Source organism: Lathamus discolor, chromosome 5, assembly GCF_037157495.1.
Source record: "Lathamus discolor isolate bLatDis1 chromosome 5, bLatDis1.hap1, whole genome shotgun sequence".
Lineage (NCBI taxonomy): Eukaryota > Metazoa > Chordata > Aves > Psittaciformes > Psittacidae > Lathamus > Lathamus discolor.
Genome location: NC_088888.1, coordinates 115,083,353 through 115,193,585, shown reverse-complemented (window position 1 = coordinate 115,193,585; position 110,233 = coordinate 115,083,353). Strand labels below are relative to the sequence as shown.

Here is a 110,233-nt window from a genome sequence, read left to right as displayed (position 1 = left end):
TGGAAAGTATGTGTGTATTTTTGGGGTGGTGTACTTAGATCTCCACAAATTCTTTTAGTTGCTTCCCTGTACAACCATCCCATGCCATTCATCTCATTCCCCCATTCCCCACTTGAAAATTCATTTGGGAAGAGTTAACAGCCTTTGGTTTGGCTCCTGCTAGATTTCAAGCCTGCTGCCTAATGTTGTGTGAGACAGGATCTCACAGCAGCACTCTGGGTGGTTGTAAAGGGAAAGGTTTCCTAGGACTGTAACACACCCCATCTCTCTGCATGAGCAATCACAGCTCCATGCACTGATGTGTGCTCTGAGGTGGCAGGGAAAGTACAAAGTCATTTCCAGACCTCGTATAATTCATATAATGACCTAAGGAGTCACTGATGTTAAGAATACGTATCCTTGCATGGGGAGCTAGAATTAATGCCTGCTTAGGGATGGCTAAGACATTACCAAGTCATACACAGCCTTGAACTTAATTCTTATCTAGAATATTTAATTATTCTTAATTATATAGAGAGTGTAATGTGAACTGACATTTCTTTTTCTGCATTTTCTAAGGTTATGTCACAATGAGCTGCAGAATTGGCCCACATCTGTTTTAAGGGAACTGACAGGACTACTGTTGGGCTTACCACTTTGAGTAAGCATTTTTCTGATTTTCACACTCTCATTTCCTCTGTTTCAGTGTTGTGCCAATGTTAAATTATTATCTGCTTAAGCTCCTGATGTGAGAGTTCAGTATTATGAAAGAAAGAACAGGAATGGGAAACTTGTCAGTGCAAACAGCGAGATCTTTAATGCTGAAATATCAAGTCTGATATGTTCCCAAATGTACCCTATCTTCTAATCTGGGATTTCCGGTAGTCACATTATGTTTAGCTCCGACCTGATTCAGAAACTAAAAGCTCAGACGCTTCTAAAATTCTAAGCATTAACATCCTTGTGCCCTGGAGGGCCATTTCCAAGCTTAAAAGCTCAATTCCAGAACTACTGAACTCAAGTGATTTCACTTTAAAAGTGCTTACTCTTTACAACTTCCTGAGAACAATGATAAAAGCCAGGTTAGAAAGTATAACTTTCAACCACATTTGCAAAAGTGCTGGCCACAACTTAAAACAGAGAGCATTTTGATGTGCACGGCCAAAAGAAGCAGCACTCTGCTGGTTTTGTTCATGAGTCTAAACATTGCAAAATTCAAATCCCAGTAAATGTGTCTCACAAAACTGAGCAGCTAAAAAAGACAGAGTAGAAGCTGGGGCTGAAGGCAGGGTATATGGTTCACCCCAGATATGAAACATAAGTAGAAATGCACTAATTTTTCTTCTATTTTGATTGGGGTTTTTTTGGGGGGTGCCTAAAATGAAGGTCCTGGTGTCACAGTAATGTATTGATGCAGGCCCTGGTGTTCAAGCTAAAGTACCCCCAGCAGTTTCTGCATATTCCTGCTGGGAAGGGCAGATGATCTGTGCCTCTGAGTGTTCAGACCATCACTGCAGCTCTGGCTGCCAAGCAGGCAATGTATATACACATATATATGTGTGTGCGTGTGCGCACGTGTATCCTTTTGGAGCAAAAATTGCCAACATGAGCTAAAACCCCAAGTGATAGTTACCCTTTAAATAAATAAATAAGCAGGTAAAACTCCAGCTGTGTGGCTGACCCTGGTGGCTTGGCAACAGTGAATGGGGTTTTCTGTGCAGTGGCCCCAAGTGTTGGGTATCACTGCAGGATTTCTTTGTTTGTGCAATGATTAGACCTCAGTGAATGTCTTCATCATGGGGAATACCCCAGAACCCCATTAAGTGGTTGAGCCAGCCACAGAAAAGGAAGGCTTCCAGAGGAGAAAATGAAGCAATAGGATGAAGCAGAGTATTCTGCTCAGAGGAGTTATCTGCTTTGCTATGACTTGAGGGTCATGTGCTGAGTGGTCAGTGGCTCTGTTTCTCTGGGGCCAGTGAGTGGTCTGTGGGGAAACCATGGGCATTTTGGGGAGTAGGAAAGCCTGTTTATTCATTCGTCTGCCTGAAATGGAGGGATTTGGTGCAAGGCAGCCTTTGCAGTGACGCACCAAAGTTTATATATGGTTTGTACCACCTGCCACAGGGCTGAGACATAGTTGTACTTCCACGTGTAGCCAGAAGTGCCACAGGCCTGGAGCAGGGTGCTGGGTGAGAAGAGTCCTCAGACTTAAGCCCTGCTTTGCAGAGAGATTGAAAGGGCTGTAATGTGTCAGAGAGGAAGCAAGAAATACCACATACATTTCATTTCAAAACTCTACCATGCACCACAGGTGCAATGCTATTTGCTGCATTTGTGCTTCCCTAGACTTTAAACAAATGGACTCCTTTCAGCATCAGGTAGAAGACTGGAGAAGAAAAGAGCATTTGACAGCAAGAGACTGCATTCCCCAGTTTCCTGACTCCATTTAAGTCAGTGGCAAAAATCCCATATACTTAAGCCAGGATTTGTCTCCCAGGTTTTGAAGGATTTGGATGTCAGTATATCAAGATTTGATGCTGAGAGTACCTCTTCCACTAGCATCTCCCTGAGATGTACTTTCCATGGTCTTCTCCCTTCCCCATTCTCCTAAGGGACACTATGTACAATGACAGCCTAAGTCCATAAAAAGGGATTTCTTATCCTACACAGTGCACCAACTTTATGATTTTGTCTTTAAGGAGCTGTGTTTGAAGTGGGAGCCACTTTGTGCTCCTGCAGAGTTGCAAGTGGGTGAGTGAGGAGTGAGAGCATCCTGCTGACAGTCCAGGAAAGGCTTTGTGGGACCCCAGGATCACTGGTTTTTAACCTTAGCACCTTTGCTATCACCTTTTTTCCTGTGCCAAAATGCCAGGTCATTTCATTCACTTGGACCTTCAAAAATAACAGATGGCAAAGTGAAAAATATATCTAGGAGGAGTAAGCAGTTTTTACTTAAAAAGTGACAAATTGGCAGGGACCTTCCCTCAGCCACCTTGCATTCATTTTTGACAGCTTGGAAGGTTTTGAGCTGTCACCAATTCTTTCAGATATTAGGTTGAACTTCCATTCAAAAAGGCTGAAAGGATGCCTATGTACTAACATACATGAGAAAAAGGCCCTGTAACAAAGAAGCCCCCCTGAAAGGACTGTGTTTTCAAACCCACTCACATACATAATGTTTTAAGAGCTGTCACCATCAGAGCACATTTTATGGCCAGTTCCTGAAGGAAGTGGTTGTAAAGATGTGGCACGAAGAGCAGAAAATCCAGGTGCTGAGCAGAGAGCTTTTGAACTTATAGCAAATGCGTGATAGTTTTTTCTAACCAGAACAACTGCTGTTTGTGACCATCTGAACTTTGAGCTACAAGAAAACGTCTTTGGGGCTCGTCAGGCTGATATCCTGTCTCTAACCACAGCCTGTACCAGATACTTCAAAGGCAGAGAATACAAGAAACTCTGTATTGGAATCATCTGCTAGAAGAGGAAATTTCTTCCAAACATCAGACAGTTTGTCACTGATTTATTCCCTCTGACAAGAAAGTTTATGTGCCTCTGAAAAAACAATCCAATTGAATGTAACAGTGATGTCAGTTTGTTCATTCAGCCTAACAATTTTTTGTTTGAAATGTGTTTGATTTCTCTGACCTACCATTACAATCCTCCTACCATTTTCTCTGGAGATTTTTCTAGTGTTGAAGTAACAGTTTGACTCTTTTTCCAGCCAGTTTTTATATAGATAACCTTGCAAAGTTAATGATGCTCAAGAGCTGAGGCCCTGTAGCAGCCATTTTGCAAATGCCACTGTCTCCTTCTTCAAATCCTTCTCCTGGCAAGTGTTTTTAATCCCCTTTTATGGGTTCTTTAACCTTAATTTTCTTATTGTTGGGATGATACTGTGTTCTTATTGTAGTACAGTTTCTCTGAAGCCTCTTATGTGTCAAAAGACACAAAACAGATTGAGGATATGAAAAGACAGCAAATTTATTGGTTTGTTTATGTGTCAGATTGCTGACATTGAGCTGGATTTGTAATATTTGCTTTCTGGGACTCTGTTACTTTCAAAGAAAGATGGCTGTGCTGTGGCTCTGAATATAAACTAAGATGCACTGGGTGTCTGAGATGAAGGCGTAAAGTCCATATTTAGTCTCCATAGTACAAGTAGCTTTGCTATGAGAGGTGCTGAATGTCTTTATTTCTTCCCAAAACCCACAATATTTCCTAGCTGGGTAGGTGTAAAATATTGGCCCCACTGAAGTCAATGGCAAACTTCCCACTCCCTTCACCCTCAAAATACAGAGTTAGGAGACTAGTTATTGGCAGCTATTTTTCTAAGAGCCCAGTTACTACATAGACCATTATCCAAAGTGCCTCTTTGTGTTTATTTCTTTGTGCAAAGCTCTTCTATGCATTTCCCCAACGCCTATAAAGAAACAGAAAAATTCAGCAGTCTGAATTGCCATCACAGCCTATTTAAAGACATCTATTCAGCCTTAGCCGTAAACAACACAAGTGAAAGACTTGCTTTGCTTAAAACATGGCCTGGCCAGGTGAGAAATTCAGCCAAATACTAGAAACTTAGTGGTTCTGATGTAGAAAATCATTGGTTGATGTTTGGATCCTAGTTTGAGACTTCTAATTTGATTGTTTAGCAGTTGTTGATTGCTTCGACATGAACTACAGCTGATCAGCAATCCAGGAAATGAGGCCATAGGTTGCTGAAAGTAGGGAGGTTTTAAGCTGTGGGTCCTAAGGCTCTGCGCCTCATTGAATTTAATCACACCTTGGAGTAAAAAGACACACACAGTTTCAGCCTTGGCTTGGTTTCTAACAGATCTGAATTTGCACCATTAATCTTCTGCTTGCCCTACTCCCATAATGGTTCTTGAGCCACGTGGTCAGTGAAAACCAAACTGAGGTCTTGCAGAAGTTAGTTTCTTATGCTGGGTAAAATAGAGAGCTGTTAGTGTGCTTGCTGAGCCAATCCCTGATCGGACACTGGGAAAACAATGTGGGAACAGCCCTGTTATGAATGTCCTATCTGGGGATAAGCTCCGCTGGCAGTCATGCCCTGCTGGACAATAAACATCCACCCCACGAGAGCAGCTTCACTTTCACACCATTCCTCTCTGAAACAGCCGGTCATGCTCAGACACATCCTTTGGAAAGCAAGCGCTGTTGTTTTCATCGCTTGTGGAATACTTGTTTTAACATATACCAGTGATATCTAGGAGGGAAGTGACATGTTTTCCCAATCAGGGCAAAGAAATGTGTCAAGTAATGCCCTGTTTTTTTTCAGTCTGGCTCTAGCTGCTAAAGGTCTGCTTCACAATTTGTTAATTCAGCTGAGTGTTGGCTGTATCTTTGAAGGGCTGTAGGTGGATGAATTGCTTTTTTTGTTGTTGTTGTTGCCAGATTAAAGTCTGCTTTCACCTTTTTCCTCACTTGCTTGTGCATAAATATGAGGATCTTTCCATCTATGAAACTGAATTACTGTAGCTGGAAAGTCAATGATTCCAAGAGATTTCCTTGGGCTTCTAATTGTATGAATAAAGAGATTCCTGGGCTCCAAAAGGCTTAAAATGTCTGGATCCTGCTAATAATAACACCCCAAAGGGAATAGTCCGGCTGACGGTATGTAGGCCAGACTTAATCAATTAGCACACTGAGATAATTATATACCAGCTTATGAAGCCACCTAAATATGCTCACATGTGAAGACAGCCACTGGCTACAGGACGTCTGATGGCTTCACAAATTAAATAGCACAGAACTGTCAACGGGGTTGGAACTTGATGATCATAAGGTCCTTTCCAACCCTGACTATTCTATGATTCTCTAGTACTTAGCTCTGGGATTTCCAGAAAGCCAGGCTGAGATTGAGAGTAACAGTGGTTTCTGAAGAAAAGTCTATCTTTCCATGCTAGTATCTAAACTAAAACCATAGCTCAGGGGACACTGATACCAGAAATAACGTCTTTCAGATGCACTCCTTTATGAGCTGGTGGTTGCAAACTGATACCTGTCGGAGCTGTTCAGCCAGAGTCAATAGGACCTTTCCTGCGCATGTCTCTGCAGAACGGGGTTCCGCATACAGAAATGTTGCTTACTTTGGAAGTTTGGATTGTACACGTCTCCACATTGTTCAAGCTCATGTGAGCCAAAGTTTGCATAACAGCTCTTGAAAAAGTGGGCCTCAAAATGTCAAAGGGAGCCCCCTTTCATGTGAAAGATGAAAGCCACGTTGTCTTGGCTGAATTCCAGCATCTATCCTTGTGTGTTCAAGCGGATGATGGAGGTTTTCTTGTGGTGGCTCCTGAACTGGATGCCCTTTTACAGCCGATAAAGCTCAGTCGATTTGCCTTGATTTGGCTGTGGGCTGAATTGTGTACAAAGGGGTTACAGTAAACTCTTAATTGGTGGCTGCTTGAATGTGTGTGTGAGCCCGTAGTTCACCCATCTGTACCATGAGGGCAAAAAAGGGGTCCCTTTCTTTTTGACTCTTTTGTCTGATGTGGTTTGTTTGCAAGATCTTCCAGGCAGCGATTGTTACCACATGGTTGCACACTGTCTACTGGGATGAGGGACCCTGGTCCCAGTAGTAAATAACAGCCTTCAACAGTTACTCTCACGTGAATAAAATACAACCGGCAGAGTGATCCAAGTCATTTATCAAATAACCCACAGCTCCACCCGCGTACAGCTCCTCCATATGAATCCTGAGGTTAATTAAAAGAATCTAAAGAATGGTGGGGTTAGGGTGATTTGGGTTGAGCACTGAAGATTGATGTATCCTCACAAGGTCCCCGTGCTCTTCCTCGAGGCTGGCGTTTTTGCATGGTCATTGGCCAGGCCCTGAAAGACCACAGCTAGGTTTCTAGCTCCCCTGTGCAGGCTATGCCAAACTACAGGTTTAAATATTCATTGCATTCCTTACATGCCAAATCATCTAAGTTGGTAAGCAGAAGCCTAAGATTTTGCAAAGCTGCTTTTGCACGTAAAGACCATTAAAAATTCATCATGACAGGGAAAAAACAACAACATTGCCAGTAGTAGGGAACTTCGTGTTGACTTGGCTAATGCTTTGTGGGGCTAAGTTAGAGCTAACCCACACTAATCCACTTAAATGGAAGGGTGAGCCTGATCCAGTAAAAGCAATAAATCCTCTTTACAGCTGACCATACTCCTGTTGTACTATAGGAGAACAGGGCTGAATGGCAAACAGTTGACAGGAGGTAACTGGATGGGGCCTGACTTTCCAATGTGCCACATAATTTAACCCACAGCATCCCCTTTCCCCCTTACACACAGACCGGTTGTGGGTAGAACCACATCCCAAAGCTCTTGGCACCAGAGGCGGAATGATAGACTGTGGAGTGGGGAAACTCCTTGCCAATACAGAGCTGGAAAGGTGGAAGCGGCTCTCCATCATCGCAGGGAATGGGTACCCAAGAAGCCTGTGTTGGCAGAGTTATTATCCCAGGCAGCTCAAGATGCAGGAAGCAGAGATGGACAAACACCTGATCTGGAGCTGGTGAGGCTCTGCCTTGCCTTGGAGACAGCCTGCAGATGTCAGGAGAGAAGGGCCAGCTGCTGCTGCCTTGCTATGGGTGAGGGACGAACTGAGTTGCTGTTAAAGTCCACAGAATCACATCTGATGCTGAACTGGCTCTGAAGCAAGTGGACCCACACGTCTGGGAAGTGGCTGTTACTGTCAGAGAGCAATTTTCTCAAGGCTGACCCAAGGCATGGAACTAACTCCAGACTGGGTGAATATCTGTTTCCTTATTCCTCTGAGAAACTGGGCCTGAATTTAAAAGGCCGTTTAACACTTTGAAGCCACCCACAGTTCTGTCTTTGCCTCCCACACAAGCTCCAAGGAACTGACTCATTCCCACCGTATTTTCAGCTGCGTGTAGATCCTGCTCGCAGCCCAGGAGGATCCCCGTTCAGCCAAGCGAATCAAGCACACATTGTGACTTGAGTTAGTGGGTCTTGAAAGGGTTTTTGCCACGCCGACTAACAGTCGGCTGTATCTGAAGACATCTGGCCTGCCTTTTAAAGTAGAGTAGGAGCCATATTCTTCAGTTAGCTGTATAATTTATGCCTTGTCTGCTGTTCTCTATTCATGATGCTTCCTTATGTTAAATAGCTGTCTGTGAAAATACGTGACACTGTCATCTGCTGTTAAATGAAAAGAGGTCTGCTCTAGGAGCAGGCATTCACCTCTTCTCTTCCCTTCTCCGTGGCAAACTCATGTTGCTCATGTTCCCATGAGACGCACCTTTGGGTTTTGCGGCTCTTTAGAGAGTGTGAGTGATAAGTACAGCTCTCAAGGGTTCATAACTCAGGAAAATCAACAAACCTTTCTGCAAGGGGAGACATAGGGCTCTCCCTCTGTCCCCTGACAATTTGATTAAGTTCAAATGCTCTTTCCAATTTGGACTAAAGTCCTGACATCCCTGGATTTCTAGCTTGCTAATTCTTCCACTGCCGAGGAAAACAACTCACTTCTTGCTGACATCATGATGTCCTCCTGTTATGCCGTATCCACTGTGAGTCTTTAAAGCTTCATGCTATGCTTGAACAATTACACCCACGTTTTGGCTGGGAAACAGAGACAAGTGAAGGCAGTTAGAAGCAGGACACGGGAGCCCTGCTTTCCATTTTCCTGTTCTTCACACTGGGCTCATTACTGCTGTCTTTCCCCCTGCCTGGTAGTAAATCCCCTGCAAATACGTGTTGGGGTCACCGCTCTGTGCCTTTTCCCTGCTCCTCTGCAGACATAACCCAGGTCTGTTTGGGCTCTGGAGCAGTTCTGCATGCTGTGACACCACAGCAGTCTTTACAGATAAACATTTGCAGGTTTTTGAGCATAATCCTGCTCACTGCATTGTTACTGGAAAGAGGGGGAGGAAACATCCTTTGCAATACAAAGGAATTGTCAACAACTCAGAGAAGAAGGGGAGAAATGTCCAAAGGCATGTTCTGGTTTTGGTTTGTTGCATTTGGTTTCCTTCATGCAACTCACTGTATATTTGCCCCCCCCCATGCAAGAAATCTGGGGCAAAGGCCTGGCTCTTGTCTACACTATTAGCTAACAAAGTCAGGAATTTACCTCTGTCACCACCTGGGAATTGAATAATGTAAAACCAAGCTCCTCCATCCTACTGGCACTGGGCTGAGTTCCATCAGCTTCTGAGGAGCTTTTTGGAGTGCAGAGTCCTGACCTGCTCACGGTGGCTAGTATTAGCTGAGACATGAATAAACAATAAAGGAGATAAAGGAGAGGCTGGCTTGAAAGCAACAGCTGTTTCCTATGGACTCCTGAATAAATTCAGGCTCCTCTTGCTGAGGGGTTGGGCTTTTGTCTTTGTGCAAAGGAATGAACAGCTCTGGGAACTGAATTCTGATATGAGAGCAGGGTGGTATTTGTTGATCACTAAATATAAAGGCTCGGCTCAAAATGTTTCAAGAATCAAAAACATCTATTTTAAAATGTATTTATTTCAGGTAGTTCCAGAACTTTAAGCTGCATTAGCTCACTTCAGCTGTGACCCTAGGAGCAGAATTACAACTCAGACTTGCATCTGTAGATCATATATGGCAAAGAGCAAAGTCCTTGGCCCGAGATAGCCTTTTGCTGACTCCAGATGTGCTCCCCTGCCATAAAACACTTTGGAGGCCCAATGCTACATTACATAAGCCACACAGTGGTTTTAACATTGATTTCAACAGAAGGAGCACCCCTTCTCTGTGTAACTAAGCAAAAGGTTTGGCTTGAGCCTGTTGCTAGAGTAGATTTCTAAAGCTGGGCTTGTGGGAGTGACTCCATTCGCAAAGCATGAGCCTCTGCTCTGCTCTACCCTCGGGAGTCTCGGAACTTTAGGCATTTACTCCTGATTTCCACCAGTGGAGCAGAGACAAGAGCTTGGCCGGGAGAGGTGGATTTTCCTGGTACTTCTCTTGTGTAAGCTCATTCCATTTGTGTGGAAATCCAGCATTTTTCTTTTATAGGGAGACACAGCTTTCAGTTATCTCAGCAGTACAGCAAGAGGAAATTCTAACATCACGATCCAGGAACCAGATAAGTGCAATCTGTCTTAATGCAACAATCTCCTTTTCAGTTCCTACCACCAAGTTCCTATATCTGAAAACCCTTTGCAAACTCTATGCACTCAGGTTATCTCTTAACTTACTGAGGGCCTGCCCACTTTTGTTTGCATGTGTAAAACCTGCAACAAATTTGGATTCCAGATTAGCTGACCCCTATCCTCCCCCTCTGCTGCCCAGCTGCAGATGGGTGGCTGCAAACTGCAGCAGTTTGCTCTTGGCAGCGTTGGCACTGCGGAGACCTTCCCCACAAAAGCAGAGTTTGGAGATTTTGTAGGGAGCAGAGTTCAAACAAGCCCCATTTTTTATTTTTTTGTCTTGTTTGGTTTGGTTTTTTAAGTAGGGGGAATAATTTGTTTTAACTTATGAATTGGCTCCCCTGGTATATCTGCCTTTCTGGTATGAGGCTGCAGTGGGAATTGGGGGCAGCTGGGGCCAGTGGGCTGTGCTGTGGGCAGGACAGCCATGGCTGCAATGACTTTGTGGCTCTCTAGGCTTTGCAGGCTACTTGGCTGCTAGCAAACTGGCCACTTTGGGAGAATAGACTATAGTCGCTCCACTTCTTTGGTGAGTCTAATATTGAATGGTGAAATGGATCTGTGATTATGTTAGCTACCCCCAAGTTGCCTGTATGCTCCTTCTTTTTTAGGGGGAAGGGGGAGTAAAATCCCTGGAAAAGTAAAACCTAATGGCTGCCAAGCCTTAAAAATTCTGCTATTTGTATATTTAAAATGAGTACTACCTTGCCTTAGAAAAAACCTAACGTACTGAAATCTGAACCTGCTAAGATTCTAATGCTGTTTTAGAAGAGGGCATCTTTGTTTTAAAGTTTAATATTAGCTAGAACTCGAACAGATCCCTTCAGCATTTCCTTTTTTCTTTCTCCCTTCTATTTTTCACCAAGTCTTGCCCATTTTGACTGCTTTCCTGAGGCTCTTTTTTGTTTATCCTACACAATTTCCTTCCTTCCTTCAAGTCCAGACCCCTTTGCTCCCCTGGGGCTTCCTATGATAGCTAGGCGCTAATCATGTACTTCTGCCCCAGAAGCACAGATAGAGGCTTCCTCCCCCCTGCTTCCAGTCAAAGGAGGATGTAAGGCATAATGGTAATCTTAAACAACACTGCTATTCATTGTTTGGGAGATCTGGGAAATATCCTTGAATTCAGCTTGCTAAATTAGCTGCTTCTTGAGTAACCCACAGCTGCTGCGTATCTGTCCCATTACATTCTACAAAAATGCAGCAGTTCTCATTACATATGATAGTCTCTCAACATATGGACCTTCCATTAGTTTATGTCTCTGTGTAGCTCCGTTGCCATGAATGTATACACAGAAACATTTTCTTTTGTACTTAAATGAAAAAAGAAGAAAAACCAAACCAACAGTTCTTGAGATAGATTAAAGACAGGCATTTGCAATTATTCAGATGGAGCAAAGATGTTGGAGCACCCCAGAATACAGAATCCTCCTCTGTCAGGAACCAATACTTAGATTAAAATGTTGCTTCTGGCAGTAAAAGTGTAACTACTAGTGGTTTTAAGGCTTCACCCAGCCTGTTGTGCACATGAATATCTCCCCTGAAGTTGGCAAGCATCATCTTGTGCATTCAGATATTGGAAGTCAAATGGACCGTCAGTGTAAGGCGATGCTTAACCATCTATCTGAGGCTCCTAAGGAGGCAGAGACATGGTTTTTGGATTTGGTCTTGTGTTTTTGCTCCTTCACAGTGATTCACAGAGGAATTTGGTTTGAAAGAAATGGATTCCTGGTGTTAGTGGATTTACACTCCCTACTCTTTTAATAACTTCTCCACATGAGCAGGGAACATGAGCAAACCTTGGGGAGAAAGGTTTCTGCCTCTCTTCCCTCTTGTGCATTTTTCCAGGATTTGCCCCTCAAAGTGAAGCTGTGTCCTTGAGGAAAAGCAAAACTTCCATCTTTTCTGTGCTCCTTGTGAAATAGCTGGTTCCAGCAGGGTGTAATCCTTGATGCATCAAGTACTTTAAATAAAAATGCAATGCTGCAACAAGTGCAAATTTTCCTTGGAGAACTTTGAGCACTGTTCAACACCTCTCTTATCCCATCCAGGGCTTATTTCATAGACCTCAAAAGGAGTTTGGTCAGGGGTGAACACAGGCTCTACTCCACACACTGGGAAAAGTGCTACACATTTGCACACTGACTATTGTAACCTTACACAAAATGAGGGGGGACAGGCCGTATCCTCTGAAAGGCAGCCCTGGACTATGCTTGACTGCACGGTCACCAGCAAGGGCTTGAAAATATGTCTGTGACAGTGGTCTTGGCTGTGACTGTGGTTAGTAGCTTGTGGTATCCACCTCATTGTCTTCTTTCCTTCCTTCCAAGTACCCTGATCTTCTTTCTTTGTTTTCCTTTTTCCCTCTCCCATTCTGCTTGGTTTTCTTTTCTTGAGTTAAATTTTCCTTACTCCATTTCTGTCTTGCTGGAAGTTTGGAGCACTACATCTCTGTCACTCTTTGGGACGTTGCCATGCTTAATCCTGCCTGCTTCAGGGATGTGATTTTGAGGCTTCTGATTAGCCACATTAGATTAAAAATACGTAATTCTGTTTTACACCTCTTTCCTCCTTTTATAACTAAACTGCAATCAAGCCCCCTCAGACTTATCCACCTAACTACAGATACAGCCTGCTTTACACCTGTATCTGAGCAATGTACTCCTGTGCTGCAGGAGGGGAGGACCATCTCCCATAGGAGCTACAGAGCAGTTGCAGACCTGAAACTCTGCAACTGCTTTAGTGCAGGCTGGAGGAGCTGCCAGTGCTGGGGGCTGTCATGTACTCCATTTCATGCTGGTGCATGAATCCCAGCATGTGCAGAGGATCCCCAGGAGCTGGTCAGCTGTGTGCAAGGAGCTGTCAAAACCTGGCAAGTAGAAGAGGCTGAGGACACTGTTGTGGCCCCCACAAAGCCATTCACGTGCTGAATCCTGTGTTAGATGTCTCCTCCTCATCAGGATGCACAGGCAGGAACTCTCTGCAAGAGAGGCCCTTCTTATGAAACAGAGGAAGAGGATTTGGGTTTCCCTTCAGTGGCCTCTAAATCATTTGTCCAGAGCACAGAACTGTCTCTTCCGGGAGGTATTTAGTCCCATTCCTTTAGAAGTCATCTATGATTGTGCTAGTATTTGTGCATAAATGAATATTAATGGTGAGTGTGGTCTGACTACTGGGCCCATTTCCTCCCACAGCTGTTTTTGTGCGAGGCCTGATCCAAAAACATCTTGCACACACATCTTCCAGCCTGGCTCCGCAGGCGAGCTTGATGGAGAATGCTTTGCTGGTGAAGCCTGTTGTGGTTTAGGCATAGACACAGCACATAGCTGTTCGGTGCTGTCAGGGTCTCAGCAGATCTGCATTCGCCTCACAGCAGACATTTAGGTACCCAGGGAACTTGTGTTTTAACTGGAAAAAAGCTCATGTGCCAAAGGCCTCCCGTTGCAAAGGGAAGTTGCAGCTGAGCAGAGGTTTGGAGGGGCTGAACACTGGAGTTCACTGCTCCAGATGGCAGGGAAGGCCCACCCACAGCTTAGGTGGTGTTTAGGCCTCCAGATTTCAACCTGAGCACCAGCACCTCAAATCAAGTATTGAAACACGTGCATTATAGCACTTTGATTTGATTTGGATGTGGTTCTGTGTGTTTCTTACATGTATCTTTTTGTGGATTTATCCCAAAGAGATTGCTGGGACTGAGCCTGGGACTCCTGCAGGAAAAGACAGCCCCAGAGACAACAGGTTCTGAGAACAAATACTTCCAACACCCTATTTTTTAATCATTAAATGAACATATCCTTCACTGATTTCAATGTATTTAAGCAGGGAAAGGGATTCACTGTATGACTCACGTGTCTGAACGAATTGCTACTCGTATACTTTTTGATGCAAACCCCTCACAACTGCTTGTAAACCATGTGCAAGGGGGGGGGGGGTGTGCTCAGAAACTCTTGAACAAGTCTTTCTGGACCTGAAAAGCTTGTTTGCACACAATGCACATGCTGACCACTTCTATTGAGAAGGGGCATGACCCAGGGTATGGCAGGCAGCTAAAAGGGTCCCATCCCCTGAAATTAGTCACAAATAGTTTGCCCTGTTCTTGGTTTTAATCACATGATCCAATTAGAACTTAATCCCACCCATACGAAATAAACGTTCCCACCTTTGGTCTTGGTGTAGAAAGCTGCTCACAGCCTTGTGCCTGGCAATTAGTCTGCGTGTTGTGTTCCTGGTGCAGAAGGGAAAGGGGGAAGGAAGGATGGTTGGTGAAACACACAACTTGAAACCCCTTCTTTCAGCCCAAAGTGGGAGCGGAGCAGCCCATAGAGGCGCTGTCATGGATCCAAGCAGGCTGGGGTTAAACGGTTTCCTCAGCTTTTCTTCCTAAATCAATTTGAATATTCTTGGCAAGCTCTGTTACTATGCATGGTGGGCAGCTGTGATTCAAGCAGGGAGTTTTTTTCCCCCTTTCTACTGTCCCAGTCTTCCTGTCTTGTGCAGATGTGATCCTTTCCCTCTGTCTGCCTAACAGCTAATTATTTTACCAGACGAGCCAATAGTCTGAAGAAAACAGACCATGCATATTCTTGAAAGCAACAACTGTGTTACAATGTCGGGGGGGGGGGGGGGGGGGGGATGGGGAATTAAAAGAAGAGAGAAAAAGGAGTCACTTCCTTCTGACCCACTCCACTCCATAAGAAAACCTTCAGAAATAGCAAGCGTTCTGATTTATGAGGAACCAACCTACCTCCCAAGTTAGTACCCCCCCTTTAACAGCAAGAAACTTGCACCATGTATTTGGGAAAAGTGGGGAAAAGCCAGCTTGAATATAAAAGACATCCAGCTAACAGCTCTGTAATCAACAGCAACCCAAAAATGTACGCACACCCCTGTTACTGCAGGACTGTGGACAAGAGCGCATCAGCTGCTCCCCAAAAACTGCCTGGGTGTTGCTGCCCCTGCTGAAATCTCATTCCCAGTCACAATGATGCCTTTCCGATTAAAATCATCAGTCCCTGGGTCTGCAAAGGGCATAAATCCTGCTTTCTGTGTTTGGTGGCTCTGTTTGAGGGGGCTTTTCTGGTGGGATGGATCTCTGAACTTTGCAGCCTGCTCCAAAGCCAACAGCTCTAAGCCGTTGCCTGCCATGCCCCAGGTGTGAGCTGTGAGCTACCAGCTCAGCAAGCACCACAACTGTGTAATTGTGTTTTATAGCCTACAGGCTCTGTTTTGAGAATGCCTCCAGGATTGGGTTTCATAGGCAGGACAGGAACACTTCATTTCCAAACCCCACAGAAGCTCGGCACAGTTGCTTGCTGGAACACCGCTGTGACACAAGTAGTGTGCTGTCCTGCTAACACCCACTGAACCACACTTACTGCCAGCCTTCATCCCACAGCAGTGAAGAAGAGCAAGTCAGGGGGGTTTGCTCTGCTTTGAAAAGACCGGTACATGCCTTGTATTTGAGGGGCCCTGGTGTTTTCATAAGTGGGACAATAGCACACTAATGCTGGGAGGCAGGAGGAAAGGCTCTGAAGGAAAGCATGTGCCTCGGGGTGAGGTAGAAGCAGCCTGGTACATTTTGGAAAGTTGTATTAGAGCCTAGGGTACTAATCATTGGTGGATTCAGCACTTAGAATGGGAGTTTTACAGAGGTCTACTCCTGCTGGTGCAGAAGCTGCAGGGTCTTTAATCACACAGAGAAATGCCTCCGCTTTTTTCTTACACGCAGCGCTTTTCCTAGGAGGTAGCAGCATGCCCCAACATGGGTAAACCCAAGTGCTCCAAATATATTCTCTTTATTATTCTGCACAAGCAAACCGTTGAATATAAAAGGTGACCCATGCTGCTCTGAAGGCCAGCATCAGCTGCCTACAGGCATAACCTGCGCCAGTGAATCCTCCTTCATTTTCAGTTGCAGCTCAAAAGTTGAGTTGCTTTTAAGCAACTAAAAACCCTAAAATCAATCTGCTCTCCTAAAAGCCTCTACAACCCACTACAGAATTCAGAGCATCCATCAGGATGGGGAGAGCCCTCTCCTTCCTGAACTGCCTCACTCACCTTTCGAGGAACACGTGACTCTGCTGACAGTACTGGAACAAGAGCCAAAAGGATGAACGTACCTCATTCCTGTGTTGCCATTTTAAGCCCGGATAACCACTTCATTAGTTGTTCACCCTCCAGGGCTGTGAATTCTTGTATAATTAGATAATGAGCAATTATCATCACAGCGTTTTGTTCTCACGTGGTACTAGATGTGGATTCCAGCACTGTCCACGTTTCAAAGGCTCATGCTCCAGGTTATTACCCAGTAATGCTACGGGAAGCACTAGCAGCCCCCAAACAATCTTAGAGGGAACAAACTACCAGTATTACAGGTGCTAACACAAATCCCACCTGATCTTATTTAACTTGCCCATGGTAGTTTTGAAGTAGTGTGGATATTCACTACAATGGGAAAGCCCTAAAATATTCCAAGATTATGTGGCTGAGTGCTTCCCAAAATACTGCCTTTCATGTCCTTAATGCCACCCTTGCCTTCCCTGCTTTGGCAGGGAAAGCCAACATCAGGATTACATGGAGTGGTTTAGAACAGGAAGTTACTGGACAACATATAAAGGTTTAGATTTGGAGCAGCCCCCAGAAACGCTGCTGTGCTAAGAAAAGCGCCTGATGCAAGTCAGGACTTACAGGATGTACTTGTGTTGAGGTCAGCAACTGGCAATTAATTACTTCATTAAAATACCTGGAGAGGTTTAAAATGGGCACATGGTGAGAACATGCGTGCAAGAGGAGGATCTTGAAACCACTTCAGCTTTAGGGCAAACAAAAACCAGATGGGAGATGGGCGCGGTGATGAAAAGGTGTAGGCAAGGGGCCCATATCTGTCATTATTCCTCCAGCTACAATTTAATTACCATTCCTAGGCTTTGGGGAACGGAGATTTAGAGAAAAAAAAAGACGTATGGGAAGGAACATAAGTTCTGCGGTTGGAAGATGCCCCTTAGCATCATCCCAAGCCTCTGCTAAGACTTTTAATATGCTTTACTCATCACCCAGAATAGAAACTGTTTCCCTGATCTCCCATGTTAAGGAATTGCTTCCAAAGGACTGTGGGGGGGGGGGGGGTGGTGGGGGTGAGAATTTAATAAAACATGAATTGAGAAGCAAATCTCCCCTCCATGAACTTCTCCTTTCAGCTGCACCAGAGCAGAACACAGCACAAGGCAGGCAAGAAGTCCTTCTCCAGCTGTGAGGGCAGTAAGCAGATGCGCACTGCACTCTTGTTTTGTGCAGTTAGTTGGGACAATAGCCGGCAACAGGGGATTACAGAAAGGTAAGCTGTGTACCTGGAGGATGTTACTGAAAGCTGGTCTTAATGCTGTAATGCAGGGAAGGTAAGAGGCAAAATTAGCAGCCTACTCTGAACGGAGCATTTCTTTTCTTGAGGCCTATAAAAGTGGCAGTGACTGATACCACAGGACAACAAACCAGCCCATTAGAGAAAAGAACAAGTATCACATGGCAGGGCTCAAATAAAGCAAAATTTTAGTGTGGATTTTAATACTTGCTAAAAAGGTCCAAACCATTTTTTTTCCTAACACCGTTCTTGCTAAAACACAGGAAGAGACGTATTTGGATTAAAAGAAACCCGAACAACCAACCCAACAACAAAACCAACCCCAAACCAACAACAGGCCCCCCAGAACTTGATTTTTCACAGTATTGAAACAGCAAATGAAGCCTGTTTGTGGAAAATAGATGAAGTGCCTGCAGGGAGGAATTCACTATTCAAAAAGTTGACTAGCAAACGTCAACTGAGCTGTTTTTAGTCCTTTCCACACAAAAGCCATGTCAGGGAAAGCAAAGGGAGGAATGGGGAATATGAATTAATACTGAGCAGTGGTAAAGTCCAATTTATTTATTCATTTTCCCCCAGAATGCACAGTGATGGAATAAAGACTTTAGGTTTGGGCTTACATTTGTTTGCTGTCTACCTGTACCTAAGATGACATGTGCTTGATCTAGCCACAGAGACTGATGCACCCAGAGCCAAACCGCACATACTGATTTTACTGCAAGAACACCAAATCATTATCCTACTGGGGCCACGATGCCTGGAGAACATACATACAGAAAGAACAGCACAAAAAATGAGCTGGGGTGAAGAGGCTGGTTGAGCTTGTTTCAAAGCCCGATAAATGCATCATGATGAATGGGCCAGCCACTAATCCACACAGCAAGCTGAGAATTACATTTCAGGTGCAAGAGCTGCTTCAAACCACTGCATTCTCTCTAAATGCTACACATGAACCCCTCGTACAGTTCTTGTATCAGTTAAAATGAAGGAAGCAGGTGAAGCAGCTCATGAGGTCACCACCACCAAGGAGATTTTTCCTAAACGGAAGATCACTGTGTGACTTCTGAGCTTATCCAGGGATGCTGAAGTCAATAGAAGTTGAGGGCTCTTCCCATTTTGCAGTACCCAGCATAGAGCTTGAACTAGAAAAGAATCCTGTCCAAGGATAAGGACTTTATTTTCTTTTTAAAGAAACCAGGATGGAGGGAGTGGAATCTTGGCAAGAGAATGGAGTCGGGGTGCTTTTCTCACTCTACAACAGCAATCAGTAGGGAATGTGTTATTTTGTCATGTCAGATTTCCTCAGCATAAGCAGCTGATGATAGTTTTGTGATGGAAGTTAAGTTAGAGAAAAACTGACAGAACTGTGATTTCCCAAAGGAAACAAAAGCAAACATAATCTACTTTGAAAAACTCCGATTTTATTTTTGTATTGAAAAGACCTGTCAATTTAAATAGATGTTTATTTCCATTCATGGTCTCAACCAGTGTTGTGTGTTAACATTATTCAGAACTGTATAAAAAGCCATTTGTGTTACATTGGTTAACATCCTAGAACACTGGGGGGGAGGGAGGGGTTTGAAGCAGCTTAACATTAAAAATAGGATGTTCCCAAAAAACTTACAACTGATGCGGCATCTTCTAGTCTAATTTTATAGGAGCTGAAGCATATTGCAAATACAACTCAAGTTATTTGGTCTTCAAAAACAACTTTAACACCAGATTGCTTTCATAGCAATATCGAAGCTGTCAGCTGAGAGAACACACACATACACTCTCGTGTGTGCAAACACACACATGGAAAAACCACACTGAGCACAACTGGAACACCCCATTCAGTATCTGAGTTACGTATGTGTTCTGAATCCATGAGAGCTCCAATTTAAAACTCTAGTTGCCTTTTTTTAATATATACACCGTTTCCATGGAAACCCAAGATTCTGCACAATCAACTGACATTTATTACTCATGGTGCTGTGAAGTTCTCTAGTGAAAGGGCCGAATTCCAAAACCTTTACTCAAACATGCACATCCCTAACCAAAGCCAATGAACAGGGGAGAAGATGCTTTAGAAAAGGGGTTCTGCAGGGTCAAGGTCTAGATTTGAAAAACCACATGACAGATTGTCATTCAAAAAAAGGTTTTGAAGTCATTCTTTGGTTTATTTCCATGATTCTCAACACTGTCCAAAAAGCCCAGAGACAGTGACATGAGAAACCATTGCTCTAAAGCAAGCCCACAGCATTTTAAAATCCCGTGTATTAAATGTTCAGAAGACTACAGGAATTCTGAGTACCCCTTACATTCATGTCCCCAAAAAATCTAGTAACCGCTTAAGTGCATGCACTGAGGCATGACCGGCATGCCTGTAAATCCATATTGTTCAAGTTAAGAGTAAATATAGCTGCAAAAAACCCCACCCACCTATAATTAAATGGTCATTACTAGCAATACTATAGCGACTGTCTTGTTATTAAAGACACGCAGACATCGTTTCTGCCCCTTTGGCTCACTCAGCCAAAGGGAAGCTGTCTGCTCGATTTAGAAAGAAAGCAGATTTTAAGAATCCAAGGGAGTTGAATATTTCCATGTTCCTGGGGTCAAATATTAATGTAAAGATGTAGACAAATGGCAAGGATATGAAAGCATCTCTCGTACATTCCAAGGTTTGGAAGTCAAAAGCAGATCTCAACTTCCTTACGCTTAAGTGTTATGGTAGGCTTGGAAAACCAGGAAGAATTGATATAACATTTCCATGAAAAGCAAAGTAGAACTAAGTCTAACTGGCATTTGTATGCAAGTATTTTTTGCTATGCTTTCTGTAAGGCAGATTTTGTTGCAAAGATAGTTACCAGTCTGCTAGAAGGAAGAAAATACAGGCCACTACACTCAGAGGAGATGGCTGATAATTACTAGCGACGACTTCTATTTTTCAGAACAACTCAGCTTTAATGTACTTTCTGGAAACAGCATTTTCATCACTGGTTTTTCACTTCCTTCCCCATCCCACGTTGTGTATCAAAAATCAAGAGTGGACAAAATGAATTGTGGATATTTACCAACCAGCAACATCTCCTATCCCAATGTTATTTTTAACTGGAACAAATATAGGTCATTCTTTATAACCTCCTGCCAGTGGTTGTTTATAAATATCTGCTTGCTGCAATAAACACTGGTCATTGAAATATTCATTTGCAGTAACTACTTGGCACTAGGTTAATATACTTGTAAAGTTTAATGGAAGTGCTTCTGATGTACATACAAGCACTTAAAAGAACAGACTGTGAAAACGTAGTTTTGGGGGGTTTAATATCTGTAGTTATAGTTTTCATAAGCATTTCTGAAAGTATTAGATCTCTTCAGAAGTTTAGAGGCTCCTGTCTCAGCATATCTAAGTTTCTCAACAATTACAGAATAGCTAATTTAACATTCTTGCTCCCTATGCTGAGATCACACGGTACCAAAATTTCACTATAAAAAGAGGCATTTTTGGTCAGACTGACCCCCCAGCTGTCCCTTAACAGAAAAGCAACACAGCTCAAACCTGTCTGCTCCCTCCAGAAGACAACACCTAAGGCCACAAATTCACATTTGCCAGAGTATCAGGTGTTTCTCCATTTGTGGCAATTGTGTACATGCCCACTTAGAGAAATACAGTATGAAAGCCCCACTACCACCTTTAAGGACAAACCACCTCAGAAGCCAGTGTAGGCAGCAGTGCGTACAGAACCACATTACATCGAAACAGTGTGTTAAAGCCATTCCATCTAGTTAAAACTAGTTTTTAACAATGTTTAATCAAAATTCCTAATTGCAGGAAAGAAAAGAAAAAAACCCATGATCTTAATGTAGAGAGAGAGGCAAAAAGATGCAAAGATAATCACCACAATGATCCAATAGCAAAAAACTCCTGTTTAAAGGTTTTCTTATGCTAAAAAAGGCACACAACCCCTTGTGAACTAGAGACAAAAGCTAGCAGTACTACAGCAATAAACCCAGAAGAAAAAGCCTACCAGAATTACCCAATTGCCTACTGGGAAGGAACAATGAAGTAGACAGGCTGCTCTTGCTCTGTTTTGTTTGCAGGGAAGTGGTCAAATTTAATAGTCAAATTTAGCCACATTAAGAAACATTTAACAAAAGCTACCCCAAGAAACCAGAACAAAACCTGACCTTTGGGTCAAAAGGCCACAGACAGGCCTTTCCATAGCATGTAGCTGAGTGAGTTCAGAGATTGGCAATGAAAGAAAAAAAAGCTTTAGACATGTGATGGGAACAAGCTTTGGGATCTATCGAACAGTCACACCAAGCTTCTCCAGCACACGCACTCCCTTTTCTTGGTATTCTTGTCGGGTCATCCAGAAGTTGTCTTTGTCTTTCATGATGTCCGCTAGCACCGCACCGCCCAGAAACACCATGTGCTTTCGGCGAGGTGGATCTTCGATTCGGATCTTAAATTTCTAAGAAAAAGAGAAGAAACTGCTAGTAGGAGTCTCGAAACAAAGCCTTGCAAAATAAAACCCTGCTTTCCACCAGAACAATGAAATGGAAACTGTTTAGTGAGAAAAATGCGACCGAAAAACTGAAAGGCCAGAACAGGGAACGCAGCGTGAGCTTCCAGCTTGCGCAACCCAAGTCAAATAACTACTTTGAACAGGAAACTAGAGACAGCTATTGACACTTTCCCCAAAATGGTACTTCCAGTGTATCCACAAAAAGCCCAGGAGTCAGGATACAAAATGAAATACCGTATTCTTGCATTTCCTGAATACAGTGAAAAGGAGTGAAACGCTGCCCGAGCTTCAATGGCTACAATGATCATGAGTTAGCAGATCAAGTCACAGAATATTTTAGGATTACACCAAGTTTTACAAGGGCAGATGGAACAGATTTTATATTTACAGAATCTACCCCAGCTCAACTAATTAATATTCCTTTGGATTCTTCGATGCTAAAGCTCTGAATTCAAGAGCAACAATGAGCATGGTCAAAGCTTTGTGTGAAATATTGTTTCAGACTTAAAACATTCTGTACAATTGAGACATTCCATATAGCTGTAAAAATCTTTCGAGAACACTGTATTAAGGGCCAGGGAAGTTCAGTTCAGTTCAACATTAGAAACTCCACTCAAAGGAATTTTCTCTGTAAATATCTCCTCCTTGAAAAGCAGACAGCATTACAACGCAAGGTAACGTGTGTGGCTGTTGTTTTGAAGAGGGACTCTTCATCAGGGACTGTAGCGATACGACAAAGGGTAATGGGTTCAAACTTAAACAGGGGAGATATGCAGAAGTTCTTTACCGTGAGGGTAGTGAGGCACTGGAACAGGCTGCCCAGAGAAGCTGTGGCTGCCCCATCCCTGGCAGTGTTCAAGGTGAGGTTGGAGCCTTGGGTGACATGGTGTCCCTGCCTCTGGCAGGGGGTTTGGAACTAGATGATTTTAAGGTCCTATTCAACCCAAACCCATTCGATGATTCTATGGTTGTGTGCTTATCACATTAACCAATAAACAAAGAAAATTTATTGCACCTGAAGGGGTGAACTCCAGCCTCATACTTTTAAGTATTTCATTTATAGCATGAAACCCAAAACTTTCCCAGCTAAAAAAAATCATTTTTGCTAAATGATGACTTCAAGGCACAATAACTCATTAGCTTTGTTTAACCTACACGACAAGTTGTGCCGTGGCATTTATCAGCCCGTTTTACATTCAAACTAACTCAAGACTTCAGGAATTACTTGCTATTAGCACGGACTAGAAGTCGGCTTTATTGCAAGTACATACACACAAGCCACACGTACAGAACACAGGGGTGTGAAGAACCCAGAGGCAGCAATTCTACAAGTTGTGAGTGCCACCCGCAGCTTTTGTCATTTCTGACTGCTTGGTTCCCTCTAGTGGGGACTCGGTATAAGCCTCGGCCTCACGTAAAGCGAGCAGCAACTCGGTACCTACCGACAGTTTTTCCACATCTCCTTTCAGAACTCGTTCCAGGTAGAGCTGTTTAAGTTCCCGTTCCAGTCGTGAAGGCAGCCCGGGGTACATGGTGGACCCTCCAGACAGCACAATGTGCTTGTAGAATTCAGACCTGATCAAAGAAAGTGTCTTTCTGATATCTTATAGGACACTCTGTAGTACAAGTAGGTACCTGTACATACAGGGGAATAAATACGAATCTAGGAAGTGGTCACTAGACAATGACAGACTCTGTGTTTGGCAGTGTTGCTCATGCTTTTCCAGGCAGAATGCAGCAGTAAAAGAATATTGTGCTTTAAAGATTTTAACCTTGCTCATTCATGCCAAAACAGCCAGGTTTCCAGAAAACTCATGAAGTTCCAAGATCCCATCCCGAGCCCCACTCCCAGCAGTTCACATATTGGTTTCCAAACCAAAAGATGTTATTTTGTTTGAATACAGTTCTCACTTCACACCTGCACCCTGAGAGAGGATTTTAAATGTTCTCCTCTTACCTGGTATCGATGTCAGCAGCCTGGATGGTGTTAAACAGCAATTCAGCCACACCAACACCCTCTACATTGATTAAGTGAGGCTGGAAGAGAGCCTCTGGTGCCTCAAACCGTTCTCCACCGACTTTGATAATCCTGCCATCTGGGAGCTAGTGAAAAGAAAACCAAACACCATTTGAAAGACTATTTACAGCCACTTGGATGCTACACAAACCAAGAGGAAACGACCTGCATTGTTCCCTAATGTTTTAAAACAGGAAATTGTTGATAATTGTCACCACTGCAAGAAATCATTCAGTACTACTGAAAGGAGATACAAACTCTTCAACCATTATGCAATTCACTTAGAGACATCAGGGACCAGATACATTGATACTGAGGTACCAAACATTTCCTTGCAATACAGCTCCTAATATAGATTTAAAAGATTGATCTTACAGAAGGAGTAATGCTTTCCTGCAAGTTCCTTTCTTCCACGTGTGATCACAGGAAGTTCCTACTAAGAGCAAGTTTACCATTCTTGTCACCAGGTATCATCAGTCTCACATGTGTCACTGCTAGCTGGATGAAGCTGAAACAATCTGACATGCTAGAGTAAGTCCACTTTCTCTAAGTTCCTGGACTATAATATTCAAATTTCAAGGATCTAAAATGACAAAAATGAGTACAAAGTCTTAAGGGTAATCTGAAAATAATACAAGAAGAAACAAAGCTTTTAAAAGTTTTCCCAGAACCAAGTAATCTGATTTTACAGGCTCCTACATCTGGGAAGTGAGCTACTGCCAAGAAAAATTTAGACGGAATCAAAGTTGAATGCTACTCGAATGTAAGCCTATGAAGTTTAGCACAAGAAAAGCTGTCTCAAAATACTCACTGTGTAGGATTCAACTAGTACTGTGGTCTCTAATGCCAGTTTCTGCTCCTGTTCAATGTTGTATCCCACATAACACAGCTTTTCCTTGATCATGCGAACAGTCTCAAAATCAGCAGAATGGTTGAAAGCATACCCTCGCAGCAGGAGGAGCTACAAGGAACATGACATCAGGTTAGCAGGAAATGAAAGGAACCATCCAGATCTCTCTATCAGTAGATGGGTACATTCAAGCATGCATCTTTAAAAGTTCACCTGCCTTTTTCAACTGCAGGATTAGTATGAAGTCAAACCTGTCACAGTACACCCATTATTACCAGAAAAGTAGAATAACAGCAGCATTACTCCAAGTGGGAAATTTTCTTCGACATTGTAACTTTCAGTATAACTGCTACGAAGTGAAAGACAACCAAAATAATTCTTATATTTAGGGCTTCACTTCAGAACATTCCAATATTCCAGTTTAACCATAACATTCATCAATCCAGAATGTTGCTTATATTAAAAAAGCAAACAAACAGTCTGCAAAACATACTGTCTTATTTAGTAATCAGGGAAGAATCACTAAACCATCTTCCACACTCTAAGAAAAATTACTTCTGAAAATAGATGTGTAGAACTGATTGAATACAATTTTGTTTTCATTTTATGTATCAAAAGCCACTTTTGAGTTTTTCCTTCCCAAATACGGTATAAAACCCCTTCCTACAAGATTGACACTAAGAACTCAATAATATCACATGTGATTTAGATGAGGAAACATAATAGACTGAAGCAGTACAGTAAATAAAAGAGTTCTTCATATAGCTAACGAATAAATAAAGGGAGAATGTATAGTGGTTTCTTGGTATCAAGGATTTTAACTTGAGCCCACATACCACAGACACCAGCCTCAACCTTACACAAACAGCTTACCTTAATGAGGTACCTAGTGATATCCCTCCCAGCGATATCTAACCGTCTGGTGAGATGAGGCAAAGAGAAACCTTCATAAACTGGGCAAATATGAGTTACACCATCTCCAGAGTCCACAACAACACCAGTCAACAAACCTGACAGAATGAGAGGGGGGAAAAAAGGGACAACTTTCACTAACACCTTCAGAAACAGAGCAGAATAGCAGCGAGTATAAGATAGGATTTTTCATCATTATCTTCACACAACTTCCATTCCATCATCATTTTGGAATCCATCCCAGTCATCATTTTGGGAAAAGGAGTCACAATTTGAAATTCAGTTGTTCCCATTCAGCTGCATTTCAAACTTCAGGTTTTCAGAGTAACAAATACTTTTGTATAAGTTTTCTAAAAGTATTACCTCTACTTTTTCCCAGATGCTTGTGACTCTGCCATGCACAAATTTATCTGCTGTTTTACATCTTAAATTGCATTCTAATGTAAGAGAATATCTAAGATCATTAAATGCTCGTTGGGGACACAAATTCCTCCTCAAGATTCAGCTGTGTATGTGCAACTTTATAGTGACTTCTCAAATATGAAAAAACCTAGAGGCATTCAGGCCACAAGTTTACCTTGTTACAATTATTAGGACTTACTGATATTGAGTGGTATTTAAAAACCAAAACAATGCTTTCATAAGCTAAACATTTGGGTTATTTAGTACACATCTAATTTATCTTCCCCACAGAAACAGCATTAGGCTGAATCTGATCCACTTTCATAGACTAAAGAAATTAACTCTGTTTTTTTACCATAAAACCATTTAATTGTAAGTTGTACAAAACTGAGGTATCATATAGAACATATAGAAACAAAAGTTTCTATACTTCACTGACAAAAGAAGAAGCAGAATTAATGGTGGAAGTTGATTAGAAAACTGTTTTATAGTTTCTTTCAAGCTACTTAAAGCAAGAAAAGGGAGACCTTAAAATAAGAAAGGAACATTTACAGCAAGATGCATTGGTTTGGCTACTGTAATTTGTTGAAGCTTTGTAAACAGAAGGCAACCAAATTGCTCATTTGCCTCAAATGAACCAAAGAACACACCTTGGCTCAGGTGTGTGATCACATCTTCACATTTACTGGTGAACTGGAACAACCGCTATGCAAACACAAGGTGTCTTGTGATCAGACACATGCAGTAAGGAAGGAAACAGTCACAAGGCACTACACCTAACTCCCAAAGACTGTTGTGAGGAATTGCTAGAGAATTTCCTAATTAGAACTAGGATTTGATATATAAACCCTTTTGCCTTGAAATGGCACATGAGTACAAAGAATTCCAGGTAAAAGCAACAATTAGTTTTAAGAGAGTTTTAACAGCAGCAACAAAACGTGGTGCACTGAAATGAGGCACATCTCTATAATTTTAGCCACTACTTTAATCCTTAACACAATTTAAATTGAGTAGGATGTTTTAAAGGGCTTTTTTATTTTCAGAAGCAAATATTCTATTTATGCGCCACTTGGTTTTTATATCTTAGAAGGCCTTCAACTTTGTTTTAGATGATCATATGCAGGAACACTGTGGACTGCTCTGTTTCATATTTTGTTATCCACAAAGTAATTGAGCACTATTTGCTAAAATGCATGTGCAATTACAGCAGAATTTGAGACTCCGTATGTTAGTCAATTAAATATTTACAAGGAATCAAACCAAAGAAAAACCAAAGAGGGAGCTTGGGTAAGAGGAAGAGTAACAGCACAGATCTCAGTAAATAAAACTAATAACCAGGTCCGCAGGAGTGGTTTTGATTGAACTAGCTTTAATGACTTGCATAGCAGTACATAACTTGCATAACATAACAGTACCCCATTGCTTTTGCTCTTGTATATAAAAACTATGGTGACATGTTAACAGAGAAGGAAATTTATGTCCTGCTATCTCTGCAGTCGGTTTATGAAACCACCACCACCAGAGGTACCTATCAGTAGTTCCTCAAAACAAAAAGCAAGCCCCTAAGTCAGAGCTGAGCTTACACCACCATTAAATTAAGCCCAAGACCTATTAATACCATATTAGTACTTTGCCTCAGCAGCACATTTATAAACCGGACAGATGTTATCTTTGCCTACCTTGAGCATACAAAGTAAGAACCGCCTGAATGGCTACATACACCCCAGAGAACTGGTATGTCTCAAACATAACCTGTAACATGAAGGCAGAAATTAATGTCCAAAACAGGCCAAATACGTGAAAGAAAGTTCACAGTTCATACATGTTTGAAAACTATTTCTAGAATTCTGTAGTTTTGCTCATCAGAAACACTTTCCAAGACAGAATAGCAGAGATTCTATGCAAACACCTGAAACCTACTTGCTTTATGGCAGCAAGTAGTACATTCTGTTCTATACCTTACCTGTTCACACAAGATATGCCATACAAAACATTCCACATCCCTCTAGCAACAAAAGTGAATACTTACAAGAAACCCACATACCAGTTCCTGCAGCTTTACTAACCCGTTTTCCACAGTGCTTAATGAGCAGGAGGCAGCACTTGTAGACCAGCCAAGTACTTCATTACTGAAGCGTGAGTTGGAAATGAAATGTTTGTTAAAGGCGTAGGCTCTAAATCTAATGAAGTTCAGAGTTCTGTTTTATTTATTCTTCCTATCAAGCTCTACAGGCTTTGAACAACTGCAGACACGGTCAAGATCAGACTCCTGAGCATATGGGTCTAGAATAAGCCCTGTGTCACAGGCTGTTCTCTGGATTTGGGCCGCCTTCTTCCCTTCTTTAAAGCACAACTGATGAAAACTTTCAGGGATTAGTGCAAAATCCACAGTGACTGAAATAGTACAGGTAGGGCTAACGCTGTCACTACATACGGAAAGCCACAGGCTTGCAGGACAGTTCTTGAAACACAAAAAGTAAGAGCCTGTCTTGTAGCCTAGGTTCCCCTAACCACTAAACCAGCTTCAGTGAAGAAACAGAGTCCAAGATTAAAGGATGAGGAGTTTATAGCATCTTGTCTTCTTTATAAACACAAAAAAGGCTAAGTAAACAAATCAGACTGTACAGCAGTTTTCCCCTCAAAACGCTTTACCAGGAAAAGCGGATGAACTCCGATTACTCCAGCACACACTGAAGTCTTGCTTTTGCTATTCTGCAGCCTCCTGAGCACTTCTGCAACTTCTAGGATTAGAAACTGATTAAATCCGAAGTACTCCCACAACTCAACAAAAAGATATCTAAACATTTTTAAACAAAAAAAGCTGACGCCTGACAATTTTAGAATTCTGAGCTATTTCAAGAACCTCCTCTGTTAGAACAGTGTGATTTTAAAAGGCTGACCCCTATCAAAAACCTGATCCTTGCAAACCCAAGTTAATTATTTCATAGCTGTAGCGAGCACACTGCAAACCCCCTGGGAAGACTGATGCTGCCTGTCTCAGAATATGCACTGTGAGCACACAGCATGGCAGACATCCAGCAGCAAGGAACAGAGGGGGCGAGCTGCAGAACACCCTGCCATGAGAACACCACACTGTGGGGTTTTGTAAACCCCCAATGTGAGCCGGACAATATAAAAGGAAATTTAATACAGCAGTCGGGTGCATAGGCTAAGAACAAGTAAGACATTACAAGACTGGCTGCTGGCTAGTAACTTCCGTATTGGCCACAGTTTAGCACAGTTTAGCACATGGACTAAGAACAAGCAAGACTCGACTAGACTGGCTGCTGGCTAGTAACTTCCGTACTGGCCACAGTTTAGCACAGATGCAATACCTTCAGAAACAAGAAGCAGAAGTGTCTGCCAGAAAGGGAACAGTTCAAAGAGCAGCAGCTCACAGAGATCCCCTTTGAGTAGTTGTTGCCTAAAACCAGCACTATTCCAATGGATGACTCCTTCAGACAACCTGAGTGTTTACAAAATAAAAACTAATTTAAGAAAAATCTAAATTATCATCTTCATACAACAAAATGAATCATAGAATAGTCAGGGTTGGAAAGGACCTTAAGATCATCTAGCTCCAACTCCCATGCCACGGTCTTCAAATGGCATTAGTTAATGCCTTGACACGTTGTACTGAACTCCAGCAGCCACTACAAAACCCTTTATGCGGGCCTTTCGGGAGCTGTTATTCTTTCTCTCAAGACAACTCTAGATCTGTTCTACTGGACATGAAAAATGCCCTGACATGGGACACATGTTAAAAATAATTGCTAAAATGCAAACACTGAGCAAGATGTTCTCCTGAAAAGACTCTTCTCACGACAGCAGCTTCTCGATTACCTACGAAGTGCTGCTCTAATTGGGCACGGAAAGGAAGAAATAAGAATTGGAAAAAAGATAAGGAATACTAGGTTGGGATTAGGAGAACTGACTGTGCTAGAGCATCTCTACAGCTACATGATACGTCATCACAGTCCGGCTGCTCCTGAGGGTATTACAGAATGAGAATGCAGAGAGATAAACAACAAACACTCAGTTAAGATGAGGAGCAGCCAGTGTCTTGTACACACCATGGAAGAATCTGCACTTTAAAAATATATATCAAGGGACTGGAGCACCTCCCATATGAAGACAGGCTGAGAAAGTTGGGGCTGTTCAGCCTGGAGAAGAGAAGGCTGCGTGAAGACCTCAGAGCAGCCTTCCAGTATCTGAAGGGGGCCAGTAGGGATGCTGGGGAGGGACTCTTCATCAGGGACTGTAGCGACAGGCCAAGGGGTAACGGGTTAAAACTTAAACAGGGGAAGTTTAGATTGGATATAAGGAGGAAGTTCTTTACTGTAAGGGTGGTGAGGCACTGGAATGGGTTGCCCAGGGAAACTGTGAATGCTCCATCCCTGGCAGTGTTCAAGGCCAGGTTGGATGAAGCCTTGTGTGGGATGGTTTAGTGTGAGGTGTCCCTGCCCATGGCAGGGGGGTTGGAACTGGATGTTCTTAAGGTCCTTTCCAACCCTAACTATTCTAGGATTCTATAGTATAGCTGCCACGTGAGCACTTGCTGCTGTTACTGTGCAGCTGAGTTGATGGGGTGAGAGAGAGAATTACTGGAAGCAGAATGAAGTACAAGCGTATATAATTATCTATCATCTTGATATGGTCCAGATGACTAAGCTGTTCTTTCAAAATGCTACTGCACTGTATCACAAACTGCAGAGACATTATTATAGTAACTGCAGGCTTTAGGAAAAATCTTATTCAGTCCTCTGCTTTATACTGGGCTAACCTCCCTGAAAAGGAGGAGTGCATGTCAGAAATGGAAGGGGTATAAATATGCTGCTGTTAAAAACCTAAATATTGCTAGTCCTCCTAACACTGTAATCCATTAAAAATATTAATAGAAACAACGAGCTTCTGTTAACTCAGATTTAAATTCACAAAAATAGATTCTAGTTCTTCTTAATCCTCTGGATCATGGTTATGTATCTACAACCTCTGGAGTGGTTTAAAAAGAGCAAATGGAGCAATACAAATATTTCATCAGCGTTCAGAAGCCATGCAAGATTTTTCAGTTTATAGTATAAAATTACTCAGTACCAGAATTACTAAAGTCCAGCCTTTTGTGTTTAGCAGGAAAACAGAAACAAGAAGACTATTGTAGACAGCTGAAAAGCAAAGAAGCCTGAACAGGAAATTCAACTATTCCTGCTACACGGAGGCCAACCAGAATAATCTGCTATGTCTATCACACCACAGCTGACTGACACAAGTAGAAGGTATTACTAATGTTGCATTATAGGTTACCTAAGTATTAGGTCCCTAATGTCCACAATTGCTAAGAAAATATGAATTAAGTTGTACAGTTGGATTTTTTCACTTCAGGGTTTCCAACTTGGCTTCACTTCACTTGATCAGGCCATTGAAAGGAAAGATTAGCACAAATATCTTCACTGCTACACTGCAGAAAGCGCTACTGTAGCTATGATGATTTTAAAATAATCAATTTAAAAGGATTTTAAAAGAAAAGTCAGCAGGTCACGCTAAAGGTAAATTCTTACTAGACTAAAGAACATATTTGGGAATATAGATATATATACACACAAGCTTTCATATTAAAAGTTCTGGTAAATGGATAAGGTTTCAGATTTAGAATCCATTTTTCCTGTAATACATTTTTTAAATTACATTTTTGTTACAATGAATATTTACATGAACTGAAAATGCCTATGATGCTTGAGAAAACAAACCAAAAAATCCCCAACGCCCAGGAAACAAAACTTTTTGACTTTTTGTTCTCATCAAACAATACTGCTCTTCAAAATCAAATCTTTGTCACATGGTACTACAGCTAACCAATATACATCTAACAACCTACACTAAAACAAGGTTCAGGTGGAGCTCAGGCTACCCAGGGGAATACTCTGAAATCAAGGACCCAAGAACCAGGCTTTCCTTCTTAGAACACCTTTGATAACTGACTGACCTTTGATTAATGCTAGGGATTGGGTGCCATCACGCCTTTGTCTCTATCACCTCTAACAACGTTTCACCTGGTAAGCACCAACTTCCTCAAGCCTCAATCTCCTCTGAAACATTAATGGTTAACAGAAGTCCAAGCTAATTTAAATGAGTCAGTAATCAATATATCTTGGATACATGAAGATAAAAATGTATTTCCAATTCTACGCTTTAATGGTGATATGGCTTGAGACAAGAAGCTTGCTTATAGTTTTTAAATGAGATCAGCTTGTTTTGAATTTAACAACAGCAGCCTTCATGACTACAGCTGGGGACAAGTTCTGGTTAGGAAGCAGAACTGCTTTGCCTCAGATAGTTACAAGGTGTTCCAAGAAGTCAGAATCTCCTAGTGCTGCTTCACTGACAGTCCATATCAATTTCTACTAGACAGACATACCTCCACAATTTTCTCCCTGTTTTTAGTTGGATTCATGGGAGGTTCTGTGAGAAGTATTTTACAATTTTTTGTGTCAATATTAAGTTTTTCTGGTCCAAACGTGTAATCCCAGAGATGCTTCATATCATCCCAGTTCCGAACTATGCCATTCTCCATCGGATAATTCACCTCCAGCATTGAGCGCAATTCACTTGCTTCATCACCAACCATGAGATCCTGTAAAATTTCAATACAGAAACATGTCAGCGCTTCAAAGTGTTCTAAACACAAAATCCTCAAGAGTGACATGAACTGCTCCAACCTGTGTCCAACTGTGTTGTTAAGGAATGCCCACATTTTAGAACCATTTTCAGGTACTCCAGAGAGAAACAGAATAGATTTTGTGTAGTATTTAAATTTGGCTGTTACCCATCCCAAACCTTTTCCAAAATAAACTTTATTAATTCCATTTTCCCATTAACCTTAAACATGCCAATAAACCCTATCACAGCCAGATGCCACAAAGACCTTTATAAGCACAGACCTTTCTCCAAAACCCTTTGATCAAATACTAATTTCCAAGGGCTGAGATGCAAAATAGCACATAAGGGCAGTAGGTGGGATTGGCAGAGTATTTTTCCATGCATGTTGCAAATTTCTGTGCACAATACCAAAAAAGGAATAATGAGTGGTGAATAAGCATACCGAACAGTAGCAAAAGCAAATAAGAGATTAGAAGTTCCACACCAGACATTAAAAGAAACAATGGTTTACATATTGCCTATGTCAGTAGGGTGTGAAGAGACACATCTAAATATAAAATATACCCTCATCTGTTCCATGCTGAGTCCCAGGCCAAAACCCCCAGTAATACATTCTTACACAAATACAACCAACTAATGCATAGTTTGTATAGTCATTTCACACTGATTAAGCAATCTGTTTATTAAAGTTAGTTATGCAAACATTGCACATTCAAATTAGTAGCATCATATCATCTCCTTTCCCACGTATTTCCCAGAGGAAGTATGCACAATAACATCTTCTCCTTGCTCCATATTATACCCCAGACTTTTCTAAAGAAGCCTTAACTGACTTGCTTGTATTTAGCCCATAAGAACATACTCCCAGGTACCAATAGCACTGTTCCATACTAATAGAAAAAAAAAATCCTATCTGCTTCATGCAAAAATATGCCCCACAGTTTGCAGCTGCTGTGGCACAGAACACTCTGAAGTGAGGGTTACTCAACCTGCTGTTCAATGCTAGGGAAAAAAAGATGCACAATGAAAAACCTGCTGCCCGGTTTATAACGCCTTTCTTTGAAGTAACCTGAACAGTTACTGTTGACTATATAAAAAGGAAATGAATTGAAAATCAAACCATTCCTCTTCCACCCCCTCTCACTGACAATGTGCTTTGTTTTCTCTTGCAGAGCAAATCACACTTCAGTTCTCAACTGTACAGAAGACAAAAGTCAAGACTCCGACATTTGAAATCAAATGTACTCTAGTGAAGCTGTACTATAAAAACTCTACCACGCAGCCACATCACTCCTGAGAATTTAAGAAGACAACTCCATCAGTCATAAGAATCAGAAGCCTTTTTTTATGCATTGTTCCTTGAGACTCCATGCTGCTGAACAAGACATAGCCCAGGAAAAGCCACTACTCAAACGTGCAATGAAAGCTGCACAAAACTTTCACATCCTTTCAAAACAAAGCTAAAGGCCAGAACAATTGCTCTCAAGAGCATGCTAACAAATACAAGTGCTTGGTAGGTGAAACGGAAGAAGGACAGCACAACTGAATTTGCCCAGAGGAACCAGTATCATGACATCCAATGTTTCCACAACTTTGGTACTCAGTAATATTTGTCTAACTGATTTTTCAAAGAGTTTATTCAAGCTCTTGGTTTGGAATGTTAAACAGAGCAATTCCTACTGTTAATGATGCTGAGCTCCTGTTGATCTCTAAGTGTTACTCTTACATCTTGCAAAACTACAAGGTTATGTAGCATTTAGAAGCAATACATAAAATATTCTCATGAATTAGTTGCTAGTAAACCAAAGCAATGATCAACGTCCAAAATAAGTATGTATTCAAATGTAAAATGTAGGACAAGACAAAACAATGAGTAGCATCAAAAAATAACATAACAGCTACCAGGTCCCATCAAGCAAAAATGGTAAACAAACAGCACAGGGGCACCTCACTTACCATCTTTTTGTTATTCTACTTCAACAGGTCAAGAAAGGTGAAGAAAGAAGGTAGAAGCAAGAAAGTCAGAAAAGGCCTAAATGAAATTCTCAAATTATTTTAAGTACACAGTAGAAATAGGCTGAAAAGAGATGCATGTACAGCAGGAAATGATCTGAGTTAGTTTAGTTAGGGCCAGGATCTCAGATTAAAACATCTCTTTAAAGGAAGCTACTGCTACAGGTCAGTGCCATGTCATGTTTATGCATCTTACATTGTCTATTTCTCATAAACAGGATTCTGTGCATAAATACTCTGTAAGGCTGAAATTTTACCCTGGGCAAGGTGTTTATCTGAACTAGACAAGAATCTGCACAAGGCATTTGTCCACAACTACCTCTGACATACTAAAGTTTTGTTTTAAAATTCTACTTTCATTACCCAAGAACTGAAAACTGTAACACAAAAGCATTCCCCGATAAGCAGGCTAATCTGTTCATGTATCACAGAGAAAATAACCAAAAAGAATCAAATAAGACATATTTACTTAAATTATGGCATCTTCTCTCAGAATGGATATAAGCAATCACAAAGTGCAGTAGCAAGAGCAGCGCCTCAAAGCTCTTTTCCTATAACAAGCTATGGAGGTAGGAAGATAATTAAAGCAGCCAGGAAGCACTACGAGATATTCGAAGTATATGTGCACAAACATTGTCCAAAATTATACTAAAGCCATTTCCATGAGACATTTTCCTCCTTTCATTAAATTCACCTTGAGTCACATAAGCTGACAAAAGCAACAGGATAACTATCAGCACCATTAGGGCAAATCTACTTATTCCGTATGTCAAAAGGAAAGTTCATAGTGTTTCTGGCAGCTGCCTTTGGAGAGGCATTCCCAAAGAGGCTGGTCAGTGTGGCCTTCTTCACCTCAAACATAGGGAATGACCCTGGGTTTCTGCCTTCTGCAGAAACTGATCAGAACTGTAGGACATGGACCATAGCTCAGGTCTGATCTGCCCCAAACCTAAGAAGGTTATCAACCTCTAAACCAGCTGCAAATATTAGTAAGTCAGTAAAAAGCTAAGAGCAGCACCTATGCTTCTGGTTTTAGAGTTTTAAAGTTCCAATTTTAAGCAAAATAATCCCAGTAATAACTTTTGAGTTTATATCCAGAACTGTGGACTCCAAGTAGGAGGAAAAGCTGTATCTCTGCTGCTAGCTGAAACAAGAATCTAGAAGGAAAACATGGACAAAGCGACTTGAAATCAGTAACTCAATAGATGGCTGATAACTACTGTTTTGATCAGCTTCCAGACTCTTCTCACAGAGTTTAGGAATTTCACAGGAATGACAGCTTTTCTGGACAGTTTAAAAGTCAAACTGATAATCTTCTTGCCAGCTTCAGTTTTAAACTAATCCCGTAAGAACCTGCAGTGAATGGCCAGAATTAAACTTTGGCATCAAACTCATCTGCTGAAATAAACTTACTTATTTTAGGAAATCTGCACAAGTCTCAAAGAAAAACAGTACACACGCTTACCAAGTCTCTCTACTGCATTATCCTACTGGGATACACAGAGTATATGTGGCAGAGACTTCTTCTCTTGATATACTACTTCCTTATAAAAGGCTGACAAGCTATTACAGGCAGATGCTATAAAACTTCTAGGAAGAACCTCCACACCATTTATACTTCCTAAACTACACCCATGTGATCCATCCTCAAGCAGAAGACAGGCAATGCATAATAAAATACAGTTTACTGGCTCTTTTGCACTGATCTCATAGCAATTACCCACTTCTACTCCTGTCTTTCCAATGTCACATGTAATGATACTAAACTAAGCTATCAATCAAAAGATACCAAGATTAGCAGGACAGGATGTTATCATAACACCTGGAAAGAAAACATAACTTCAACAATGAGATTTCATGCAAGAGGATTTTTCTTGGACTTAAGACTTGTAAATCACTGCATAACTTCCATAAAACTTTACCAGGACCTCCTTGAAGAAGCTGTCACATTAAGTTCAAGTAGATAGCCAAACAAACACCTTTCCTCAAGTCTTTCAAGAAAAAGGAAGATGTTTTCTCTCTCCTTACAAAAATTCCTATCTACTGTGAATGGGAAAGCTCTCCATCCTTCAAACAACTCTTCCTGGCTGACACAAGGTAAGTGATACTGCAATATTAAAACACAAACCACACAACAAAAAACTCGGTGCAATTTGGAAAGGTCTGGTACCTCTCATCCCTTTGACTTCCTAGTATAGCCTTTTGCTGATACTGCTAACATGTTACAGCAGCAGCAGAAATCAGGTAACTGAAGTTCTCCTGGTCACCCAGAGGGTTCTGAAAACAAGGAACAAGACTGGTCAGATTTTACTTTGATTTTACTTTTTCCTTTTACTAAGCTGCTTCTCAGAAGCAAAAAGGAAAGCAAAACTGCAAGCCTGTACGTGTGGTTCTACTTAACCTTCACTGGCCTAAGTGAGGCCCTCTGCAGTTCTGTGCTGCCTCCTGCGTCACCCTCGCTCTCGAACTGGAGCTTGCACAATTCTTCAGTAAGGCAGTCAAAACTACACCTGACAAAGAGATCCCTTTTTCAGGTGGATCAGCTCAGTCAAGTGGCCCAACACATGACTGCACAAGATGAAAATGTGTGGCAAGAAGCAAGAAGAAAGGATGTGACCACCGCAGGTCCAAGACACTGAAGCCCATATTGCAGAAGCAACTAAAATCTGAAACCTTACTCTGTTAGTACAAAATAAAGCAAGAAACAATAGCTCCCCAGAAGATTCTCAGACAGTGGCACTTTCCCATTCCAATTTGGAATAACATCCCAAGATGAAGTAGCATGAACACAGCTGCTTCATCTCTAACTGGTATAGAGTACCTACATCCATCAACAGCAAGAAGAAAACAAAAACAGTAGAAACAATGAAATGCAAACACAACCAAAGTTAAACATCTCATACAAGATCACAGATGATCAACTGCAAGTAGAAAGCAAACAGCATAGAAAAACCTGGAAGCTCCAGCAGTTCTTCAGCACTGTCTCAGAATCCACAGTACAGCTCAGTGACAAACATCAACCACTTCCGCCTGTTTTCTGCCTTCTAATCTTGACATCATCACATACTGGTATTTGAAGCCCCATTTTGCCCATAGTACCTGCTGCCTCCTCAGCTGTACTATGTGAAGCTCTCCAATACTTTAGATTACTCTCCTAATAACTCTGTAGCTTGACAGTACAGCCCAGTACAGAAATGAATCAAGAGCTACTGAAACGGCATAAAGGGGAATTAAGAAAACACATTTGCAAACACTGCATAAGTCAAAAGCTGCCCCTATTTTATCTGTCAGAAAGCAGCAATAATGAAAAGAACATACCTTGATTTCAATGTTTCCCACTTTAGCAGTTGATCTTATAATGGGTCTTCCAACCAAAGCTGGAAAAATGTGCTCCGGGAAATTTGAGCCTGCATAACCACATTTCACAAACTGAAAAGGAATAAATGGTTTTATTAGCATAGACATTGCTTTTGTTTACCAACAGAAACCTGGTTTGGGGGATTAAAAAATAATTAAAAGTCCAAATTTAGGAGCATGTGGCCCACTGGAAACCAACTGGATTTAGACTTTCAAATCAATTTTACACATTTCAGATGAGGGGTACATCTGTAAAAGTGAATTAAAAGTACTTTCCAGAATACTTTCTGAATCAGATTGCCAGATTTGTTAGAAACAGTATTGAAATGACTACATTGAAAGGTATAAAAGAGTCTGGTATTTGAATCTGGATTTCCTGCCACTCCTTATAAAACTTCCCTAGCAACCTAAAACCCATCATTTTGCAATGCATCACCTTGTAATGAGTACCCGATGAGACCAAATTCAATCACTTTTCCAATTAGAGCACAAAGTCGCATTAATGAGTTACACATCAGAAAAAACCAAGCCCTTGTGAATTCAGGTGTTACGCTGTTACAAGTGGGTAATGCTGAGATAGTGTGCAACTGATGCATTTCTCAGGAGTTTCATAGTTTTCAGGGTTTCTTCTAAGGATAAAAATATGAGTTTGCAGTAAGCACTTTAAAAAAACCAACAGCACAAGGAAAACCTTACCTAACGGTAGTTCACACCAAACAGGATACTCTGAAAAGTGTTTGTTACCCAAATATGTGCAAAAGGAAGCTTTGTACCACTGGGTCTCAAGATATACACTGTATATACACTAAGAAAACAGTGAAGATTAACTGAGCATAAATAAAATGTAGTCATTAGAGGAAGATCAGCTGTAGAACAAGAACTTCTTTATCAAGAAGTACAATTTGAGCTCATGGGGATCTTGAGCTCTTTGGCTCTCTTATTTTGATGTTCATCTATCATACTCTTGATGTTGTGCCTGCAGTTCTTACAGAGCAGGCTTCTGGTTTTTTGATGCATACTTTGCATACTGAGCTGTACCAGCATGCCAGAACAAAATCCTGCAATCCCAAACTAAACATTGCACATTTTCAACTGCAAAATTACTCAACCATCTAGGTGTAACAGCAGTAGCACAGAATCACGGGGTCATTCAGGCTGGAGGGAACCTCAGGAGCTGTCTCATGCAACCTTGGGCTCAAAGCAGTCAACACTGAATTCAGACCAGCTTGCTTCCGGTTTTGACCAGTTGAACGCTGGCAGGCAAATCACAGCCTCTCTTGGGGCCCAGTCCCAAAGCTTTATTATCCACTTCAGGTTGTGTTAAAAACTACCTGCAAGAATTTCCAAAAGGAGGTCTGAAGCCTGCCACTGAAACAATTATCGCAGCAAAGAGAACAGCTAATTGCAGCTGAAGGGAACTCAGTCATTACACTGACGCAAGCATAAAAAGTCACTTTCTATTGCTCTAAATTACTCGCCTGTACTGCAGTAAAAAGGGCACCTGCTGTGGTAAAGAATTCATAAAGCCAGTTATAGAAAGAGTCAAGAGATATTTTAATTAAAGTTGGGCTAATACAGGGAGGAAGGGAGGCTTTTTTGGTTTTGTGACCTTAATTTCCTTCATCCCTTTTCCAAAGGCAGAGCTGTTCGGAATATCTGAAGAATGACACTGTGTATACAACTCAATTCACTCATCCTGCTTTAATCCCAGTTCTCTGAAAAGGCAAGTACTTATCAATTCTTTTGCTTATATTAAGGCCAGAAGTACCCAGGAATTAGAGATCTTATCTGTGGATTCAAGAATGCAGTGCTGCTACAAGAAAGCAGAGTAGCCACAAGTATTTCTGGATTCCACTACCTGAATCCACCAGAAGACTTAACCAGAAGTTTTATACCAAAGGCAACATGAGACATTTTGAAGGACTGAGCTGGGTCCAAATATTAACGAAGATAAGCTCCCTTTCAGACTCAGCAAATTCCTGCACTCAGGGCAATCACACAATTTTTGTTGCTACCATAATATTTAGGTATGCTTGTTACAAATTTCCTTGTGCAGGGCCTGGTCGTGCTAAGAAGGAAGATCTCCAAAACAGCCCATACAATCTCATCCTCTAGCTTAGGGTTTCATAAACTGTTCCAAATACAACCTGGGCGCCTCTGGCTAGCCCATATACCTTCACACCCTTCTATTTGCTTGTACCTTTTCCTCCTTTTCTTTCACACAGCATGAAGCAGCTTCCCTATCAGTCATCACCAACAGCGTCAGCCAACAGAAGACCAGTAACATCTAAGTGAATCCTTACAACTCAAGCTCCTGGAGTACCCATCGAGAAGCTGTACTACCCATACTGTTAAATCCAGCCGACTGGGCAAATAACCCCTGAGATTTACACAGCAGCCACTGAGATACGTGACCCAAACTACTACTGCACAAAGTCAGTAAGTGCGTCTTGGCCAACCTTAAAAATACCTCTCAAAATCACGTACAACTGTGCTGACCTACAAAAGTACTATTCTATGCTCTTACTATCTGGACTATAATAGTAACTTCCAGTCCCTTTCTGTGTTAAGACCTTGACACACCTTCCTGCAAAGTTAACAATGTTGGCAATTAACAAACCCTGGATTTCAAAAACAGATTGTCATTCCTCCAACCAGCCTAAAACACAATCAGAACCAGATTTAATCTCTGTGAACTACAATGAGCAAGATTAAGCTTAGACATTCACAGTCTGTTTCCTACCTCTTTCAGGCCAGAACAGAGAGCCTTAAAAAAACAAAAAAAGGTATTGAATTTTAACTCTGCCTCTTCCCCTTCTGGTGTGAAATTTCCCCCTCCCAGCTACACGAAAATTTGGTGAAGATGGGAACAAGTCAGCATTGTGCACCAGCTTCCCCACCAATGAGAGCATCCCCACTGCAGTATTCCCTCTGACATGATATTGAATATACAGCTGCTGGTTCAATGGGTTTGTGATAACCTAACATTGGATATTATGGCTGAAGAACCAGACTTGGCTGACCTACCAACAGGTAAATGCACCTAAGAAACACAGATGTATATAATAATAGATCCTGGGCAGTTTTACATTTCTGAAGTGGCACAAGAAATACGAGATACTTCTCCCTCCTGTCCCTTACAGGAGATCTCCCAAAATCTTTGGTTAAGTGTTATCAACTGCAGTAGTCTGGAATAGAATCAGCTTCTCTTTTCTAGTGTCAGACATTAAATACTGTTCCTACAATTCTCTATTTGAAACTTGAGAGTTTCAAATAGAGAATGCCATCTCTTACTGTGCACACCTCTTGCAACAACTATCATATTCTGCACAATACTCAGTACACACCGTATCTTGACCAATAATACCAACACTCAATGATTTTACGCATCTAGAGCGGTCAAGAGTTCATCATCATTCATTTTTGCACGCATTTGCTGCATGTTCTGAATGTTTTAAGAGCTACTTAGCTTGCCTGTGTGCAAGACCACATATGTAAGAAGTTTTACCATATATAGTTTCTTCTCTATTTCACTGTGGTTTATACTGACTCTTTCACTTCCTACTGAGTCATCAAACAGTAAGAACTTGTAAGTATAAGTACTCTTTCAAATTAAAAGAATGAGGAAGCTCACAAACAGGTCACGTGACAAGTTTTAAGATGAATACCAATATTCTTATCAGGTCTCAGAGCTTGATTCTTTCCATTGACACAACACAAACAAAAACCCTAAATACAATTAGAGCAATTCTACAGGCCAACAAGTAACCTAACTGCTTGTCCTGCACCACCACCACCATCCATCTCTAATGCTTTAGACCTTTGAGGTGCCACTGCCTGCCTCTCTCCTACCCCATGTGTTGCAAGAACTTCCGTCTAGGCACCTCTTCCTCAAAGACTGGTTGCAGCCAGGTACATTAGAAGCCCTCTTGCAGCATAACAACAACAGTAAATTTCAAAACCAAGCCTAAAGTGATTTTTCTAAAGATAGCCTCCATTTTTATGTACTATTTCTGGCACCTAGCAAGAGATTTAATTTCAATCGTGGTTTTAAAGATGACATATCAGAGTGTATCAGAAATCACTGACAAAATGTCTCTTCCTTGTCATACAGAAAAAAAAAAAAAGATAGTAAAAAGACTGGTTTGGCAATATAGGATTATTTGATAGTCTCAATATGCAGCTGAGGCTCAAAAGATTTACTGAATGGAGTTTTCTCCCAGATTACTTACCCCATTCTAGTTTAACTGTCTACATTCAACTAAATATTTTTCGTTCACCAAATTAACAATTATTACTTGATGTTTTACTCTCCCACATAATGAACCCTGAGACCAGGGTAGTTCTATACACACATTGCTCTGCTTAGAGGCCAAACACAACCCAAAGCAGCACAAGCTGAAGCAACACAGGCCCCTCCTCTCAGCACTGCAACGGCACTACAAAGACACCTTCCACTGTTATAGCTATTTATATCCTGCTGGTACAACTCACGGAGAAAATAAAATGTTTCATTCCAATATGTCTCTTGATTCCAAAGCACACAGATGTGTCACACCGTACAGGATCTGTGCTGCAAACCCAACTTGGGAAATGGGGGAACAGTTTCCTGTCCCATGCCTCACACCTTCCCAAGACCAGCCAGAGCACAACACTGCTGTCACTGCTAACACGCTAAACATTAACTCGGTGATTTATTGCTGTGTAAAGAGCCACACTAAAGGATGAAGCTCTAAATTATTTTTCAGAGCTGGGCCTGACCATAACAGTATTAAACAATAAAGAAAAATAAAGAAAACCAAAGCCAGAAAAAAAACTCAAAACTAATAAAACCCACATAAAACAATTTCCATATCTCTTTGTAAGAAGAAAACAGTGAATACCTTTTTCCTTTCCCTTTCCTAAATGATAGTGTAAAAAGTGCCCAGACTCCAGACCCCAACCCCAATTTTTTGCTATAGGAGGAAAAACCAAGATGACACCAGAACTGTCAAATCCCAGACCTGTCAGATACAATGTCCTTCCTGAACCGTTCCAATCATTTCAGATGCTAATTGGAAAACCCTCTAATTCAGGATACTGAGTCTCTAGCAACATCCTTTGTCTCAATTATTTGTTCTTGGGCTTTAAAAAAAATGTATCTTTATTCTAACTGCTTATATATAAAAACCAAAAATCACTTCCTTTTTCTTCCTAACGTTCAAGAGATGTTCACATGCGGTCAGCTTTGCTAACTCTCTGTATTTCTTTACCAGGGAAAACCTTAGATTGCTAAACAAAATCACCGAGGCAAGGATCCACCTATAGCATCCTGTATCGTTTTGCTTTGAAAGGGGATCTTTATCACTTCCTGTGGGGCGCCTCAAAGCCTGTGTACCACTGACAAAAGGGTGAGTTTCCAGTGTGTGCTTGCATGCTCAGAGAGGACAGAATAGGTGAAAGGATGGGGAGAAAACCTCTGTGTTTCTCCGGATTAAAAAATGCCAATTTTGAGCATGTTTCAGATCACAAAGGTGTTAACGGCAGGATGACGCTCCATTTTGACCAGTAGCTGCAAAAAAAAAAACCTCCCTACTCCAAGCATTTCCCTACAACTAACACCCTTGCACAAGGAGAACACATCCCTGTTTGCAGGTATATAATGTTCTCATTCAGAATTTGAAGGTAATCGGCACGCTTGGTTAAATACTCGTGGCCGCAGACACTCGCTCGGGCCATGCACAGAACTACTACATTCCCGATACAACAGCAAAATGCCGGGGGTAGCACAGCGCGATATCGGCGCACCGGGCTCAGCACCGAAACCCCCCGAGAGTGCGCTCTGCCCATCCGGGTCATAACCCACCCAACCACCGGCACACCGCCGGGGCCGCCCTTCTTCCGCGCCGAGCTCCCTCCGCCCATTCATTCCACGGGCCCGCGCCGACCTCCCGGGCCGGGACTGGCAGAGAGCGGCGGGCGCGGCCCTCGCCGGCCCCGAGCAGCGCCTGGGCAAGGCGTGCGGCGGGGGGCAGCCGGCCGGGCCCGGTCGCGGCAGCAAGGCCGGGCGCGGCCCGCGGGTGTGCCGGCAGGAAGCCGGGCCGGGCAGGGCCGGGTGGGAGTCGCCCCGCTTCCCCTTTTCCCCCGCCGCCGTCACCCCCCCCCCCCCCACCCCGGCTGCAGGGCGGGTCCCGGGGCCGGAGCCACTCACTCACCCCGGTGCCGTTGTCGCACACCACCACCTTCCTGCCCAGCGTGTCCATCCCTGCGCGCCGCCGCCCCGCACCGACACCGACACCGACACCACACACCCGGCCGCCGCCGCCGCCGCCACAACCGCCGGGCCCCCCCCCAGCCTGCGCGCCCGCCCTGCCGCCCGCCGCGCGCGCACGCCGGAAGCCGTCAGCGCCCGACGCCTCCCAATCAAAGCCGAGACACCGCCGCCGCTGCCGCCCGCCCCTTCCTGCCCCGTTGCCATGGCGGCGGCGGCGGCGGACCCTGCTCCGCGCTGCCTTCCCCGGCCGCGCAGGCCGCCCGAATGACCGGATACATGTTTCCGCCTTCCACCGGGACTGTGCCTCGGCGCGGGAGAGGGGCTCACCGAGCTCTCCTCGGCTGCGCCCGCTGTCGTGACAGGCCGACTGACAGGGCGACGCTTCCTCTGCCGCCGCAGGAGCGCTTATCCGAGGTGCCCGGGGCAGCCGTGGCCGGGAGCCGGGCAGGGGCTGCCTGCCTGCCTGCCTGCCTGCCTGCCCGCGGGGTGAGAGGTGTCCCCTCTCACGCCTTCCCCTCCCCAGCAGCCTGCGCCCCGGTGGGTTTGTCTGCCAGCTCTCCTTGCACAGAGGGGAACCAGGCAGCTGATAAAGAACTGTTTATCAAGACTATTGTGTTACTTTATAGCTCAGCATCCCAGGAGAGCGTTTACTTGCCCCGAGAGGTTTTTCCCAGGTCTGCTTGGCAAACAGTTTGCATTTGTCTGGTGGGGGCCAATTAAAGAATAAGCATCATCTCCTGGCTTATCCCTGACAGCCCTGTATAGGATTTGTTGCTTGTGTTGCCCAAATTCCGTTGTCTTCCACAAGACTCAAGAAGTCAGGAACACACCCCCCCCCCCCCCATTTTTACTTCTGTGCCATGGGCTGTGTCAGTCCACAATGAGCAATTGGCTGTTGCAACCAGGAATAGCAGAAACGACAGAAACAAAAGGGATTTTGTACAATTACATGAATTACGTATGTATATATGTATATGGTCATGGCTGTAATGTTTTGCTCTGCCTTGAATTTTACAGGCTGAGGGAACAATCAGAAAATTTAAAAATAACAGACTACAGGCCATGTTATTTGACCCTTTTTTTTTTAAACTTTAATCACATCCAGATCCTGAGAATGAGGAGAAGACAGGGCAGTACCTAGTGGGATGAAGAAGCTGTGCAAATAAACATGGACCAATCCATTGCCATGCACTATAATGGAATGACATCCTGGTCACCGTGGAGCAGTAGCAACTTTACTTGGGTATGAATTGCTTTTTAATACGTTTTACATTCATATTTTAGTCTTTTTTTCAGGGCATGACATTTTGATACTCGCACAAATAAAGGGTTTACGCTGTTGGTTGAAGCCAGATGCAAAAGCCTTGAAAGCCTGCTCTTTGTCCAGAAAAGAAATAATTAATTCGTCTATCTGAAATCACTCAGCTTGTTGAACACAGGCTGCAGGGCTTAGGCAGGGGAAATATGCTGTTCTGCTGTTAGTCCTGCTGGGCAATTCTGACACATCACTTAACCTGCCTGTGTCTTACTTTCAATAAGATGGGTATGGTACCATGCCATATCATATTAATGCTCATGAATAAAGTATCTGCAATCTCTGAATGAGAAAAGGTTAATTTTTGGTTCAAATCATCTCTTGATTTCTCAGACTGAATGCTTCAGCTGTGCCTCCTCATGTACAGTGAGGGCAAAATTTACTCTGCTCTGAGGCAAACTAGGTCTTAATCTGGGAGACGTGAAGAAAGAAAAGAGCAATCTAAAGAGCAAACTGCCTTCAGTAACTATTCTAAGATTAGATATTCACTAGATCCTTAAATATGCTTATGATTTTAATTTTACTATATTCATCTACATCTCCTGTAATTTTTATCACATAGGCCTTTTCCTACCAGGGATTTTGACTATTAAAGAAAACACTGTATGACTAAGAGTTAGTTTGAGAACTGCAGTCAGAAATTACAGTGTAATTAAAGTCACTCAGGACATAGTGAGACTGAGGGCTGCCAATCACTGCAAAATAAATGGTTAATTTGCTGCTTCTAGCACAGCATATTAGATTACATATGAAAGGGATGCAAGTTCTCTGCCGGAAGGAGGATTTTTAAGGAGGAACTTATGTACTGCAAGGTACAGTCAGTAAATCCATCGTTGTCCTTGCTACCAGCTATTGCTGCCAGTTGTTGGATACCCTTAAAAGATTTTGGTGTTTTATCAAAGGTCATGTACAATGTGAGAGAGGAAATATATTGTGGTTTGGATGGAAGTCTATTTTTAAACTTATTTTGCTGGTTTATTTGAACTGAGATCTTTTTTCCTGTTCTAAAGAAAAGGAAAGAGCAGTGTCTGTAAGAAGAAAGTTGCAGAGCATGGCAGCAACCTTCTTAAGAAACAGGGAGAGAAGTTTTGTTGTGGTCTGTACTTGCCAGTGTCATTTGCTGTGAACAGGGTAACAGGGAATGCCTACTCCACACCAGTGTATCCATTGTTGTGTCAGTGGAGAAGGAGATAGTTTTCTGCATGAGTCGTGTTGAGGAACAGCGTTAATACCCCAGAGATCCTGCAGAGTGTCAGTGTTTATGAGCTACCCGAACTGTGCTAATAGTATAGTGCATTTATAAATAAATCATAGCTGCAGATTTAGTTTAACTATACCCAAAGTACACAGGAATTGGTATTTCTTATGGACATCAGTGATAGGATGCAAAGAAATCTTGAAGTGGAAAAGCTTAAAAATCGGTGAATTGATGGGTGAAAATATAGAGTACCATATACACTTGATTTATCTTCTTTGTGTATATATTGCACGTATTCCATTCTGTGTACATTCTAGTTAGTGCAACTTGTTTAGAAGGTTCTAAAGAAATAAGCAAATAGAGGAAAATATTTTTTTTGTCTTTTCAGAGTAATTTTGTATATATACTTTAAAATTCAGATTCTCCACAGTCAGTTAAAAAGTAACTTTTGCATGATATTGTGTAAATAGAAGATTTCTATAGTGTCCACTCGCTGCTGCTTGTAAAGCCATGGAGGGAACTTCCCCCAGTTTCCGAGTAGAAGGTGTGGTGACTTGCTGTGAGTTTTGCAAGAGAGCAAGCCTTTGTGACAGAAGATAATAAAAGTATGATGACTGTGCAGAGTGCTGAAGCTTATCAGATAAAGTACTATAACTGTCTTCTACTGAGTTGAATAGGTTTTTATGCACTTGCCAGTTGAGTAGTCCATGCTTATCCTAATGTGCAGGCACAGAGAAACCCTATGAGCAGAGGCAGGAGGCAGGAAATAGAATCATAGAATAGTTAAGGCTGGAAAGGACCTAAGATCATTCAGTTCCAGCCCCCCTGCTGTGGGCAGGCACACCTCACATAAAACCATGTCACCCAAGACTCCATCCAACCTGGCCTTGAACACTGACAGGGATGGAGCTTCCTTGGGCAATGCATGCCAACGCCTCACCACCCCCACAGTAAAGAACTTCTTTCTTATATCTAACTTAAACTTTCCCTGTGTAAATTTGAACCCAGAAATACTCAGAACAGAAAGGGAAAATAAGCTATGGGGGCAGCTGTCCCACAGCTCTGCTCAGTATAGCAGAGAAAGGAAGGTCCAGGAGGAGCAGACACACAGCACAGCAGTGTTTCTTTGTCTCACTTCCTACAGGTATATAAGCTTTGCACATGCCAGCCCAGTGCTGGCTGGGGAAACTTCAGTTCCTGTGTTGATGAAGCTGGTTGTTTTGGCAGAGCAGGGGAAAGACATTCTACCTAAGTATTAGCATTAATCTCTTCATTAATCTGTTTTGTTTCTTATTGAGGCATTTTACCTTGTCTCAGGATTCTTTCATTACTTTGCCAAAAATAGAAAATTAGAAATATTCACAGTAAGCATCCCTTAGAATTCCCTAAATTCCAGGTATCATTTGCTGATTTTATGAAACAGTGGGTGCAATAAGATAAAAACATTCAGGAAGTTCTGTTTCTTCTAAACAGATCATGGTTTAAAGGACAAGATAAGCCTTCATCAGACACACCTCCAATATTATATGGCTACTTCATTAGCATTAAGGAACTCTGACCTTCACCAAATCTTGAATATCTAATTTTCCTGGTTATCAAAACCAACCTCACTCAGGTGCCAGCAGCAGTGTGGTCATGGTAGCCTATGCAGGGTAATTTTCCTGCTAATAAAAGACAACTCTGGTGTCAGATGAGAGCGCTCAGCAGGCCTGGATTCCTGTGAAGGACAAAAGGGTCTGGATCTCCTCCCTATAAGCACCACCCATTCTGAGTCATCTGGGCTGGAAGTACTGGCATAATTGCAAAACATCCTCACACAGATGGAATGATCCAGTGTAGGTTACACCAGGATTCTTGAGTGAGCTGTTTGGCTGTCTAATTAAAATATGATGTGGACAGGTCTTTACTGTTGGGGATTTTTCACTAATGCTTCTTCGTGAGGTGGAGAAAATGTTTTTCCTCTTTAGTGTCACAGGGTTACAGACTATGAACTTATTTTTGTTGACTCATTTCCAGATACACATAAGAACACATTGTAAAGGTCACTTTGGTTTTTTAAATTCAACTCAAATTCAGTTCCATGTAGCGTCATATATTTATATTGGCTATAAATAGTTTAATAGCAAAGAAAATCTGCCTTTTCAGCTATGGCTTCTTTTTTGAAACTTTGTATTTTTTGATGACCCAAGATGAAGCATTGAATTGTGCAGATCAGGTGTGTTGGACATTGGGTACTTCGCTCATGGCAAGCCTCTGGATGCTTTGGACCCTGCTCTCCATCCCACTAAATGTTTTGTAGTTGTTTAGGCATGTGCAGTGGGTGCAAAGTATTAATAAATCTGAATTCTCCTCTTACATCACTGGCAACATTTTGTGGACACTTTGCAGAGATATAAATGGCAACCAATGGAAATTCAGTTTTAGGAATCTGATTTCCAGAGATTTGGAGTTCTTTTTATACCAGCTGAAGTCAGGGAAACCAGTTTCTGAAAACTGGGTTCCAGATATTAAAGCCTGGCATGCAAAGCTGGGTTATCCAAAATTAGCTACCACCTCTGAAAAGACAATTGTGATTACCTCATAGGGGAACTCTTGAGATAGAGCCCAGACTAGAATCTAAGTCAGCTGATACCCAGCCTTGTGCATTAACCACAACACTGATTCTTTAATACCATGAGCTCGAATACTGACTTGTTGAAAAAATACATGCAGTTTTCAAACCTCATCCACAGCACATGCAAAATATGCTTTAATTTCATTTGCTGGTAGAATTCTGAGAGTTGAAGTCTATTTGCACCTCAAATTTTCAAAGAATGTGGCTTCAAATCAATTCATTCTTTGTTGCTGTGAAGTCAAGCCCCTTCCCTTCACTTGTAACATTTATTCATAATACCTGGAAAAGAAAAAGTTCAGGAGAACATGACTCCTGAGTTGACAGTAATTTATGTGTCCTTTAAGTTGTCTGTATTTACTTGCAGTAATGGCTTTGTGATAAAGTATGATTTGAACAAAATTATGTCACTGGTAATCGAGCTAGCTTGCATTTGCATGCATGTATACGTGACAATAAGGATACTGGGTTTTTGATCAAAAGTTATTATCAGCACCCCACTGTGATAGATTGATCTGTAACTGTTATTATGTACTTAACAGCTCGTGTCTAGCTTTCATGGAGATGACATCCTGCAGTGTTTCACAGGTGTAAGTGATTCAAGACCCAGAGTATGTTTTAGGATGTATGCAGGACTATATGGAGTCTAGCTCCACATGAGGATGAGTTATGAGGAGAGCAAATGAAAGGTAGCAGTGCAGTGTGTTATTTTAATTCATTCAAGGGAAAAATATGTTCCGTACATACTAGAAACTAGTAAGCAGTGATTTAACCCATTTCTTCTATGAAGACAGGCTGAGAGATCTGGGGGTGTTCAGCCTGGAGAAGAGGCTTCAGGGAGACCTTAAAGCGTATTTCCAGTTCCTAAAGGGGCTGACAAGAAGGCTTGAGAAGGATTTTTTATTGAGGCCTGTAGTGACAGGACAAAGGGCAATGGTTTTAAACTGGAAAAGGGTAGGTTTAGACTGGACATAAGAAAGGTATTTTTTATGCTATGAGTGATGAGATACTGGCACAGGTTGTCCAGAGAAACTGTGGCTGCCCCATCCCTGGCAGTATTGAAGGCCAGGTTGGATGGGGCTTGGAGCAACCTGGTCTAGTGGAAGGTGTCCCTGCCCATGGCAGGGGGTTGTAACTAGATGAGCTTTAAGTTTGTTTCCAACCCAAACCATTCTATGATTCTATGATTTTATGTGTTGTAGTGACTGAAGCAAGACGAGGTGAGACCCAGAAATTTCAGAGCAGTACACACCATGGAAGCAGGATACGTGGGCTTAATAAATAGGCCATGTTTAAGGATATTTGAAAGATTATGTCTTGATTGATTCAATCCTGCAAGCATGCAGCGTGCAAGAGGTGAGGAGATGAAAACATCTGTACTTTTTTTCCTGCTCTATGGGATGCAGGAAACCCTACTCTGCTGCTGTGCTGCAGGGTTTTTTAAGCTCACCTGTCTGACAACAGTGGTCCTTCAACACTCAGTGAGCTCTATATAATGCTTTGAAGACCAGGGAGGTTTGACTGAATGAGAAGACATTTCAGAATGAAGGACAATGTGTTCCATTAAGGAGTTTTTCCAGAAGGCATAAGAATTGTCAATATCTATTTCTATATTGTTTGAATTGCACCTCTCACTTGTCTTTCAAAAAGTCTTCTTTGTTTTTAACACAGACCAAATGGATTTCTCAGAAATGCTGGACATTTGCAACATCCACTGATTTATGTGCAGGGCAGATGCTCAGCACAATTGCTTTTTTACCATGCTACATTTAGTTGTAAAAACTTAATTATATGAAAGCAACCCAAAACCTGCTTGACAGCATCAAAAATGATGTGCTTTCTTTCCTTTTTTTTCTCTTCCTACTACCATGGCACAAGAGAAGTGGTATGTTCCATACTGAAGAGAGAACTAGTGAGTACTGCCCTTGAGATTTCCAAGTGCAGGCTTCCGCAAGCTACCCTGGTTAAACGAAGACTGAGAACTTACTAATATTGAGAATGAAAATAGGGAAATAGCTTAAAGAAGTGGATGCACCACTAGCTTAATATAAGAAAACCTCTCTTCTTTTGTTATGCTGAAAAATAGCTGATACTTTCAGTTAGCAATTTTGTAGTGACAGTTATTTGCCCAAATTAAATAAGGCAAACAGAAGGAAAAGGAAAGGAAATAAAGTTTTGGGGATTGTTTTTTTTTTTTTTAATAGCAGGTGAAGATTGGGTGTAGTCAAAGTTTTCTATGAGAAATTTTATGTTTTCTTACAAGGAGGATATTGAGGTCTCAAACTAGATCATAACAAAGGAAGGAGCATGTACTTGGACTCCTGTAGCCAGACTTAAAGTCTCAGATGTGAATAAAAGACTGCAAGGTTGTTGCCTAATTGACTGGAAGCAAAGAACTGTCAGACATCAGAAGTGTGCACAGCGTAAGACTGTACTCTGATTTCTCAACTTTGGCACTTTTTGGTGCCACTTGTGCTTAAAGTTAGTATTAATCTTTGTGGGGAAAAAATGCTACCTTTTTCCCTATAATCTTTCTCCCTTTAAGCAACAGTTTATAAATGCAGTAGCATTTTTTAGGTGTCAGTAAGGTATTTTTATCTGGCAATTGATTAATGGGCATAGTAAAATGGATAAGCCTGTCTGTTGAAACACAGAACAGTGAGGCACAGCATAGTGCTACTAGAAGGAAATAATAAATTTTTTGGATTTTCATTAGGTCTGACAGCTTTGGGTATCCATGGATATATAACTGTTGGTAAGATGGATACAACATAGCACAGAGTTTCTCTGCTTCCTGTAACTTAGGTTAATATTTGTGTCTCGTTATTTTTGAAGAAACATCCTTTCTACATAGAATTAGCTTTACAAGCAAAGGGAGTATAATAAGAAGTGCACTGCAGGTTCTCTCACTGAGTTACTAGGGATTTAAGACAGGAGGTGGCAGTCTTGAGTAGCAAGTCATTGCTGTGTCTGTTTAGTTAAGGTCAGGTCCGAACCGGAGTCAGAGCTGAGCCCTTTTTCTTTAACATCACAATGACAAGAAGCTGAGATATTGAAGATTGCAACAACTAACTTTGTCTTTTGTGCCAGATAATTAAAATCGTACCTAAGTTATTTGATAATTTTAATGCAGGGTTTATGAGTTTTCCTAAGTTATTTAGTATTTGGATCAATAGTCCCAGAGGGAAAGACTGCGGCACAGTGGAGAGACAGAATTTAATCTGTCTCATTCTCATCAGGGTTTGTTTCCTCTAACTAGGAAAACCATGTTGCAAACAAGAATATCTCCCAATAAAATATCACATTGGCTTATTCAAATATGAAGTGTGTCTAATTCTGGTGCTCTTTTAAGTATCTTGGAAGGGTGGATGATCCTCCATCCGTGGTCTGCAGGCAGGTCATGAGGTGCTTCTATCTCCCTCACAAACTACCACAAAATAGTGGCAAGGGAACCTACTTTTATTAGTAACATCAGATTGAAATGTTCTCATGAACAAATCAGCACAAAACTTTGCAGTTTCAGTCTCAGCAGAGAAGGCAACTTGATGACATCATTGTTTTTCCCCTGTGAAAATGCTTAGTTGGAAAAAGACAAAAAAAGACTAAATGAATCACAGCAGCTACATGCGACATCCCACTAGTCGTTCCGAAGAATGTGAACAGTGCCATTCACTGGGCAATCAAAATGTAACCAAGAGAGCTCTGTAGCATTGCTGGGTATTCACAGCAGGAATTTTACTTGTAAATGATATTGTAAATGTTGTATATCTATGGATTGCTTTTCCCAGCAGCCCCACACTTTTTAAATATGAATTCTGGACCAAATCTCAATTTACATTTTTTTTTTTCATTCAGATGCACATGAAAAGTCTTCCTTTAGAAGTCTGCAAAGCAACAAATCCTTCAAATAGAGCAAGTTGCAACTCTGCTCTACTTAGAAAGCATATATGCCTGTAAGCCTTGATCCAAAACAGAACTGATTTTCTAAACTTGTTTTTTGTCACAGCCTGTAGTCAAAGAATACAGCCCTTTACTTCCCTGTGGCTTGAATCCTTCAGTTAGCTTGTGCATGCACATATGTGTCTGCTCCACGCAGACACAGTAGTCTATCTTGATGGATCTGAATGCAAGATCAGGTTTTCTGTAACAGTCCAGTTCTGTTAGACACAGCAGACATTGTCATGAACCCCTCTGTTTAATCTTTTTATTAAGCAAACATTTCCCTAAGTTTGCATAAGCAGTCGCCCAGCCGTGGCTTCCACACAGTCCTTTAATAACCAGCAGGGTGTGGTGATTAAATTTCCTTAGAGGCTTTTCTTCCATCTGACTGCCAAAGTCTAATTTATTCCTCAGTTAACATCATCTCTTACTTGCTTTGTTTTTTTCACCTCCTTCGTCTGTCGGAGATAGATCAGTGAGTTAATAGCTGTCTTTTTAGTGCAAAAAGGGGGTGGAGAATGATTCTTTGAGCCTGATTCCCTAATGAAGTTAGGCTTATGTGATTCTGTCTATTCCAACATTCAGCACTAAGAACATGGAACCCCGTTGGCCATTTCATTCCATATGGAAGAGAGACAGAAGACTCCAGTCTTCCAGCTTCCTAGTAATTTTATGAAAATGGATGGCCGGGAAGAGGAAAGAGATCCTACTACTACCTTCTAGTAAGGGAAAGCTTGCACTGTGAGCTCTTTTCTTATTAGACAACTGAAAATTCATTCAAGCTCTCCTTTGAGGCACAGATGTCTGAGATGCTGGTCTTCACTAGTTGCATTGCTCGGAATTTATTCACATGGGGATAGCACTCACTTCAGTAGGCAGTAGTGAAGACAAGGCACAGGCAGTGTTTGTAATCTGGGTTTATGGAAGTTCTGCAGTGAGGTGATAGCACAATGTGAACACATGCCTCTCCTTCACATAGTGAATGTGAAGGTCTGCCTCTTATGTGTAGATGGGGTACCTGGGCATGGTTGTCATGGTGCTCTTTAAATAACCTGTCTTTAAACATTCTTGTGTCCTTCTGAAGGGGGAACATACTTTACTTGATGCTGGAGAGGTATGAAACACAATAATTTTTTGAGTGTCTATGACAGAACAAGGTATTTGTTAATTTTGCTACATTTCAAATATCAAAATGATGCAATTTAGTGTCCTGGGTCAGAACAATCCCAGGCACAGCTACAGGTTGGGCAGAGAAGAGATTCAGAGCAGCCCTGCAGAGAAGGACTTGGGGGTGCTGGGTGATGAGAAAATGAACATGAGCCGACTTCAGCGTGCACTCGCAGCCCAGAAAGCCAACCGTATCCTGGGCTGCATCAAAAGGAATGTCACCAGCAGGTCGAAGGAGGTGATCCTGCCCCTCTACTCTGCTCTCATGAGACCTCACCTGGAGCATTGTGTGCAGTTCTGGTGTCCTCAACATAAAAAGGACATGGAACTGTTGGAACAAGCCCAGAGGAGGGCCACGAGGATGATCAGGGGACTGGAGCACCTCCCGTATGAAGACAGGCTGAGAAAGTTGGGGCTGTTCAGCCTGGAGAAGAGAAGGCTGCATGGAGACCTCATAGCAGCCTTCCAGTACCTGAAGGGGGCCTATAGGGATGCTGGGGAGGGACTCTTCATTAGGGACTGTAGTGACAGGACAAGGGGTAACGGGTTCAAACTTAAACAGGGGAAGTTTAGATTAAATATAAGGAGGAAATTCTTTCCTGTTAGGGTGGTGAGGCACTGGAATCAGTTGCCCAGGGAAGTTGTGAGTGCTCCATCCCTGGCAGTGTTCAAGGCCAGGTTGGATGAAGCCTTGTGTGGGATGGTTTAGTGTGAGGTGTCCCTGTCCATGGCAGGGGGGTTGGAAGTAGATGATCTTGAGGTCCTTTCCAACCCTAACTATTCTATGATTCTATTCTGTGATTCTAAGATGAGCACCTGTTTTTTTGTGTGTGCTTGTTTTTTAAATAAAGGCACTAAAACTGAAAGAATGTGCAGAACAGTTCATAGAGCTGATCAGTATGTTCATCATGGGTTGAAGACTGAGTCTTAAGAGTCTTTCTATGTACTAGTTTAATTTTCACTCTTTCACAGTCATATTTATGGGATTGGAGAATGTGCCAAAAGGTATTTTGCTCTATGAAAAAGTGCAATAAACTTGGGCCTTATAATGTCTGTGTTGTTGGAGAAATACAGTTTTCTTTTTTAAATAGGTGGTTTTGGAGTCTTAAAGACTCTATTTCTGCTTATTGGTTTTCTTAGGACAACAGTAGTTGCAGCCTTGCTTAGCTTAGAGCATGGATAGATGTTTTGTCCAGATCCAGATGTGCAGAGCAAGGAAATTTTCCATCCACAGCCACATAGGTCCTTCTAGCTGCTACATCCTGGCCTGTCGCAGAGCAGGTTTTGTGTGTTCTCCTTAATTCATATTAAGCACAATTAGGCTGTTAGTTTAAAATCCAGGTCTGAGGTATGGCAGCTGCCTTTGCCTCACCTGAGATAGCAGTCCTCCTATAGACTCTTCTCTTAGCACATCTGAAGAGTGGTGAGGAACTTCTGTGGTTGTTAATCCTATCCACTGGCATGACTAGATGTAGAAGAAATCATCTGTACATAACCCGAAGCCCTGTTGATAATACACAAGCATACGGCATCACGGGCAAGACTTCTGCCTGCACAAAAGATACATGAATACCACTTGGGGATTTGAATATCTAAGCTCAGCAAACAGAAAGAAAACAACTGACTCATATACTTTTACAAACTCATGCCAGTGAGCAGAATCACATTTTAAATAAGGCCACGTGTGAGAATGGCTTCTTAACACTGCGATAAACTGTAGCTAGGTGGAAGCAGGGTATTTGAAGAACTATTTAGTGGTTTGGGGCACTAAAGAGATCTATTCTGAGTGTGGAAAAAAGTCCTCATGAAAAATACACTGGAGTTTTTAGGAAGGAGATGTAGTTAAAGTGTAACTTGGACTGTGAATAGCCCGAGCAGATATTCAGGAACCCTACTAACTCTCTGTGTGGTAGGAAGATCTAAGAGAAATGAGCAAGCGGGTCCATGAGCAATGGACAGTGAAGCCTGGTTTCCAATGGATTTGTGTCTCATGCAAGTTTTTCCCTTGGCCTCGATGTTTTTTGTGTCTGTCCTAGGTGGATCATCTGATGTCTGATAAGAATGGGGGGCTTTTGCTACATCCTTTTCCATGGCTGTTCTTTTTCAGTGGCACCATTTGGATCTCCTTCCCACCTGGCTGCCAACATCCACTAAACTTGTGATAACTTTGTACTTTGAAACCTATGATTCACTTTCAAATTTAGTTGAAAAGCAGACACTGGATTCGAAGGTTACTCAGAGAGGAAGTGAAGACAGCAGATTAGGCACTCATACACAAAATATGATGACAAAGGCCTTTTTTCCTTAGGAAATCAGAACAGTTGGAGAAGGCACTTCCTCCAGACTTGGTGATTTCCAGCACTAGCAAAATCATCTCAAATTAGGGCATAGAAGGGGTAAATGGAAGCAGAACTAAAACCTGCTTTCATGTTGCTGTCTTTGGAGCTGCTTTGTAGAGAGCTGGGGTGCAAATTTACAACGTTGTACTTGTGGTGGATGTTTGGCGTTTATTTGGATCTTGGTTATTCATTAGGTGAAAATGCGTAGTTAGAATTCCAGGTGTTGGTGTAAATCTAGATGTCAATTACTTTTTTATATTATTGCTATTTGTTAGGCAGGTGTTACTGATAGGATTCATTTTGTTTAACCTCTTACTCATTCCAAAGCAATATATTTCTGTTTTTCTAGGTGGGAGCTACAATGGGTATGGATGAGAAAATGTAGTAACAGGTGCATAAACCAACCTACCTGAACTCGTAGCTAGATCACTTGTAATAGGCACATTTTGTGAGCCAGAACAATTTTCTGTGGTTCTTATCAACATTTTTATCAGATTTTCATCCCAGTAGGTCAGAACTGCATTGTTTTGCTAAGGCTTTGGTTGACTTAAGAAATAACCCTCCTTTGGCTATTTGAGAACCTGTAGCTGAAATCCATGGTAGTGACAGGCTGTGCTTTTGTCCTAGGAAAAAAATAATGCTTAAATGGCAAATGAAAGAGGAAATGATCAGAACTCTTCAGAATAAACAGCTCTATGTTTTTCCCCTCTGTGTCTGAAAACTTCTTTTAGCTCCAGGCATGAGCTGAATAAGCTACCTCACGTTTGCTAACACCAGCTAAAAGTTTATTCTATAGAGAGTAATGTACACCTTGTGTCAGACTTGGAAAGAAGAAAAGTGGATTTCATGCAGATTATGTCATTGTATGTAAAAAAATATATACTGCACAAAACAAAATGCTTTATCTAGGGGCTTATCTAAGTGCAAAAGTTTTTCTACCAAATATAAAATAGCTGTTGAGATAACTAGGGTGGGACAATCTGTGTAGATTGGTGTGATAACTGATAACAACACTTCTTTGCCTCAACTGAATTCTCAGTGAGAATATACTACACACTAGAGCTTGTGTCAGAATAATATTTCAGTTAAACAAACTATAACTGACACTCCTAAAAAGCAGTAATGCTTCTACAAGACCTGTATGTAGACTAGACCCTAGTATATGTTGTCTAACAACACAGCTCTTATCCAGGGATAAGTTCCTTTTAAATCTGCGGAATTCATTTCTATTCACTGCTTTTATATCACTTCATATATTACTCTGTGAGACAGCAGATTTTTGTATTCAGTTCCTGCCTTCCAAGCCTTACTTTTTCAATTCCAACAAGCAATCAGCTTGCAGGGCAGGAACCCCACTTTCAACATTGCAGTTTATGATACCGAACAACACTGAGGTAGTTAGATTAGGATTCCTCTCTTTATGGAATTCAGGATGGTGTCAAACCTGCCAAATGTCTTTCACGACATTGTGATATAGGTGCTGTGACTGGTGTGCTCAGATGACTCCTGCCTGAGCAGCACTGGGGTTGTTGTAAACCAGCAGAAATATCTTGACCATTCACATCGGTGCTTCCATAAGCTTAGCCAACATCAGAATCAACTCCAGGGACAAGTGGTCATGGTAGGGTTTCAGGCTCCTTACCATTTTACTGCATTGAACATATTTGCCAGCAGGTTAGAACTGAGCCTTCGGTATCATCTATGCATTTGCTGGGTACATACTGTAAACAACAGCTGTCTTCCAATTTGAGGCCTCCTTTAGGTATCATGAAAGTTAAGTGTCCTCTTTAATGTTTGTATCAACACTTTATGTACTCTGTGAATCTAAATTAGCAGTTTGGGGAGTTCTTTGTACCTGGTTCCCCTGATTCTGTGAGTGGAAGAAGTCCTTTTATATGACCCTGGCAGCAGACATGTGTATGTGTTCACGGCTGCAGGAGGGACAAATTGTTATGAAAGCTGGAGACTGTGAGAGTACTTACGGGAAGCATCTCACTACACACTTACCCTAGCTTGAATAGTCTTTCTTTGACACTACATATTGAAAGTGTCTGTATCATGGAAAACAAGTTTTAACCACAAAGGCTACGCAGAGTGTGACTCTGCTGCCCAAGAGCACAGACAATGCCCATAGCAGTCACAGTCTTCCTCTTAACGTGATCAGCCTTAGTCACTGTATCTCAGATCACATTTTCCAGTACCACTTTCAGATTTCCTTGGGTAGTATTTTGAATATTGTCAGCTTGGAAATTAACTGAGGATCACAAATATTTCACTGATTTCATTGACAAATAGGTAAGAAAATCTGAGAGCTACAGCTCACAAACAGGACAGTCTTTAATTCAGTTTTTTTCCTTTCCTTCTCTCCACTGGCTTTTTTTCAGCTTGAAGCTGGCAAAGCCTTGTTTATAAGAACTTTTACTCTCAGGTTTCATGCCCTGAAATACTACCTCATTATTCCAGACCAATTTGTGGCACTCATTTAGCAGTACCTCTGCTAGGTACAGAGATACTGAAGTTAACAAAAAAAGCATGTATTTTAACTTCTAGAACCCAAGCTAAAAATGTAGTGGCCAAGCATAGAAAGTCTGTGTTTTTTCCCAATGAAAATGGATAGACTGAGTTGTTGAGACAATAAAGATAATTCCCACGATGGTATTGTGCACAGCTTTGCTTTTCTTACTGAAGAGAGCTCAGACGCAATTGACAAAGTGAAATGAATCACAGCTTAAATTCCAGCCAGCTTCTCTCAGCAAATGGTCAATAGTCAATAAAGAGAAAACAGGCAATGCAGAAAATTATTCCTTCCCTCTATCTCTGATACCCATTTCAGGAGAGAGCACTCATCCCTCAGAGGGAGGAAGGGATGCTCTCTTGTACATGCAGCTATCATTGCTTAGCTTCCAAATTAATCCCACTCTAACTAACCTATCCGACCTCGTTTTGTTACTGCAAACAAATGAAATTCAGACCCTGAGGACTCCTCATTGCCTCCATTCCACAAGATGTGTAGAATAGTCATTGATGGATCTCACTCCATTTCCTTCTTTTACTTGGTTTAGGAGCAGCCATTTAAGAAACTTATATTTTGCAAATCTGAGATAAACCATATTACAATAGTGAGTTATTTGGAGGTAACAGTGCAGTGTTAATCAGGACTGTGATTAGATGGGTCTAGATAGGTCTGGAAGGTCTGATTCCTGTTTGAAATCCTGGTTTTCAACCTGTGATGCATGCATTTTTTCCATACCTTCCCCATTAACTTCTGTTATAACAAAGTCTTGGGTGACATGGTCTAGTGTGTGGCATCCCTGCCCATGGCAGAGGGTTGGAACTAGGTGATCTTAAGGTCCTTTCCAACCTTAACTATTCTATGAAAATGCAGTCAGTATTTGCAAAGGCCAAGTTCTGCAGAAACAGAAGCAATTCTGCTATAGTTCACTCTGCTCCACAGAGCAGCAGAGAAGAGTTTTAATTCACGCACTATGAAGAAAGTGCTGATTTGGCTCTGTGGTTCTTGGAAGCTGTCTTTGCTCTGCCATTTCCTGTTATTTTCTCAAGCTGTATATTTCAGATGTGAGCAGGGACCTACTCAAAATGTCTTTATGTTTGTAGAGGAATGACATGATTCCTTGGACAGATGTAGATGGGTGTTGTTTGCCAGTAAAAAGGAACGGAAAGCGAAAGCATGGCAGAAAGTTTCTCATCTTAGTTCTGAGGATTTCGTGCTTAATACCAACACACCATGGTTAACAGCCTTCCCCAGTGCTGACTTCTCTTGATGTGCTCAGCACAGGCTGCATGCTAAATCTCATTTCCTAAGACCTTCAGCACTTTGCCCGATTGCTGCTCCTCTCATCCTGAGACACACTTTACACGGCCACACAGTGAGACGGTTCCTGCTCGCTGTTGTGGCGTTGGCAGCGGCACCCAGCAGCTCCTTTCTCACAGCTCTGCTGCAGTCTGACAGTGAGAGGTTGTCTGCAGGCCAGACAGTGCTGCAGGACAAGCAACTTTCTGGCTGCATTAACTGATGATTCAATTTAAAGAGCAGGCACTGCCACTGTGTTGGTTTGAATGATTGTGGTGCTTCAGTGTTCGTTGACGTTATGTAATTTATAGGATTCTCTGTGTGTTGGGAGAAGGGAATACATCACTGCAGTGATCCAACACCTCACCTACGTTGGTGACCTTATTTCAAACCTTTTTGGATGCCAAATTGAATAAAGAGCTTTCAGACTCTGTGGACGACCTGGCAGGAACTGAATTACTTTCCTCAAAACCATTTGTACTTTTTGTTTTGTGACCTTGGCAGAGCAGTGATTGGGAAAGTTGTTCACATGCCATCTGCACCTGCTAGCTTTGCCATGCAGCAATAGGTCGTTTCCTTTCCAAACATGACTGGCTTCTGATACCAGTGGGAAATTGGCAGCTCTTATATGAAAGCAGAAGATTCCAGTTTCCTCTTGTGGCTTTTCACTGAGATAGGAAGGGAGTTGTTGTTGTTGTTATGGTCCCAATGCTCTGTGTCGGAGCTCTGTTCCCCACATAACTGCTTTTGCAGTCATTGAAAAACAATCTGTCAAAGGTATACTGTAGTGATAATTTTTTCCCAATATCAGGGGCATAATTCTAAACAGAACTGCAGAACCTACAGTGGAAATATTTCCCTCTTCTTTTGTGTCTTGGTCTTTCTTCCTCATTTCTGTGAAAGAGTGCAGAATAAAGTGGCTCTCTGATGACAGGGCTTAAGAAACAACATAGTAGAGTTGAAGTGTACTTTTCTCCCTATTTCTTTGTCATATCAGAAATATGAAAGGAAATGGCATTCGTTGTTCTTTCAGTTCTCACAGAAATGATGGGAATCTGTCACATTTCTTTTTTCTAAGGGGTGTTTAAGGCAGCAAGGAGGGAATCGGTTGTGTTGGACAGGATGCAGGCAATTGCTTCATCTCCAGCCTGAAGTATCATTTCTGCAGAGAACTGGAAAGGAGCTGTATTGCTGACAGTGAGGGGGTGATTTTTTTTTCCACTCTCAACAGCATAAAGCAGCTGCATTGGCTTTACAAGTGATTCAAGGATCTGCTCTCCCTAAAAGTTAGGGTAAATTGTTTCTTGCACCCAGTGTGTGTCTTTATAAATGTGCATTGCCTTTCTCTTCCAGTCAGTTACTGGAAGTGGAGATAGAATCATCTGGTTTTGTCTGTGCTTTCATGTAGCATTATTAATGAAACAGGTAATCCTATTTGTCTTAGAATCAAGGCAAATATCTCTTGTGTTCTGTCCATCTGTTCCAGACACCAACAGCACGCTCATCACCATGGTATTGGAACAGGCTGGTACACAAATAGCAATCAGCAGTTATTAACATAATGTTGTTACTTGGTCCATAAAACTAATATTGGCAGAGATAGACATCACTCACTGTGAGATGATAGTTCCTCAGCTGATGGACCTTGTTGTGCCAGAATATCATAGTATTTTGTATAAAAATAAGCAAAAGGATGCATTCTTTTATTTCATGCAAGTAGCATAAATTACCAGTCTAATCTATATCAAGATTGTCTCTTTACATCCAGTAATTTACAACCCATTGTTATCTTGTTGTAAAGCAGCATTCTTTAGAAAACAAAGCAGGTTTTTTTACATGCTTTAGATCAAATAAACCACTTAAAGTTCCCTTTTTCCCTCCTTTATCTCCCAGCTGTTGATACAGACTGATGCAGGAGTGGTTTTCTCCATGCAGAAGGCCATTTACGTCAAACTTGAACCAGACGAGTTCCAGTTTATTCAGCACACAATCTCCTTTGGTAGGGTTGGAGGGGTAGCATGTGATTGCTGCCCTCCAGGAAACTGTCACTCTCTGCACACACATTAAAGCAGTAGGTTCAGTACCTTCTGAAATGAGTAAAACTCTGCTTTTCTAGCCTCTGGAAGGAACATGGACCTTTCAGACCAACTTTTTGCAGGACTCAGCTTACCAGGGATGCACACTGCAGTCCCCAATACATCCTGAACACCCTACCAAATTTGGAGATTCCTTACCTGTCCTTACTCCCCTTCGTACATCTCATTTCCGCGTGGTCAAAAGTCCAGCTTCAAACATCTCCTTTTTGTTTGGTCACTTTTCCTATGATACAATGTAAAGATTTTTGTCAAGTTGAACAGCCACACTTTTAAAATCTCTGCTATTTAAGTTGCTGGTTAAAATGAATGGATTCCTCTCAGGTGGCTTGTGCCAGTCCAGTTAAATGAATATTCCATCTATATATTTTTTTTCTTCCCTGCGTAATCCAAATACATTCCTTGGAGACCTATTTTGCAAGCTTGTCTGCAGACTTCTCTACAGAAGCAAAATGGAGCCTTTCCAGATTGCAGCTTCACAGCTGCAGTTATAAACTATAAAGCAAAAGTGAAACCAAGGCATCAGAGTTTCTAGGTTTTATGTACAACTTTTGCTCCCTTTAGATGGCAAATTGCTGCTAAACTAACATTTCTGTAAGTGTTACAGTGTCCAAGCAAGTGCAGCTATGATGAAAGGGAACATCTTTACCTGAGCTGGTTGTGATTACATCAGTAGGCACAAGCAGATTGCATCAGCCATTATTAGTCTTTCAGTGAAAATGAAACTTACTGGTTGCAATATTGGTTCAGTCTCTATTTTTGTATCAGTAGTTTAAAAAAGAAGAGATAACTACAATAATTATGCTTTAAAATAAACCAATTAAAAATGTAAATGGATTATTAAGGATATTGTTGCCAAATGAGCTATATATATGTAGAGCCCAACTGAAATGGTCAGAAAGGCTAACAGGAATCTTGTTATAAAGAGAAAGGATCATTCCCTACAGTTTAGCTCTGCCTTGAACACTTAGCTTTTGGCCCCACTGTGGGAAGGAGTCTAAAGTACCAGGTGACTTTCATACATGTCTAGATACAATTAAGGGCAAAGAGCAGCATTTTTACCCTGTCATTCCCTTTTATCAATCTCAGTTTCTTTCAGGGATGCATGCTAGCCTGTCCTGTAGTCCAGCGAATAGGAGAAAAAATGTGTTTGAACTTGGCATAATTGCAATGAACAGAAAGGTATAGTTGGAACTTAGTCGGAACACTCTCTTCTCTCTTGCTGTCATAGGCCAGTATCTTGATTCTCTGCAGTCAGTTGCTTTGGATCAACGTTATTCAGAAGAATGAGTCATTTCTGGCTCAGCTTAATGGGTTTGTTGGGACTGAAAAAGCTAAGGCTGGACTATAGGCTGTACCACAAATGATTTTATGTAGCTCTTTTTATCACGTACAGTGACTTCCCACCAAAAGAAAATGAAGATGCATCACTTCAGCTTTTATAAGAAAGGTCTGTACAGCTTTTGTAATATCCACGAACAGAAAGTGGTTACAGAGGTCTTCAGCTTTCTCTGCTTCTGGGGTTGCAGCGTACATCACAACATTACCTGTTGCCACTGCACTATTTCTCCTTGTCCTTTTAATTTGAGATAGGCTGCATCCTCCTCAGAAATCTTTCAGGTTTATGACCTGGATCATAAAATGTGACCACTAAAATAGGGTGGATGATTATTTTGCGAAGTAGGATATTGGGGAGCGTATGACCTCATATCTTTGTAGAACTGGCTGCCTCACAAAATAGCTGCTCTGAGGGGGGTGGGCATTCAGTTTGCCAAGTGTTAAATTGGGCATACCCTAGAAAAAGTTAGGTGGACTCCTTTGAATCAATGAGGGAGGCTGAGGTCTCTGATATGTTAATTACATGTTGATGGAAGGCACAGTAGTCCATTGCCCTTTCTGAACTATAGTATTAGTACAAAAAGCAATGAAAAATCATCGCAGCCGTGGCTGTCACCCTTGTTCCCATGTGTACTATATTTCTTCCATGGATACCAAATAGGAAAGCAAATGTAGTTCTTCTGATTATTTTTTTTCTTCAAGTGCTGTCTCACATAATAAGCCTTTGTGACTTCCTGCCCCACACCACTTTTCAATGCTCTTGATTTAGGTATGATATTAATGTCTTTTGAACCATGTATTTTAGCAGCTTCCATATTCAGACGTAAAATCCTAGTTATTGAATGAATATTACATGGGGCAATATTGTGTTAGATGACAGCCTAATTTGAATAGTTAGTCATGTATTCAAAATGCGACCTTTTTTGGCATGGTACAAAAAGAATCTCATCAGTTAATGAACATAGGCAATGCATGCAGTGTGTAGGGAGTGATTGCATTTAACTATGAATTACTCGATCTTTAAATAGCGCTTTTTTTTCTTAAGGTAAAAGGAGCAAATAATATCAGTACCCTGGCTTGAGTAGCATTGATTGTAATTATTTTTCACCATGATAGCCAGTGGAATGTAAATAGTTTTTTAATTTCTCAATGGCAAATCTATAGCTCCTGGAATTATCTACCTTTTATATGTATTATATATATCAATTATATGATTTATCTCACCTTTTGTTTGCATTTAGGGAGAAACCGGAGCTGCTTTATCCGTGCCAGCTCCACACTGTGGTTGGGCTCAGGAAAAGAATCTCATTGATGGATTAGTGCAACAACTCTCCCAGCCATGGAAGGATGCATCTTACAAGAAAATCCATAGGTGACTAATCAGCCAGACTGGCCATCCCTCACCCACAGTGGTAAGCAGCCTTTGAGGTCTGGGTATACCTGGTATTTTGGTATACCTGGAGCTCAAGTCTGAATCTAAATTAAATTAAGCTAAGAATCTAAATACAGAATTTCAAGCTTCATATTATGTGCCTTATGAACAAAAACAAAACGAGAAAAAACAGTTTCCGCTGTGCATATTTTAGTCTTGAATCCTGCTTTTCTACCACTTTTCAGCAGTGCCCGGTAACTTAACACCTTTGCTTTCATGTTTGTTTGTTTGTTAAGTTAGTCATCACACAATGTCATTTAGAGTCAATTTAGCACCCTTCCATTGTGCTGAGTGATTCCAGTGAATAATGATAGCAGGATTAGCCAGCTACTAATTAAATGCTGCTGCCTCTTAGCTTGAAAATGAAACACCTCTTTGGAATTTAAGAGTTTCTGGCTTTATTTAGGCTGTGTGTCTAAATAGGATGTACCAGGTTAGTGTAGACAGTACAATCTGAAAATAAAATATTAAAACAGCAAAAAAGAAAAGAGGGGGAAGAAGAGGAGAGCAAGAAAGTGAGAGAAGGGAAACAAATTCACCCTGTCATAAAAATGTTGAATTGCATGGAAAGTTTTCCACACTTTGCTCAATCCTGAGTGCAATTTCCTAATTTTGCCTTTGTACAATGCAGATAAAGGGTTCATGTCTGTTCTCACTTCCACTCACAGGTGTGTCTTCAAATTTTTGCAAGTGATAAGTGGTGTAAAATAGGATGTATTGCCTATTTGTTGAAGCCTACAGGTGTACCTGTTCCAGTAAAGCAGGAGCTAGGTTCCTTACCGCTTGTGGACTAAAGAACCCATTGAGTGCTTGCACTTGAATTCACTGATTAAAGTTTGAAGCAGAATGAAACCTTTATTAATTTTATTTTTTTCAAAATGTGCTACCAAATATCACAGTCTTTCACAGTTCAAAGAGAGTTCTTTGCTTTTTCAAAGACATTATTAAACTGATTGTACCATCCTCCTCATAGGACTGTGGTGGTATACCCTCCTATGATACAAATAATGCAAATGGTACAAATGACACAAATTATGACCTCCTGTCTGAAATAATAGGGATGATCATAGAATAGAGTAATAGAATAGAATCACAGAATAATTAGGGTTGGAAAGGACCTCAAGATCATCTAGTTCCAACCCCCCTGCCATGGGCAGGGACACCTCACACTAAACCATCCCACACAAGGCTCTGTCCAACCTGGCCTTGAACACTGCCAGGGATGGAGCATTCACAGCTTCCCTGGGCAACCCATTCCAGTGCCTCACCACCGTTACAGTAAAGAACTTCTTCCTTATATCCAATATAAACTTCCCCTGTTTAAGTTTGAACCCATTACCCCCTGTCTTATCCCTACAGTCCCTAGTGAATAGTTCCTCCCCAGCATCCCTATAGGCCCCCTTCAGATACTGGAAGGCTGCTCTGAGGTCCCCACGCAGCCTTCTCTTCTCCAGGCTGAACAGCCCCAATTTCCTCAGCCTGTCTTCATACGGGAGGTGCCCCAGTCCCCTGATCACCCTCAGGGCCCTCCTCTGGGCTTGTTCCAACAGTTCCATGTCCTTTTTATGTTGAGGACAGCAGAACTGTACACAATGCTCCAAATGAGGTCTCAAGAGAGCAAAGTAGAGGGACAGGATCACCTCCTTCGACCTGCTGGTGACGCTCCTTTTGATGCAGCCCAGGATACGGTTGGCTTTCTGGGCTGCGAGCACACACTGAAGCCAGCTCATGCTCATTTTCTCATTGACCAATACTCCCAAGTCCTTCTCCACAGTGCTGCTCTGAATCTCTTCTCTGCCCAACCTGTAGCTGTGCCCGGGATTGCTCCAACCCAGGTGCAGGACCTTGCACTTGTCATGGTTGAACTTCATGAGTTGGCATCAGCCCACCTTACAAGCGTGTCAAGGTCCCTCTGGATGGCATTCTTTCCCTCCAGCGTATCAACCAAACCACATAGCTTGGTGTCATCGGCAAACTCGCTGAGGGCACACTCAATCCCACTGTCCATGTCACTGACAAAGATGTTGAACAAGACCGGTCCCAACACCGATCCCTGAGGGACACCACTCATTACTGGTCTCCAGCCAGACATCAAGCCATTGACCACAACTCTTTGTGTGCGGCCATCCAGCCAGTTCTTTATCCACTGAGTGGTCCATCCATCAAATTGATATCTCTCCAATTCAGAGAGAAGGATGTCGTGTGGGACAGTGTCAAATGCTTTGCACAAGTCCAGGTAGATGACATCAACTGCTCTACCCTTGTCCCATCAGCTCCGTAGCCCCATCATAGAAGGCCACCAAACTGGTCAGGCAGGATTTCCCCTTAGTGAAGCCATGCTGGCTGTCACCAAGCACCTTGTTGTTTTTCATGTGCCTTAGCATGCCTTCCAGGAGAATGTGCTCCAAGATTTTACCAGGCACAGAGGTGAGACTGACTGGTCTGTAATTCCCTGGGTCTTCCATTTTCCCCTTCTTGAAAATGGGGGTTATATTTCCCTTCTTCCAGTCATTGGGAACTTCACCTGACTGCCATGATCTTTCAAATATGATGGACAGTGGCTTAGCACCTTCATTTGCCAGCTCCTTCAGGACCCGGCAAATGAAGTTGCTAAGCCACTGTGATGATACCTAATCCTGAACTGACATCTGAAGGATTTTAAATAACAGTTATCAATGACAGGTCTGTAAGCTAGCTTCAGTTCTCTTTATCCTGTGCTAGGATGAAGATGAAGGCATTTGACCCTCTTAACATCCTGATCCAACGCCTGGGCTTTTTTCCCTTGAGCTCTTGTTGCATTTAAGGATTCATGATGAATAACAATAACAAAAGATGAGTCCCATCTGGTTTCTGTTGGTCGTTAGTTTAATTCAGTTAATGACTACTCAGAGTTTAGTCTGCCAGCCAAGGAAGGTATGCAGTTATCAACATTACTGATAGGATAAACCAATTACATAAGCTTGTTTTCAAATCTCCCCAAATCCCCTAATACTTCACAAAGTAAAACTCTTCAGTTGAAATGCACCTGCTTACAGAAAGATACAGCACCAAAGAGAAGTTTCATTTAGAGCTTTGGGTAGACCAAGTGGTTTTGTTGCCATTTTAAGCATGAAATATAGCATGAAACTGAAAAGAAAGTACAGAAAAGAAAAACACAGAGTTGTAAGAAAGCCTTTTGAGAGCTGTCAGAAGCACTGAACAGCTCAGTATGTGCTGTGTTTTGGGGGTCTAGTTAGTGCTGCATCTCTGAGCTGTAACAGTATTTCTCAAACTGTGCGTCCAGCCATTGCCTTGCCAGGGCTCCAGGTTAATCCCGTGTAGGGAGAGCAAAGTGTCTCTGGGGCTTGGCAAAAATGCTTGTCCTTCCCTCATGAAGATCTGCACTTGTGCCTGGGTAGTGTGGGAGATGGCTCCTCCTTTCTCCCAGCATTTATAGCCATTGTGAAAATAGATGATTCCAGAAGACAGTCTAACACGCAATTGCAGATGCAGATTTCATTGTAGAGGTCTGAGACTCTCTCTTCTGCAATACAGCTAAACTGCACAGGCACATGCAAGCAGTTCCACAAGCCTGCGCCAGAATGCGCCAGACCAAGTGAGATGGAGCTTACAAGGGAGAGAACAAAATGCCAAGGGGCAAGAAAGAGGAAAAAGCACAAAGAACAGTGAGAAATTAAAAATGTAGGTCATGGAATGTAAACCAACATCATCAATGCCAGGCCATGAAACAAGGGGAGCATTTTGTTGCTGAATAACATGTTGCAGGCCCAAGTCAGTGTGCAGCACACAAAGTATGGAAGATGCTGTGCAAGGCACGTGTGCAAAAAGAATGAGCAAACAGAGGAGGATTGGGAACAAAGATAAACTGGGAAGAAAGTTTTTGAAAAAGAAAGAGGTTGGAAGAGAGAATAATGGCACAAAAGCTGGTATGGAAGAGAAGGGCTGAGACAGTAGAAGGAAAGATGAAAGAAGGTACAGCCACTGATCTGATTTGCTGCTTTTCATTAGAATTGTATCCTTTTGCCACTTTTGGATGCCATACAGACATATATGTATATGAAATTACAAGCTTTTCCACTTAACAGGGTAAAACTCCCTTCCAGAACTCTGGCATCAAAACTACTTGCAAAACCCAATGAAACAACCTTCAGTATTAAGTCAACTGTCAGTGTTAAACAACATCCTGTGCCAAGCAGGGAGATGCCAGCCCAGCTAGATGAATACATACCAGAGTGTTTACATGATAACTGGTATGATGAATCAAACTCTTAAGCAAATAGATACCTAGGCAAAGAGCAGAGCGACCAAATTCCATGGTGCACTACCCTGCTATCTCTGCTGCGTTGCAAAATGCATTAGTCAGAGGTAGAAGATAGCCCTTGGCAGTATGTGTGGAGAGTACTATGATCCCCACAAGCCCCTGGGTTCTTACTTCCTGATGTTTTCAAGTGTGCTTTCTAGCAGTACTCTGCCCCACTGTCTATGTGGCAGTCAACCAAGGTCTGCATCAGTTAGAGAGGGTTCATTTACTAGAAGGAAACAAGTCCTACAAGCAGGATATCAGGTGCTTAGGAGACGGCAACCTCAGAGCCCAACCTCCCGTTGCACAGTTGTGGTCCAGAGCCTGATCTGCCATTCTATAAACAACAATCACGCCAGATTCTCTGGTGGCACAGAGCCACAGAAGCTCAGCTTGAGCTCTGTCTTCTTTATCTCTTGTAGCACTGAAGATTGTGCTTTAAAAGATGCCCAGGATATAACAGATGAAGTAAAGTGTACTAAATTCAACAGCAACCTTAAGTAAAAGCCTAAGCTGCTTAATTTATCCTTGGAATCATTTTACCACTGAGCTTTTTTTACCTTTCTTGTGGGTGCTGTCATAAGTGTCCTGTGGGAACAGTGGAATTGGCATTTCTGGACGTTGAAATAGATGCAACTAAAGTAGAGGAACTGACAAGATCATCTCTTGGTGTCTCTTACAGCCTTATTTTTTAGTATGATTTTAGCAAATGCATTCAGTTACTGTCCTAAGCTTGCAATGTTACGCTGCTCCCACTAGGCTTGTGTAACAAAAGCCCAACTACCAAACCCCTCTGCTTCCTCCATGCAATACAGAACGTGGTACTGTCAGTTTTGCAAAAGGTTGGGAAATCAAGATCTGAACCATGGCAAACATGTAAAGTAAAAAGTAAAGAAAGATACTAAAGTTAATAGGTAGCCAGCTTATCATAGAATCATAAAATCATGGAATGGTTTGGGTTGGAAGGGACCTTAAAGCTCCTCTAGTTCCAACCCCCTGCCACAGGCAGGGACACCTTCCACTAGACCACCCTCATAGTGAAAAATTTCTTCCTAATGTCTAATCTAAATCTCCCCTTTTTCCGTTTACAGCCATTCCCCCTTTCCTGTCACTATATGCACTTGTAAAAAATCCCTCTCCAGCATTCTTGTAGGCCCCTTTAGGCACTGGAGGGCTGCTAAAAGGTCTCCCCAGGGCCTTCTCTTCCCCGGGCAACCAACACCAACTCTTTCAGCCTGTCTTCATGGGAGAGGTGCTCCAGCCCTCTGATATCTTTTTGGCCTCCTCTGGACTCACTCCAACAGGTCCCAACCCTTCTTGTGCTGAGGGCCTCAGAGCTGGAGGCAGTATTCCAGGTGGGATCTCATGAGAGTGGAGTAGAGGGGGAGAATCCCCTCTCTTAACCTGCTGGTCACAGTTGGTTTCCAGGCTGCAGGCGCACACTGCTGGGTCATGCTGAGCTTCTCACTAATGAACACCCTCAAGTCCTTCTTCTCAGAGCTGCTCTCAATCCCTTCTCTGCCCAGCCTGTATTTGTGCTTGGTATTGCCCTGACCCAGGTGCAGAACCTTGCACTTGGCCTTGTTGAACTCCATGAGGTTTGCACTGGCCCACCTCTCCAGCCTGTCCAGGTCCCTCTGGATGGCATCCCTTCCCTCCAGGGTGTCAACTGCACCTCACAGCTTGATGTCATTGCAAACTTGTTGAGGGTGCACTCAGTCCTGCTTTCCCTGTCACCAACAAAGATGTTAAACAGTGCTGGTCCCAATACTGACCCCTGAGGAACTCCACTTGTCACCAATTGCAGAGTTTTATGTCCTGCTCAAATAATTTTCTGCTTCAAATTTGGGTGACAGTTGCCACAAAACTCCCATGTGCTCCCAACTGGGCCTGGATTCTGAAGAAAGGAGCCAGAACAAGGTACTAGATCTCCTTCTAGGAGCTTCCTAAAAGAGATTTAGCTCACCAGAATTGGATGTCTGCTCCCCGAACACTGCTATCCCTTCACATTCACACATGCTGTTGACACTTCACCCTGCCTATATCTGCTTGGCTTCTGCCTGTGATTGTAACCAATGTGAAACCTCTGGCTCCATTTCCCTCACTGCAGGATTTGAAAGCACAGGCTGTGTGAGGCAGAGCTGAGAGGTGGAGCTGGACATCAGCTGTTTCCTGGTGACTTGCAGACCAGTAAGTACCATTGCACCATGTGGTTACCTCGCGGATGTCAGAAGCAATATGTAGTGGACCAGCTCTTTTAAATAGTTACAAAATACCATTAACACCATATCCCTCTCTATACCTGTTTTTCTGACATCAGATTACACCTAGGTATGGTGTATTGGTATTTGTTCTGTGCCTCCCAGTGGTACCACAGGTCCATTGGCAACTTGCTCCTTCCTTGTCCTTTACTTCTTAAGTCAAGAATTAATAAGGAGAAGAATTTGCTAACACCATTTTAGGTGTGCTGCCAGCATAGCACAAATGGCATGGTTATCTTGTCAGAAAAACACTGGTAGCTGACAAGTCCTGCAGAGAGATTAAATACATGGGAGGACTGTGAGCAGTACGAGAGAGACCTCCTGCTACTGATAAGCTAAAATCAGTGTTTGTTCCCCAGCACTCCCGCTAGCAAACCAGTCAGTTGCAGTGTGCATTCCTGGTGCCTGACCTTCTCCGTGTGGCTGTTGTGCATCTTGTAGCCTTCGAGCTTCCCACAACACAGATCAGACTCTGAGAAGGGAGAGGGGAAGGGAAGAACAAAGGAAGGCAGAAGGGGAAATAAATACCTAAATTCTTTATTTTTTCTGGTTTTATACCTAGCGTAGGGAAAAGGACACTGGCAGGGGACAAATGGTATCTGGACATTGCTATGCTAACATGACAGCTTTATGGGAAGGCAGTACTGGGTCAGAAGCCTGATTCCCCCTACTTTTGGTTCAAGATCTGTTATGTAGGGGAAAGAAAAACATTTTCAAGGTAAAAACACTGGTAGAGTGGTAGAGAGCAGACCTGAAACCTTCCTGTGCCCTGTGACAGGGTGGTGTGGTTATATAGCTAAAAAATACTGACCATTTCACATGAAATAGGGGCAGAAGAGGAGGGTAGAATGAACCCTACCCACATCACTGCTTTCTGCAGGCTGCAGTCCACATGGGCAGTTCCCTCAGTTCCTCTGACAGCCTCACAGCAGGTATGCAGGCTTCGTACTGCATGCACAACGTGAGCTCATGCAGCTGTAACATTCCTCCTCCATCACTCATGCTGGTTTTCCTCCTTCCTCTCCCCTCTTATACCTCCCTGCAGCCACTGCACCTCGTTTCCATCCCGTGTCCTCCTGTCTCCCCTTTGCTCAGAGCCTTCTCTGTCACACACCTTTTGTGGCTTAGGGAGGAGAGGGAAGGGAGCAGGGGATGGCAGGTCACCTGAGTGGAACCAGGACCAAGCAGAGTTCAACCTTAACATGAGTTAGTGGGTTGGGGTGCACAGGACTGGGGAAGGTGATTGCAGTTCAAGGTAATCTCTGCTCACGGCTTTTCCTGGGCCTCTCTGGTAGAGCACTACAGCCCAAGCCAAAGGAAATTCTGCATCTGATTTCCACTAAGAGGATAAAATCAGCCTCTATGGGCTCAGGCAGAATTCAGCCCTGAAGGTATATGAATAATGTTTCCTTAACTGGCATCTGATATTGCTCCTTGCATTACACTCCTATTAGCGAGAGACAAGCAAGGCCTCTCTGACCATCCAGTGGTTCATGATGTTCAAGACAAGCTGTGCAAACCCACTTAAGGAAGAGGAGGAACAGGACAGAATGTGATACATGGGGGTTGTAAATCATCACTCCAGCTAGAAACCAGGCAGGGGTCCTGAGCCTGTTCATCCAGTTAAACGGGTCCATGTGCTCAGCTGCAGATAACATCAGTGCAGCAGAAAACCTGAGACTGCAACATGGGCAACAGGAAGCCCACCCTGCAGAGCTAAATTAAACCCACTTTTTACGTAGCCTTTACACCCAGCCTGCATCCATGGGTTGCTACACCTGCCATGCTGCTGGTGCAGTCACACAGATTAAATATGCTCTTCTCAGACACGGAAGCTATTATTTCTGTGAGATGAAACAGCATCCCACACTCTTATTAACCCGTGCCCTACTTCAGAAGTAAATCTAATTTGTGGTTTTCATAGTTAGCTAAAGCTGGAGTTGGTTTGTCCCTGTGTCTGCTCTGACTTTGCTGGATACATTTATGCAGCACCGTATGTGGCAAAGCCCTGTTTACTGTGGCCTGTAAGCATTATTCCTCACAACAGAGTAAGGAATTGGGATGGTTGGAGCTTTTTGTTTCACTGGGGAAGAGAGGAGTAAAAGCACAACTGTTACAAATATCCCTTCATAAAGCAAGTTTTGTATTTGGCAGAGAATGACGTGCTGTCTGCTGAGTGATGTTTCTCATCTGGGATACTCCTGCACATCTGGACACCTTCCACAGACTGTCTCAAGAGAAACAGAGTTTCAAAGGATTCATTGGCTTTCTGATGGCAAACATCAAACAGAATGGGTGGTGTTTCACAAACACACTACGTAATGGGGAAAGGGAAGTAGGATCTTCAGCGATGGCCACCACAGCAGCAGTATGTACAGTAATTTATATGGTGGATTCATCTGGAGGTTATGTTACAGAACAAGCAATGCAAGAAAGCGAAGGAAACACAAACCCTTTTTTAACCAGTGCTCTATATTTTCAGTTAGAGCTGGCACAGTTTATTACTTTTTAAGGCACTGAACATAACTATATTAAACCCATGAAGATGTGTGGAGTGTGAGTGGCATTTCACAATCTTTGTGGGGGGAAAACATAGGGCAAGACTGTGCAATTTCAGTTCCTCTGGGGATTCAGCTCTGCTCTGTTCCTGTCCAGTTTGGTTATTTCAGTAGTCCCTGGGTGTACTTACACTGCTGGTGACCGGCAGCTTGATGGAAGGCAGTGTGTAACAGATTAACACCTGGATGGCTGGAGTGACACAGCCCAGCTTGCAGAAATGGAGCCCTGCGCACACTTCAGTGATCTCGCAGTCCACTTGCGGATTGTTCCTCCTGTCCTTTGAGCTGGATGGCAGATAAACTTTGGTTAATGTATTATACTATGCCCTTTGTAATGAAATAACATCAGATAATATGTATTTAGTGGGGATTTAAATTCCTGAGCTGATTACAAGGAGCTGTTAAGACCCATAAGCTTTTAGCAGTGCCCCGTGTTGAGTTGCTACGATGCCCAGTGCTGCAGCGATGTGCTCTTCCCAGTGGTGCTGGAAAGGCTGGGACTTTGTTAGGAATAAACCTGAGAACATAAAATGTCAGCAATACAACTTGATATTCAGTGAGGATTTAAGTGAAAACGATCTCCTATATTCTGAATTCTTCCAGCTTTAACAAGCTGTTTGCTCTGAAATCCCAGGTGTGACAATCTCTCCATGCACTTCCCAGCAGTAAAACTAGCTTAGCAGCATTTACTATGCCCAAAGAATGTTACAGAATGTGACTAATTAATGCTTGTAAAATGCTTCTGAGGAACGCGAAATAAAGGGATTGTTACTTATTAATGCATGTGGAGAAGAGGTCTGAGCTCCTGCAGGTGCCTGGTTCAGCACAGATGTCAGCCCGCCCCTGTTTGATTCGAACCCCTCCATCTTTACCCCTCGCCGACACGAAGATGAGCGGTGGAACACACACCCGGGTTGTGCCGCAGCCGAAGGTTGCCCCTTCATTGATGAACCCGCCCTACCCCGGGCCTTTGTGAAGCGCTTTAACACCCGATCGCTGCGTGCGCAGCGGGGCCCGGCGGGGCGGGGGCCGGAGCGCAGCGGCACCGGCAGCTCCAGCGGCGGCCCCGGGACCCCGCGGGACATGGGAAGGGGGGAACGGGCAAGGGTGGGGAGGCTTGGGCGCGCCAGCTCGCGCCGCGCCGCGCCACGCCCCGCCACGCCCCGCCCGCCGAGGGCACGCCCCCCGCCTGCCCGCGCGGTGACTCGTCCGAGCTGCCACGTCTTCCCGCTGACGTCACCGCGAGCCGGCTCCTCCCCAGCCAATCCGCAGCGCCAGCCGCCGCGGCCAGCCGACGGGGCCCGGGGAAGAAAGGCGTGCCCAGGCGCATGCGCCTCCGCCGCCGCGGGGCACGCCGGGAAAGCGAGTCCGACCCGAGCCGCCGTGCTGCAGCGCCAGCCGCATGAGGACTCCGTTTCCCGGCGTGCCCCGCGGCCGCCCCCCGGCCATGTAAGCGCTGCTCGGCTAGAGGCCGCCCCGTTTCCTGGTTGGGCTCGGGCAGCCATTTTGGGCTGAGGAGCGAGCGCGGAGGCCGCGGAGCGGGCAGGGCGCCGGCGGAGGGGCAGGCCGAGCCGAGCGCCGGGCGAAGGCGGCAGCCGTTGGACGTCTGCATCCGCGGAGCGCCCGCCTCGGCGGCGGGAGGTGCCAGGCCGCGACCGTCTCCCCTCACAGCGTGCTCGCCGTCCCTCGGGCCGCGGGCCCCACGGACATGTCCAGCATGAATCCCGAATAGTGAGTGCGGGCCGGGCAGGGCCCCGCCGCGGCTCCGGGGCGGGGGGCGCGGAGGGAGAGTGCGATCGGCGGGCAGCGGGGCGGGGGGGAAGGAGGCGGCCGCCGGGCCTGCCGGGGGGGGGGTGTGGGGGGGTGCGGTGAGGAACGGGGCGGAAGGGCCGAGCTGTCAGGTCTGAAGGCCCCCGACCACGGCGGAGTGGTGCTCCGGGGGCCGTGCAGGCGCTAGGCCTGCGGGAGCCGTCCCGGGGGCTGGGTTACGGGGCCCTGGCCGGGCGGGAGGGGCCGGGTTATCCGCGCGGCGGGCTATGGAAAGTTAATGATGCCCCCGCCATAAACCAGCGCGGTGGGGCCGGCATCCCGCCTCCCTCCCCTGGAGCGCAGTAAGTATGGGAGCAGCGGGCAGCGATTCTCCCGGGTCCCGATAGTGCGCATCGGGGCCCAGGCTCCAACAAGTGACGGGGGGAGACCAGCGCTTTGTGAAAGCCGATCTTCCTGGCCGGTTTGCTGCTGGCAGCTTAGTAGTCAGAGGTCCACCCTTCACTTTAGCTGCAAGTCATGTGCGTGTCACATGGCTCTTGCAAAACACTTCTTGCCTATGTAGATTTTGCAACGCTGGGAGTTGATAATGAAACGCTCTTAGGGTTGTCTTGGACTGAAATAGAGCTTGCCTAGAAAACCTGATAACGGCACAGGCTCTTCTTGAGGTTTTGTGTTTATGGCCTTTCTCTGTAATTGGCCTGCTCGGGTGTAGAGATGCCTGAGCTCCCTGGTCAATAGGTGTCTGTATCCTGGCAACTGGAAGAGCAGGGACTTGCCCACCAGGATGTCAGGGGCCATAAACCTTGTTTTGCTCACAGCTTTTTTGGGTGAATAAGGGGAGGGAGTTGGGATTAGTTTAAAAAAGCACTTTTAAAACTGCTGTGCTCTCAACACTCTATGGTTGAAGAGTGGTTTTAGTATTTCAGATGCTGGCTTTGCTGGCACTCCACTTTGAGATGATGAAGCCACTGTGCCCTCTAATGTAACTGAAGTGGTTATGGTATTCAAATGCACGTGTGGTATGACATTACAGCTCTAGATACCCGTTGTCTCTCATCATGGATGGTGCTTTCACAACTTTAGTCCTCAAACCATGCTTTGCCACACAGCTGAGGCTACTGACTTGTGTGGCTATGGCTTTTGTGCTCAATGCTTATGGCAGTGTGGTTGCAAGCACTCTGGGCCTGTTAAAATCACCTGAAGAGCAAGCAGGAGTAGAAGGCCAAGCAGTCATTTAGTAGTGTGAGATTGTTGGGGATAGTTAAGAGGTACAGCCAGGAACTCGGGTTACATCTTGGCAAGATGACATAACAGCCTTCCTCATGTGGCTTTGGGAAACACCAAAACAGTCACTGGAGGTAGTCAGTGGGTGAAAGACCAACAAATAGTTGGTACCTCTGTGGTTGTAATGATATTCAGAGTTAAACTTTGTCTTGCGGGCTGGTGGGCTTTGTAGTGGAAAAACTGCCAGCAAAGTGTTGGACCACTAACAGTGTACAGAAACTGGTTGAAGAGGGCTTTTTTCATAATTATTTTTACCCTTGGTAAAGCCTCTCTGCTTTCTAGACTGATGCAGAGAGGAGTTCCCTGAAATGAGATACTGGATGTTATGAACATAGGGAAAACATTCTGAGGGAGGTTCAGCCTTTGAAGAGTGCTTGTTCCTGGTGGTGAGGCTGAGTCCTTGAAATTGAAATGGAGGAAAAGCTGTAGTTTAAGATTAATTTGTAGTATTAAATTGGTACTTCCTGACAGGATTGGGGCTGCAGGATGAGGATAGGAGAATGGGAAGGGTGTGGTGAGATGAACAGAAATTATCTGTCACTGTAATATGTGTACTTGGATCAGTTTTAAAGCAGGAATAAGATTTATGGGATTACAACACTATTTCTTCTGTTACCTGTGACAGCTATATATACAGATGACCATATGTCCTTTTAAAAGTTCCTTGTCTGTAATGTAACACATTCTCACTTCCTTATCACAACTTCAGATCAGGCTATAGCCCCAAATCCTCTCTCCTGGACATACCAGAACTCTGTCAGAGGCCAGTGGGAGAGATGGTTAAAAGTGAAAGACCTTCATACTGAAGTTACAGGATTAGCAGCTGCTGGTGCAATGGTTTGCAGGGATGGGTATGTGTTCTTAGAGCTTCCTTAACTTCCAGGGCTGTGGGGCAGCTTACTGAAGTAGTTAATGTGCTTTCCTTCAAGTGAAGGAGCTGAAGAGGGATGAATGAGATATTAGTGCTAGTGTTTGGAAGCTAAATTCTGGGAACACCTGCCCACCTGCCACTGGGATGTATTCCTTCTGCCTTTCTCCCCCCTTATGGTGTTTAAATGAGAGAAATGTCAATATTGACTCTGTGGTGACTAGGTCATGTCAGGTTCGGCATTTCCTACCCCTTATGCAACATGCAAGTAGTAGGCTGACTAGCATAAACACACTTGTGGGTGCACTAGCTAACAGCCAAGTGGTATCAGCAATTAGTCTTGATCAGTGTTCTTTAGTGTCTGGATCTTGTTCTAGATAGCTCCTTCAAGGAGATACGAGGAGATGAAGTGTTTTTAAGAGTAAATTTGGGTGGGTTTGTTCTTCAGAAGTGTTAGTGATTAGTGGGAGGGGTGGGGGGGGGAATGTCAGTCTTGTGTGATGGTGTTCAGTAGACAAGAATTGAGTGACAGCTTCTGGGTTGCTGGAGTCATCTGAAATTGTTTGCGTTCTCACCTTTCCAAACAGCAATCTGCGATGCAGAGTGGCTTTGTCTGCTGGATTGTTTATTTACACAAGCAGTGTGTAATCAGACAGCCATGCTTCAAATTTTCTTGGGTGGTAGAACAAAGACTGGGGATTTGAGGCTGCTGCGAGGACCTGTTCACAGTCAATGTGCAGCTGACATAATGATTAAAGCATATTCCAGCAATTCCCTGTTGGATATGGATAACCACCTAGTCTTGTCTGCTCTGGCATTAAACTTCCTTGGCATTTAAAAAATCCCCACATCTACCTGTACAAAAGGCAGTATCAGAGGCCCACAGGTCCCTTGTTCTATGCAGCTGTGCCCAGGTCTGTCCTGAATTTGACTTCCTGGTGTTCTGCTGAACTTGCTGACTGCTGCGTGGGAAATGCTTGTAGCAGGAAGATGCTGCTTCGCGGCTTGAGAATTTGACAGGGCTGCTTTGGAGGTGCCTTTTTTGGCAAGAGGCAATTAACACATATGTATCATTTATCTATTCAGCAAGAGGAAGTTGCCATATCCTCTTCCTGATGGGGAGGATTTGAAAGCCTTACTCTTACTGACAGTACAAACCTACCTGCCTTGCTGCACATGTTCTTCCAGTGTGCTGTCTTACAGGGGTGAGGTATGACTTGCTTATATAAATGGTGAGAAATAGCTGAATGATAAATCTGAATTCACACTATCTCCAGGTACTGTGGAGAAGATTATGCTGCTTTGTGAAGCCTCCCTAAACTGGAAGAGCTGATGAGTTAAGCTTTTGAGTTTAAAGAGTGAAATGCAGTGGCTGCAGAATTGGTGGGGTGGCTCTTCAGGAGCAAATACCAAAATTAACCCGCATGGTTTGTTGGCCACATTGCTGCAGTTGAACCTGTTAACGCAAATGTTCTCTCAGTCTACTTCAGTCTAGAAATAGATCTCTGCACATTTTTGGAGCTTATTTTCATTTTTATTTGATCTAAACTGTTGCTGTACCCTGAGAGCTGTCTCTAGCAGCACACCATGTGTAACAGGCTGCTGATTTGGTCCTCAAGGCACCTGCTGTATTTTAAAAGGTCTTAGAGCAGCTGTATCTAGAAAGGAAAGCACTGTATCACTGGGATATGGAATGATTTTAATCTCTTTAAAATCTAAATAGATTCTTAAATTACCTCTGAATTGATGCAGGTCTAAGTGCAAGTCTTGCTTACCTGGCAAAACTGGATTTTTGTGGCACATCACCCATTTCTAAAGTCAGGGACAGAGGTCACCCAGTAAATGCCATTTCCAGCCATGCCGCAGCCTAATGGGTGCTGGCCCTGGCTTTGGTGGCTTAAATCACCGTGTGAGCCTGGGGTTGTCACTTGCTTCAGGAAGTACTGAAGCCAAAAGTGAGGGAAGGTCTTAATAACAAAGATGTCAAACCCAGTATTTAAAGCTTCTAGGTTTTTGATGTGTTAACAGTAGTGCTGTGTATAAACCATTATTCTTGTTTGCTTCTGAACAGTGAAAGATTCAATGGCAGGGTAGATCCGGTTCAGAGCTGCTCTTAGTGCTAAGAGTCAACAGGGGAAGCCAAGCTACTTGATTTTGGGGGCTGGGGGGACCTGAATTCCCCTTGGAAGCAAGGGGAGGTTCATAAGGAGCTCTTCATTGCTGAAGCTTTATTTTCCTACACCAGGAAGGATTTTTTTTTCCCCCACTAATTTTAGTGAAGACAACACAGTGGTAATATTCATGTGCTACCATTCTTAAGGGGATTATAACATGCTACAAGCTCTAATACTTTCAAGTGTATTAGTGCTTGCTGTAAGTAATAATTTAACTTCAGGCCTGCTGAAAATTCTGGTTTTGCAGAGAACTGAAGAACCAAAGCTTCCTGCTGAGGTAGGAAGGAGCTGTTTGAGGGCTTAAGCAGTTGTGGCTTCAGTTTATGCCTAATCATGGGGAAGAAGGCATAGGTTTAACAGTGGATAGGTTTAACAGTGGACCAGGTCTTGGAGCTGTTGTAACTTAGTCTGTGTAACCTGGAGACCCATGTTTCTCTGCTGCTCTTGAGCTAAATTATTAGTGGGGTAAGAAGTATTAAATGTGTCTTGCTGCAGTTGCTATTGGGTATTCCCTTCTGTTCCTGATGGGTGTTGGTTGATGAGAGACAACAGAGCTGGGTAGCTGAGAGTGACTATAACACTGGTCAATACAGTCCCACTTCAGTGATGCTGAGGCTTAAACCAATTTGTTTTTTTGTGATGCTTAGGCTTAAAGCATGCTTTTTGCTTATGATAAAGCGCAAGTGCATCCTCAAGCACTGACTGGTCAGAGGGGCTGTGGTGTGTGCAAGTGGAGCCACAGGAAGCACAAAACTCTTCTTTTAAAGCATGCAGGGAGGCAGTGCTCTGTACTCCAGGTTGTGAGGAGGGATTTTGGTGTCCCCTTATGGGCAGGCCCAAGCTTCAAGAAACATGTATTTTGGCTGTGATGACCTGTGTGAGAGCACAAGCAGTAATAATGCTTCTGGCCAGTAATAATGTTTCAGCTATCTTGAAGCTGTTAAGAGTCTATGATTCTGTGATACGTGGATTGTGATGTAATGTAACTTATCTCCCCTGAACAGTTTAGGTTAACTGTCACTATACTAAAACCATCTTACCTTGTAGTAGTAGTGACTTGACAGGTAGAGTTGTGAGTTCTGGGGCTGTGAGCTATGTGTTCTTTGGCTTTGATTTTATTTTTAATAACTTGAGTGCTTTTAGGTTTGCACTGTGGGAGGAGCTTGCATTTTAAGGATCAGCTTTTTAGTTGCTACATTTGCCATTTCTGACTTCTAGTCTTAAGAGAAGTGCTGTGGAAACTGAAGGAGGTTTCAGTTGAGTTTGTTCTTGTGGACAGGGACCAGCCAAGTTGATGGTTATTTGGGCACTGGAGCAGAGCAGTGACAAGCAGAGCAGCTGACCATCTGCTTGGCTGTATGGATGCAGTTTCCTGGCTGGATTCCTGCCAGCCAGAGCAAGTATCAGTGCTGAGGAATAATAGGTGGGGACAGTTGACTTTGGGCATTTGCATATACTTTATCTTCTCCGTTTGGTTAAGGGGGCATAGAAATATGTCTGTTTTAAACTCTTGTGGTTAAACAAGAACAGGGCTTAATCCTGGACACTACAGAGCAGAAGAGTTGTAAACATAAACTGGTTTAGTCTAGTACATGCAAAGTAAAACAGCTTGTGTAAGTGGTGGCTTGGTGCTTTCCCTGTGCTACTTGATCTTTAGTATTAAACTGTCCCATTAGTCTTATGACTAACACAAAATCTAATGTATGCCAACAATAAAATCTTCACTACTTGTTGAAGTGTAAGTCTAGGTTGGGCATTGGTGGTACTATGCTTGTTCCCTCAATGCTGGGAGAACTCAGTATTAAGCAAATAAAATGTCACCTCTTCCAGTGTGACTTGAGAATTCCTAATATCACATCCGACATCCTCTGGAGAAGGAACAAAACCTCTTCTGGCAATGGCTTTAGCTCTATTCTAGTTCCTGAAAGGCAAGTGGAGTATGTGGTTGCTGTCAGCTGTTAATAGTCTATGGTGGGAGGTGGATGTTCATTTTGTTTTAGCAGGCCACTAAACTTAGCATCCATAGTTTGTGTATTTAAATTGCTTATTGTGCTCTTGGGTTCAGCTGGAACTTAAATTTGGGTAACTTAAGCTGAGGAAAGAATTGGTTGTTTTTGGCCAGCTATGTGGTATTGGTGAAGCTGGGCAGTGAAATCAAGCCTTTATCTTTAAAGAAGATGCAGAGACAATGGCTCCGGTGGGCAGCAGGCTATTACTACCATCTGCGTGTTACTTGAGTCACTCAACCAAACAGTGAGCTTGCACTTAATTGCATGATTTTAATCTTAGCTAGAACACAAAGAGCTGAAGCAGGACTGTGTTAGTCTTGCTGACAGTCACATAATAGTTCCAGAGTAACTTCCTAGGAAAGCACAGTTTGAAGCAAAAATGCTGTGTTCAGAGCATTTTCCCTTCCCAAGTAAATGTGAGTATCTAGCCAGTTTAGGCTAGAGAAGCTTGGAGTTATAGGTGCCTTTCCCAGTAGTAAATTAATTTACCCTTCATAATACACTAGCTATAAGGAACTTGGTTCTCAATAGTGTTTGTCATTAAGTGACTTTATCTTTTTTTTTTTCCTTCTGCAGTGACTATTTATTCAAGCTACTTCTGATTGGAGACTCCGGTGTTGGGAAATCTTGCCTTCTACTTAGGTTTGCAGTAAGTGATCATGCTTGAAAACTCTTATGTAAAAAAAGCTACCAGGTACTTTGCAAGCACCTCTCTGCTACAAGAACTTCTTGAAAGGACTGATGTCTGTCAGGTTTGGTATTCCAAGGAATAATTAAAATACTGCAGAACCCTCCTGTTTTCTGCTTCTAGCTGATGTATGAGTAATATGGAAAGAAATAGTATCATGAATATGTCTAAGCTTAATTTTCATTTTCCTGTTAGCTGAGAACAAGGTATCTTAATTTAACTTCCATCATTACACTAATGGTAGAACATTGAAGATGGAAGAACATATACTTGAATTCTGGGGTGTGTGCTTTCAGGCATGAAGAGTACAAGTGTGTCAGGGCAACACCTTCATCAGTTACTACTTGATCTGAATATTTTCAGCCAGATGAAGTTTGATGTCTTCATTGAAAAGGCCTATCAATTGCTTAGCCAGGGGGAGGACTGATTTAAATAATGCTCTAGGAATAATAAGGCTTTATGCTTCCTTTAGTGAATGAATGTATAATAAATGTTAAAGTAGCTGGTGAGCTGCTGTGGCTGAAATTTGATGCAAGAAACTCAAGTTTTGTTGTCAACAGGAAAAGTTAAAATGGATTTGACAGCTCTGAGTAGAAAAAGCTGGAGTCCAGTGAACTCTTTATCTATGTCTGTGCCAAAGTGTGCTTTATGTTGTCATGGGAGGAGAGGAAGGGAGAATGTGGAGCATTAGTCCACAAACTTGAGTCTCGTACTACAAGGTGATGGTAGCAGTTTCCCAGCTTAAACAATTGCTTTAGGCACCTCTGGAGGCAGCCTGTTGTGTTTCATGTTGTTAATACTGGTCTGGGGTGTACAAATGGCATCACCTAAAGTAAACCTATTCCATTTGCTGTTTGTGCCGTATTAGGACAGGGAGACACCAAAACCAGTATGAACACAAGAAGCATGTATCCTGGTCTGCTCACAGACCTGGAAGCATTGGGTTGGAAGTGACACCAAGGCTTGAGCAGTGTTCCCAGATCAGTCTTGCCTGCTTCTCTCGCAGATACTCCTGAATTAATTTTGGCATCATGTGAATAATCCAGCTTCCTTTTTTGGATAGCCAGCAGCTTAAGTTTAGGCTTAGTTATCTGGTGTTTCTTCAACTAATTAGCTTTTTCCTTTAGAAATTTGACTTTTACCCTGACATGAATTACTACAGCATTCACTTACCTGTGCTCTTGCTGTAGGTTAAATTGCATCAGGCTTTTCAAACATACCCTTTTGAGTATTGAAATATTAAGGAAATAAATGTCATGTCATTCCAAAAGGCTTAATGTTTCTTACTTGCATGTGTTCCCTTGGGCAGATATATTGCCTAATGTGTCTTCCATTCACAACCAAAGAAATACATAGCTTTTGTGATAGCTGTTGGTTGCATAAAGCCTTTTGTGGTATGTTTTACATGAAGCTCTATCCTTCTGGTGCTTTGGGAATAGAAACTTCCTTCATGCTGGCAAGCTAGCAGTCACTAGAAGGTAGCAGAGACTCATCCAGCACTTCCTTTGTGTCTTAAGGCCTGCTGGAGACCCTGCAGTCAGGTCCATGTAAGCTGCTAAACCAGTGCTGTGTTTTCCTTCCTGTATTTACACAGACTGCAGAGCTGAGGACTTAACACAAGTACCTCAGCTGTAATTCTAAACTGCCTTAGCAACCAGCTGTGGCAGCAGAGGATCTGAAATTCAGATGTGGAGTGTGACTGAGGCAAAGCCTCCGACTTGTAGGTAGCTGCTCTATAATACAGATGAAAAACCATCAAAGGAAAATGAAAGTCTGAGGCACCTTAATAACTGTAATGGTTATTCTAAGTAGCTCCTCAATCTGCCAACATGAGCAGAGACTGTTTTTCAACTACAGTTCAAAAGGACTTAACACTACAGGATTTCCAGAGGGGGCTTTTTAACTGGTCTTTGGAACATAACTCTTGTTTGAGGTGCTTTTAAGAAACTGCAGAATTTGTGTAAAGCAAACACTCAAATACTTTCTACCCTCTAGATTTTGCCATGAATGATCAGACTGGTTTTGCTGGGGAATTAAGTACCTTTGTCTGCCTGGTGCCTGCCTGTTGCATAATGAAGTAGGTGACTGTGGAAGAGGTGCAGCTGGCTTGACTTCTGTTCATTCTTTCTCCTAGGATGACACGTACACAGAAAGTTACATCAGCACGATTGGTGTGGACTTCAAAATCAGAACTATAGAACTAGATGGGAAAACAATCAAGCTTCAGATAGTAAGTAGTATTTCTCAACTCCTGGGTACTTTAATCTGTTGAAGCACAGAACTACATTCATAACTATTGATAGTTATCTTTGTAGTTTAATCATTAAAATAGAAGAGGTATCTTCCCTGCTACAAGAGGCTAGGCAGTTTTTACAAGACAGGATTCCATGAGCTATCCTTAAAGAAGGATGCTTATCAAGGCTGACTGCCTGAAAGAGGAAATGACCTGTTGCAAACTCTTTTTTTCCTGGGAAGAAGAAAAAGCTGAAGTATTTAAAAGGCACTAGGGGCTGCGAGCTGGAGGGTAGAATCCTGTGCTGAAGTGCTCTCTTCTCAAAACTGGTGTAGTTTTGCAGTATTTAGCAAGAATTTGTGCAAGTGCGGGAGTATCACAACTCAGTTGTCCAAGATGCCAGGAATTCTGCAGCAGCTGTTAATAGCAGACTGCAGTGTCCAGTGCTGGGAACTCTTTTTGTTGACCTGCATGGAAAAACTGACACAGATGCTGGTAACTGTTCTGCTTGCTTTAGCACTGGGCAGTGTTTTCTAGTTATGCTTTTGGCCTTTCACTTGGAATTAAGCAGGGGAAGGGACTTGGCACTTCTTTCCTCTAATCGCGAAGCACTCCAAAAGGGTGACTGGTGTGATGAAATTTAATATCTATGCAAGGTCACACACTCCTTGTCAGCCACTGCTTCCAGCTCAAGCAGAGGCTGTCAGGACTGGAAGGCAATGACTCAGGGATTCCAGGCCATGTTGTGGAGCAGAAGTAGAGCTTAGAGCCAGAAGCCTGAGTCTGAGCCTCCAGACTGCTGTGAGTGTCCTGAGTCCAGAGCAGCCCACTAGGAGTGCTGTCACTGCTGAAATCTGGCTGTGAGTCTGACTGTTTTTAATGCGCAGCCAGCCCTATTCTTGATGTGGCTTCAGGGAGAGAGGTGTTTGGGTGAGTGCTGTTCTGCCCTGGTTGGGGGGAGAAGTTGAGCACCCAGTGTGCCTCCTTCACTTTCCCTGCATGGGAAGGGAACCAGGTTTTGAGTTGCATTTCATTCTCTGAAGAGGGTGTTGCTTTCAAATGCATTGCTGCAGCTCCTGTACAAAGGAAGTCGAAGGGAGTGGTCATGTTAGAGACCCACATCTCTCTGACCTTATTCCTAGCAGGTTTTCAAGCCCTGGTTCATGTTTGTTCTTCTGACCACTGAACCATGGCTCCTTCATGGATCAGAACTGCTTAATGTTTTCCTTGGTGAGATCTCTTGGCTATACTTGCTGAAACCAAACAAATGAGCACTTTAGAAAAGTACCTACTGAAGTGTAGTTCTTCTCAGTTAAAGTATCCTGATCTTCTCAAATTCTATTTGATGCATACAGTTTCAGAGCTGCTTATATAGCTGTGACTTGGAGGTGCTTGTAGTTGGATGGCTGATCAGCTGACCTGTATTTCTGGAAGTCAGTATGTAACACTGGAACAGTTACCTTGCAATAACTGATCCTGTTATTTGCCTTGTAGTGGGACACGGCAGGACAGGAGAGGTTTCGAACTATCACTTCCAGTTACTATAGAGGCGCTCATGGCATCATAGTTGTGTATGATGTTACAGATCAGGTAAGTGCTAAACCTGTCCCTGGAGAGTTTCTCCTGGTGGAATACACTAGGCTGATAAGTAAGACTGGGAATTCAACAACTGAGCACTACCTAAGGAGACAGTGACCATATTCTTCAGGCCATCTTAAAGTTTATGAAGCCAAATGTATGTTTTAATCTCTGGTTTGGGGCTAAACACAGAAATAAAAGGAGCAATGGGATCTGTGGCTTTATAGCAATTTTATTTCAGGCTTAACCTAAAACTTGCTGGGCAGGTGATTGATTGTTCAATGTGAATACTTCTCACCCTGCTTTTGGTCACAGGAAGTCTGAGTTACTGGTGGAAGTTGTTGAAACATCTCTTAAGGTATTTGAACTTTGATCTGCATCAAAACCTGGCATTTGAAGCAGAAAATTGTCAGCATGTGTGCAGGGTACAACTGAGGCAGTGTCTTCTGTGAAAGATCTCTGAAGATTACTGATGCAGTAGCCCTGTCTGAAAGGCTTTTTGGAAGTGTAGAGTTTTCTGAATTGATAGAAAAAGAACAGTTGGGTTCAACTGTTAACTTGGATATCGGTGCAGTGCAGCAGTTCTGCATTTCTGGAGGCAAAGGTTGTTCCACCATCTCTACAGCAATGTGGTTTGCACCTAATACCTGGTGCTTCGTTAAATGCCTGGGATTCTTCTGGTTTTAGCTGTGCTATGTGTTATCCGTGCTACAGGAAGAGGAGGAAGAGTACCAGATGGTAGAAGCTGAATAGTCAAGATATTGGAGCAGGGAGAAATAATGGGGGGGAGTGCAGGAGGGAAGGAAGTGCTGATTGTGTAGGGCCTGGACTGAGGAGCTGCATAGACCTTGTGTTGACTGAAGTAATCAGGGGGAGTACTGTAGCATTAGGGAGCTCTCTTGTGGTTGGGAGTTGCACTGATAAGTACATGGATTTATCTTCTTTCCCAGTCATTGCTGAATAATGCTGAGCTTTACTCTTAGTTTTAAGGGTCTTGCTTACTGCTGTCTTATCTCCTAGGAGTCTTTCAATAATGTAAAACAGTGGCTGCAGGAGATAGACCGTTATGCCAGTGAAAACGTCAACAAGCTGTTGGTGGGGAACAAATGTGATCTGACCACAAAGAAAGTAGTAGACTATACAACAGCAAAGGTATGTTGATGTTAATGTGTTTGCGCAGTTGAGCACCTAATCTGGATTGTAACACACTTGAGTAAGTTCTAGTGCAAAGAAGTGTCTTGGTATGCAGATGTCAAGGTACCATAAATGCCAGCAGCTCACTGACCCCATGCAATGCAAGCCTTCATCAGGCTGGAGCCTGGGAGTGGGGTGGTGGTATTGGAACTTGCAGCTTACCCAGCGGTGCCCCAGGAAATGAGGTACGAAGCAGTGTATGAGCTCACTATTCACTGTTTCTTGATTTGCAGGAATTTGCAGATTCTCTTGGAATTCCATTTTTGGAAACCAGTGCAAAGAATGCCACAAATGTAGAACAGTCTTTCATGACCATGGCTGCTGAGATTAAAAAACGAATGGGCCCCGGAGCGACAGCTGGTGGTGCAGAGAAGTCCAATGTTAAAATTCAGAGCACTCCAGTCAAGCAGTCTAGTGGAGGTTGCTGCTAAAACTCGCCTCCCCCCTTTTTGTCTCACAACAATGAATTTGCAATCTGAACCCAAGTGAAAAACAAAAAAATTGCCTGAATTGTACTGTATGTAGCTGCACTACAACAGATTCTTACCGTCTCCACAAAGGTCAGAGATTGTAAATGGTCAATACTGACTTTTTTTTATTCCCTTGACTCAAGACAGCTAACTTCATTTTCAGAACTGTTTTAAACCTTTGTGTGCTGGTTTATAAACGTGTAATCCTTGTTGCTTTTCCTGATACCAGACTGTTTCCTGTGGTTGGTTAGGATGTATTTTTGTTTTGATGTTTCTATTGGCATGTTTAGATGTCAGGTTTAGTCTTCTGAAGATGAAGTTTAGCCATTTTGTATCAAACAGCACAACAGTGTCTGTCACTTTCCATGCATAAAATTTAGTAAGATATATGTAAGATCTGATTTGCTAGTTCCTTCTTGTAGAATTATAAATGGAAAGATCACACTATCTGATTAATAGTTTCTTCATACTCTGCATATAATTTGTGGCTGCAGAATATTGTAATTTGTTGCACAATATGTAACAAAACTGAAGAAAATGTTTAATAAATATTGTACTTATTGGAAGTAATATCAAACTGTATGGTGATAAATATTGTCTTAATTTGTATGGCTAAGGGGGAAATCAGGCTTGCATTGTGCACAAACCGTATCTGTGTGCAGCCATGGCGCTCAGACCTCCTAGTAGACCAGAGCCCTTCCTTGCAAGTGATACTAGTGACTGTGGCCCAAAAGACTGAGTGGTCATGGTGCTTAAGGCACATCTGCTGTACCAGAAGCACCCAGCCGATGTTCAGGGAGGCATAATGCACTCTGAATGTACAACAGCTCCCTAACTTGGTCTTGGAACTTAATTTATTTCTCAAGGACTCTACTTAGGGAATTCCTGTCCGCTTTGCATAGCAGGGGTAGAGAACAGTATTTCCCTAACATGAATGACTTCAATGTAACCTTGAGGTGGTATAACTTTCTACCAGTATATTATGTCTTTTCTATATACTGTTGATTCCATCCTCTTCTAATCAGTACATTTCTGACTTAGTGCAACAGCTTAGCTTCTATTCTGTTACGCATAGAGGCACCAGAAGGATGCAGTGGGACCGGGAGGCCCCACCCCAGCCTGTTGCTCAAAGTAGGCGCTATCTGGAACAATTTGGAACTAACCAGCAGCCAGGAGGTTTTGGACAGTGTGTGATTCTTTGTACAGAGCTAATCAAATCATTAGTGCCTGATGTCTAGCTAAAAGCCACAGGAAAGCTAGCCTATAACACTTCCTATACATGTAAAATTGTTCAGCTTTATCTAAACTCCAATGTTCAGCCTATTCTGTAAATAGTCTCATGTTTGAAAGACCATGTAACATTCCCCTAGTAGTAAATACACCCTGTGATAGTAAAAAAAAAAATATAGCTAGGTATGTTGTGAGGTATAAACTAAAACTGGTGCAAATATCCTCTTTTTTTTGGGGGGGGGGGTGACTTTGGCTAACAGCTTTCTTCAACATAGTTGCATAAATCAACAGGCAATTGTAATACATAAAGTATTGTCATGGTTAAGTTGAACTCTTCCACTTGAGACCTTCACAATAAAGTGATGTGCTTTCTATTAGAGATGTGCTTGTTGGTATAATTCATTATACAATGTGACTTGCTCCTCCTTGGGAGCAGGAGCAGTAGGAGTAGTGAGTGCTGCCAAGATCAGGGAGTGAATCAGGAGGAGGTGTGTTGAGGGTAAAACATCTTCCCTGCAGAGAAGTGCACAAATGAACTTAAATGTCAAGATGCCTGCTACATACTATCCAAAACAATGTTAATATATACAGTAATAAAAGCATTGCAAAACCAGCTTGGGCTACACCAGTTGTTTGGTGGTTATTTTTTGTCCCTAAGTCATTACTGAGTTACTGTGTTGGTGTTATTAAATGCTAGAGCCTGCAGAGGTCAGGCAGGAGGTGTGTGGAAGAGGGCAGAGCAGACCTAGAAGCCTGGAACAAGGGCACTGTTGTCTTTTAACCTGGGAGCTCAAATGTGAACTGTTTAAGCATTGCTCTGAGTGCCTGTAGGTATGGGACCTGGTGCTGGCAATGCCAGTGAGACCAGTCTTGCTGTGACCATTTGCTTGAGCCTTTCTGCTGAAATTTAGGCTCACAGAATGGTTTGGGCTGGAAGCGACCTTAAAGCTCATCCAGTTCCAACCCGCTGCCACGGGCAGGGACACCTTCCACGAGACCAGGATGCTCCAAGCCCCATCCAACCTGGCCTTGAGCACTGCCAGGGATGGGGCAGCCACAGCTTCTCTGGGCACCCTGTGCCAGGGCCTCACCTCACCTGGTGCCGTTCTTTGAGTTTTCACCTGCACCTTGGCAATAAAAAACATTGCCCTTTTTTAAGCTGAGGAGGTGCAAGAGGGGAGAGTACCAAAAAGACCCCACAAGACTCAGTGAGTTACTTGTCATTTGTAACTGCTTCAGTTTGTGCTTGTGCAGTGCAGAAACTTCATGTTCTTCAGCTCACAAGAATGGGAGGAAATTACATCTGCACCAGAACATGCTGATCACCATTGAGTTGAAAGGTTAATTAAAGCCAAGTACCAACATTCTAGAGTTGGCTGTAACTCTTTGGGCACTTACTGCTCTCATTCTGCTGCGAGATGCCTTTCTCTTGCAGAAAGGGTTTGGAGACTTTCTGTGACTGTTACGTGAACAATGATGAATCGCACTAGCTGCACCCAGGGACCCCAGCACAGCATCAAGACCACTACTGCAAGTAACAGCAAGCAGCAGTTTATGCATAACCTGTTCTCCCCTGAGGGTACTCACCTGATTATTACTAAGGTTTCTATAGTATATTGGCTGTTTGTGTTTATGCCTAAGAAAGCTGGAAGTTCAATAGGCTCTGCATCAACAGGAATCATAGAATAGTTAGGGCTGGACAGCACCTTAAGATCATCCAGTTCCAACCCCCCTGCCATGCACAAGGATGCTTCACTTTAGACCATGTTGCCCAAGCCCTGTCCAACCTGGCTTTGAATGCTGCCTGGGATGGAGCATTTACCACGTCTCTGGGTAACCCATTCCAGTGCCTCACCACCCTCACAGTAAAGAACTTCCTCCTTATATCCAGTGCTGAACTTCCCCTGTTTCCGTTTGAACCCATCACCCCTGGTCCTGTTGGTACAGCCCTGATGAAGAATCCCTCTCCACCAGGGACTGTGGCTAAGTATAAACAAGAGTTCCGTTTGCTCCCAAGATGCAGGAGGAGTTGCTATTTCTTGGCTTCTCACACCTATTTCTGAAGATCACAAACAAACCATGAGACCACAGCTATTAAAATCACACGGCTTTACTTAGGAGTGAGTTGCACGGCACACGGTGGATTACTCAGTTACAAACGGATGTGTTCCTGACGTTCTTGCTAACACATGGAACAAAGCCGCTTCGATTAAAAACCCCAGGAAAGCTACATTAGAAAACAAACCCCCAAAGGCCAGATGCACATTCCTCACTCGCACAACCATGAACTACACACCCCAGCAGCCAGAGAGCTGCTGTACAGCTCGCCCTCCTCAAGCCACAGTAAAGAACCAGCACAAAATGAGCCGCAGCTGGCTAACTCCCAACACAGTGCTCCTGTGTGTTTTGGCGTCTCTGCGGGAGGGGAAGGAGGTGCTTTGGTGCTTGCTGCAGCTCTCAGCCATCCCGTGCCTGGCTGACCAAGGCCAGGTCTGATAGAGGCAGCACCTGAAATGAAATGGATTAAGTTTGCTCCTGTGCTTTGGCTGCAATCCAACAGCAAAAGAAAACACCCGTGCTGTACTTCCTTAAATCACCTCCAGAGCTGCTCACTAGTGAGAGGATATAGCTCTAATACAGGTATATTTAGCAATTAAACAGACTGCTTATCACAGAATAAGAGAACGGTTTTGGTTGAAAGGGGGCTTAAAGTCATCCAGTTCCACCTCCACCCCCAGTGGGCAGGGACACCTTCCACTAGACAAGGTTGCTCCAAGCCCCGTCCAACCTGGCCTTGAGCACTTACTTAAGCTATTGTTAGTCTCTAAAGTGCTGGAAATACCATTTCCCTTTTGTAACTGCGAACGTTAAGGCGTGCCATGGAGCAGGCTGTGGGGATGTCAACAGTCTGAGGTAACAGGGGGTGGCCAAGGTTATCCTGCAGTTCCTAACGTCCTATCTTTGGGTGCTTAGAAGTTGCCAAGAGCCTTCCTGTGCTGCTGGCCGCAGCGGCAGCACCCATGAGTGTTCCGTTCCATACAGACACGGTGACAGTGATGCCCATGGCAGCACACAGCTGGTGGTGCCTCTGCCTGCAGACACCACGTGCCACGGCCACCCCTGCACCCCTGTTCGCTGGCACTCCTGCTGTGCCCTCTGGCGATGCTTTTGCCTCTGTTTTTGTTGAAAGAAGATGGTCAAGAAATCACTTATTCAAGTTGGGGAAGACCTTTAGGATTATCCAAGCCAACCACAAACCTGACACTGCCAAGCCCACCACTAAACCGTGCTCCTCAGCACCAGATCTACACGGCTTTTACATACCTCCAGGGATGGTGACTGCCCCACGGCCCTGGGCAGCCTGCTCCAGTGCCTGACACCCCTTTCTGGGAAGGAACTTTTCCCAGTATGCAGTCTAAGCCCCGCCTGGAACACCCTGAGGCCCCTTCCTCTTGTCCTATCACTTGGGGGAGAAAAAGAGACTGACCCCCACCTTGCTCCATCCTCCTTTCAGGCAGTTGTAGAGAGCAATAAGGTCCCCCTGAGCTGCCTTTTCTGCAGGCTAAACACCCCCAGGTCCCTCAGCCGCTCCTCTCAAGACTTGCGCTCCAGAGCCTTCACTGCCCTTTGGGTACACAACCAGCAATCAAGTCTTCTAGCCCCTTTTACACCGGGATTCACTTGCTCCCCCTTCCCTCCATGACACGGCAAAGCAGAATGGTTCTGAGAAAATACCCCCCCCCCAAATACCCCTTCCTGGTCTTCGCTCTGCTGCCCAAGTGATTCCAGCACAGCAGCTGCTCTGCTGCTGTCCCCTGCACCCTCACTGACAGTGACCTGCCCGCTCCCCGTGTCCCTCCGAGGAGCTGCCACCGCTCTCATCGTGCTCTGGGGTTTCATCAGCGGGGTCACCACCACCCCGCTCCTCCCTGACACACATGGACAGACCATGGGGCATCCACTTTGAGCTCGCCCTTGCTCTCTTCTCCTTCTCGGCTTTCCAAGCATCAGATTGAAAGAAATAACGCAGCCTGATGTATGGTGTTTGCTAATTTAGGTGTTCATCTTCCCCCCTCTCCCCCCGCCTCAGAAGGCTGGCTTGCCCCTCCTTACCCACTGAGCAGCCGTCTGCTGCACCCCCTTGTCCTCCATCCCATCCTCGCCCTGCATGGGACCCGCAGCAGCTAGAACGGACTCGTACAAGTGCTCTGCGTGGGTTTCCAGCTCTTCTGACTGCTTCGCAATCAAACCCAGCGTGTCCTTCAGAACTGGAAAACAGGAATGTGCGAATGGAGCGGGTAGTAATGTGAGAATTCCATGTCTGTAAGCGCAGGGAGAGTGTTCCACTCACCTGGGCAGGCTTTGGAAGGAAATGTGCTAGAGATCACTAAGCTGATCTTCACCCCGTCCAAGATGTGATGCAGAGTTTGGAAAGGGTGGGAAGTGACCTGGGAGGCTCCAGGTTAAGAGGGAAGATGTAGAAATAGAGCCTCCTAAAGGAGACCTTTGGGACTGTGCAAGAAAGCCCATCCCATAATGCAGCACTCAACCACTAAAGCCCTTTTGGTGACTGCAGATGCAGCCAACCCTTTACAAACCCCTTATGCAGGATGCACCAGGTCACCGGAGCGGCTGCTCCATGCGTGCCATGCCACAGCCTGGGATACACCAAGTGCAAACAGGGTGTGAAAATCACCCCTCCTGCACCAGGCCGAAGCATCTCCCTGCTGCAGGCCAACAGCATCCCACACACAGCCCAGTGGCCACGCTGTAGTAAAGATAAAACCTAAGGGACCTACAAGAGAGCAAACACATCCGTCACCCACAGTGGATGGCACAGCACAAGGGTCACGCCGTGGTGCAGCTGAAAGTTATCACTTCAAACCTCCGAGACACCTCAGCTCCAAGTCTCCAGACAGCAATGGGGATGTAAACCCCTTTTTCCCATGCAGCTGCTGAACAGCACGCTGTGCCCCCTGCTTCCACACACACGTGGGGCCAGGGATTTCGTGGGGCAGAGGCTCTGGCCAGCATCACAGCTGTGTCCCTGGCCCCCGCTCAGCTGCTCCTCCTCACCTGGTGAATTCAATGCCATGCAGTCGAGGAGAGCTTCTCCCTTCTCCAGCACACTCTCTGTCAGGCTCCGGTGGTTGGCCACGTCCTTCCTGAACTCCTAGGAAGGGCAGGAGAAGAGGAGCGCTGCTTAGAAGGGTGTTTGGAAGAGACACACGTACTGCAGGATGCTCAGGGAGCAGTTTCCCACACTGAGCTCCGCACCCCAACGCATCCCACATCGCCCGCCTGGACCATGCCAGCACTGCAGAGGGGGAAGAAAAGCCAGGGGTGATGCCTACCAAGCAGCGGTGCAGCGATGCCTTCACGCTCTTGGCATCCGGCAAGGGTGGTACCCAGCTGTCAGTGATGTCCGCGACGTTGTACAGCCAGCGGATCAGCTCTTCCAGCTGGCAGCAGAACATCTGCTTAACAGAGCACAACAAAAGGGGTTATTGATCTGTTCCTGCAACAAAGACACACCAGGGACAGGAATAGGTGAGCCCACGCTGTTTCGGAAAGTGCCTGCTCCCTGCTTCTCTCCTGTCCTCCCATTCATACACATAAGCATCCCTAAACACTCCCACTGAAACCAGACTGCAGGCCTACTCCTGCTCCTTGGGAGCCAGGAATTTGCTATAAAGCCGAACTGCTTCCCCCTGGAACCGTGATTTGAGGTGAGATACACCCTGATGCTGATGGTAGAAAAGGCCCTTTTAAATCAGCAGAGTTATCCCCATGCAAGAGGAGGGGATGAGCTGCCCCGGTGTTTGCAGCTGTGTGCAGGACAGTAACTACTTTATAGCCAACAGCCCACCATAGATTCCCAATTCAGCGCAGGGCTGGGGTGAGGAAGACGATGGAGGGGAAGGTGGAGAGCACGGCACCAGTGGAAGGATGGCACTGGACAGTGGGAGCGATGGGGCAGGCAGCAAACCCTGGGCTCCACACCAGCCCCAGCTGCAGCTCCGGCCCCTTCCCTGGTGCAGCAGTGCTGCAGGATGGATGGGCTGTGGAAGCTGATCCCCCAGGAGAAGCGAGACGGGCTCCTGCTCCATCAGAAGGAATTATCTGCTCCAGTGAGCCCCCCTGCATAAACTACACCCAGGTGCCAGGCACCAAACACCATGCAGAAGGGGAAGCCTTACTTAATTGTGCCATAAACACAGTTCACGTCAGAGCTCCCCATAACAACCCTTATTTCTGGTCTCAGCCTACCTTAACGCACTGGGCAAGGGACTCGCTCTGAAGGCTCTTCTTGGGATGCCCCTTGACTCGTGGTTCATTTAGGTACGTCCCGTCCAATGTGTCTCTGAGACCAGTCGGTGGATGAAGCCCCTGCAGAGGATCCCTACGGATGCGGCCACACGGTTCAGTGTTTTCCTGGCTGGACTTCCGAGAGCTGCAGGGGTGCCACAGCCCAGCATATCCCTCAAAACTCCCTCTTCCATCCCTGCCACCCACTCCTCCGAAAGGAGCCAGCTGGGATGAAAGGGGCTTCCCGCTGTTGCTGTGACATGGAAGTTCGTGACGGTCATGCCCAGGAGTCCTTACAGTTAAGGAAAGATCAGACAAGAACTGAGCCAGCCTTCCCAGCTCCAGCAGTCTCGGAGGCAGGGAGAGGAATTCTTCATCACCGTCCCACTCCTTCCTCAAGGGGAGCACTGCCGTTGTAGGTAAAAACCTCCCAGTACTTTTTGCCTGCCCTTTGTCCTTCGGGAAGGGGCTCCCTCTGGTGCACCAGCTTCTCCCGTCCGCAGCAGGGCGGCCAGATGAGCCCGTCCCAGCTGACTCCGCAGCTCCATCCTTAGCAAAGCCTCTTGAAGGATGAGAGGAAGCACTTCTTGTGGAGGATGCTTTCGCAATAGGTAAAGGTTCATAGGATGAGAGGCCTCTTTTTCCAGGCTCCAGGGTGGAGAACCTCTCTGCAGAGCCCAGGAACCCCCAGCGTCCATTTTCTCTGCCTCCCTGAGCCTGCCCACCTCGGCCATAGATGCTGGTGGACCTCGAGGTGCCCTCAGGGGAAAGAGAGAAGCTGTCCAAACCTATTCCCGAGTCATGGAAGAAAGGGTCTGGCACCTTTCCCAGCTTGTATCTTGGCTTCAGCGGATAAGCATAATCCAGCAAGTCCTCATATTCCTTATTGGGATTCCAGTGGGGAGAGCGACGGTCCGGAGATGGGGGTAGTGAATCCGGCAGGGCACATGCCCAGTAATCAGCCTGATAGGCTGACATGCCCCCGATGCGCTCCACGGTGCTGCGGTAGTCAAGCAGAGCACTGAAGGGCTTCTGCACCCGCAGTGCCCTGCCTGGTGCTGCTCCCCACCGGCGGCACAGGTCCCGGGTGGTGGTGGCAGGGGAAGGCACATCCACGCTGGCCGGCAAGCTCCGGGAAGGCTCCTCGGAGAGGCCGTTCTCTTCCGAAGACAGAGTGGAGCAGCTCGATGCGGAGCGGCTCCGCAGGGTGGTCCTGGGGCTCGGCGGCGTCTGAGGCTGCAGGAGCTCCAGCGTGGAGGAAAGTGGGGATTGAGCTCCCAGCCTTCGGCTCTGCCGGCCTGCAAAGTGGCAGCTACCAGCAAGGATGCTGTCCTCTGCAGAGCTGGGGGGGCTGGACACGGGCTGCCAACAGCCTGATGCCTTCACCTGCTCCAGGATGGGGGAAAAGGGAGAGAGAGAGGTACAAAATGAAGCACAGAATCCAGACAAAAGGCTCCTTTGTGCTAGGTATGGAGACGAAAGCTGCAAGCAGAGGCTGGAAGGGGAGCTCTCTTCCGTCTGCAGGATGGCATGCAGCTGCCTGAAGCCTGCAGTAAGGCTCGTTTTTAAGGAAAGGCATCCCGAGGGCTTGGGAAGCTGCTCAAGTCATTTGGCAGCAAGAGGCACTTATTTAAGGAGCCCCGTTCCGAGTGACTTCCCAGCTCTGCAGCAGCAATATGGGAATGGAGGCAACAGCTTTGGTGTTGGAGCCCAGGCCCTTCCCCAGCACAAGGCTTAGCCCAGGGCACGCTCTGGCTGCAGGACAGGGAAAGGCCACAGGACAGACCACACACACCGGTCCCCACCTCACCTGGGACCCCGCGGTGATGCAGCAACACCCGTACGTACACCCCCTCACCTGCTGCTCCTCTGAGGACAGGAACCGGTGTCTAACGTGACGAGGCGCATCACCACTGTCAGTGACCCCATAGATCAATGCCTCTGTCTCCAAGAGGCTTCCCCTTGCTCTGGGAAGCCTGGATGCGGATGCTGAAGACACTTCCTGGCGGTAGCTCGAGCCTCCCTGGGTAACACCAGTGGCCAAGCGACTGTGCCCGCTCAGTGCCACGCTGTCCATCCCCTGCGGGCAGGGCTTGGCCTGCTCTGCCCCTACAACCCGGCGCAGGCTGTGTGCAAGCTCTGGGCAGTCCATCTCCACCTCTGCGCAGTCCCACCGGCCGCTGCTCTCGGCCTTCCCACTCAGCGAGGCCTCGGAAGGCGATCTTCCCACATCCACAGCCATTGGGACAGGATGCTGCCAAGCCTCAGGCTCTCTGAAACACACAAGACACGGTAGCAGCTCTCGCTGGACCCCCCCGTCTCCATGCGAAGTAAAGAAACTGGGGGTGTCTAATAATGAAGGGATAAAGCATTTACTGAGTCAGACCCTAAAATCGCACCTTGGGCGTCAAGTGGGACAGAGGAAAGAGCAAAGCTTTGTGTCTCGGCAGCGTTTTCTGGTTTTGAGGATGTGACACCCAGCGACAACCTAACTAAAGCTCTGGCTGCACTGAGAACAAACCTGTGCTTCAAGGCTCGCCAGCACAGCGCGACTGTCTCCTGGATCAACGGCCAGTCTCACAAACAGCTTGTACCCCATGAGATAACTGGGCCCGAATGAGACATTAAAGTAGGACGCGAAGCACCTTTTAGGGTGGCTGAGCCCTGAAGGCTGTTGGGATGGAAAGTTGAGGGGGTTTTAAGAGGCAAACTCAAAGCCTTGGAATGGAAACCACCCAGGAGTGAGAAGTATATATAAAAAATCAGAGGGGGCGGCAGGAGGCTGCAAAACCCAAACGTGGCACTTGGCAGCTTCCAGCTCAGCCATGGAATTAACTCCTTGTGCAATTGATTAATGCAAAGGCTTGCTCAACCGGGGACACATTTGCAAGCCCGCTGCATGGCCAAGCCCACTGCATCTTGCTGCAGAACCTTCTAACGTGAGCCGTGATTCTCAAAGCTGAGCCCTAAGTGCTCTATGCACGGAGATGCTCCACCACCACCTCTCACTGGCCTCGAGTGAGGAGCTGCGGCAGAGCCAAGCCACGGAGGCCCAACAGATCTTGTTCAGTGAACACCAGAGCCGAGCACCTCTGCTCGTGTCCTCCAAGCCAGCAGGACTCGAAACCACTCTCAACATAAGTGACACCCTATGGGCTACCCACAAAGCACCAAAACCGGCGCTGGCAAAATCCCCTCCGCACGCTCAGTCACATCCTCAGAGCGCTGGCAGTACCAAAGCTTCTCTCAGCAGCTCCAGCCCAAAGCAGGGTGCTGGCATTAGGAAAACACCAGCAGAGTGGTTTTGCTGGCACTCACGCAGCTAGTGCTAGGGCACTGATGGACAGGCAGCAAGGGGAACAGCACCAGCAAACTCAAAGAACTAAAAGAAGGAAGAAGGGTATTCCCAAACGGCACTTGGAAATGGGAAAGACGCTGGTACTCACACCCTCCGTTAGCTGTTGTGTCACGGTCTCGTTTTACGATCCCACCTCCTGGAGACGGCTTTTCCCGTGTGCACAGAACAAAGAGCAGCGGGGCCGCGCTGGGTCCCCAGGGGAGCCCGAATCCCAGCACCGCAGCTGCCTTCCCCTCCCCGAGAGCCACGGCTATATTGAGCACGGCAGCAGCTGCGGAGAGGGCGAGCGAAGCCTGGGCTCTCCCAGCCCTCCATGCAAGCCTCTGCTGATACCTGGACTCAACCGCTCCGTCGCTTCAGTCACTATCGAACAACCCTACGCACATCGCGTTACCCTAGAGTCAATGGCATTGCTCTCTTTTCCCCCCAAAGTGGTTGTACATCCAAACAAAAAGATGTGCTGACTGCAGTAAATAGTCCCACCCCTGCTAAATCACCTATATATTATACAACAGTGTATCATTCAAATGCATGTAAGCATATATAACTTGTTCAACAGAAGACAGGTTTCTGATGGTAACAGAAGGAGTACCCCAAACCACTCAGGAACCCATGAGTGTTTCCCACACAGCGTGTGCAGTGATTTCTTCACGTATTCATCATAGAGACCGCTTAGGCCAGAGGTCTCCTGAGCCCCCGCAGGCAGCCCCTGTCACCTGTCAGCCTTCACCACCTCCTGTTTGGTCCCTCTGAATCAGTTTTGTTTAAACAGCCAGGCAAGGAAATATTAGCGAATCAAAGGCCAAACCCAACTTACAGGTGATGTAAATGCCCAGAAAATCCCCTGAGACATATTTACTGGCTTTGAAAGCCAGGGCCCTGGCCACAAGGAGAAACGATGCTCATTGCTTGGATACCTCCTCTTTCAACCAAAACCTAATGAGCAAAACGCCACCGGGATGATGAATTACCCGGTGTCACATACTCAATTCCAGGATCCATTTCAAAGCTTTAAATTCACCATTTTGGGTGCTCTCCCCTGTGACAAGCAGGTGATTCAGCAGAGAACATCACTAATTACCATGACATGAACAGGCATCTCAGCAGCTCTAACCCCTCCTTGCACATACCTGGCAGCGCCGTATATCCAAAACTGACCCAGTAAACAGAAACCTTAACAGAGAGGAGGGTGCTGGGCACCCGTAGCTTAGGACATAAATGCCTCAACAATCAGTTCTGCTGTTGGGCAGTGATTTAAAAAGATGTGGAAAAGGAAGAAAAGCTTAACAAGGCATCAAATTAGAGTTTCAAACTGAATGTGCAGTAATTAACACTCAACCACAGCACATCTTTATCTTTAAGATGATGCCGCATTAAATTCAAACATCATTACTTCCAACAGATGTAGTGGCTTGAGTCATGTTCTCAGCTCAGTAAAAGCAACTATAAACCTGATATAAACTTAACCATAAATCTGAAAAGCATGTGTGAAACAGCATTAGAAGAAATTACAGGTCAGAACCCAACTGTTATTTCTGTAGCTGTCTGCAGGAGCGCAAAGGTTGAACTAATCTGAACTTTCAGGGCTGTTTGTTGATCTTAAGGAGGCAGCATTGAAGTGATGCACACTTCTATGAGGCCATCAGTCGTTAAAAAAAGAGCAAGTGCTGCTTCACGGGTTCATTAAATCTCCAGAAGCTAATTGGAAGCTAAAGAGAAACCAGGAAACCTGCCAATACACACGGGCGAGAGTAAATCTGCTCCTCTCAGAACAAGGCATTCAAAGGGATGCCCCAGATTTCGCTGACTTTCCAAAGTCCCTAACTCAGGAAGCTAATTCCAACTCATTTCAGTGGGAGGTGGACATCCAGGCACACTTGGATGCAAACTGGATGGGGAAGTCACACACACCCCATACGCAGACCAACCAGGCAAGGAGTCCTATTCGAAGCCAAGGTGGAAAGGCTAACGCCACGCAGGGCACCTCCCAGCTACACAAGCCCGCATCAAACGAGGTTTCTCACCGTTCTCCACCAAAACCACTCCATCTCAGCGGTCCGGTGGCGGTGCCGCACCAAGAGTAACCCTCACGCCAGGAAGCAGCAAACCCCAATCCTCGGTCAGGACAGGCACGGCTCTGACAAGGGACGTGCGACCACAGCCTTGGGCACGGCGGAGACTTTCCACTGCCCTTAAACCCAAAGGAACCCAGCCAGAAATCCCGGCTACACCCGAGCCCTCCATTGTCTCCGCAGCGCCGGGGCGGCACAGAAACACAACCCGCGACTGATAAGAAATGAAGACAGTGGCTGTTTCATTCATTCCAACGGGAGGCGGTCCACAGGGAGCCCTCCAGGAAAGCGATCCTCCTTTTCCACGTCACCAGAAGCCGCCTGCCAAAGATCCACACAAAACCCAGTGGACAGCACAGGCTCTGTCCCAGCCAGAGACCTCCCTTTGCCCGTGGGCATCACCCCTTGGCCGGTGGACTCCAACGAGGGCAGAGTCTGCTGATAGAGAGTTTCTGTCTCCCACCAGCGCTGGTTTTGTTGTAGTCTGGGGGGTCTGGGGTCTGTTTTGGGGGGGAATCACACCGCTCTTGCCTTTCAGGCCTGCGGGACGCGAGGTCTGGTACTTTTTGCTCCTTTTCTGACACGCTTTCTGCCCGAAAAGCCTCTCCAAAGCCGAAACCTCGCGTATTAAACACACCAATTCCGACACAAAGGCAACAAGCGGGGGAGGCACCGCACGCTGGGGTGCCCTGAATTGCTGGCGGCACGGACAGAACGCGCTGCAGGTAACGGGGACGGGCTCCCGACGGGAAAGCCGCCCGCTCTGCCCCCTCCCGCACACCGGAACCCCCGGCGGCGCCCGGAGCCGTGCCCGGCCGGGCCCCCCCAACTCCCTCCATCCCTCCCCGGGGACCGCTGCCCCCGCCGCGCCCCGACCCGCACCTACCGAGCGGCGGCCCCGCCGCCCCGCCCACCGCCAGCGTCCCAGCCAATGGGAGCGCGGGGTTTACGTAACATGAGGCGCGGCAGCCAATGGGAGCGCAGCGTGGCGCTGGGGCCCGCGGCGCGGCCGGGGCTGACCCGGGGCTGGGCGGGGAGCGGCCGCCGTGGCTGCGGCCCCGCTCCGGGTGCTCTTCCGGCGCCGAGCTGAGCCGAGCCGAGCCGAGCCGAGCCGAGCCGAGCCGAGCCGAGCCGGGGCGGGGCGGAGCGCAGGAGCCGCCGGGTACCGGCGCTGCGGAGCTCCGGGTGCTGGTGCCGGAGCAGCGCCACCTCCGGTGCCCTTGAGGAGCTGTGGCAGCTTCGGGGTGCCTCCCCGCCCCTGTGCGTTGACCTTCCCCGGCCGGGCCGTGCGCTGGCAGCCGCTGCCCTCTCCCCGCGGGGTTTCTGGGTTGGAAACCACCTACAAGGGGCGCTGCGTGGGCAGTGGCTGTACGTGCAACGGGAACGGATTTCAGCATCCTACCAGGACAAGGCAAAGTCCCTGCAGCCCGGCCCAAGAGCTTGCTCCAGTGCGGCAGAGGGGGTCTGGTTCAGGACCAGGCTGCGAGTGTGTTCAGGGGCTGCCCATCGGGTGCCAGTGGTGCCCAGCATGCCAGAGCAGACTCCAAAGTTCCAGTTTGAATGTGCGGGAATTAATGGTTGACCTCAGGACCTCTATTTCTAAGACGATGCTACATTAAATACAAAGTGATGTTGAGCATAATTACCTCCATTAGGCTGGAGGTTTACCCGGCTTTCTGGGTAGATGCGCACACCACAGGTTTGAAACAGGCTGCTCGGGGGCTCTGCCTGGCCCTTCTTTGGCGGATGGAGCACCCATATCCCATGGAAAATACAAACCTTGTTTGTGTCCAGAGGCTGATCCTGGTTTTTATCTGCATCACCTGCCCCTGGAGCTTGTTTCTTAGGTAACGCTGGGATTTCCTAGAGGTCGGTTATCTGATAAAGCGATCTATGAATGACATTGCTGCCAGCTTTAGGCCGTGAAGGACCAAAGAGACATCTCAGGTTCGCTCAGGTAGGTATCCCAAGCCCCTGGCTACTGCTACTGGCCACACTGCTCGCCCCTGCAGCATGCCCCAGCCTGCCACCCTGTGTATTATAGTCCAGATTCCCAGCTGCTGTGACACAGGTTTACTCTACTGACCTCAATGGAACCGAGCCCATTTACCATCTGGGAGGACCTTCTTTATTCTCTTTAAAGGAACAGAGAGTGGGAATATCAGATTCGGGGCCGCTTCAAAGAGCAGAGCTGCAATGCCGCTGTGTAACATGGCACGGCGCACTGAGCAGAGCTCACAGCCAAGGAAAAGCCTGCATCACCTCTGTTCTGGGTAACAGCTCCGTATTTGGGCTTCCTGCGGTGAATGCTGCAGCAGCTCGGCCGGGGGGCTGCACATCCATCCCTCTGCCTCGGATGCACGCTTCTGAGAGCTGGCTTTTCGCTGGAGTTCACCCAGGCAGAGCCCCTGTGGAAGAGAAGTCCTTTCTAATGTTGTTTAGTGCGTATTCCACAGGGAGCCGGTTGCCTGGCAGTAGAGGCCGCGCTGGTTTCAGGCCGAAGCAAACACGGGTAGGTCATGACTCATAGCCGGGCTCGGCCGTTTTTAGCTGGTTTAAGTTACTCGCAAGCTGCCAGGCATTGTTCTCGGAGCTGAATAGCGCTCGGCTGCGGTCTCAGCCCCGGCAGGAAAGGTTTGTGTCCTGTTCCGCCTCCCATCAAACGAGTGCCAGGATGTCTGCAAGAACAGCCAGGGCGACGCAGAATTGTTCCCCTCTGCTCGGGCTCACACTGGGACGGTGTCAATAAACAAAGGGGAACAAACTGGTGATCTAAAGGAGAGAGTAGTTAAAAGCTCGGGGAGCGCTAGCGGCTCTTTCCTGCTGACATCTGGCCTTCTTTGTCAGGAACTCTGCTGAAGAGTCACTAGTGTATTTGATCTATAATGCAGGGTCAGACCCGGCCAAACTCCCACCCGAAGTCACTGAAGGCTGGCAAAGACTAACATGGGTATTTTCTTGCTGATTTTAGACCTCAAGACTGTTTCAGACCTGTGTTTTTTAGCAAGAAGGTTCCGCAGCAAAGACAAATGATTTCACCGCATCCGTGGATGCAGTAATGCAGCAGTAATCCCCACACCTATGTTGTGAAGTAGAGCGTGCGTCCAGTGATCACATTTGGAAGTGGCTCATTTCTAGAGTATGTGAGAAGCTGGGATAGGAAGAATCAATTTTCTTAAAAAAGTTCTACCTTCTTGGTGGGAATATCCATGTTTCTGTACAGATCCAGATCCACCAGGAGCACCAGCTGTGTGTATCCGGAGTTTTAACATGCCCATAACCAATGTTGTGCTGTTAGCCAGAACTTTTGGCACATCAGTTTGCAATTTGTTTCTACCTTGGATGGTCTCACACTACAAGCCAGACAGTTAATACTCTGCGATGAAACCTGAGGCCTGGACGTGCACCATATGCTCTTGAATAGCATCTACACTATCGTTGGCATCAGATTTCAGTCTCACAATGCAAATGTCTGGGATGGATGAGATGTCAGCAAATGCAGGGCATGCACCTGACCTATTTGTTCGCAGAGCATTGCTAGCAATATTGCTAGAGCACTGCATGGAACAGAAAATCTGGCTGTAATCACTTTGCCATCTCTTGGCATTATCTGTGGGGAGGATTTGCCTGCATTTGGAAAACTGTCCCATTTCTGATGCTGTGCCTCAGAGGGCCAGAGAGTTAATCTGACATGTAACCTGCTAGTACACCTGCCTGTCTTCAAGTGTTATCATCCAGATGGGAAGGAGTTGCTCAAGCTGCCTTTGCTTCTGCTGGCTGCACTGAAGTGTTGACATTATTCCTCCCCTGTGTTAAAGCTGCTCAGGCCCTGATTTATAAAAATACCCATGTTGCAAGGCGACAGCAATGCACTCCAGCTCCATAAGGACAGCCCGGCTGGCAAACTCCCTCTGCTTAACCCCTCTCTCAAAGGTGGTTGCAGGGAGAGGTCCTTCTCTTCTTGAGGCTAACAGCCCTTTTCTTTTCCCCACAAGTCAGGATTTCCATATCTTGGACTGTTGCCCTTGTTCTCCTCTTGATTCTCACTCTTTGGGCCACATTTCTTTAATGCTCAACACCTAAATCTGGTCCAAAACTCCAGCATGGGCTTGGCTATAATTAGGCAAAACTGTTATGGTAGTCCAGGATGCATTCCTCTTTACACACCCTGGTATAGTATCTGCCTTATTCATAGCATAGGGCATTGACTCATGCTTCTGACTGCCCTCAACTTCCTGATCCTGCTCCTTAATCTACTGTTTCCCACCAGTATTAGTGCAGTTACTCACATCTAGATTAATTTCCATGCTTCCCAGACCCTCTCCCAGTTCTTTTGTTGCAGCCCTGTGCTTTTCCATGTTCCCAGACCTTTCCGTTCAGGTGGGACCTGCAGATTTTCTCTGATCCCACATTTGTATCACTAATTCACTAATCATGGTCCTGGACCTACAGAAGGGCCCTGAGGAATCCAGTCCTTCAGCTGGACAGTCACTGTAGTAGTGTCTAAATAAGCAGGTTCAAACTGAGCCATGTCGCTTTAGTTTCTCCATAAAGTTATGAAAAGGTTCATTGAAAGCTTACAAACTTTCCCTCACTCTTGTAGAACATCATAGCTACCACTGCACTATTGCTAAATATTCCCTAAAAAAGGTAGCTGCTGCTTTTTCTTCCTGATTTTGGAGAAGCGCCCGAAAATGAGACTGAAGCACACCCAGGGCAGCTGAACAAATGAAACCTATAAAGCAGGATTAATAAAGAATGGAGGGAAAACTAGAGTGACATCTGTTTTAGTGCTAACATCGAAGTGCAGAGCAATGAGCTTCAGTGCCAGCAGCTGGGCAGCTTCAGAGCTTTATCATTCCGTTGCTCAGCTGAGCAGGATTTAGCCCAAGAAAAAGCTCAACTAGATATTGCACTTCTCCTTTCTGGCCACACGATGTACCCATCACACCACGAACAGCCTGGATGGACTGCCAGCAACGAGAGACCGGGCCACAAAGGCAGGTGCTTGAAGGCTGAAGGACAAAGCATCTCTTTGCCTCTATCCAGCCCCTCTATACCACCCCATAGCCGCAGATCAGGGCTAGGGGATGAAGGGGATGGAGTCCGTGTGGTCCAGGTGCTTCACCTTTCCTCTTGTTGGATGAAGGTGACACATTGCTGTGAAAGCAATAGGAGCCAGATGGTCAGGAGGTGGTGGCAGCTTTTGATCAATGTGAATTATAATGGGAAATGAATAATTGGAATTATTTTTGCTTTTTAAACATGAGGTTTTACTGTGCTTTCAGTGGAGGATGTGGGGGACTTATTTTTCACTTTTAACTACTGGAATGTCTTGGCCCTTTGTCATTTGTATGACATGAGCAAAATCCAGAGGTTGTTCAAAACCAGAGCTGGGATCTGCAGGAGCCAGTTGTCAGTGATGAGACTTGTAAAAGCGATGTTGGGATGGGTACGAATGAAAATCCGTTTCTGTAAGTGTCAGAAGAAATAGCAGGGCAGGGGGGTTAAGGACAACTTGTATCCATAACTAATGACACCGTTCCCAGCAAAAACAATTCAGACTGTGTTGGTTTTGTCAAACCCAGGACTCACACTGATAAGCCCATAGTACACATGACTCATTCGTGAAAGACCCTCTGTATCACATCTCCCTCCCATTCCTTCTCCTGGCAGCCCGGCAGGAGCAGAGACTGCAGCCAAGGATCACTACAAAGCAACTGCCAATTCTTAAAGTTTATTTAAGAACTGTCCCAAAATTGAGAGGTTAAGTGAAGACTTGACAGCTGTTATCCCTTGTTGTGCATGTTGCGTGCAAGTGATGGGGCCAGACCACTTGAACAACCATGTTTCCTTGCTTGTGAGCATCAGTGAATTGTATCTGTAAGAGAACAAGTGCAGGCTAGTAAAATCAGCTTGAAATGTACATAAATACCATACTCCCCTTCTGTAAGACCTCATATTGAGTTTGGCCACACTGGTTTTCTACCTCAGCAAGAATGGTACTGCTGAAAGCTCAAAGCCTGATGTCTTCAGGATGCTTGGTGAGTCAAATTACTTGAACTGATTAATGATGCAGTACCAGGGAAGCTTAATCTTAATGATTTGGCTGCTGTTGGTTGGAACCCACTCAGTCATGAATGCTGGTAGGCCTCCCTGAAACTCCAGTAGCTGTAGGCATCTCCATCTGGTTATACTCTAGCACAATACGATGAGGAGAATCCAGATCTGCCTGACTGTGTACATGCTTTGGTGACACAGTGATTACAGTCATTTACATGGCATTGCTGATCACTATCCTGCAGAGACAGCGAAGTCCTGTTACCCAAACCTGTGGAGTGGCTTTGCATTGCACCTCCGGTCCTAGGTTTCAGAGCCAGTTTGTAATTTGGCTGGTCCCTGGCATATTTTGGCAAACCCAGCCCTTACAGTCACGAGGATAACTTTCAAAACGTGGAAATAAATCCCAGCTGCCACCCTGCTTGCCCAGCTTAAAACCACAGGTGTATTCCATAGCATGATGGCTTGACTCTGCCACCCACGACGCAAGAACTTGCAAGAACAGCAAGTTAGCCATAAGCTTGTCAAGCTATTTTCATGCACATCACAGCTCACAAGACACCTGAGAGGTACAACATACTTGTACATTCACTTGAATGCTCATAATGGGCAGGTAGCAGAGGCTTGATTTTCAACCAGCTAACATCCATCCACATGTTTTAAAGATGACCTCTTAGCACAGCTCTACCACACTAGCTGTTTGACTCCAACCATTCATATCACAGCAGAACAAAGTGGTGTTGCCTTCCCTTTAACTAACTCACAAACACTTCCCTGTAGTTGTATCTATCTTAATCAGACAAACTGGGGATTGAAATAAAAGGACTAATCAAAAAGGACTGATCTGCTCCTTGGCCGTAATTGGATTTCCTCTGCAAATATTAAGTTACAACAATAGCAGTGGCTTTTGTTATATATTTAGTTCAAAATGCTTCTCTTCGTGTGAACTAGACAAATGTGTATTGTCTGCCCAGACATTTTAGAAGGCAGAATTGAGGAGCACATGGCCAGATTGGTAGATGGTGGTAGAAAACACCACTGGTGGTTGGAACTAGATGATCTTAAGGTCCTTTCCAACCCTTACTATTCTATGATTTGAATGAAAACTGAATAAAGTCATTGAACGTTAAGTAGAACTTCTTCCAACTTTTATCTCTGTTGAAATATCGCAAGAAACTTTACCTGTTTGTCTATAATGATGCTTAGCAAGCTCTAATAATGTCTGGCTTGAGTCAGCTGGGACTCAGTCTAAGTCTTGACTCAGTTCTCATTAAAGACAAGCGATCATTCCACATTTTTCCACAGGTCTCATAAAGCTTCATGGGTTTCCAATGGCAAAGCGCTACAGCTCTGACAATCACCATTTACCTGCTTGGTTCAGGCAACAGCCATCTCTGCATCCAAAACTGACAGAGGCTAAGGTGCAAGAGGACGTCTGTCAACTGCTGGTGTAGGATTCCTCCAGGTATCTCTTTGGGGTTTCAGCTAGGAAGTGAGAAGACAAAGACATGACCATGGGTTGAGATAGGCTTTTTGGAAGCCCCCACATTGATGGCTTCATAAAATGTACATACCAAGGCACAATACCGGTCACAATTTGTCAGTCATACTTGGGCAGGTCTTCAAATTATACTTCTTTCTTCTAGTGCTTGCAATTCTTGCAACTATTGCACTATTATTGGTTCTGGGTCCAGAATTTCATGCTTGAAATTAACCACACTACACTTGCATAGATTTTCTTCCGGATTTGTGATGTTCTGCTTTGTGCATCTCAGGATAAAGTCTACCCTATGGAGAAACGTAGGCTTTTAATGGAAAAGCTGTATCAAACCCACTTCAATGGCAAACCCAGGCCCTCTATCCAGGAACCAGCACACTGCTCACTGTGTGTGTCAAACGCAAAATTACCCTGACCTTACCACTCCAGTTGCCTATTGCAAAGGATTTGCTCCATGATTTCTCCCACTCCTCAATCCTCCTCCAGGGAACAAAGTCCCTTTGCTTGGCAGAATAGGCAACAGGTCTGTCGGCCCTGCTGCTCCACTATGGCGCACATCAATACAAATAATACCCACTAATCTGGGCTCTCCCAAAGCCCCTTAAGAGCTGAGTACCTGT

The 110,233-nt window shown here is 44.4% G+C and overlaps 3 protein-coding genes and 1 long non-coding RNA gene across 7 annotated transcripts; 2 read left to right on the top strand and 2 right to left on the bottom strand.

Annotated features, from left to right (window-relative positions):
- Positions 1-18,885: 18,885 nt before the first annotated feature.
- Positions 18,886-44,530, bottom strand: ACTR2 (actin related protein 2). Of its 2 annotated transcripts, none has more exons than XM_065682261.1 (9): positions 44,398-44,530; positions 38,165-38,275; positions 32,592-32,807; positions 27,859-27,931; positions 25,739-25,875; positions 24,827-24,976; positions 23,956-24,101; positions 23,441-23,573; positions 18,886-21,944 (listed from the first exon to the last, which is right to left on the bottom strand). In XM_065682261.1, exons 1-9 carry the CDS (start codon positions 44,443-44,445, stop codon positions 21,774-21,776), a joined length of 1,185 nt encoding a protein of 394 aa, XP_065538333.1. In that variant the 5' UTR covers positions 44,446-44,530; the 3' UTR covers positions 18,886-21,773. The 2 variants fall into 2 exon arrangements, with proteins under 2 accessions (XP_065538333.1, XP_065538332.1); XM_065682260.1 differs by lacking the exon at positions 44,398-44,530 and adding an exon at positions 44,049-44,160.
- A 48-nt stretch (positions 44,531-44,578) lies between these two features.
- Positions 44,579-75,575, top strand: LOC136015798 (uncharacterized). Its single transcript, XR_010613353.1, has 5 exons — positions 44,579-44,993; positions 45,562-45,699; positions 65,509-65,679; positions 72,110-72,189; positions 74,415-75,575. It is a non-coding gene; the product is annotated as an uncharacterized LOC136015798 (long non-coding RNA).
- A 722-nt stretch (positions 75,576-76,297) lies between these two features.
- RAB1A (RAB1A, member RAS oncogene family) lies at positions 76,298-90,929 on the top strand. The gene is made up of 6 exons (XM_065682259.1): positions 76,298-76,549; positions 83,500-83,572; positions 85,746-85,841; positions 87,339-87,434; positions 88,443-88,574; positions 88,850-90,929. Exons 1-6 carry the CDS (start codon positions 76,527-76,529, stop codon positions 89,045-89,047), a joined length of 618 nt encoding a protein of 205 aa, XP_065538331.1. The 5' UTR covers positions 76,298-76,526; the 3' UTR covers positions 89,048-90,929.
- Positions 90,930-92,410: 1,481 nt separating this feature from the next.
- Positions 92,411-103,046, bottom strand: CEP68 (centrosomal protein 68). Of its 3 annotated transcripts, none has more exons than XM_065682256.1 (7): positions 102,942-103,046; positions 98,484-98,898; positions 96,587-98,011; positions 95,671-95,793; positions 95,393-95,489; positions 94,430-94,584; positions 92,411-92,824 (listed from the first exon to the last, which is right to left on the bottom strand). In XM_065682256.1, the coding sequence occupies exons 1-7, from the start codon at positions 103,010-103,012 to the stop codon at positions 92,774-92,776; spliced, it is 2,337 nt and encodes a 778-aa protein (XP_065538328.1). In that variant the 5' UTR covers positions 103,013-103,046; the 3' UTR covers positions 92,411-92,773. The 3 variants fall into 3 exon arrangements, with proteins under 3 accessions (XP_065538328.1, XP_065538329.1, XP_065538330.1); XM_065682257.1 differs by lacking the exon at positions 102,942-103,046 and adding an exon at positions 100,072-102,092; XM_065682258.1 differs by lacking the exon at positions 102,942-103,046 and adding an exon at positions 102,008-102,046.
- Positions 103,047-110,233: the final 7,187 nt, after the last annotated feature.

Bases quoted from the DNA above. Each gene is read 5' to 3' on its own strand.
- CEP68 (XM_065682256.1), bottom strand. From the start codon at position 103,012: ATGTTACGTAAACCCCGCGCTCCCATTGGCTGGGACGCTGGCGGTGGG. The intron at 95,490-95,670 runs GTAGGCATCACC...TGCCCTTCCTAG, and splicing joins CATCGCTGCACCGCTGCTTG to GAGTTCAGGAAGGACGTGGC. The intron at 94,585-95,392 runs GTGAGGAGGAGC...CCTGTTTTCCAG, and splicing joins CATGGCATTGAATTCACCAG to TTCTGAAGGACACGCTGGGT.
- RAB1A (XM_065682259.1), top strand. From the start codon at position 76,527: ATGTCCAGCATGAATCCCGAATA. The intron at 76,550-83,499 runs GTGAGTGCGGGC...TTCCTTCTGCAG, and splicing joins TCCAGCATGAATCCCGAATA to TGACTATTTATTCAAGCTAC. The intron at 88,575-88,849 runs GTATGTTGATGT...CTTGATTTGCAG, and splicing joins TAGACTATACAACAGCAAAG to GAATTTGCAGATTCTCTTGG.
- ACTR2 (XM_065682260.1), bottom strand. From the start codon at position 44,111: ATGAATGGGCGGAGGGAGCTCGGCGCGGAAGAAGGGCGGCCCCGGCGG. The intron at 27,932-32,591 runs GTATGTCTGTCT...TTCATGTTACAG, and splicing joins ACAGGGAGAAAATTGTGGAG to GTTATGTTTGAGACATACCA. The intron at 21,945-23,440 runs GTAGGTACCGAG...TCTTTTTCTTAG, and splicing joins GAGATGTGGAAAAACTGTCG to AAATTTAAGATCCGAATCGA.